Source organism: Rana temporaria, chromosome 8, assembly GCF_905171775.1.
Source record: "Rana temporaria chromosome 8, aRanTem1.1, whole genome shotgun sequence".
Taxonomy (NCBI): Eukaryota; Metazoa; Chordata; class Amphibia; order Anura; family Ranidae; genus Rana; species Rana temporaria.
The window spans coordinates 140,595,740-140,739,918 of NC_053496.1; the positions used below are offsets into that span (position 1 = coordinate 140,595,740).

Consider the following 144,179-nt stretch of genomic DNA (forward strand, 5'->3'; position numbering starts at 1 on the left):
CGCTTAGGTCCAGCAGAATCAGGAGACAAGATTCTCCTTCGTCTGCGGCCTCGAGGGCATCGTCCCATATTTTAAGTAAGGCCGTTTCTGTCCCGTGTCCAGGACGGAAGCCTGATTGTAATGGATCCAGTAGGTTATGGGTATCTAGATGCTGTTGCAGCTGTTGTACCACTACTTTCTCCATTATCTTAGAGAGAACGTTTAGGCCTGTTATGGGACGGCGGTGAATTGGGTCCTTGGGATCCAGGTTCGGTTTTTTCAGGATGGGCTGGATTGTGCCCTCTTTCAGCATGGATGGCACTATGCCTTCCTTAACCACTTGCTTACTGGGCACATATACCCCCCTCCTGCCCAGGTGAAATTTCAGCTTTCGGCACTGCATCGCTTTAACTAACAATTGCGCGGTCGTGCGACGTGGCTCCCAAACAAAATTGACGTCCTTTTTTCCCCACAAGTAGAGCTTTCTTTTGGTGGTATTTAATCGCCTGTGCGGTTTTTATTTTTTGCGCTATAAACAAAAAAGTGAGACAATTTTGAAAAAAATACAATATTTTTTACTTCTTGCTATAATAAATATCCCAATTTAAAAAAAAAATAACATTTTTTTTTCTCAGTTTAGGCCGATACGTATTCTTCTACATATTTTTGGTAAACAAAAAAAAAAAATCGCAATAAGCGACTGGTTTGCGCAAAAGTTATAGCGCTTACAAAATAGGGGACAGAATTATTTTTTTTTAATTATTTTTTTTACTAGAAATGGCGGCGATCTGCGATTTTTAATGGACTGCGACGTTATGGCGGACACATCGGACACATTTTTGGCGCCATTCACATTTATACTGCGATCAGTGCTATAAATATGCACTAATTACAGTATAAATGTGACTGGCATTGAAGGGGTTAACACTAGGGGGTGAGGAAGGGGTTAAATGTATCCCTGCTTAGTGTTCTAACTGTAGGTGGAGGGGGGGGGTGACTGGGGGGGTGACCGATCTATGTCTCTATGTACAAGAGACACAGATCGGTCTCCTCTCCAGAGACAGCACCGCTGTCTCTGTGTAAAACGGCAATGAGAGATGATCTCATATGTTTACATATGAGATCCTCTCTCATTGGCCGCACAGATCGCCTCGCGAACGGCCACTCTGATTGGCCGTTCGCGGCGATCTGTAATTGGCTGTGTCCGAGGGACACGGCCAACACAGATTTTCCCCGCAGCGCGCTCTGGAGCGCGCGCGGGGAACGCCCAAAGGGGCGGCCGTCAATTGACGGCGGTTTGGCTTTTGGGATCCGCACTGTAGCCGTCAATTGACGGCAGGCGGATCCCAAGTGGTTAAAAGACTGGTTTATAAGCTGTGTGATGGGTGGTGCCAGAATGTCGGCACAATCCTTCAACAGTTTAGTGGGGATGATATCATTGGGCGATGTGCTGTTCCGCAAGGCACCGATGATATTTTTTGTGGTATCGCTGGAAATAGGTTCCAGAGTGAACTTTGTTGATTGCAGAAAGTTTCTGCGGGAATTTTGTGGCTGATTGACAGCCGGATTGAGGTGGGTATCGTTTTGCAGAATACTTTCCCGGATTCTTTCAATTTTGCTAATGAAGAAATCCGATAGTTCATTACAGAACTCTTGGGTGTCTGAGTTGGGGACTTCAAGACATCCCGGATTCATGGTCTGGGTGACCATTTTGAATAGTTCGCGGGGGCGATTTAGGGAACTGTTAATCGCCATAGAAAAATGATGTTTCTTGGCTTTGAAAATTTCTTTGTGATATCGTGTTGTTATTGCTCTGTAGAAGATAAGATTATCCTCTGCAGGGTTTCTTTTCCAGGCGGCTTCCGCCCTCCTGCGCTCTTGCTTCAGAAGCGATAGCTGGTTGTTAAACCAGCCAGACTTTTTCCTCCGGCTGCCGAATTTGCGTTTCGGTGCTACTAAGTCGGCTGAGTGTAGCAAGGCTGCGTTTATGGCGTCCAGTGTATCTGCGGCTGTTTGCTGAGGCTGGATTGTTTTGATTCTGTTTCTCAAGGTAGATTTGAAGAGTTCCGAGTGACGTCACTGCCCAGCTTGAAAGATTTCACTTCCTCCTCCTCTGCACTAGTGCTTAGGGTTTTGAGTTTGCCTAAGACCCGATCAAATCAGTGGCAGCCCTGTAGCACCAATCCTCCTCTCTTCTACTATCAGCTTTCACAGCTTTGACCAATAAGGGAAGGGGGCACTTCAACTCACTTCCATGCACATATTTCTCCCCGCCTCCACCCTCCCCCTTGTGCAGAGCCCGGGATCGTCTGTCCACACTTGGTGAAGGGAGAGACATTTCAGCAGCATGGAGAACACAGAAGCAGCAGTGACAGCCCAGAGCTGCAGACATCGGAGCTGTGCAGGAATTCTTCTTCCTTATCTTACTGTGAGTCCCCCCCTCCTCCCCCTTTTGGGCTGCTCTGTGTATAATGGCTTTCTGCATCTGTTCACAGTCACTAAACCACACACTATTCACCTTCTGGGGGGGTGTCTGCAGTCTTCCTGGCCAGTGCTCTTTTTTTCTATTAGAGAGGGTGAGCAGGGTCCTCCCATCACCCCCCTGCAGTTCTCCAAGCTGGGGGTCTTTTTTAATTGGTGGGGGAGGGAGGGGAGTTCCTATTTTCCTGGATGGGGGTCCCCTAATATCACCCCCCGCAATCCTCATAACTGAAGGGGGAAGAGAGGGGGATTCCTTTATTAGGGTCCCTTCTTACCACCCCCCCCCACACACACACACAGTCCTCCTAGCTGGGGGTCTTGTTAATCTAGAGGCAGTGTGACCATAAGGGCGCCACCCCCTCTCTCCAGCCCCCCCTCTATCAGACAGCGGGCACAGTGGGAGCATTTGATGGAACAGTGGCAGCGTTTGATTGTCAGTGTAGGGATCAGGTAGGTCAGTGTAGGGATCAGGTAGGTTAGTGTAGTGGTCAGTGTAGGGATCAGGTAGGTCAGTGTAGGGATCAGGCAGGTCAGAGTAGGGATCAGGCAGGTCAGTGTAATGGTCAGTGTAGGGATCAGGTAGGTTAGTGTAGTTGTCAGTGTAGGGATCAGGTAGGTCAATGTAATGGTCAGTCTAGGGATCAGGTAGGTCAGTGTAATGGTCAGTGTGGGGATGAGGTAGGTCAGTGTAGGGATCAGGTAGGTTAGTGTAGTGGTCAGTGTAGGGATCAGGTAGGTTAGTATAGTGGTCAGTGTAGAAATCGGGTAGGTCAGTATAGGAATCAGGTAGGTTAGTGTAGTGGGCAGTGTAATGGTCAGGGTGGATGGAAAGTGATCACAAAATGGTAAAATATGAATAAAAGCAATGTGGGAAGCATAAAGATGCTGGCATCATTATCCTTCCCACATTGCTTTTATTCATATTTCACCATTTTGTGATAACTTTTATTGGCTATATTTACACTGATTTGTAAAATATTTTTATAAATAAAATTCATTGGTTGATCTACACCATATAGAGCCCTCTTTTATATACCATGCTATGCTGGGGCACTAGTGATTCATCTTGCCCCACCATCACCCCTTCCGTCCACCCATGTCCATTTTGCTTGGGGCCCCCTAATTCCTTCAAACGGCCCTGGTAGTGTGCGTATCAGCAACACATTACTAGAATATTAGAACAAAAGATGTTTTTAAGAAGTCAAAAAAATCAAATAACTTAAAGAAATGATTGTAAATGAAGGGAATTAAAAGATTGTCAATGTGTTTTCAGACAAAAAGTTCACCCTAAATAAAAATGTCCAATGCCGGTGTTACGTGTTGTATCTAATGCCGCGTGCACACGATCGGAAATTCCGACAACAAATCTTCGATGTGAGCTTTTGGTCAGAAATTCTGACCGTGTGTAGGCTCCGTCGAAAATTTTCTGTCAGAATTTCCGACAACCAAAATTTGAGAGCTGGTTCTCAAATTTTCCGACGGCAAAAGTTCTTGATGGAAATTCCGATTGTCTGTATGCAATTCTGATGCACAAAAAAGCATGCATGCTCTGAATCAAGTACGAGACGGAATCGCTCGGTCTGGTAAAACTAGCTAACTGGAGATAGCACATTCGTCACACTGAAAATTTTTCTCATGAATAATATTTTTATTTTTTAAAGCCAGATCTCCATAATAGAATTTAGAATTTATTTTTATAGTCATCTTTTTTCCTTTTTTTTATTTTAATCTCCTGTTTTTTTTTCTAGTGATTTTATTTTTGTGTGTCAAGTTACCACAACAACATTATTATCTTGCGTTTTTTAACCTCAAGGAGGTTGGTGTCCTTTGTTAATTTGACATTGTATTTTTAAAATGTACCTGCCTACTCACAAACAAACTGTCCTTTTTAAGAAAAAAATATCCATTTATTATGGGTCCTAACAAAATAAAGAGGAAGGCAACGCTGGAAAAACTGCTGAAAATTGTGAAGCCTTTGGAGGGCAGACATCAACTATTTGAAAATCAAAATCGGTAGCCTGAGGAGTCCATATAATAGGGAGCACAATCTGGTCCAGGACTCTGAGAGATCAGAAACAGCAGCAGATGACATATATGTCCCCAGGCTGTGGTACTACAACAGCCTGTGTCTTCTGTCAGACCAGACTGAACCCAGGCCACCACTTTCTTGTCTTCCTTCCAGTGGGTTTTTCGTGTCAGCTTGCTCCTCAACCATTGTTTAGGACCATAAAAATTAGTTCCTCACAGATGAGGCGTTGGCCCTCCTCCATGTCCTGCATTTTAGCTGCTGCCATGCAGGCATAAGCCTCTTGAACGTTGTGGGGGTTCTGAGGGCCACATTAGCCTCCGAAATGAGGCCGAGTGCTGCCTCCTCCACGTTCCTCCCCTTCCTGGGCCTTTTGGGTGGAAGGCGGAGGGCAGGCACCTGGTATTGTGTCAGGCTACTGGGTCCGACAACCTCCTGGCTGACACCTACCCCCGCCACCTCATGGCTGCCACTTACTCCGCCTCCTCCTGGCTGCCACATTCCAAAGCCTCTTCCTGGCTGAGGCTTTCCTGTGTTTAAAAAAGGGAAATGTTTAGTTTTTGGTTCATCAATCACACACAATTTTCAGCTCATGACTGTTGCAAATTGAATGTTAATAAATAGAAAAGACTATCATTCTGACCCCAGCAGTTTTCATTCTTGTCCAAATCATTTTTGGCCACTACTGTCTATTGATATGTAAAACACTTTTTGTTATCTCATAAATTTGTGATCAATAATAACATCTAGTTAACATCATAAATTTTAGGACAATAAATATGTTGAAAAATACTATACCTGGCTCAAGCTGGGTTCCTGCACTTCTTCCTGGTTGGAAGGCCCATGTTGGTCGTTGGAAGCCTCAGCTGGGGTGGACAAAAGTGTAAAAAGTAATGTCCTGATTTCAGTCTGGTCTTCCAGAAAACGTATTCTGTCATAGTACCACAGACTGGGGACATACACGTCTTCTGCTGCTACTCCTGATCTTTGGGATGCCAGGACCTTATTCCACTCCTTCTTATATGTGCTCCTCAAGCCACCAATTTTAGTTTTCAAAAAAGGAATGTCTGCCGTGGGGACCTGCGTCTTCACAAATTTCAGCAAGTTCTCCATCGCTGCTTTCCTAGCTGGTTTGTTTTTATATAATATGGGGCAGATCCACGTAGATCGGCGCATATATCCGCCGGGCGTAGCGTATCTAAGATACACTACACCGCCGTAACTTTTTTTTCCCCTAATCCTCAAAGAATTCGCGCCATAAGTTACGGCGGCGTAGTGTATCTTTGGCGGCGCAAGGGCGAGGAATTCAAATGGATGTGATGGGGGCGTGTTTTATGTAAATACGTCGTGACCCAACGTAAACAACGTTTTTTTTTTGAACGGCGCATGCGCCGTCCGTGGGGGTATCCCAGTGCGCATGCTCGAAAATAAACCGGAACAAGCCAATGCTTCCGACGGTGACGTCATTCTACACAAATCCCTATTCGCGAATGACTTACGCAAACGACGTAAAAAATTCAAAATTTGACGTGGAAACAACGGCCATACTTAACATTGAGTACGCCTCATAATAGCAGGGGTAACTATACGCCGGAAAAAGCTGAACGCAAACGGCTTAAAAAAATGCGCCGGCCGGACGTACGTTCGTGGATCGCCATAACTAGCTAATTTGCATACTCGACGCGGAATTTGACAGAAACACCACCTAGCGGCCGGCGGAAAAAATGCATCTACGATCCGATGGCGTACTAAGACGTACGCCTGTCGGATCAATACGAGATGCAGTGGTATCTTGTTTTGTAGATACAAAACAAAGATATGACGCGGGAAATTTAAAATTACGCGGCGTATCAATAGATACGCCGGCGTAATTCTTTTGTGGATCTGCCCCTGTGTGTTTAACCTGCCACAAACAGGTTAGCTCCCTGTACATGTCAATAAACTGGGTCATGAAATTCAGGTCCTTGAACTGGTTCATTTTCTCTGCAAGACAAAACACAAGACAAAAACACTAATGTTGGGCTAAACTCTCCTAATCTTATACCGAAGTAGGCCTCAATCTAGAAGCAGTATAGGCCACCGATGTCCCAAAATAAAATGTTACCTTCTTTATAATGATCAGCGCTTCCGTTACTTCTTCCGCTCACAGATCGTACGTACGACACACGCATGTTAGCTTTATATACACTGTGTATGAGTGAAACTCCGCCCGCGTTGCCCGCCCCTGACGTTCTTTCTAGTATATTCCCTGATCCTTCTCTTTCTGCGTGCAGCGGGAGAGTCATGGTGGAGACACAGCAGGTGCGTAATTACAGTAACAAGGAGGAAAGCCCGGAGCCAGAAACGTCACGATCCAGGAGGAGATATAAGGCCTCATATGTCCTTTGTAGAGATGGTGGAAATCTTGAAGAGGCCCGACTATGATGGGAAGTTTGGACCGTACCCCAACCCAAATGTGAGAAAGGCCAAGATTATGGCTAAAGTTGTGAGAAGTCTGCACAGGAATTTTGGGGTACGACGATTCAAGGAGCAATTGAGGAAAGACCTGAAATTGAGGGCGCACGATCAGTACAGAAGGCTCAGGAAACTGCTTTTAAAAAGTAAGTATTTGTCCTGTGTTCCTATTCTTATTTTTACTTGCATGTTGCTCCATGTGCTTTTTGTTACTACTGTACAGTTTAAAATGGCAAATTGCAGGTTCGTGGGCACAGTATTCGGTCATAGTAAACATTGTTCGGTCGCCCACTAAATACAATGTTTTTGGCAGATACAGGTTAACTACATTTGGTCATGCCTATTTGTATTAAAAGAAGTTTAGTACATTGTTGTCTAGATGTGTTTGTAACTAGAATGAAATGCAAACATGATTCAGTCTAAGGCGATGACACTCAGCAGCTGTTTACACATCTGAACTCAGGAGCACTAGTGTGGGACACCAGAACAACCTTTTTAGGGTGTCCTACACAGGTGCTCCAGTGGATACTTGGGGTGTCTCCACGTGTGAAACCTATCCAAAAAAGATAAGTGTTCCAGCTTTGGTAAGGGAAAAAATCATGTCTTCAGCTTGGAACTCTGCCAAAACAGACAATTGTACCACACTTCCAAGCAATGTTTCATATTCATATTTCTGGCCTCAAATATCTGTGTGCTAAGTATACCTTTTGTTTTATTCTCATAGGGGAGAAAAGACTCGGGGCATCTGAGGACACCAGGGACCCCACACCTCAGAAAGAAGGGGAACTGAGGACACCACAACCTGAGGATGTGGAGGGAGGAGAGGTGGATGAAGTGGAAAGAATAGTGACCACAACAGGTCAGTGTCTGAGACCACAGCTTCAGTTAATAGATGCATGCCTGTATATTTATAATACATGGTGTTTTTTATTTTATTTTAGGTGATGTGGGTGAAGAATCTCGTTTCACCAGTGCAAGTGCACGCATCCTCATCTGGGACATAATGGTGTACAATCGGGATCTAGCAAAACATCAATGATGAAAAAAAAAAAAACAACATCATTGATGTTTTAGGCAGAATCTAAATAACACAATAATTCTACTTTTTTTTTGTAATTTTTTCTATGTTAATTTTTTTTATGCATTTTAAAAGCCCAAAATTTGAAGATGCACACAGTTAGGTAGATTCACAAAGAGTTAGGCCGGCTTATCTCCAGATAGGCGGCGTAGGTGTAGATATGCGCCGGCGCGCATTTGTTCGGTACCCACAGAACAAGATAGGCCTGAAATTAGGCTTTTTTCGACCGATGCAATTTTTTTAAGCCAGGCGCATATTTAGGCGCGACACATCTTCTGCTTGCATTGATTTCCTATTTAAATATGCAAATTGCGGAGATACGGCGATTCGCGAAGCAAAGTGCGCCAGACTTAGGCTAAGCCCGGTGCAATCAAGTGTTACATCAGGCCTAAAGTTATTCCACCAAAAAGGTGGACTAACTTTGCACCAGGACACAGGTCAGCTGGAGAGCAGCTCCAGCAGCAGCGTTACGGACGAGCTGAGCAAGCCAAGCACCCACACTTGCAGGACAACACATCTGTGTGCCAACATGCCAGGGGCAGGCGTGCTACTAGCACTACTAATGGGTTCACGGACTCGTAGGAGGGAAGGGGAGAGGATATACCGATCGCGCCTGAACGTCTTTGCCATGGGGGAAGCAGAGGTGTATCGCATCTACAGATTCAGCCGTGAAGCCATCCTGGATTTAACCACAATCCTGCAGGATGACCTCACCAGCCCAACACAACGCTCACAAGCAGTGCAGCCATTGGTCAAGGTCCTGGCAACACTCCATTTCAATGCCAGTGGATCTTTTCAGTGCACAAGTGGAGGTGTGGCTGGGATGTCACAAACCACCATGAGCAGATGTGTGCACCAGGTTGTCCCCGCAATCCTCAGACGCATGTCCCACCACTTCATCAGACGCACCCAGCAGCATCTGCAGCAGAAGGCAATGGAGGATTTCTATAGAATTGACAGATTCCCACGCACTGTGGGGGCCATTGATTGCACACATGTGGCACTACGGCCCCCCCCGTGAGACAGAGCACATATACCGCAATAGGAAGCACTGGCATTCAATCAACGTTCAGGTGATAGCTGATGCCCAATGCCTCATATGGCACGTCCGTGCCAAACACCCAGGATCCAGCCATAACAGCTAGATATACCGTCAAAGCGACATCCCAACAGATTTTGACCAGAACATGTATGGGGACAACTGGCTGGTTGGTGAGTGACATGAGTGTCAGGTATGACTGTTCCCCCCCATGATGCAGACATCACGAGGGGGACATGCATGACTAACATCCTTCTGTCTTTTCCCTTCCAGGTGACTCTGCATATGCACTTGGACCCCATCTCATGACTCCATTCCGGAACCCCCAAACCCCAGGAGAGGAAAGATACAATAAAGCACACGCACGTCCCAGTGGAGTGGTGGAACGCACATTTGGCCTCCTGAAGTCCCGTTTCCGATGCCTGGATAAGTCTGGGGGTACCCTGTTGTATGCCCCAAACTTTGTGTGCCAGATCATCGGTGCATGTTGCATTCTGCACAACTACGCCATGAGAAAGGGCCTGCAGATTGACATACATGATGACCTGAGCCACACAATCCCCCCATAACAGAGGATAACCCGTCTGCTGTGGGAGCCGCAATCAGAAGACGCCTCACAGAAGACATATTTACACGTTAAAAACACACATTAATCATAGCACAAGTAGAATGCACACATGCACACCACTAGGGTCCCTAGCACAGACACATCTCATCCTCATCTAATTGGATTAGACCCAAGGACACCGGACGGGACTTGGGAGCAGCAACGCCACGCCAAGGCTCCAATTATGTCACTGTACATTCATACCCCTTTCACACGACAGAGGGTGATTCCCCATCATGAGAGATAGCACATGTTGACATTAGGCAATGGATCAGGAGGGAAATCCCAATTTTGACTCCCAATTTGTGTGCATCTTCAAAATTTGGCTTTTACAGGGGTGACATCACTCCATCTGATGAAGGCAAGATCAATACAATTTTGACATACTATAATGTCTGATATTGCCTTCACTTTTTCTATGTTGACCTTTGTAAGTTCCAGAGTTGTGTATGGTATGGTTTAAAACATGGCTGTTTATGCAAAAAACATTTTTTTAATGTAAAACTTTATTAAACAAAGATGTTGTTTTTTACTAAAAGAAATTCTTACGCACATGTAAATGTGCGCATAGTAAAAGTTTTTCTACTCAACAATGTGTGGCTTCTTCTTTCAATGCTCAATTACAATGCTCAATTTTTGAAGTAATTTGGTGTTTACAGTGACAATGGGGATTATTTAACCACTTCCGGACCGCCGCATGTACATATACGTCGGCAGAATGGCACGTACAGGCACATTGGCGTACCTGTACGTCCCTGCCTAGACGTGGGCCGGGGGTCCGATCAGACCCCCCCCGGTACTTGCGGCGGTCCCCGTGGCTCTGGGAGCGATCCGGGATGAGGGGGCGGCGGTTCGTTTTTGTCCGCCCCCTCGCGATCGCTCCCCAGCCAATCCGCATCCTCCTCCGCCCTCCTCTGCCTGAACTGTAAACACAGGCAGAGGAGGAAGTGATGTCACCGCTCCTCCCGCCGGTATTTTCGTCCGGCGGAGGAGCGGAGACATCACACAGTGAGTACACAAGCACTACACTGACACCTGTACACATAGGCACACAAACCCCCCCCCAGTCACCCCCGATCACCCCCCCAGCCCCCCTGTCACACTGTCACTAAATAGCAGTGATCATTTATTTACTGATCACTGCATTTAGTGTCAGTGTGACAGGCAGTTAGTGTTAGGTCCAGGGTAGCCCCCTACCCCCCCCAATAAAGGTTTTAACCCCTTGATCACCCCCTAGTTAACCTTTTCACCCCCCTTTTGCCAGCGTCACTAAGCGATCATTTTTCTGATCTCTGTATTAGTGTCGCTCGTGCCGCTAGGTAGCTAGTTATTTTTTGAGGTTCGCCGCCATGTTTTTATAGCGTTAGAAAATTTATGGGGGTACCTAACGCTATAAAAACATGGCGGCGAACCTCAAAAAATAACTGGCTACCTAGCGACACTAATACAGTGATCAGAAAAACGATCGCTTAGTGACACTGGCAATAGGGGGTGATAGGGTTAACTCTAGGGGCAATCAGGGGTTAAAACCTTTATTAGGTACCCCCATACATTTTCTAATAAAGGTTTTAACCCCTGATTGCCCCTAGAGTTAACCCTTTCACCCCCTATTGCCAGCGTCACTAAGCGATCGTTTTTTCTGATCGCTGTATTAGTGTCGCTAGGTAGCTAGTTATTTTTTGAGGTTCGTCCGCCAGGTTTTTATAGCGTTAGGTACCTCTATACATTTTCTAATAAAGGTTTTAACCCCTGATTGCCCCTAGAGTTAACCCTTTCACCCCCTATTGCCAGCGTCACTAAGCGATCGTTTTTCTGATCGCTGTATTAGGCCGCGTACACGCGGTCGAACATGTCCGCTGAAACTGGCCCGCGGACCAGTTTCCGCGGACATGTCCGACCGTGTGTACGGCCTAATGGACAGGTTTCCAGTGGACAAAAGTTTCTTACCAAGCTAAGAAACGTGTCCGCTGGAAACATGTCTGTCGGACATGTCCGATGGTTAGTACACCTAATCGGACATGTCCGCTGGTTATGACGTGTAACCAGTGTCCCGAAATCCCGCGCATGCGTCAAATTGATTTGACGCATGCGTGGAAGCATTGCACTTCCGTGTTTGAGAACGTTGGTGTCTTCTACGTCACCACGTTCTCTGTCCGCGGGGATTTTAGTCTGATGGTGTGTACACACATCAGACCAAAAGCTCCCAGGAGACATGTCCGATGAAAATGGTCCGTGGACCGTTTTCATCGGACATGTCTCCTCGTGTGTACGGGGCCTTAGTGTCGCTTGTGCTGCTAGGTAGCTAGTTATTTTTTGAGGTTCGCCCGCCAGGTTTTTATAGCATTAGGTACCCCCATACATTTTCTAATAAAGGTTTTAACCCCTGATTGCCCCTAGAGTTAACCCTTTCACCCCCTATTGCCAGCGTCATTAAGCGATCGTTTTTCTGATCGCTGTATTAGGCCGCGTACACACGGTCAAACATGTCCGCTGAAACTGGTCCGCGAACCAGGTTCCGCGGACATGTCAGACCGTGTGTACGGCCAAGCGGACAGGTTTCCAGCGGACAAAAGTTTCTTAGCAAGCTAAGAAACTTGTCCGCTAGAAACATGTCCGTCGGACATGTCCGATGGTTAGTACACCTAATCGGACATGTCTGCTGGTTATGACGTGTAACCAGCGTCCCGAAATCCCGTGCATGCGTCGAATTGATTCGACGCATGCGTGGAAGCATTGCACTTCCGTGTTTGAGAACGTCGGTGTCTTCTACTTCACCACGTTCTCTGTCCGCGGGGATTTTGATCTGATGGTGTGTACACACATCAGACCAAAAGCTCCCAGGAGACATGTCCGATGAAAACGGTCCACGGGACCGTTTTCATCGGACATGTCTCCTCGTGTGTACGGGGCCTTAGTGTCGCTAGTGCCGCTAGGTAGCTAGTTATTTTTTGAGGTTCACCCGCCAGGTTTTTATAGCGTTAGGTACCCCCATACATTTTCTAATAAAGGTTTTAACCCCTGATTGCCTCTAGAGTTAACCCTTTCACCACCTATTGCCAGCGTCACTAAGCAATCGTTTTTCTGATCGCTGTATTAGTGTCGCTGGTTCCGCTAGGTAGCTAGTTAGTGCCAGTAACGCTTACACCCACGCGCAAAGCATACTCCCCCCATATGTGGAATTACACCCCAAAATACATTCTGCTGCTTCTCCTGAGTATGGGGATACCACATATATGAGACTTTTTGGGAGCCTAGCCGCGTGCGGGACCCCAAAAACCAATCACCGCCTTCAGGCTTTCTAAGGGTGTAAATTTTTGATTTCACTCCTCACTACCTATCACAGTTTTGAAGGCCATAAAATGCCAAAATAGCACAAAACCCCCCCAAATGACGCCATTTTGGAAAGTAGACACCCCAAGCTATTTGCTAAGAGGGATGTCAAGTCCATGGAATATTTTATATTTTGACACAAGATAAAGTGACAAGTGCTTTTGCGCTAAAATGGATCCTAAATGAGTGAATCCACCAAAAATATATAGTGCAGCAAAACCTAATTATGTTTACATGACATAAAACAGGAATATAAATAAATGGTGATTCTGCGCAACATATCACACTAATGGAATAGTGATATCACATAAGCAAGATAAATGTAAGAGCTGACAAATAATCAGCATATAGTATTAAATGCAAAGAGAATAGTGAGTCCAAATATAAATATATATATACTCAAATAGTGAATAGTGAGTCCAAAATATATAATACTCATAAGGCGAATGTGCAAAAATATATAAAGAATATTGTGCAAAAAAACCGGAATGGAAGTTCAATCCCAATAGTAAACACAAATCAGCTGTCAGGGCAGATATTCTGAATGCACTGGATGAAGGTGAGCACCAGCTCTATGGTGTGAGTGCACGGCCGTGCGATAGAAGATAAACCAGATCCCTGGCTGAGCTCCCGGGACTCTTACCTCTCAGCCCTCCTAAATGGGCATTGATGTACAGGTCACTCGCAGCCTTCTATGGGTGGTCCCTGATGTTTCCTCTCTTGATCTGATGGATCCTTCCTTAATTGGGACAGATGCTCCTCGAAACCAGATGGATGATGTGGGTTATAAGAGAGAGAGAGAGGGGACTCCCATAGTGAGGTAACGTTTGGTGCAGGTAAAATATGTTTATTGAGGAAAAACCTGCACTTACATTAAAAGAAAAATAAAAGTGCAACGAGGAAACAAACAAGCGGCGTTTGAATCGCCAGCTTACGTCACTCCGGGTGTACGTCCTCCAATTCCTACGCGTTACGACACCACGTGTCTTCGGAGATTCCCCAGACGAAGACACGTGGTGTCGTAACGCGTAGGAATTGGAGGACGTACACCCGGAGTGACGTAAGCTGGCGATTCAAACGCCGCTTGTTTGTTTCCTCGTTGCACTTTTATTTTTCTTTTAATGTAAGTGCAGGTTTTTCCTCAATAAACATATTTTACCTGCACCAAACGTTACCTCACTATGGGAGTCCCCTCTCTCTCTCTCTTATAACCCACATCATCCATCTGGTTTCGAGGAGCATCTGTCCCAATTAAGGAAGGATCCATCAGATCAAGAGAGGAAACATCAGGGACCACCCATAGAAGGCTGCGAGTGACCTGTACATCAATGCCCATTTAGGAGGGCTGAGAGGTAAGAGTCCCGGGAGCTCAGCCAGGGATCTGGTTTATCTTCTATAGCACGGCCGTGCACTCACACCATAGAGCTGGTGCTCACCTTCATCCAGTGCATTCAGAATATCTGCCCTGACAGCTGATTTGTGTTTACTATTGGGATTGAACTTCCATTCCGGTTTTTTTGCACAATATTCTTTATATATTTTTGCACATTCGCCTTATGAGTATTATATATTTTGGACTCACTATTCACTATTTGAGTATATATATATTTATATTTGGACTCACTATTCTCTTTGCATTTAATACTATATGCTGATTATTTGTCAGCTCTTACATTTATCTTGCTTATGTGATATCAATATTCCATTAGTGTGATATGTTGCGCAGAATCACCATTTATTTATATTTTGACACAAGTTGCGGGAATATGACAAACTGATTTTTTTTTGCACAAAGTTGTCACTAAATGATATATTGCTCACACATGCCATGGTTATATGTAGAATTGCACCCCAAAATACATTCTGCTGCTTCTCCTGAGTACAGGGATATCACATGTGTGGGACTTTTTGGGAGCCTAGCCGCGTACGGGGCCCCGAAACCAAGCACCGCCTTCAAGATTTCTAAGGGCATACATTTTTATTTATTTTTATTTTTTATTTATATCAGGAAGGCCGGCCTGCACAGGCCACAACAAAACAACAGTACAGCTTATATGGTATTACATATCAGGTTACAATGGTACATCAATGCGGTTCATCAACATGGGTGATATTACAGGACATGGTTGGGGGCTCTGAGAGACTAATGGGGACATCAACAGGGTACAGTAGCATATGACCAGGCAATCAATAATCACAAGTGTCTTCTCTGCAGTGCCGTCTTGTGTATTGTGTTGGTGCGTATGTTGTGACAGAGCCCAGTGTCCCGCCCACTCCAGCCAACGTAGTGCCCCTCATGTGGCTCCCTACGGGCACTGAGTTCATCGTCCCGTGTTTGCCCCGGCCGGGGGCCCCCCTCGGGTGCTCGAGCCTGTACAGGGCCAGCCTCCCATTCATTTTCTAGAGAATAAACATAAAGAAAGAGTAGAAAGAATAGAAAGAAGCGGGTGTACCGTAGATAAAGAGACAGAGGTGGTGGGGTCAGGGGATATTGGGGGGAGGGGGTTCCTGAGGGTGCGGACAGGGGGTCAGGTGCACCTCCAAAATGTCGTCTCCTGTTTGCTCCTCCCTGAGGCTCTGTCCCTCCGAGGAGTACTTAAACATATTCCACAGTTGCCAGGTACTTTTGTATGCCTCCTGTCTGTTTTGGGTAGTCAAGATAAGGTCCTCCAATCGGTTGATATTATCAACCTTTTAAGCCATAGAGCCAAAGTAGGTGGGTCTTGAGATTTCCATGTCAACGGAATGCAGGCCTTGGCCGCATCCAGTAGGTGGCGTATCACTGATTTCTTATAGATCCTCAGCGGGGTATCTGTCGCATGTAGCAAGAAGAATGCCGGATCATCCCGGTTCTCCCGATCGGTAAACTTCTGGGTTATTCGGTGTACTCCACTCCAGAACCCCCGTAGTCAGGTGCAGGACCAAAAAATATGCAAGAGGGTACCCCTCTCTTCCCGGCAGCGCCAGCAAGGGTCCGACACCTCCGGGAAGAGCTTGTGCAACACCACTGGGGTCCTGTACCACCGAGTAAGGATCTTGTAGTTAGTTTCCTGGGCTCTGGAGCATATGGAGGACTTGTGGGTGAGCTCGAGGATGCGCTGCCTCCTACCAGTGGGGAAGGGGCAGCCCAAATCCCTCTCCCATTTAAGGAGGTATGGAAGTGGGCTATCGACGTGGGGCGTATTCAGCATCCCATACATCAGCGATAGGGTATGGGGGACCACCCCAGCTCCAGCACAGAGCTCCTCCAGGGGCGTGAGCAACTGTTGCGCATCGCCCGGGGGCAGCATGCTATTCAAGAAGTGTCCCAGCTGGAGTGCTCTCATATGTTCCAGCCTATATGGGCCTGCGGGGTCTGCCAGTTCCGTGGCGGTCTTCCACCTCCCCCCTCTAAAGTGCGACGCCTGGTTTAGTCCCGACTCCCGTAGTTCGAGGAATTTTTTATCACTTAGGCCCGGTGTAAAACGGGTATGTTCGAGTATCGATCTCAGCTGAGAGTTATGTGTCGTGAGAGAGGGCTTTGTCCATAGTTGCGAGCATATTTTGGCCGTGGCACCTATCAGCGGGTGGCGTTTCAGACTCGGCGGCAGCGCCACAAAGCACCACGGGGCTCTGTTGAGCGGAACAGGGCTCTGTTCCTGCTCTATTCACGTCCACAGTTTGGTATCGGCATGTCGACACCAATCCACAAGCCTACCCAGGTGGGTCGCCTGGTAGTAGGTGTGGAGGTCCGGCATCGCCAGCCCCCCGTGCAGCTTCGGGAGTGAGAGCATTTTCCTGCTTAGGCGGGGGCTTCTTCCCGCCCACAGGAATTTGGTCAACGCAGAGTGGGCCTGCTTAAAGAAGTCCCCCGGCACTCGTACTGGGAGGGCCTGCAAGAGGTGCAGGCCGCCGGTCCACTGGTCCAGCAATTTTTTCACCGACCCAAGAAGAGGCGGGAAGTTAAGCTGGAATAGTTGGGAGAGTGACGCCGGTATGTAGGTACCGAGGTACTTATGGGCTTTGTCCGACCACTTCAGTTCAAAACCGTCACGGAGTTCTCGAAATTTATGTTGTTGAATCCCTATCCCCATAGCTTCCGACTTAGTGAAATTCATTTTCAAGTTAGAGATCTGGCCGTATGTCTCGAATTCCCGGAGGAGATGTGTCAGCGAGGTGTGGGGGTCTGTGAGTGTAAACATCAGGTCATCAGCATAGGCCGAGATCTTATGTTGTGTGTCGCCTACCTTCAGGGCATACATTTTTGATTTTACTCCTCACTACCTATCATAGTTTTGAAGGCCAGAAAATGCCAAGGTGGCACACAACCCCCCCAAATTACCCCATTTTGGAAATAAGACACCCCAAGCTATTTGCTGAGAGGCATGTTGAGTCCATGGAATATTTAATTTTTTTGCCCCAAGTGATTGAATAATGACCAAAAAAATTAATAAAAAATAATTACAAAACGTTGTCACTAAATGATATATTTCTCACACATTCCATGGTTATATGTGGAATTGCACCCCAAAATACGTTCTTTTTGGGAGCCTAGCCGCGTACGGGACTCCAAAAACCAATCACCGCCTTCAAGATTTGTGTGAGTGAAATCAAAAATGTATGTCCTTAGAAATCTTGAAGGTGGTGATTGGTTTTCGGGGTCCTGTACGCGGCTAAGCTCCCAAAAAGTCCCACACATGTGGTATCCCCGTACTCAGGAGAAGCAGCAGAATGTATTTTGGGGTGCAATTCCACATATAACCATGGCATGTGTGAGAAATATATCATTTAGTGACAACGTTTTGTCAATATATTTTTTTGGTCATTATTCAATCACTTGGGACAAAAAAAAAATAATATTCCATGGACTCAACATGCCTCTCAGCAAATAGTTTGGGGTGTCTTATTTCCAAAATGGGGTCATTGGGGGGGGGGGGGGTTGTGTGCCATCTTGGCATTTTATGGCCTTCGAAACTGTGATAGGTAGTGAGGAGTGAAATCAAAAATGTGCGCCCTTAGAAATGCTGAAGGCGGTGCTTGGTTTTCGGGGTCCCGTACGTGGCTAGGCTCCCAAAAAGTCCCAAACATGTGGTATCCCCGTACTCAGAAGAAGCAGCAGAATGTATTTTGGAGTGCAATTCCACATATAACCATGGCATGTGTGAGCAATATATCATTTAGTGACAACTTTTTGTAATTATTTTTTTTTGTCATTATTCAATCACTTGGGACAAAAAAAAAATATTCAATGGACTCAACATGCCTCTCAGCAGTTTCCTTGGGGTGTCTACTTTTCAAAATGGGGTCATTTGGGGGGGGGGGTTTGTACTGCCCTGACATTTTAGCACCTCAAGAAATGAGATAGGCAGTCATAAAATAAAAGCTGTGTAAATTCCAGAAAATGTACCCTAGTTTGTAGACGCTATAATTTTTGCAAAAACCAATAAATATACGCTTATTGTGATTTTTTTTACTAAAGACATGTGGCTGAATACATTTTGGTCTAAATGTTTGACTAAATTTAGTTTATTCGATATTTTTTACTTTTTGTTATAAGAAAAATCATTGTTTTTCAAAATTTACGGTCTTTTTCCGTTTATATCGCAAAAAATAAAAATCGCAGAGGCAATCAAATACCATTAAAAGAAAGCTCTATTTGTGGAAAGAAAAGGACGCAAGTTTCGTTTCGGTACAACATTGCATGACCGTGCAATTACCAGTTAAATCAGCGCCGTGCCAAATTGTAAAAACACCTTGAGTCTTTTAGCAGCATATTGGTCCGGTCCTTAAGTGGTTAATAACGAAAAATCCGCTTGGCACTACAAGTGCACTAGGAGAACCTAGGAGACAGCTAAAAGAAACACAAGCAGTAAATCAAATTCAAGATTATTTCAGATCCAAAAAATTATTGATTTAAAAGAATAATCATAAATTTGCTGGTATATCAATGGCCCCCTACCTATAAAATATTCTAGATATTTTAGCCAGACTTCACGGGCGCTTTGGGGGGGGCAAGCCAGGATGGCCAGCTTCCAGTGCTGTCAGAGTATTTTGTTAATGAATTCCGGCCTCAGGCCCAACTGAGGCCACATAGTTTGGAGCATTTCTCTGTAAAAAGTTATGAAGTACGCAGCATGATAGCACAATGTGATTGAGTTTATATTCCGCCATGTTTATTGATGTGAGGAATAGGCAGAACCGGCTGGTCATTATCCCAACGGCATTCTCCACCACTCTTCTGGCTCTGGCCAGCCAGTAGTTAAAAACCCTCTGCTCAAGTGGTAGAGGGACTGGAAGCATTGCAGTATGCGAAATCCAACAGGCGGTTTCCCACATATGTCCTCATGCAAAAGGTCTGGAACAAGATCAGGATGATGCAAGGCGTGACAGGGTTCACAAAATATAGCCCCATATGGGACAACCAACACTACCGAGAGATAGCTAAGATACCGTACGGATCGAGATGGAAACGGCATGGCATATTCGCTATGTCACACATAGTAAGGGCGGGCAGGTTGAGACCTTTTGCAGAACTCAGGGCGGACTTTCAACTCCCTGCGTCCATGCACTTTTATTACCTACAACTTAAACATGCATTTGATGCTCAGCAGGAGGATGACATATGGGCATTGAATGTGGCTCCGGTATTTAATTACTTATTAGACGTGTCCACAGGGACAGGGTTTTATATCCAACTGCTACGCTATGCTGCTAAACCTCTTCCTACCGGGTGCCCCGCACAAGGCGGTGGCGCTGTGGGAACGGGATGTGGGTGCGTTTGAGGATGAGCAGTGGGAAGAGGCCTTGCAGGCGATTCCCGCCTGCTCCCTGAACGTGGCACATAGACTATCACAACTTTACATCCTCTTACGGGTACACTATACGCTGGCCCGGCTGGCGCGGATGGGACTGGGGGTGGACCCCTGCTGTACTAGGTGCTGCAGAGACCATGGTGACCTCATTCATCTTCTGTGGCGATGCCCGAAGCTCCATTTATACTGGTCAGGGGTGGTGGATTCGATTAATAAGGCCTTTCAGGCTCAAGTCCCTTTGGATCCCAAGGTGTGTCTTCTGGGGATCACGGAGGGTCTCCTGGTAGAGGATATCCCTAGACAGGCTATAGGCAGAGCTCTGTTCCAGGCCCGCCTGATGATACTAAGACACTGGAAGGATACTGAACCGCCAACAGTGCAGGAATGGATTACACAAATGGGGGTCACTCTTAGATTGGAGAAGGTAGTGTATCAGAAACGAGGGTCGAGCAGTAAATATGAAAAGTTATGGGCTAAGTGGTTGGATGTTCCTGGGTTGGCCCCAATAGACTTGGTTTATGACAGGTTATTTTAAGGCCTCTGCCAGCTGGATAGGGGACGTCCTTACGGGCCTCGGAAGGGGTAGGGAAGGAATTGCTTCCAGGAAATTTTACAAGGTGTTGGGGATCTGACTGTAATACAATGTTTTGTTTTTATGTGTACTCTCCCATGTGATTTTCAAATAAGCTCTGGAGAATGTAAACTGTATTAATTTTATACATGCTCAATAAAAAACCTTTGTTTGAGGAAAAAAAAAAAAACCCTCTGCTCCGGGGTGAGGCTCCTCATGGGGAATGGCCTGGTGTTTACCCAGCCCAAACGCTTCATCAGCAACAAAGACAAATGGCAATTCAGCCACATTATCTTCAGCAGGTGGCAATTCCAAGCCACCATTCTGGAGCCGTCTGTAAAACTCTGTCTGAGCGAAGACTCCACCATCCGATATCCGGCCATTCTTCCCCATTATCCACATACGAGAACTCATATATCGCCGACATCATCGCCATCATCACAATGCTATGAAACCCCCTATAGTTGTAATAGTATGACCCCGAGTCGATAGGTGGGATGATGGAGCTGACAAAATACATTGTTAAGTGACTAGGCTAGGTGTGTATGGGCCCAGGATAGCATGCTGGAGAGGTTAGTGAAGGCAAATATGCAAGTAGGCCAATTGAGCGATAGTGATTTATGGGGAAATTCGTCATCAAACACTGAAAGTAATGACAGCGACAATTCTGCAACTGAGCAAATTTCAGTGTTTTTGATTTGATTATATTATTGAATCATTTTTATTCTTATTATTATATTATTATTTGTTATAATTATTTATAATTATTTATTATATTATAATTTATGATTTTTTGTTTCAAACTTCTACTAGACTCTTGTTTGGACAGATTTAGACATATTTAAGTGAGTTATTCCTAAGAATTACAGGCCTACAATATAAAACACCAAATTTCCATGAAAAACAATTATACCGCTTTCAGCACCAAAAATCTGAAAGAATCATTCCGCTAGGGAGGTTAATATAGTCCTTCTGCAGGAATTGTGTGATGGCAGAACAGGTCTCTGGAATAATAATCCCCAGAGCATGGGGGGAGATACCTGTCGAGAACTTGATGTCCTGCAGACTTCTTCCTGTCTCCAAGTATCGCAACTTGGGAGTGATGGCTTGCCGCATGCAGGTGTCCTACTTCGTAATATAAGGGCACAGCAAAGCCAACAAACAGTGAAAAACGGGGTCCGTCATCTGGAGATTATTGCTGAAAACAGTCGGCTGGTCAGAACAAAGTAACAGAACGCACTGAAAAACAGAAAGGCCTGAGAAGAACGAGCTGAAAATCAGAAACGAGTGGACAAGAACGCACTGAAAACCAGATACGAGCTGACTACATGCACTGAAAACAGATACAAACCCACAAGCACGAACTGAAGAGCAGTAACGGTCTGAAAAGCACAAAGGCTGAAAAGCACGAATCATCTCTCACCAAACTTCTACTAACACGGCATTAGCAGAAAGTGCCATTGTACGTGTTGCACGTCACCGCGTTCTTGGCGGTCAGAATTTCCTACAACATTTGTGTGACCGTGTGTATACAACCCAAGTTTGAGCCAAAAACCTGTCAGAAAAAAATCCACGGTTTCGTGTGTACTAGGCATAAGTACATACAAAGTAATATTAAACTTGTATGACCCATCAACTCTTAAAAGCACTTTTACCTGTAAATCAGAAGTATTATCAAATAAGAGGTATAAATGCAAAGTAACTAATGATAATAAGCACAATGAAATTGTTGATAACAGTAATGATAATGTGTACAAATGCTATGGCTATAGAAGCATAAAATGGTAACTGTATTCCAACAGCAATGCTAATGACTTATTGTCTTGTTAAGTACTTATTATGTTCACCAAGTGCTTCATTAAACAGTGGGAGATGAGCTGAAGGTGTGAAGTGGCCATGGTGTGAAAGTGAGGCTTATTTCCTTCATTAACCTACATTTGCAAATATCCAAATTATTCAATAAACAATGGAATTAAGTCCTACTTGTTTGCTGCAGCATAATCCTTTCACTAAATAATCAATTATGCTTCACAGTTCTGCAGTTAAAGAACCACACCTATCACAAGTCAAATAGGAACCTTTTGTATTGAGACAAAGCCGTTGTCCAAGGTTAACCGATGAAGCTGACTGATGGCCCGTCGTGCCTACACACCATCGGTTAAAAAAACGATCGTGTCAGAACGCGGTGACATAAAACACAACGACGTGCTGAAAAAAACGAAATTCAGTGCTTCCAAGCATGCGTCGACTTGATTCTGAGCATGCATGGATTTTTAACCGATGGTTGTGCCTACTAACAATTGTTTTTTCCCATCGGTTTAGGAATCCATAGGTTAAATTTAAAGCAAGTTGGCTTTTTTTTAAACCTATGGTTAAATAACCTATGGGGCCCACACACGATTGGTTTGGACCGATGAAAACGGTCCATCAGACCGTTGTCCTCTGGTTAACCTATCGTGTGTACGAGGCCTAACACTGTCTTTGATTAGTGAAAACTGAATATGTCTTTCAATACTTATACAATACATACAAACTATTGCAATGAGCTCCAATGTTACTGTTTAAAAACTGACTTCAAAAAAAATTATTTTGTTTTGGATAGGATAAGTGTGAGTTAATAAATGCTGTGTGTGTCCCTTTTTGAGAGATTTCCTCTTAAGCCTGGTACACACTACAGTTTTTTTCATGATACCCTGTGGGTTGCACGGAAAAAAAGTCTGGCTTCAGTCGGGAGCTGCTGTACTAACCATGTAAGGTTAGTCCATCGATCTCCCCCGCTGAGCTGTTGTGTTCTGATAGGGGCATGGCCCCCCATCAGAACATTCTGATCAGCACTCTCTGCCATTGGCTGAGTGTGCTGATCAGGAGTCCGTCAGCTGCTGGTTTTCAAGCATGCACATCCGACAGAAGCCGGCTGAAGGGCCGGCTTCTGTCAGACAGTAGAAATGAAAGAAATGGTTGCACACCACAGTAATGATCCAAGATCCTTCTGTCAGACAGACCGACATACACATGCACAGAATGTTGTCTGGTAATGTTTGTACTTGCAAATGTCTCCCGACATTCTGCCTGTGTGTACAGGGCTTTACTCTCAGCTAGGACAGGAAATTAAAGGGTAAGGAAACGTTTCCACATAGTTGTTTTACGATCTGATTCCTGTGCAGACCAAAAAAAGGGTCCTGCACCATTTTGGTGCAAATGCGATGCAAATTCAGACATACAATATGTATGGCTGAATTTGCATCGCACAGACATCGTATGTGATTTGCGATGTCTAACGACCAGTGTGAACCCAACTTTAAAGTGTGTTCATCACCATCATCTAATAACATAAAACAAAACATGTGTTGTGCTGCTCATAAGAAAATTTAGAAAAAAACATAGTGTGTCACTATAGGTATAACAAACCCCCCAAAAAATATATTTGCATAAATAAAGTGTAAGTCAGTCAACATTCGAAAAGTCCACGCATAGTGCACATAAATTCCCCTGGGAGGATCCTGGTGATGTTAGAGCCAGCATACCGGAAGTGTGTTTCACTGTGTGTTTATTTTCCTAAGTCACTGTTCCATATACAATGCAAGTTTAACCTATTTATATAATTACTGCAGTGGCACAACAGATTTTAAAGAGACAGACACCTTGTGTGAGCAGAGGAAGGGAGAGGGGGATCCAGGACCGCCAGGCCTTTGTTATCATTCCCAGGAAGTGGGGGAAGCATATACTGATTTTAATTTATAGATCAACAATTTATAGATAAACACCTGAAGGTGAGGGCCCATCTGTAATCATGAGTGTGGTGAATGCACATTGATCAATCACAGCACTGTGATAGTGGGTTCACTTACCAGCAAGAGAACATATTGTTGAAAAACAAACATTTATAAGATTGGATTGGGAGTGTTTTCTGGGGACTTTATTAGCACTATGAATGGACTTTTATGAAGGTTAACTGATTTACACTTGATTTATGCAATTATATTATATTATGTTACACCTCATCCTAATTGAATATATGATGTATGGTGGGACATGTTTTGTACTGTAGAGGCACAAAGTACACAACATTGAATACAAATGATTAATTTTATTACAACAAATAAGTTAAAATATGGACAAGTTCAAAGAAATCACATAATACAGAAAATGCCTAGAGGGTAAAGGTTAATGCTATCAAAACCACCAAGACCCATTCCTGGTATGAATGGAGCGTCCAATGGATCAGCAATCAGTATCCAATCAGGTTGGGGTACATAAGCGTAGTGAGATACCGCGCTACATGTTGCGTGCAGAGGTGCTTCCTCAGGAGTTTTAGGCAAATATTCAGCTTATGGTGTACAGTGGCCCACAATATACGGCTATGTAGGCTAGATAAAATATCAAATAGGCAAGGCGGGCAGCGCGGAGCATGCAGAACGTCATCCAATGTGTCCAAAGAGGAGGGACAGAAGGCTTGTTCATAGCAGGTATTTTCTTATCAGAAAATCAGTATAAATCAACATTAGCTGAATAGTCTCCAATTTTAACATTCTGTTAGTATAACATCTCTTGATACAAAAAAGTAAGGATCATAAACATCCTTAGTGGCTGCATAATGTTACCATCAACAGAGCTCCACACATCATAGCCGCCAAAGTAATCCACCATTAATTGACTTTGGTGGCTATGTGGTGCGGAGCGCTGTTGATGGTAACATTATGCAGCCACTAAGGAGTGTTAGGGCTCTTTCAAATGGGACGGATCCGTGATGATCCGCCCCGTGAATCTCTGCTTGCTCAGCGGGGATCGCTCCGCTGAGCCGGCGGATGACAGGGCGGTCCCCGCACACTGTGCAGTGACTGCCCTGTCAGATCTCTGCTCTCTCCTATGGGGGGATCGGATGAACATGGACCGACTGTCCGTGTTCACACAATCCGATCCGCAGACGGATGGAAAAATAGGGTTTTCCTCTGTCTGCAGAAGCGGAGGATTGTGGACCCGGATGAGATCGGGTGTCAGCGGATCATAGGGATCAATGTATGTCCCTTTTTCATCCGTAAGTGGATAGATCAAAAAGCCGACATATGGTCTGCCCGTGTGAAAGAGCCCTTATGATCCTTACTTTTTTATATCAAGGGATTTGATACCAAAAGAATGTTAAAGTTGGAGACTGTTCAGCTATTATTGTTATATACTGATTTTCTGATAAGAAAATACCTGCTATGAACAAGCCTTCTCTCTCTCCTCTTTGGACACCCTGGATGACCTGCCACATGCTCTGCGCTGCCCGCCTTGTCTAGTTGATGTTTTATCTAGCCTACATAGCTGTATACGCTGGGCCACTACACACCGTAAGCTAAATATTTGCCTAAAGCTCCTGAGGAAGTACTTCTGCATGCAACATGTACGCTTACGTACACACTTATGTACACCAAGCCCGATTGGAAACTGATTGCTGTTTCATTGGATGTTCCATTCATACCAGGAACTGGTCTTGATGGTTTTGACAGTGTTACCCTTTACCCTCAGGATTTTTATTTGTATTATGTGATTTCTTTTAACATGCCCATATTTTAACTAATTTGTTAAAATAAAGTCAATCATTTTTATTCAATTCTGTGTACTTTGTGCCTATAAAGTCTATAACATTGCCCACCATACAGCCTCTATATTTTCTTATCAGCAGCACAACATATTTTTTGTTTTGTATTTGTTTGTTTTTTCATGACGCAGTTGGTCATTGGAGGCAAACACAGTTTGTCTAGTCTGGTAGACCTAGTAAATCAACTCTTATGAATGCTATTTATGGTACAAAACTTCTCATCAAAATGAATGAAATAGATTTTCCATAGTATAGATCTAGAAAATATTTATATTCTATGCATAGATATGAGCAAGAATATTGCAAACAGGACATTTAACTGGTTGTGGTTTACAGTTTTCTTTAGGCTTCATGGACACTGGACTACATTTACAGTGGCTGCAATTTTGCTGCATTTTGCACTTTTCAGTGGCCGGCGGTCAAAAGATTTCTATCTTCTGCGTTCAGGAGAGGGAGGTTGAAGCTCACCAAAACACAGCAGCTCCTAAACTCTGCTAAAGGCCTATGTGTACATTGACACATAGGCTTATATGGAGTTGCGTTTAGGAGCTTTGGCAAACAAACACCAAAAGCTCCTGAACTCAAGTTTAGGAGCTGCCAATGTAGGTTAGTGTAAAAAAATAAATAGTAATTTATGGTTCTCATAATTACAAATTCAAAAAAGCTGTAAAATTAACCAAAATAATTCATATAATACAGGGCAATTAAAAGTAACAGTAACAACCAATGAGCTGTTGAGGTTTACTTTAATAAGGCAGGTGAGAGATTTATTGTGATGGGTTTCTATAATTTACCAAAGTTGCCTCTTTGCCTTATTGGATAAGTGGTTTAAATAACTGATCAGATAGGGCTACAATCTAAGACTGATTAGCAAATGCCAATGTAGCTGAACTTTAGGACAATGGTTCTTAGTTACACTACTAATTGGGAGTAAGTGTCAATAGAATAAAATGTTCTCAGAAAGATCCAAAAGGGGCTCTTACCGTGATACTCCCTTTTTATGAATGCTAAATAGTTACTGTACCTTACTGTATGTCTAATGATAAATTTGCCAATTAGCCACATAAAAGGGGGTTTACTAAAACTGGAGAGTGCAAAATCTAGTGCAGCGCTGCATAGAAACAAATCTGCTTCCAGGTTTTATTTTCAAAACTTATTTTAACAAGTTGAAGTTAGAAGCCAATTGGCTACTGTGCACAGTTGCACCAGATTATGTGGGCGCCAGTTTTAGTAAATCCCCTCTATGCCGTGAATGTGGAATTATTCCATAATAACTGGACATCTCTTCATTGAAGGAAAGCTAATGCTAATTTGTTCATCGTATTTGATTTCCTTAAGGCCTCGTACAGACGACCGGACAGTCCGCTGAAAACGGTCCGCCGGACCGTTTTCAGTGGACATGTCCGGTCGGAGATTTCTGTATGATGGTTGTACACACCATCATACAGAAATCCGCGCGTAAACAATACGCGGGGACGTGGCCGCGCCGTCGCCGCGACAATGACGCGGCGACGTGGGCGGCCCTGGAAGTTCAAAGCTTCCACGCATGCGTCGAATCACTTCGACGAATGCGAGGGATGGCGGCCGGTCGGACATGTACGGTGAGTCTGTACAGACAACCGAACATGTCCTACGGACAGGCTTCCAGCGGACATGTTTCTTAGCATGCTAAGAAACATTTGTCCTCTGGAAAAAGTCCGCTCGGCCGGGAATCAGGTCCGGTCGGCTGTACACACGACCAAACATGTCTGCTGAAACTGGTCAGCGGACCAGTTTCAGCAGACATGTTCGGTCGTCTGTACGAGGCCTAAGAACAAAATTTGCTAGATCTTTGTACCCCGTGCCCAAATAGAAATATTGTATTGTTCTCTTTTGCTAATGAATATCATTCATTGATACATTATTTTTTTCCCCATAATACACTATTTTAACTTCAAGGAACCAAGACATAACGATGCCCCACAAAGTGTTTACATTGGTTAAATTATATGTTTTACAAATACAATTTTTTAGTTGACATCCTTGGGGCATACAGTATGTATACAATAAAAATACAATATTTTTTCTAAATTTTAAACTGATTTTATGTTACAACTGTTTTAAAAGCATCTATAGATTTCTGTGTATTGTACATATCATTATAGATTAGCACAGTACAGTCAATTCCTGAAACCTTCTTAACCCAATAGATTGTTCTTGTGCCTCTTTGTATTGAATTGACCTCCTATTGATTTCCAAGAACACCTCCGGTGTAACATACTAGCTTCTGAATACTCTTGTGTAATACACTCCTGAACTGTCAAAAGTAATGGAGCATTTTTTATATATTTTTTATATATAAAGAGAATAGGTTTGGGACTTTAAATGAGGCATATGAAAAACATACACCTCCATCCCTGTTGTTGGGTAGAAGAAAGGGGGGTTTTGAGACTTTGAATGAGATGCGTTTTAAGCAATAAGTATAAATAAAGTTGTTTACATAATAACCAGGCTCAAACTTACCACCCAAACAGCAAACCAAATTCAACTGTCTAACTGTGTGCATTAAAAACAGAGGATTGGTTGCAAGCATTTGCAAATACATGGTCAAGCTGCAGGCCTCGCCAAGGCTCTCTGTGTACTGCAGTCCTAACTAAACTTTTAGGGCCAGATTCATAAAGACTTACGACGGGCGTATCAGTAGATACGCCGTCGTAAGTCCGAATCCGCGCCGTCGCAACTTTAAGCGCATGCTCAAAATGAGATACGCTTAAATGTTGCTAAGATACGACCGGCATAAGTCTCCTACGCCGTCGTATCTTAACTGCATATTTACGCTGGCCGCTAGGGGCGTGTACGCTGATTTACGCCTAGAATATGTAAATCAGCTAGGTACGCCCGGCCGTTGCAGTAAAGATACGCCGTTTACGTAAGGGGTTTTCAGGCGTAAAGATAAACCACCAAAAAGATGGCGCAGCCAATGTTAAGTATGGACGTCGGAACCGCGTAAAATTTTTTAAATTTTACGTTGTTTGCGTAACTCGTCCGTGAATGGGGCTGGCTGTAATTTACGTTCACGTCGTATGCGCCATTCGTTAGAAACGTCAAATACGTGGGGTCACTAGTATTTTGCATAGAGCACGCCCCCAACCAGCCTATTTTGAATTAGGCGGGCTTACGCCGGCCCAGTTACACTGCGCCGCCGTAAGTTACAGCGCAACTTCTTTGTGAATACAGCTGCTCTAACTTACGGCGGCGTAGTGTATCTGAGATACGCTACGCCCGCCGAAATCTATCTGAATCTAGCCCTTAAAGTCTCCTCAATAGAGGCACATAAATGCTGATGAGTAGATAGAGGGCATGGTTATTATGTAAACAACTTTATTTCTACTTATTTTTTTTATATAAAACCTGTAAATGTATTTTATTCCTCATAGTGACGGTTAAATGCAAGCTGCTTTTCTAATTAAAACATAACTTGAATCATTCCAGTGAATTAATATATTCAGATTATATAATGGATAACATAAACAACTTATCAATGACAATGATATACAGTCACTTGACAACAGCTTTTAACTGTTTTGACTGCTCAGGAGCTGATAAGTTTAGGTAACACAATTTCTTCACATCAAAATCTATATTGCATTTCCTGTTAGTAATGTAATGATCTGGGTGTTTATGGGGGAATGAGACAGCAATCATTGGAGCCAGACTTATACTTCCAGCCAACTTCCGTAAGTCAACTGTCTTTTGTGGTCTCCTCCTTTCTTAACCCAGTTATCTGACCAGCTTGATAAGCCACACAAGACAGGCCTAAACTGGCAGAAGAAAGGCTAAAAGAGACAGTTTACCAACGTTGTGCTTGACTTGAACTTTAGGTTCAGGATGAACATGAGTTCAAACCAAACCCAGCATATTCACAGTTAAAGTGATTGTAAAGTATTGTTTTAAAAAAACGAAAAAAACAAACAAACATATCATTCACTGTGCAGCTCTTTTGCACAGAGTGGCTCCAAACACCGACTTCTGGGGTCCTCTGGAGGCTCTCGTGGCTCCTCCTCACTTCAGATAACCCCCTAGGAGAAGCACTCTCCCGGGGGGTTACCTTACGTGCATGCTCCCAAGTCCAGCATTCTGCATTTATAGACACGAATGCTGGACTCAGCCCGCCCCCAAGCTCCCCCGTAATTGACCGTAGTGGGAGCCAATGGCTGCACTACTATCGATCTATCCAATCAAGACATGAGACACCAGCTATAGATGCTGTGCTTGTTCCCGAACAGAGAATAACAGCATCCAGGTAAGTAAAACGTGGGGGGCTGCAGCACTAAAAAAGGTTTTTCACCATAATGCATAGAATGCATTAAGGTGAAAATCCATGAGGATTTACAACCCCTTTAAACTAATGGTTTAACAAATAGTCAGATTTGACCAGTTCCCCTGCCTATCCAAACTTAAAGCGTTTGTTACCCCAGCATTTCATATTCCTGATATGTGCCTGCTGTAACATGCTTCCGTTGTGTGAAATCCCTGGTATTCCTGCCAGTCCCTTTGCTTTTCTATTAACACTGACCACACTAAGCAGAAGAACACACCATGGTCAGTTCTCTAGTTGTGCTGGAAACTCAGTATGCTCTCCTCCAATTATCAGACTTGTCCTGACACCCCCCCTGCACAGCCATACACATGGAATTTCAGTGTACTGCTGCTTCTACTTCCCCAGCTTTTATGCAGCTGACAACAGAGGGTATGTGATCAAAGGGGGGAAAAAGGTATTTATAATTATTTTTTTATATCTATACACAAATGTTTTGCCTTTCATTTCTATTTTAATTTGAATGGGTTGTTTTACAAAGTAGGGTTTACAATCACTTCAACCTCCCTGGCGGTAAGATTATGTCAGATTTTTGAATCTCTAAGCCAGGGATCTTCAAACTACGGCCCTCCAGCTGTTGTGGAACTACAAGTCCCATGAGGCATTGTAACACACTGATATTCACAGACATGACTAGGCACGATGGGAATTGTAGTTCCTTAACAACTGGAGGGCCGTAGTTTGAGGACCCCTGCTCTAAGCGGTAGATTGTCTTGCATATAAATTTGGCATTTTATATTGTAGGCCTGTAATTCTTAGGAATAACTCACTTAAATCTGTCCAAACAAAATTCTAGTAGACATCCCGAGTATGATAAAGTTTGAAATATTAAATCATAAATTATAATATAATAAATAACTATAAATAATTATACAAAATAATAAAATAATAATAATAAATTTGATTTCCCCGCAAATCAATATCTCTCAATTTTGCAAGTGTTCTAATATACTATCACTGTTTTCTAGCTGGTCAAAAACAGCTTTTGACGTAAAGGGACACTTTTTGGATGCCATGGACATTCTCAAGTTTCCAGGCAGAAAGAACAGTATATATAATATAAAAGTGCAGGAAGGGCACTTGACAAAGCACTAGGGGCAAAAGGGAGGTGAAATGATTTGATACAGTAATGTAATCTATAAGATTAAAGTGTACTGTATGTGTTATATTTTTCATACTTTTTGAATTTGCCCCTGGCTCCGCCCCCATATGTCGCACCGCTCACAGAGAACAGAGCCCGGAACACAGAAAATCAGTTGGCGGATCCGACGGAGGACACATCGGGGGGACATTGCAGGATCCTGGGGACAAGGTAAGTTATAGCTCGGGGTTACCACTATTGGTAATGAAAATTAACCCCGAGCCACACTTGGGATTACTGTCAGGGAGGTTAAGGTTGATGCAGCCAGAAGTAAATTGTTTAGTGGATGCTGCCACTAAATTACAGCTTTCTTCTCACATTTCAACTTGTAAACAAGTTGGCGGTATTTCAGAGTGGCATCATTGACCAAATATGATCATAACCATATTTGGTCAATGATATCACCCAGCATTCCCAGCCAGTTTGTTGACATCCATCTGCTGTCCGGGGACTTTCATTTGTGACAGGATTGGAATATTGATGGGCAGCAGTGTTGTTGCGGCAGATCATTGTGTTGTTGGATCATCAGGGTGTCACTGGACAATGTGATTGACTTTGAATCTATATTGGTGAAAATGACTGATTTTACGGTTGTTGTTTGAATAAAGGATGTTTCTATGATGTCTGTTTTTATTTACTTTTTTAATTTACTTGAGTACTATTCACCCCTTACTCATTCACACTGTGAGGTGGGGGGGGGGGGGTGACAACCCCCTTCACAGACTCCCACATCCACCATAGTGATGAGGTAATTTTAGAGGTATTATTTAAAATCAACAATGAAATAAAAAACAAAAACCAGATGTAAACATAATTGGGATAAAAAATTGTTTTATGATACAAAAAAAAATATTAAATTCAATGAGAAGAATATCCTCTGTCATTATTCTGTGGCTTTATGGTGCTATTAGCATGTTAAATACAATGTTTGTAGTTGTGTCATAAATTTGCAATGTTACGCAAACCATAAATACATGAAATACATTTTTGCCCAGCAAACTGATTACATTCCCCATTTTTTGTAGCATTCTGTGTTATTCAAAAGTTATATCCATTTGGCAATTAGTCGAATTTCATATTACAGTCAAAAAGCTTACACATCAGTACTCTTCATATAGGATTGAAAGGTCTATTGAAAGCTATTACTATGTATGGAGAAACTCAGTGGCACTTAGAAATAATATTGAGAGTTCTGGTAAGTGAAAGCACTTAACCATTTCCCTCCGTGACAGAGATGGCAACCTTTGGCCCCAAGCATGCTGTTTTAGAGGAAAACTACAGTTTTCTCTAAGAAGAAGGATATTTTCCATCTTAATGGTTAGTAGAATATTTGCTGACCCTGAATTCCAATAAGTAATTTTGTTTTCAGAGAAGAAAACTCAATAATTTTAACAATGAGGCCATCTTTTTGATCGTTTCATGTGGGATGTATCATCAGAAGATGCATTGTTTGGATACCAGCCGTTTAGTAACTATTTCCCAAAATAATGACTCTTGGTGCAGTTGTTGGTTAATTCTGTAACTTAGCTGTATTGCGAATGTATTCTATATTTATAAATTGTACCCTTTATATGAGTTGTATGCTTTTCCATATTTCTGATTTGTGTTCCTTATCTTGTAGCAATTTATCAGAACATTATGTGATTGAGTGTGTCTAATAAACATATGCTGAAAATAAATGTTAAGGCAACTCTATTAAATTCTTTTAAACAGCTGAATTAATATATCCCAGAAAACATGAATTAATCATATGTTAGGGAAGTAAAACACATTTTGTGGTTATAGGGTACTAAGTTTTTATCCTCCTTTTACTGTCTTTTTATATTTTATTTTCCAATAGGGTGTCCTGGTTCAGTTGACAATGTAAATGCACGCCACACTTTTTACATATTTACTTGTGCCACTACCGTGTTTCCCCGAAAATAAGCCTGGGTCTTATATTAATTTTGGCAACAAAAGACAGTAGTGTCTCGCTCCCTCCCTGCCTGTCAGGAATCCCCTGTGTAAAAGTGCTTGTAGAATATTGGATCGTGTAGAAAAAGGAATTTACCCCACGGGGCTTTGGACAGCAAAGGTATAAAAGTGTAACAAATGTAATATAATAAAACATGGTTTATTTTATGGTTGTCAATAACATACATTTTAAATGCAATAACAATTAAAAGAAAACCCTTTACGGATCTGGTGATACAATACATATTCCACAATATTGGACAAATGTATACAACATTGCTTTATGCTGTGTGATGTGCGTTCCCCGACGCGTTTCGACCTCTAAGTGGTCTCTTCAGGGGGATGGTTGATTCTACAAAAATATACATAACATAAATTTGCGATCAAAAAAGTATAAATATAAATCACATAAATTGACCCAAGAATAAGGTTTACCGTTAACGAATGAAGTGGGTTTTGTAATGACCAGAGATGTGAAGAGCCGTTAGAAAATCCGAAGGGAGCGCCACCCACAACCCCATGGGGGAGAGAGGGAAACCAAAACAGACCCCAGGGGGGTTGCAAGGAGCCGCACAGTGGACGCCCTCCGAGGATCAGGGGAGCCGGTGCCTGCAGAGTGCCCCCAATGGGTTAGCCCTGTGTAATTGAAGAGAATTAGAAATATTAAATCATAGCATATTGTGCTAAAGTGTAGGATTATCTGTGGGTAAGGCATGTATATAAAAAAGAGAGGGACTGGCAGCAGGTTTGTAATCTTATCTGAGAAAAAAAAAAAAAAAAACATTTTTTCCTTTTTTCTTCTTTATTGAATTAGATCTACTCATTGATGACCCGAGGGGGTAACTAGTCAATGAATAATGGTCAGGAATTGATGTGTATATTAAGGTACTTAATATAAAAATAGTATAGGAGTGCTCCATTGGCAGACAAAAGTGATTAAGAGACTTTATTAGTCTGGTAAAGAGTGCGTGTCCATGGGTGGGGATGTGTGAGACACATTACAATGTGTATGTTATGTGGACCATCAAAGAATATGTGGATACATATGGTGATAGTAAAAATGTTGGAAATATATGAAAAAAAAAAAAAAAAAAATAGAATATTGGAATCCACTCCTTTACACAATGCAAAACTGCTGCATGCTAAGCTGTAGTGCCATACACCTGCTTACAGTGCCTGTGACCCGCACAATTTACTCGGCAAGAAAGCTATGCCAGCAGTTTTCTTGCTGGTTCTTGCTGAGAAAACCTTGTGTGTGTAGGAGGCTTTAGTCTTGCCAAGAAACTTCCCAAAAATATTCCTCCTCTTCCCTTTACCTAATAACCTCAGTTATTTAAAAAAATGGAACTAACTGGACCAAATATTTACCTAAATCAATGAGCTGTCACGAACAGAGCCTTCCTAACTTTCTTGTCTTGAGTTGTATTGTAACTGTATTATCTCCTTTTATTTTGTAGAGCTCTGCTGCAAAATATGTGTCACAGTGTGAAGTAATCTAAGGGCACATAGCGAAAAGCATATGACATGATCCACTCTTTATTATAAATGAGTACTTAAGGGCACTTTTTTATTCACACCCGTCTCCGCACCAAAATTCCCCCACTTTTTGCTAATGCTCCTAGTTCCAAAAAACAACTCACCAATAGAGCTCTATGTTTTCTGTTCATTTGCCTCATGAAATGCAACTTCATGAAACATTAGGTCATGATTCTAATGGACTAAGGTGCCATGCATGTAATTCCAAAATTAAGATTTTATTTTACATTTTTACATTTACAGTTTAAGCGCATTATCATTGACTTTTTTTTATTGCCTTATTTTATTGATAACTTTGAAATATCTTGCTGTTTGGCTGAAGTTTACTATTTGCAGTTATTTACATGAATCACAGATTACTATTGATTATTTGTTATAATTATGAAATTAGGATGAAACATGATTTACTATTGAATGTTTGTTAATATCCATATTTTAAGATTTGTATTAGACAAAATACAAAGCGGTGTGAAGATAAATTACTATGGAATTACAGGATTTACTGAAATTAAGAGTGGGCACTTGGTGACAAATTGTTCTCAGACCATTAACATAACATACAAGTAACAATACAATCACACTGTGATTGTTCACACTTATTGAGTTACTGATGATTGTTTTCTTATGTTTCTTTCCCCTCCCTTCTGAGAAATTTGCAATTCATGGGTGTGAAATGAGAGGGTGGGGGTTATACTGTGTATAGGCAATGAGATTTGATTTAGGGTATCATTTTAATTTCAGAATAGGTCTGAAGACCATAGCTGTAGCTGTGCAGGAAGCCTGTTATTCATATAATATTATACAAATTGGAAGGACTCGTTTTCTAAACGATGAATGAAGATTTTTTGGAATAACTATTAGGGCAGATTATCCATCTGTGGAACAACAGTATTCACCATTTAGTTGCAGAATAGCAATTCAATGCAATTCAAGATGAACCTTGCTTTGGTCATCTTTGTCATTCTGTCCTTTAGTGACTCAACATCTCCTTTTCACTTGGGTTTGGGGAGAAAACAACACCTGGAAAGTTATGTGCCGATATCTGACGCCATCCAGAAACTGCAGAAAGTGTTTGCTTTTGGTGAGCTGCCACATAATATTACATCATCCAAAAAACCTCCTCATTTCATGCTAGAACTATACAGTCAAGTGGCTGAACCTGATGGAAGCACCAAGGCACCTGGACTCCTGGAAGGCAATGTGGTGAGAAGCTTTGAAAACAAAGGTGAGGATTGGAAAGAAACAATGAGAGAATAGTGGTAATTATTACAGTCTCCAGTTTGTGCTAATGCATTAATGTACAAGTTCAGTTTTATATCTCTTATCTTAATATTTTGAAAGTAACTAAATTAATGCATGCATAGGCTGTGTACCTAGGTAGATAAATCCTAAGACTTGCATGCTTTATAGTAGTTATTTTGCATTAGCATACATATGGTAAACACATTTGTCATCCCTGTATTGTATGGTCATATCACACATACACATATCATTTTTGTTTAGCTTTTATTGTTGTCACATTATGAAAGGCAAAAGAAGGCAAATGCAAATTATGTTAAAACAGAAATTAAGTGAACATGATATGTGTGTATGTGAAATACGTGTGCATGCCCAGTGTAAAACTATACAAATTCACTAGAACTCACATAATACAATTTTTTAAATAAAAAAAATATATATAAAAAAATATATATATTCTTACAATGTTTTAGTGCAATTTTAATTTGGTAATTTCTCCCTTTCACACTAGCCAACTACAAAGTTGCACAATTTTCTGTGCAACTTTTGAGCCTGACTTTGATAGACTTTGAAGTGACTTTCATAAGACTTTTAAGCCGCGTACACACGATCGGTTAAACCGATGAGAACGGTCTGATGGACTGTTTTCATCGGACCTAACCGATCGTGTGTGGGCCCCATCGGTTATTTATCCATAGGTTAGAAAAAAGCAATCTTGTTTTAAATTTAACCGATGGATACCTAACCGATAGAAAAAAAAACGATCGTTAGTAGGCACAACCATCGGTTAAAAATCCATGCATGCTCAGAATCAAGTCGACGCATGCTTGGAAGCATTGAACTTCGTTTTTTTCAGCACGTCGTTGTGTTTTACGTCACCGCGTTCTGACACGATTGTTTTTTTAAACGATGGTGTGTAGGCACGACTGACCATCAGTCAGCTTCATCGGTTAACCGATGAAAACGGTCTATTAGACCGTTCTCATCGGATGGATCGATCGTTTGTACAGGGCATTAGACTCGCTGGTATTGAAGTCATGTCAAATTCAGGTCAAAGTAGTGCAAGAACCTCGCAGGGACTTCAGTAGTGTCAATTTTAGCAGCTCTCCAAGAGATACATACATGTCCTGTGACTTGGAGTCTCGCAAAACATTACATGCCCAAAAATGTGTAGTTGTTGCATGTTAAAGAAGTAAATATTGGTATCTTATCATTTGTTTTTTTGAAATACGTTTGTGATTGTTCTAATTTCACAATAAGTTACTATATCAAAACAGTTTTTACATTACATGATGCTCCAATCATGTACAGTATATGATGTTTGTGATTATTCATAACTTACCTGTATTGGCAGCCCTGTTATACCACTTACCACAGCTATAATTCAGGGAACACTATATTTCACATAAAAAGCAATTTGGGGTGTCCATAATTTGATGAATGAATGTACACCCCAAAAGAGTTGTCCAGGGTTCTAAGTACCAAAAAGTCTGAAACATGCATGCAATCTGGAGACTTCATTTTTTTTGCCTTGTATTTAATGTATATGTAAAATATGTTGCTGTCATTATGGGTTAATAGTGGTAGACAGATGTGAGAGGATTTCTTATCCCTGGGGTAGATTCAGGTACCGCTGCACACTTCTTACGGAGGCGCAGCGTCCCGTTTTTACCCTGCGCCTATGCAAATTATCTGCGCTACGCTTCATTCATGAAGCAGTAGCTATGTAATTTGTGTGGGCGCTCCTTAAAAATGCCCGGCGTAAGGGCGCGTAATTTAAATGATCCCGTAGGGGGCGTGGATCATTTAAATTAGGCGCGTTCCCGCGCCGAACGTAGTGCGCATGCTCCGTCGGGAAACTTTCCCGACGGGCATTGCGGCAAATGACGTCGCAAGGACGTCATTTGCTTCAAAGTGAACGTAAATGGCGTCCAGCGCCATTCACGATTCACTTACGCAAACAACGTTAAATTTTAAATTCGTGACGCGGGAACGACGGGTATACGTAGCATTGGCTGCCCCTGCTAATAGCAGGAGCAGCCTTACGCGGAACCCAACGAACGGAAACAACGTAAACTGCGTACGCAGGGCTCGCGTAGGGTTGTGAATCGGCGTTAGTATGCAATTTGCATACTATACGCTGACCACTATGGGAACGCCCCCTAGCGGCCATCGTAAGAATGCAGCCTACGATACGACGGCATAAGGAGCCTTATGCCAGTCATATCTTAGGCTGCAGTCGGCGTATCGAGGTTCCTGAATCAGGAGCATTCGAGACGCCGGCGCAAGTAAGCAATTGCGCTGCGTAACTATGGTTACGCAGACGCAATTGCTACCTGAATCTACCCCACTGTCTGTTTGTGGAGTGAAATGAAGGGACATCTTCACAAAGGGACACAGATAGCAAAAATACCCCACATAGGTTTTAACCATTCATTACTCTATTAAACTTTAAATAAGCATAAATAAAGCATTTCCGTATAACTATACTTTAAAGCGATTGTAAATGATCACCTTGTAAAACAACCTATTCAGTTTAAAATTGAAATGAAAGGCAAAACATTTTTGTATAGATATAAAAAGTGATCACATTCCCTCTACATAAGACCTGGGGGGGGGAGCAACAGAGCACACTAAGCTTCCCAGTGAATGGCTGTGCAAGGAAGGGGGGCCATGTCAGGACAAGTCTGATCATTGTAGGAGAGCACACTGAGTTCTAAGCATAGCTAGAGAACTGTCCACCTTGTTTTCTCCTTCTTAGTGTGGTCAGCTTTTAATAGGAAAGCAGAGGGACTGGCAGGAACACCAGGGATTTTGCATAAAAAGAGCAATGCAAAGAGAGCAGGATGCTTTCTCATACAAGTATATGGTGCAGCAGGCACATATTAGGAATATGAAATGTTGGGATGACAAACGCTTTAATGCCGGGTACACACAGGCCGAATGTCGGGAGACAACGGCCGGCTCAAAAAAAAAGTCAGACTTTTGGCCCATGTGTATGTCGGTCTGTCTGACAGAAGCCGGCTGCTCTGGCTTCTGTTGGACGTGCATGCTGGAAAACCAGCAGCCAACTGACTCCTGAGCAGCACTCTTAGCCAATGCCAGAGAGAGTTGATCAGAGTGTTCTGGTAGAGGGGGGGAGACATTCCCCCATCAGAACACAACAGCTCAGCGGGGGTGATCGCTGAACTAACCTTGCATGGTTAGTACAGCGGTTCCGACTGGAGCTGTCAGTGTTAGAGTGTACCATGCTTAAGTCAGGTAATAGTAGTACAGTGAAGCTGAGGAGTGCACAAAAGAGACAGGGCTCTTAATTTTTAAAATGTATTACGGAGTTAAATAGTTACATTGTAGGTGAGGTTGTAAAAAGACTCAAGTCCATCAAGTCCAACCTATGTGTGTGATTGTATGTCAGTATTACATTGTATATCCCTGTACATTGCGGTTGTTCAGGTGCTTATCTAATAGTTTTTTGAAACTATCGATGCCCCCCGCTGAATCCACCACCTGTGGAAGGGAATTCCATATCCTTGCCGCTCTTACAGTAAAGAACCCTCTATGCAGTTTAAAGCGGAGGTCTTTAAAAAATAAAAGCCAGCAGCTACACATACTGCAGCTGCTGGCTTTTAATAATAGGACACTTACCTGTCCTGGAGCCCAGCGATGTCGGCACCGATCCTGTCCATGAAATCCAGATGGATGGAAACCCTATTTTACTTTCCTCTGGTGGATCAGATGGGATCAGATGAAAACGATGAGGTGGTCCATTTTCATCTGATCTCCCTATAGAGAGCGGGACTCTGACTGGTCCATCTCTGCACAGTGAGTGGAGACGGATCTGTCATCCGTCTGTGTAGAGGGGATTAACGGATCAATCCCCCGCTGAGCAAAGCGGAGTCTGCCGGGCAGACCGCCAGTGTGAGAGAGCCTTAAGTTTAAAAAAAAATGCTCCCCATCCCCCTCAATAATTTAAAAATGTGTCACGTACCCCGGGCCCTACTTACCTCCTCTGAGGTGAGCCATTGGCAGCTGTTGAAGGGGGCAAGTGAGATCCTGTGAATAAAACTTGTATTTTGATATCAACATGGTCACTTTAGGCTTGTTTTATTGTTAGCAAAAATTAAAATCAGACATTAAGTACTGTACTTTGTTCCCAAACCCATGTCTGCTCTACTATGCAAATAACATCAGCCCCTGAAATCAAGCTCTACAAATAAGTTCATACATCACATTGTATGGACATTGTGGCCTCAGAGTAGTGAGCTAGAATTCGACTTTAATCCAAATTTGCATAAGAGAGCTTAAGGGATTCTGGGACTTCCAGGGTGCTCTAGAAGCATGTGTTAGTATGTGTGGGCATAACAAGATATCTAGTCTCCATATCTACTAATGTGATCAATTGTTATATTTAATTATGGTAAATTAAAGATTTTGTATAAATAATACACAAAATGTAATGTTTATAATCGTATATATCAGGGATATGCAATTAGCGGACCTCCAGCTGTTGCAGAACTACAATTCCCATGAGGCATAGCAAGACTCTGACAGCCACAAGCATGGCACCCAGAGGCATGATGGGACTTGTAGTTTTGCAACAGCTGGAGGTCCGCTAATTGCATATCCCTGGTATATATGATTATCTCCAAATCATTAAATTCTTTAATCAGTAATTTGGTAACTGAGATCCATAGTAAACTATATCCCACAGACTGTCCACTGAGTACACATGAGTTCATCAATGCTAGTGTTCAATGCACTATTTTTCCAGAAAGGGAATAGAAATAAATTATGTAAGTGAATGAATGACTTCCTCTCGAGCAACAGTCACTCACAATCCCATCAAAATTTGTAAAAAATAAAAAGGAGTTGGCATATATTAGGGGAGGTCAGTTCCTCTCCGAATATAGGGATTTTTTGATGTGAGATGTGTTGCTCTTGGTATCAAAGGTAGGCGCACAAAACACAAGGTTTAAAGTAGTATCAAAAATAATTTAATCATGTAAATATAAATATAAAATATCATATTTCATACAGTCATTAATACAATGAGATATATATATGGTCAGAACCACAATTACATGAAAAACAAGGTATGGGGGAAATTGGTTATTTTAAGGAAGATTAATGCGAATTTTGCCAACTAGTTTCGCACTATGTGTGCTTCATCAGGGCTTGCATAATGTTCCTGTTCCTTTAATGCATGTAGCGGTCTGTGTATGACATAAAGATTCATCATTAATACAGATATAGTACAATAATTTAATATGTTTTATTTTAAACATTTGAAAAAATGTGTGTTTTTAACACATATGTACATAAAGGGGAATATATAGTGCGCTTACCATTTCCGTTAAAAAGAGCTCCGAGAGCTGGGCAGAAAAGCCTGCCTAGAAGTCAGCAAAGAAGCACTGGATGCAATCAGGAGATTAGTTATTCCACTTATAATCAGTGGAAGCCAGATCCACTTGATTTTAGCAGGTGCGGACAATGAAATGTTTATGAGGATTTCCTCCCACAAAGAAGGAGAAGATACAGATGACAAAAAATTGTATCTATATTCTTCCTAAAAGCAAGCAAAAAGATAAAGGTAATAGTAGAGAATATTGAAAAATATGTCTATAAATATATATTGTATAAATGAATTGTTTATGCATTTAATAGTAATGGAAAAGAAAATATCTAATGAAAGCTCAATGGAGATGTTTACCTCTATAGTAGCAAGGTTAAACTTAGTGCTGCCAGATGGATCCACAGAGGTTCCCAATAGGTTCCCACAAAATTCTATAGATGAAAAATAAGTATATACATATATATATAGATATATCAGAAACTAATGATTATCCTATATATAAATAATAGGACACAGTGCCTGTAACTATTGTCATAGTAGGGCAACTGTCTGTATATATATATGAAAAATAGATAGAGAAATAAGCAAGGATTTTTACCTTAAGTGGTGATAGAAAAAGAAAATTATATAGTACAGTGATGTTTCCTGTTGTAATTAGGGGATATAATGCCTCCGTTGAATTACACTTCAGGGTAGTATTGGTGGAGTGGTTCAAAGACAATACCACATATTACCACTTAGATTCTAAAACGAAATGAATAAGAAAAGAATTTAATATTTTAGAACGGTGCATGTGGCTAGATAGCCTAAGTGGGGCATAGATTCATTGAATCAAGGAGTAATTACCTTTGCTGAATAGTAACAGCATAAGGACGAGTGGAATCCGTATGCTGGCGTCTCGCATAAGATTGTATGGTCCTTCCTCCAGCCGTCCAAGCCAGCGTCTGACATGTCCATCGTCAGCGCTGACTTAAATAGCTACATTTCCACCGGAGGTGAAAAGAGTCAAAGCTGACCCCTGGCGTCACCTCCGGTTCACGTGTCCCAAAACAATTGCGCACGCAGATAGTGCGCTCCAGCATGATGACGTATGCTGGAGCGCATAAGGAAGAGACATAAAATCGCTGTCTCTTAACAGCCAAAAGGTGAACAGTTGGCTGGATGTGCGTGCGCGTCCCATCTGATATTACTGATGGGAAACAGAGGCGTCTAAGAGACCGCGCCCCCTGTGTTGGGACATGTGATTGGCCGCATCACGCTTAGTGAAAAGTTCAACCTCCCCCTGCATCCAGAAGCCCCCTGCGTAATGAATCATACAGCTCAGAGCTCAAAAAACGGAAATAATAATTTGATATGAAAGAATAAATAAAATATATACAATTAGACATATATATAACTCCAGAGAAAAAGGCCAGAGTTTGTTTCTTAATTTTACAAAAATAAACATCCGATAAGGGTTCATTTTTACATTGTCTACCTAGAGGAGAAGATTGATAGAGGCAGTGTCCATGATAATCACGATTATTAGGGATTTTAATGCTGTCCAGCTATTTTATCTTATCATACAGCCGGACAGAGTAAGAGAGATAATCAACAATGGATGCAAAATAAATCAACAACAGATAGAAAAAGATCGAATAAAACAAAACCAAGCATAACACCATAAATGTAAAAATACAAAAAGTACAGAGATTATATATATATGAGTTGGACGCAAAGGGCGGAGCAATGGAGCCATCACAGTAGATAAGAAGTTATATATCTCTCGGAGGGTCCTCTGAGTATACAGTATGCAAACACAGTGTAGAGGCAGACCTGCCAATGACCTATATATAGCAACTAAGAATAGATTATGTATACGGGGTCTTTAAATGACATCTCTGTGATTCAAAACAAGTGACAACCAATTGTCATGTAAGCAAATAATAATGAGCAGCTCATAGGCTTTACTTATAAGAAGGGTTTGAATGACAGCGACGTATTAAGCCCTGGTGAATATGTGGCTCGCTGGTCAAAAATCCAACGAGCCTCGCGTTGGAGGATTTTTTTGTGTCAAAATCCCCACCTCTTTCTGGTAGGGGGATGACTTCCAAAGCGAAAAAAGAAATAAATGAAGGGTCATAGCTATGGTGCAAGCCTACATGTTTGCAAATAGGAGTATAGAGCAATCCCGCGTCTAGGTAATAAAGATGGTCTTTAATTCTTCTCGCAAAGGTTCTCTTCGTCTTTCCTATATAGAATGCGCCGCAGCGACATTTAGCAAGATATACAATGCCTATGGTTGTACAATTAGCATGCCTCTTGGACTTAAGGAAACCTCCTCTAGGGAGGAAACAGCCGTCTCCTTCCTCAATCCAAGGGCAAACATCACATTGTCCGCACTTATACGTGCCTGGTGTCTCAGGTTCCTGAAGATCCGGAGCATCAGGTACCAGATGGCTATGTGTAAGGCTGTCCTTAATGGATCTACATTTCCTATAAACAATTTCAGGTCTCTGAGAAATGTATTTTGAGATAATAGGGTCTTCGGCAAGAAAATGCCAATTATGACTAACCAATTGGCGAAAGATGTTTTGATCAGAGCTAAATGTGGTTATGAGTTTGGTTGTCGGATTGTGCTCTTTTTCCCTCTGCTTAAATAGTAATGCATCTCTGGTATTTGTCTTAGATTTTATATATGCTTGTTTCAGAACCTTTTTACTATATCCTCTCAGTAGAAGTCGTGAATAAAGGGCAGATGCTTCTTTTTCAAAATCCTCCTCCTTTGCACAATTACGCCGAAGTCTTAGGTACTGACTGTAAGGGATGCTTCGCACCAAGGATCTTGGATGCGAGCTAGAGTAGTGAAGAATAGTATTTCCTGCTGTTTCCTTTCTATACAGATTAGTGTAAAGGGTACCATCATCATTTATTGAGATTGTTAGATCGAGGAAGGGGATGCTTTTTGTATCTGACTGGATAGTAAATTTTAGGTTGTAATCGTTAATGGATAAGTATTCCATAAATTTACCTAATAAGTCCGCACCACCAGTCCAGACGACTAAAACATCATCGATATACCTCCGCCACAATAGGATGTGGCGGAGGTATATCGTGGCGGAGTCATCCGAAAAGATGGCTCTTTCCCACCCCCCCAGGTACAGGGTGGCATACGATGGGGCACAGGAGGTCCCCATCGCCACACCCTGCACCTGGAGGTAGGTTGAGCCATTGAAAACAAAGACATTGTTAGTCAGTATATGCTCCAATAGAGTTGTAATGAAATTGCACAATTTCCAATTATTGTGATCTTGCTCACGCAAAAATTGGGAAACAACTTGGATCCCCTTTGTATGCGGGATACTGGAGTAAAGGGCCTCCACGTCTATTGCTGCCAAAATTGATCCTGCGGGTACGCTCATACCTTCCACTATTTTAAGGAGTTCCAATGTATCTTTAAGATATGATGGCAATGCCATTACATGAGGTCTCAGTTGCATATCAACATACTTACTTGCAGTTTCCGTATGACTGCCTATACCCGAAATAATAGGACGGCCAGGTGGAACCCTGATGTCCTTATGTATTTTTGGCAGTGAATAAAACGTAGGAGTTATTGGCCATTTAATCTCTAAATATTCCCTAAGGTCTTGATCAATCAGACCTTGTTGAAATGCTAACGAGATCAGGGAAATATAACTGGATCTGGCTTTTGGAACGTCATCTTCCGATATTGTCCGATACCAGTTACCATTGCATAAAATTTTGTCACACATTCTGATATACTGAGTCTTGGTCATTACAACTACATTGCCCCCTTTATCAGAAGGTTTTATCACCAAATCACTATTACTAGTGAGTTGGGTAAGTGCTTGTTGTTGCTGTCTTGATAGATTGTTATCAGAGATTTTAGGGATTACTAGATTTTCAATTTGTTTCCTTGTTTGCTTAAGGAAGGCCCATACTGCTGGGGAAGTTTGTAGATTGGGGAATCTTTGTGATTTTGTCCTAAACTTACATGGTTCTGAGATCGGTTCTACCTCTAGTTCAGCTTCGTCAGAGAGATCAATTAGATCTTCCGAACTCTCGTTTTCATCCAACAGTTGGATTAGGATTTTTAACGCCCTAAAGTCTTGTACTTTGAAGTCTTTGTATAGTTCCTCTTCCCTAGAGGCTATACGTCCCCTATCGGTGTCAAACATAAATTTATATGTAAGGTTTCTAGCAAACAAATGTAGATCTTTAATTAAAGTAAATTTATCCACTTTTTGTGAGGGGCAGAAACTGAGACCCAGTCTCAGCACCTCAATCTCAGTGGGGGAAAGGTTGTATGTTGAAAGGTTTACAATGTCTAGTCCTGAGTCAGCTGTATCTGTTTTACTACAAAAGGATCCATTTTTCCCAGTTTCATTGTCGGTAGTGGTGTAGACGGAATTAGGCAAGGTCCTAAAGGGATATTACCTAGGTTGGTTTGTCTATTACTAGTTTTGGGAATAGCTCCCTGTTCTTTTTGACTTACAGTGTCCCTTTCATTAGAGAACATTACCAAAGGAGTGTTACCCACCACCAGGTCACCACTTGTGTCTATTCCCAACTCTTGGTTCTTTATGGGTTGGTCAGTGGGAGCCTGAGGAGAGACCATGCGTTTTTTAAGTGTCCCCCCTTGTGCGTTATGCCCACCACCGTTACCGCGTTTGGGTGCACGTCCTCGTCCTGCTGGTCCTCGAAAGGGTTTTGGGATGGTTCTCTGTGAAGAAATAGAAGAGGATGAAGCTGATACATCTGAATCAGATTTATATGCAGTCGGTTCATATTGATTATTACGTCTAAAGGTTTTCTTTCCCTTCTGATTAGGGTTGTGATGCCACTTGTATGCATAACCTCCTGCAAATGCTAGTTGATCCTTATAGAACTTTTGGTCCTTCCTCATAATTACGTTCTTATTGTAGTTTTCTAAATGCTGTATCAAATCTGATTCCTTTTTCTGATATTCACTATTAGAGGTTAAGTGATTGCTTGAACTACGTAAGTTTTCAATCTCCCTATCCAATTCTGCAAGATCAATAATGTGTTTGTCCCTCAGCATTATCATCATATTAGAAGAACATGTATTCAAATTTTCCTCCCATTTGTCTTTTAGTGCTGATTCAGTCATTTCAAACGTGGGGAAAATTTGCACTCTCAATCCTTGAGGGTTGACCCTTTCTTTCAAATATCGATCAAAAAATCGAATATGCCAACCTAAGTTGGATTTTCTTTCCATTAATTTTTTAAGTTTCAGAAAGAAGACATCGAGTCCTACTTCCGTCTTTGCTTGGGATTTGTAAGAATTTTGGATAGTATCCAAAAACTTCTCCCAATCCAAGCCTGAAAACTGTGACATTATAGAAGTGAGAAAAAAGAAGGAAAATATGTAAGTAGCGAAGGAGAGAGAAAAGAGACCAAAAGAGAAAAAGGCAGAAAATATCTATCCTCAGTACTTGTACCTAATTCGGAACAGAGTTATACAATCAGACAATGTTGAACCTAAGTTGGTTTTTAGAGTTTCATAGAAAGTTCAAAGTAAGTAAAACTAATGTTTTTTGTTGTCACCTTAGTACTGGAGGTCATTCATCACTCAATTGCGGGTTTTACACCCAAGGTAAAGTCAAGAAATAAATTATGTAAGTGAATGAATGACTTCCTCTCGAGCAACAGTCACTCACAATCCCATCAAAATTTGTAAAAAATAAAAAGGAGTTGGCATATATTAGGGGAGGTCAGTTCCTCTCCGAATATAGGGATTTTTTGATGTGAGATGTGTTGCTCTTGGTATCAAAGGTAGGCGCACAAAACACAAGGTTTAAAGTAGTATCAAAAATAATTTAATCATGTAAATATAAATATAAAATATCATATTTCATACAGTCATTAATACAATGAGATATATATATGGTCAGAACCACAATTACATGAAAAACAAGGTATGGGGGAAATTGGTTATTTTAAGGAAGATTAATGCGAATTTTGCCAACTAGTTTCGCACTATGTGTGCTTCATCAGGGCTTGCATAATGTTCCTGTTCCTTTAATGCATGTAGCGGTCTGTGTATGACATAAAGATTCATCATTAATACAGATATAGTACAATAATTTAATATGTTTTATTTTAAACATTTGAAAAAATGTGTGTTTTTAACACATATGTACATAAAGGGGAATATATAGTGCGCTTACCATTTCCGTTAAAAAGAGCTCCGAGAGCTGGGCAGAAAAGCCTGCCTAGAAGTCAGCAAAGAAGCACTGGATGCAATCAGGAGATTAGTTATTCCACTTATAATCAGTGGAAGCCAGATCCACTTGATTTTAGCAGGTGCGGACAATGAAATGTTTATGAGGATTTCCTCCCACAAAGAAGGAGAAGATACAGATGACAAAAAATTGTATCTATATTCTTCCTAAAAGCAAGCAAAAAGATAAAGGTAATAGTAGAGAATATTGAAAAATATGTCTATAAATATATATTGTATAAATGAATTGTTTATGCATTTAATAGTAATGGAAAAGAAAATATCTAATGAAAGCTCAATGGAGATGTTTACCTCTATAGTAGCAAGGTTAAACTTAGTGCTGCCAGATGGATCCACAGAGGTTCCCAATAGGTTCCCACAAAATTCTATAGATGAAAAATAAGTATATACATATATATATAGATATATCAGAAACTAATGATTATCCTATATATAAATAATAGGACACAGTGCCTGTAACTATTGTCATAGTAGGGCAACTGTCTGTATATATATATGAAAAATAGATAGAGAAATAAGCAAGGATTTTTACCTTAAGTGGTGATAGAAAAAGAAAATTATATAGTACAGTGATGTTTCCTGTTGTAATTAGGGGATATAATGCCTCCGTTGAATTACACTTCAGGGTAGTATTGGTGGAGTGGTTCAAAGACAATACCACATATTACCACTTAGATTCTAAAACGAAATGAATAAGAAAAGAATTTAATATTTTAGAACGGTGCATGTGGCTAGATAGCCTAAGTGGGGCATAGATTCATTGAATCAAGGAGTAATTACCTTTGCTGAATAGTAACAGCATAAGGACGAGTGGAATCCGTATGCTGGCGTCTCGCATAAGATTGTATGGTCCTTCCTCCAGCCGTCCAAGCCAGCGTCTGACATGTCCATCGTCAGCGCTGACTTAAATAGCTACATTTCCACCGGAGGTGAAAAGAGTCAAAGCTGACCCCTGGCGTCACCTCCGGTTCACGTGTCCCAAAACAATTGCGCACGCAGATAGTGCGCTCCAGCATGATGACGTATGCTGGAGCGCATAAGGAAGAGACATAAAATCGCTGTCTCTTAACAGCCAAAAGGTGAACAGTTGGCTGGATGTGCGTGCGCGTCCCATCTGATATTACTGATGGGAAACAGAGGCGTCTAAGAGACCGCGCCCCCTGTGTTGGGACATGTGATTGGCCGCATCACGCTTAGTGAAAAGTTCAACCTCCCCCTGCATCCAGAAGCCCCCTGCGTAATGAATCATACAGCTCAGAGCTCAAAAAACGGAAATAATAATTTGATATGAAAGAATAAATAAAATATATACAATTAGACATATATATAACTCCAGAGAAAAAGGCCAGAGTTTGTTTCTTAATTTTACAAAAATAAACATCCGATAAGGGTTCATTTTTACATTGTCTACCTAGAGGAGAAGATTGATAGAGGCAGTGTCCATGATAATCACGATTATTAGGGATTTTAATGCTGTCCAGCTATTTTATCTTATCATACAGCCGGACAGAGTAAGAGAGATAATCAACAATGGATGCAAAATAAATCAACAACAGATAGAAAAAGATCGAATAAAACAAAACCAAGCATAACACCATAAATGTAAAAATACAAAAAGTACAGAGATTATATATATATGAGTTGGACGCAAAGGGCGGAGCAATGGAGCCATCACAGTAGATAAGAAGTTATATATCTCTCGGAGGGTCCTCTGAGTATACAGTATGCAAACACAGTGTAGAGGCAGACCTGCCAATGACCTATATATAGCAACTAAGAATAGATTATGTATACGGGGTCTTTAAATGACATCTCTGTGATTCAAAACAAGTGACAACCAATTGTCATGTAAGCAAATAATAATGAGCAGCTCATAGGCTTTACTTATAAGAAGGGTTTGAATGACAGCGACGTATTAAGCCCTGGTGAATATGTGGCTCGCTGGTCAAAAATCCAACGAGCCTCGCGTTGGAGGATTTTTTTGTGTCAAAATCCCCACCTCTTTCTGGTAGGGGGATGACTTCCAAAGCGAAAAAAGAAATAAATGAAGGGTCATAGCTATGGTGCAAGCCTACATGTTTGCAAATAGGAGTATAGAGCAATCCCGCGTCTAGGTAATAAAGATGGTCTTTAATTCTTCTCGCAAAGGTTCTCTTCGTCTTTCCTATATAGAATGCGCCGCAGCGACATTTAGCAAGATATACAATGCCTATGGTTGTACAATTAGCATGCCTCTTGGACTTAAGGAAACCTCCTCTAGGGAGGAAACAGCCGTCTCCTTCCTCAATCCAAGGGCAAACATCACATTGTCCGCACTTATACGTGCCTGGTGTCTCAGGTTCCTGAAGATCCGGAGCATCAGGTACCAGATGGCTATGTGTAAGGCTGTCCTTAATGGATCTACATTTCCTATAAACAATTTCAGGTCTCTGAGAAATGTATTTTGAGATAATAGGGTCTTCGGCAAGAAAATGCCAATTATGACTAACCAATTGGCGAAAGATGTTTTGATCAGAGCTAAATGTGGTTATGAGTTTGGTTGTCGGATTGTGCTCTTTTTCCCTCTGCTTAAATAGTAATGCATCTCTGGTATTTGTCTTAGATTTTATATATGCTTGTTTCAGAACCTTTTTACTATATCCTCTCAGTAGAAGTCGTGAATAAAGGGCAGATGCTTCTTTTTCAAAATCCTCCTCCTTTGCACAATTACGCCGAAGTCTTAGGTACTGACTGTAAGGGATGCTTCGCACCAAGGATCTTGGATGCGAGCTAGAGTAGTGAAGAATAGTATTTCCTGCTGTTTCCTTTCTATACAGATTAGTGTAAAGGGTACCATCATCATTTATTGAGATTGTTAGATCGAGGAAGGGGATGCTTTTTGTATCTGACTGGATAGTAAATTTTAGGTTGTAATCGTTAATGGATAAGTATTCCATAAATTTACCTAATAAGTCCGCACCACCAGTCCAGACGACTAAAACATCATCGATATACCTCCGCCACAATAGGATGTGGCGGAGGTATATCGTGGCGGAGTCATCCGAAAAGATGGCTCTTTCCCACCCCCCCAGGTACAGGGTGGCATACGATGGGGCACAGGAGGTCCCCATCGCCACACCCTGCACCTGGAGGTAGGTTGAGCCATTGAAAACAAAGACATTGTTAGTCAGTATATGCTCCAATAGAGTTGTAATGAAATTGCACAATTTCCAATTATTGTGATCTTGCTCACGCAAAAATTGGGAAACAACTTGGATCCCCTTTGTATGCGGGATACTGGAGTAAAGGGCCTCCACGTCTATTGCTGCCAAAATTGATCCTGCGGGTACGCTCATACCTTCCACTATTTTAAGGAGTTCCAATGTATCTTTAAGATATGATGGCAATGCCATTACATGAGGTCTCAGTTGCATATCAACATACTTACTTGCAGTTTCCGTATGGCTGCCTATACCCGAAATAATAGGACGGCCAGGTGGAACCCTGATGTCCTTATGTATTTTTGGCAGTGAATAAAACGTAGGAGTTATTGGCCATTTAATCTCTAAATATTCCCTAAGGTCTTGATCAATCAGACCTTGTTGAAATGCTAACGAGATCAGGGAAATATAACTGGATCTGGCTTTTGGAACGTCATCTTCCGATATTGTCCGATACCAGTTACCATTGCATAAAATTTTGTCACACATTCTGATATACTGAGTCTTGGTCATTACAACTACATTGCCCCCTTTATCAGAAGGTTTTATCACCAAATCACTATTACTAGTGAGTTGGGTAAGTGCTTGTTGTTGCTGTCTTGATAGATTGTTATCAGAGATTTTAGGGATTACTAGATTTTCAATTTGTTTCCTTGTTTGCTTAAGGAAGGCCCATACTGCTGGGGAAGTTTGTAGATTGGGGAATCTTTGTGATTTTGTCCTAAACTTACATGGTTCTGAGATCGGTTCTACCTCTAGTTCAGCTTCGTCAGAGAGATCAATTAGATCTTCCGAACTCTCGTTTTCATCCAACAGTTGGATTAGGATTTTTAACGCCCTAAAGTCTTGTACTTTGAAGTCTTTGTATAGTTCCTCTTCCCTAGAGGCTATACGTCCCCTATCGGTGTCAAACATAAATTTATATGTAAGGTTTCTAGCAAACAAATGTAGATCTTTAATTAAAGTAAATTTATCCACTTTTTGTGAGGGGCAGAAACTGAGACCCAGTCTCAGCACCTCAATCTCAGTGGGGGAAAGGTTGTATGTTGAAAGGTTTACAATGTCTAGTCCTGAGTCAGCTGTATCTGTTTTACTACAAAAGGATCCATTTTTCCCAGTTTCATTGTCGGTAGTGGTGTAGACGGAATTAGGCAAGGTCCTAAAGGGATATTACCTAGGTTGGTTTGTCTATTACTAGTTTTGGGAATAGCTCCCTGTTCTTTTTGACTTACAGTGTCCCTTTCATTAGAGAACATTACCAAAGGAGTGTTACCCACCACCAGGTCACCACTTGTGTCTATTCCCAACTCTTGGTTCTTTATGGGTTGGTCAGTGGGAGCCTGAGGAGAGACCATGCGTTTTTTAAGTGTCCCCCCTTGTGCGTTATGCCCACCACCGTTACCGCGTTTGGGTGCACGTCCTCGTCCTGCTGGTCCTCGAAAGGGTTTTGGGATGGTTCTCTGTGAAGAAATAGAAGAGGATGAAGCTGATACATCTGAATCAGATTTATATGCAGTCGGTTCATATTGATTATTACGTCTAAAGGTTTTCTTTCCCTTCTGATTAGGGTTGTGATGCCACTTGTATGCATAACCTCCTGCAAATGCTAGTTGATCCTTATAGAACTTTTGGTCCTTCCTCATAATTACGTTCTTATTGTAGTTTTCTAAATGCTGTATCCAGAAAGGGAATAAACAGTACTCACTCCCTCTGTCAATAAAGCTCCATACACACTGGCAGAAATACAGCTTTATGGCCCGGTTCAATAGAAACCAGCAGACATTCGGCCCATGTGTACTGCAGAGCTGGTCCGACAAAAGCTAGCCAATAGTTGAGAGTGCTGACCGGAGTTTTCTGGCGGGGGGCATACCCCTGTTAGAACACAATAGAACAGCAAGGGAGATCGTTGTACTAACATTGGATTAGTCTGCTGGGTTGAACGGGAAAAAAACTAGTAGTGTGTGCTTAAGACACAATTAGGTAGATTCACGTACGGCGTAGCGCATCCCATTTGCACTACGCCGATGTAAGATAGTGAAGCAAGTACTGTATTCACAAAGCACTTGCCTCCTAAGTTACGCCAGCGTAGCGCAAATGGCCCGGCGTAACCCCGCCTAATTCAAAATAGGCAGGTAGGGGGCATGTTGTATGGTAATGAATTCCCGATTCATTACCATACATGTAAATGAAGTGCCGATCGTACGGCGCATGCGCGCACATGCTCAGTATCACGTCGCAAATACTCCTTGCTTTCAACGTGAACGTAACCTACGCCCAGCCCCATTCTGAGTCGACTTACGCAAACTACGTAAACGATGTGAAATTCGACAGCTGTCCGACGTCCATACTTAACATTGGCTGCGCCATCTTTTTGGTGTTTTATCTTTACGCCTGAAAACGCCTTACGTAAACGACGGGCGAGTGTACGTTCGTAAATAGGCGTATCTACGTCATTTACATATTCTCTGCGTAAATCGACGTACACGCCCCTATCGGCCAATGTAAATATGCAACTAAGATACGACGGCGTAGGAGACTTACGCCCGTCGTATCTTAGCAACATTTAAGCGTATCTCAATTTGAGCATACCGCTTAAACATACGACAGCGCGGATTTGGACTTACAACGGCGTATCTACTGATATCTACTCGTAAGTCTATATGAATCTAGCCCCAAATTTTCAAGAAGTTCATTCATCTCTATGTTGCTCAGAGTTTTACTTGAAGTTGTAGGCAATATCTGTAAATAAATGATATAATGGCTAAATCACAATTTGTTCCAATGGAGTATATGGATTAAAAAAAAATGAAAATCCATACAACCCAAAAATTAATATTTCTGCTAACTTAGTAGATGCTTACACAGGCTTCAATAGTTTTGCACTCTAAATACTTTAATATGATGGTACCATGGATAAGAGAAATGGTAAGCCCCAAAATGCAATAAACCATATTAGCCCTTCCAAAATCATTTTTAAAACCCTTTCCATGCTTGCAAACATGCATTGGAAGCTACCGTGACATCTTAGTTACTGTGCTGTGAGCAAACAGTGAGCGCGCTCTCATCTCAGAAAAGCCATCCCCCATGAATACAGTATGCAACAACTCGCTGTCAAAGCCCAGCTGCCCAGTGGCCACATATATAAGTATGGCCAGTGGGACCAGGTTAAGTTATCCAAAATATGATTGGGTTCTCTAGGTTTGTGCACTTTTTTCTTGTTTTTATTATAATTTGTATTGATTTTATAATGAGAATACTTTTGTTTTTATTATAATTTGTATTGATTTTATAATGAGAATACAAGTGTTAAGCAAGCATTGTAGGTGATACATAAAAGAAGATTGTCTATGACAGAAACAAAAGAAACATTTGTATGGTTACATTGGTACTATTGGTTAAAGTATAGTATGACAGTAGTGATTAACAACAACAAAGTCTACCATCAGTGTTTTGCTAACTGTTGGAGGTATTATAACAGGGAGTAATTCCTCTTCAAGGGTAGTGCCAATTGCTACATAAACTGTGACATTTTTTAAATGAACCTGCCTAAATTGCTATGTTCTCTTGGTAACTCTTTACTAAGTTTATCTGGAGTTTAACATCAGTTATGTTGAGAGCTAGGTTGTGTCACCATTTCTGTACTATAATCAATCTTGTTGCTATTAGTATGTGTATAACTAAGGTTCTGTGGTGGGGTTTGAATTTTTCTATTCCTAGACTCAAGATTGCCAAGGCTAGTGTAGGGGGTGAAAGGCATCCTGCTGTTTCATAGATTAAGGAAAACACTTTGTCCCAGAAACTGCGCACCTGAGGGCATGTCCATAATATGTGAATTTGAGATCATGTATGTCCACCAACATTTGTCATCATCTGTGTTTGCGAATTTACCCAATTTGACAGGAGTGTAGTACTATCTGTGGTGGAATTTTTAAGCAAATTCCCAGTAGTTGATGCATTTGGTAGCGGTAGCATTATAGTAGATGGCCGATCACCATTGGCTTTCTGTGTATGTTTCTTGTGTTTCAATTTTCGAAGGGCAACATTTTTAATAAATGCGGTTTTGGATTTCACCAGGTTATATAGTAACTTGGTGCCTTTCATGGTGGGAGAGTTGGAAGTCCAGAAGGACCACGCTTTTTTTGTTTATGTGTAGGGCATGCATTTGATTTTTCTTTAAACAAGAAGCTATTTGTTTATTACCAAATGCTCCAGTTGCAGTTAAGTTATAATTTTCCCTGAGCTCTGTAAATGGGGGGAGTTTGTTGTTTTGTAAGAGATCTAATAGGTTGGCATTTTTAAGTGATTCACATGTTCCTTGAGAGAACTGAGGTATCAAAAAGTTTAACACTGATAGTGGAATGGGGACATTTATATCATCGTTATTTTGTAATTTGGAGTCTATAAAGTATTTCCACATTGATAATGTTGCTATAATCATTGGATGTGACGTTTTAAAGCAGGTGTTTGTGATAGAGGAAGCATATAAAAGGGTACTAAGGTCGCCTATAGCGACAGAATGTTGTTCAATGTCTCTCCACTGTTTTTTGAAGGAAGGGTTGAACCAGTGTCTGATTTGATCTACGATTACTGCAGCATAGTAATCTTTTGTGTCTGGAAACCCCATCCCTCCTGTTCATTTGTGATGGGTCAGAGTTGTGAATGTGAAGAAGGAAGGAGGAGAATGAATAGGTAATGCTCTAAAAATATAAAGGAGTTTGGGTAAAATAATCATTTTAAGGACGGCTATTCTACCTGCCCAAGATAAGTAGTGTTTACCAATATTTTGTAGTTCTTGTTTGAAATAGTTTAAGAATGGGGTATAGTTGTGAGAATAGAGGTTTGCTGTGGAGGAGGATAAGGAAATTCCTAGATATGGCATGTGTGACGTAACCCATTGGAAAGGAAAGTTTTTTTTTTAATATCATGGGTGATGTGTATGCCCAAGATATTAGATTTTGATTCATTTATTTTTTAATATGATATAGCATTGAACATATTTAGTATTTCATATATTTCTGGTAGGGAAGAAGCCGGTCTGTCAGTGTCAAGATGATATCATCTGCAAAGAGGGAAATCTTATAAATTTTACTTGAGATTGTTATGCCCAAGATTGTATCTCGCTCTCTAATTTTTTGAGCTAGTGGCTCCATTAGTAAGGTAAAGATTAGAGGGGAGTGGGGATATCTCTGTCTTGTCCTATTTGTTATATGTAACTTGTCAGAAAATTCTCCTTCTGCAAAGACTCATGTTGAGGGAGTCCTGTATAGTGCTAAAAGGGCTGACAAAATATTTCCACTAAAGCCAGAAGTCTGCTGGCCTTGTTGCCAGAGGTGTATACATTTTTTTGCTTTTTTTAGTAGTTTAGCGTGTTGCGAAGTAAGAAAGGTGCAAAGATAATTTCTAGCTTGGAGCAATTGGTTGCTTATTTCAAGTGTTGTTTATTTTTGTTCTTGCAATAAAGTTTGGTTATAGTGGATAAGATATTGTCGTACTGCTGGGTTCTCTAGCGTTTGGCCTTTGAGCTTAATTTTGATAATACACCACGGATATAGGCTTTATATGTATTCCACACTAGGAATGAGCTAGTGGTGGAAGAAGCATTTAGGTCAAAAAAAGTTTTAAGTTGGTCTTTTATGTGCGCAGAGTTGGTGGGAGATGCCATTAGTGTGGGGTAATTTCTCCACATGGAGTTGGCAAGAAAGGTGTAGTCACTTTCTTGGAAGATCTCCATATGTCATTAATACTGTTAGTTTGAAGAAAGGAGGATAATGAGGATGAGCAATGTTTGGTTGCCTAGGGGATCTGGGGATCTATAGAAGGGTCTGAAAGCAAGTTCAAATCTCTGCAAAGGAGAGTATGTCCCTGTTTCTTTTTCTGGATTATTTTTAAAAGTTTGCGAAGAAATGTAATTTGTCTGGAGTTGGGGGCATATAGGTTCACGATGGTGTAGGTTTGGTAGTTTATTTTGCAAATGAGAATGATGTTTCTCCCTTGGTCGTCTAGCTCAACATCCAGAGTTTTGAAGGAGACTATCTTTTATTGCGATGAGTACTTCCTTATTTTTAGTGGTTGCAATTGCGAAAAAGAGATGTGGCAATCTTATGTGAGTCATCGATGGGGCATTATGTTTGCAAAAATGGGTCTCTTGTAGACATAAGACTTCACTTTGAAGTTTAGCTGCTTCTGCCCATAGGGAACATTGTTTCCATGGGAGGTTTAATCTCTTGACATTTAAAGACATGACTTTGAAAGACATATTGTCGGGTGTGGGAGATGAGGTATTAGTCTAGAATCTGTTCAGTGTAGTGTCATAGCAAAGTAGTAGTGCAGCTGTGTACTGTTTGCAGGTATTTATGAGGTTTCAAAAGAGGTATGTGTAGAGAGCTGAGTATTAGTAGCTCTTGTCTCGGAGAGAAGTAGAGGATTCTCTGGGTGGAGCAGTGAGTGGTTAGGGAGAGTGCAATTCAGTGGCAGTTGCAGGAGAGCTCTGTAACGTAAGCTCAACACAGGTGTAAAATAACAATGACAAAATATTAATAAAAAAAAAACTATTGTAAAAAACAAGTGTAACAAGCTTAGTAACACTATATGAGCAGAGTTCTCTGTGACTTATAATTTGGGGTATTACAGCAAGTGATCCTTGCGTAGGCAAGTGATCCAGGGTATAGGTAGCTCTCTCTGTGTAATGCTAGAAAGGCAGGTTAAATGATCATTTCATCTGGGGGGTCCCCGACATCCCAGTCAAGTTTTTCCCTGTTCTGGGCAGGTGTACGGTGTTCCTTGTGTTCTGGGGGTTCCAGAATTTTCCATTGCCTCAACAGAGCGAGGCCTTCCTCCAAAGAGAGTATGGTATACTGTATGTACCGTTGTTCTTATTAATCACCAGTTTGACCAGATGACTAAGGTTAAGCGAACCCGAACTGTAAAGTTCGGGTTCGTACCGAATTTTGATTTTTTTTGGACCCGAACACGAACCCGAATAATTTGCTGAAAGTTCGGGTTCGGAGTTCGGCTATGTAATGGCACTGCACAAAGTGTCATTTCTGAAAGGAAAAAAAAAGTCATTTAAAACCGGCTTTGCGGCTATAATGAATTGTTGTCTTCGGCAATTCAGAGAGGATTCATTCATAAAAAATAAAAAAATTGTGTGGGGGTCCCTCCAAATTCAATTACCAGGCCCTTTAGGTCTGATTAAGGGGAACCCCGCCGTCAATTAAAAAAAAATGATGTGGGGTTCCCCCCAAATATCCATTCCAGACCCTTCAGGTCTGGTGTGGATTTTAAGGGGAACTCCACCCCAAATGTTTAAAAAAAAATGGCGTGGAGTTCCCCCCAAAATCCACACCAAACCCTTATCCAAACACGTTAACCTGCCTGGCCGCAGAAAAGAGGGGGGGACAGAGTGCGCCCCCCCTCTCCTGAACCGTACCAGGCCACATCCCCACAACCCTTGTCCGGTGGTTGTGGGGGTCTGCGGGCGGGGGGCTTATCAGAATCTGGAAGACCCCTTTAACAAAGGGGACCCCCAGATCCTGGCCCCCCATATGTGAATTGGTAATGGGGTACACTGTACCCCTACCATTTCACGAAGGAAGTGTAAATTATTGTAAAAAAAACACACAGACACCGTAGAAAAAAGTCCTTTATTAATAAAAAAAAAAGAAAAAAAATCCACTCTCGATCCGGCTCCCCGGTCCAACGTTGTCTGTATCCAGCGACGGGTGATCTTTCCGGTCCAGCGATGAGAAATCCATCCATCCAGAGCAGCAGAAATGTCAGAAATGACAATTTGTGCAGGGACAGTTCTAAGTTTATTTTTATGTATTTTTAAATTATTTCCCTATCCACATTTGTTTGCAGAGTACTTGTCATGCTCTTACCAACATTTTTCTGCCATTTGCAGCCCTCTAGCCCTTTCCATTCGTTTTTTAGAGATATTTTAGTAGTCAAAAGTCCGGGTCCCAGGGGAGCTGCGGTGGCTCAACGCGATTGGCACTGCGCTGACAAGCCATTCACCTCTGCAGCTAGAGGTTCGGATCCCGGTCTCAGCTACATGTGAATTGAGTTTGGTGGTCTCAGCCCGGCTCCCGGTGGGTGTGCTATGCGAGGTAAGCCTGCGCTTAGTATGCCCACCCCCCTCCCACAAAAACCACCACACTTACACGCACTCGAAATTGGGTTAACATGCACGCACTTTGACCACGCGGTCTCTAAAAAAAGAGAGGCGAAGGACTAACGGGGCTGGTTGAGCGGGGAAATCCTCTCACTCCCTTATAGGGAGTCCCTCTGCCCCATTGGGCTTCAAAGCGGGACCAAAAAAAAAAGTCCGGGTCCCCATTGACTTCAATGGGGTTCAGGTTTGGGTCAAGTTCGGGTCCCGAAGCCGGACTTTTTTCCGAAGTTCGGCCGAACCCGCCAAACCCGAACATCCAGGTGTCCGCTCAACTCTACAGATGACCCTATTTATAAGTGATCTGGTGGTTACACAGGGGTTTGGTGATCGAGGTGAGGCTTTTCCGTTTGTTCATGGTATATTGTGATAAGTCAGCATAAAAGGATAGACCAATATATTAGTATATAGTATATATATAGTAGTGTTTCTTGTGGCTCGCATAAATTTTTCCTTCACGTGGAAGAAATGGACACGGACAATTGTGTCGCGTGGTATGGTGTCTGGAAGATGAGAAGGTTTTGGTAGACGGTGGATGAGGTCTATCAACTATCAACTCAGATCATGGGGTGTTGGGAATGAAGGTCGCCATGAGTTGCACAAAGTAATCTGTCAGTGCTACTGGTTGGATGGATTCTGGTATACCCCTTTTTTTCACATTATTCCTTCTGGAACAATCCTCTAGGTCAGCTAATTTAGCTTTTATCCAGTCCATCTCCTTTTTCCTCTTGTGCATCCACTGTCAATGAATGATGTGGTAAATTCACCAGGTTTTGATTCAATGTGAGTGACCCTTTCTCCTAGATCATTTATTTCTGATTTGTTCACCATATGAAGGATATCAGAGTGTATGGAGTTTTGTAATGAGAGCAGCGTGTCTTTTAGGGTGGTATCAAGCACCGGTTGGTTGGAAGTGTGGAAAGCTGTTATGGAGTTTTGGAGCCCAGATCCCTCAGGAATAGATAGTAAAGAATGGCTCACCTCAGGATCTGTGTCTGTATCCGGCATCAGTTTTTGTCTGGAATTGGTCAAACTATTTGATGAGAAGGTTTGAGAACAGTATGCAGCCTGAGAAGAGTGAGTGAGTTTCCACGGCGCCGTCTTGTCATTCCTCTGTTTGGACATGCTGTCCTGTTTGGCGGTGTTGTGAGGGGGGTGAGTTGCCATGAATAGAGTGTCACCTCTCCTGTTTTGTGCCCTGGATACTTGCCGAGTCTCAGAGACTGAGCTAGTGTGCGGCCATCTCCGTCGGCTTCCGGCCACGCCCCCGGTTGTGCACTTTTTATATCTTCACTACTTTCACTATGACCAATTTTTTTTTTTTTAATCTTTATGTTATGGCAGGTCCTAACTTATTAAAATAAATATAAATATATAATATATATTATGGAAATAGAAAACATGTTTAATCCTATGCTTCCAAGCTAACAGTTAATTGCAATTTGACTTTGACAAACACACTGAAATCTTCCTGTCTATACTTTTTAACAAATCCTGTCCTGCTTTCACTGCCTTTTAGAATAAGACCAAAATATTTTAGTATGTAGACTTTAGACAGTTACATATTTTCTCACTCACATGTGTGTATTATTTTACAGTTTTTGCAGAAACAGGACATCCATTCTATCTTTTCAACATCTCATCTGTGGGAAGCAGTGAGCGCATGTTAAAAGCTGAGCTTCGGGTGTTCAAGTGGAAGCCTTTTGGATTGACAACCAAATATCATTTCTGTAGGGTAAGATAACCAAATAGGCTAAAATTGTTAAAACCATTCAAATATGGTTTAAATTTACATAAATTAAATTTATAATAAATAGACTTTCAAACAAAAAGGCTGAAAGGAGGTGCTCATAATGTTTTTCTTTACTTATAAACAAGTGTGCATGCCAACTGTAAATAATACCAGCATTATTTTCATACATATAAATAATAAGATATAACATGATTAACCACTTAAGCCCCGGACCAATACGCTGTCTAAAGACCCAAGGTGTTTTTACAATTTGGCAATGCGCTGCTTTAACTGGTAATTGCGCGGTCATGCAATGTTGTACCGAAACGAAACTTGCGTCCTTTTCTTCCCACAAATAGAGCTTTATTTTGATGGTATTTGATCGCCTCTGCGATTTTTATTTTTTGCGATATAAACGCAAAAAGACCGTAAATTTTGAAAAAAAATGATTTTTCTTATAACAAAAAGTAAAAAAAATCGAATAAACTAAATTTTAGTCAAACATTTAGGCCAAAATGTATTCAGCCACATGTCTTTAGTAAAAAAAATCGCAATAAGCGTATATTTATTGGTTTTCGCAAAAGTTATAGCGTCTACAAACTAGGGTACATTTTCTGGAATTTACACAGCTTTTATTTTATGACTGCCTATCTCATTTCTTGAGGTGCTAAAATGGCAGGGCAGTACAAAACCCCCCCAAATGACCCCATTTTGGAAAGTAGACACCCCAAGGAAACTGCTGAGAGGCATGTTGAGTCCATTGAATATTTAATTTTTTTGTCCCAAGTGATTGAATAATGACGAAAAAAAAAAAAAAAAAATTTTACAAAACGTTGTCACTAAATGATATATTTCTCACATATGCCATGGGCATATGTGGAATTGCACCCCAAAATACATTCTGCTGCTTCTCCTGAGTACGGGGATACCACATGTGTGGGACTTTTTGGGAGCCTAGCCGCGTACGGGACCCCGAAAACCAATCACCGCCTTCAGGATTTCTAAGGGCATACATTTTTGATTTCACTCCTCACTACCTATCACAGTTTCGAAGGCAATAAAATGCCAAAACAGCATAAAACCCCCCCAAATGACCCCATTTTGGAAAGTAGACACCCCAAGCTATTTGCTGAGAGGCATGTTGAGTCCATGGAATATTTTATTTTTTTGCCCCAAGTCACTGAATAATGACCAAAAAAAAAAAAATACAAAACGTTGTCACTAAATGATATATTTCTCACACATGCCACGGTTATATGTGGAATTGCACCCCAAAATACATTCTGCTGCTTCTCCTGAGTACGGGGATACCACATGTGTGGGACTTTTTGGGAGCCTAGCCGCGTACGGGACCCCGAAAACCAATCACCGCCTTCAGGATTTCTAAGGGCATAAATTTTTGATTTCACTCCTCACTACCTATCACAGTTTCGAAGGCAATAAAATGCCAAAACAGCACAAAACCCCCCCAAATGACCCCATTTTGGAAAGTAGACACCCCAAGCTATTTGCTGAGAGGCATGTTGAGTCCATGGAATATTTATTTTTTTTGCCCCAAGTCACTGAATAATGACCAAAAAAAAAAAAATGCAAAACGTTGTCACTAAATGATATATTTCTCACACATGCCACGGTTATATGTGGAATTGCACCCCAAAATACATTCTGCTGCTTCTCCTGAGTACGGGGATACCACATGTGTGGGACTTTTTGGGAGCCTAGCCGCGTACGGGGCCCCGAAAACCAAGCACTGCCTTCAAGATTTGTGTGAGTGAAATCAAAAATTTATGTCCTTAGAAATCTTGAAGGCGGTGCTTGGTTTTCGGGGTCTCATACGCGGCTAGGCTCCCAAAAAGTCCCACACATGTGGTATCCCCGTACTCAGGAGAAGTAGCAGAATGTATTTTGGGGTGCAATTCCACATATAACCATGGCATGTGTGAGAAATATATCATTTAGTGACAATGTTTTGTACATTTTTTTATTTTAATTTTTTTTGGTCATGATTCAATCACTTGGGGCAAAAAAATTAAATATTCCATGGACTCAACATGCCTCTCAGCAAATAGCTTGGGGTGTCTACTTTCCAAAATGGGGTCATTTGGGGGGTTTTTGTGCTATTTTGGCATTTTATGGCCATTCGAAACTGTGATAGGTAGTGAGGAGTGAAATCAAAAATTTGCGCCCTTAGAAATGCTGAAGGCGGTGCTTGGTTTTCGGGGTCCCGTACGCGGCTAGGCTCCCAAAAAGTCCCAAACATGTGGTATCCCCGTACTCAGGAGAAGCAGCAGAATGTATTTTAGGGTGCAACTCCACATATAACCATGGCATGTGTGAGCAATATATCATTTAGTGACACATTTTTCTTTTTTTTTTTTTTTTCTCATTATTCAATCACTTTGGACAAAAAAAAAAAAAATCAATGGACTCAACATGCCTCTCAGCAGTTTCCTTGGGGTGTCTTCTTTCCAAAATGGGGTCATTTGGGTTTTTTTTGTGCTATTTTGGCATTTTATGGCCTTCGAAACTGTGATAGGTAGTGAGGAGTGAAATCAAAAATTTACACCCTTAGAAAGCCTGAAGGCGGTGATTGGTTTTTGGGGTCCCGTACGCGGCTAGGCTCCCAAAAAGTCTCACACATGTGGTATCCCCGTACTCAGGAGAAGCAGCAGAATGCATTTTGGGGTGTAATTCCACATATGCCCATGGCATGTTTGAGCAATATATCATTTAGTGACAACTTTGCGCAAAAAAATATATATATATATATATATATATTTATATTTCCCGCAACTTGGGTCAAAATCTAAAATATTCCATGGACTTAAGATGCCTCTCAGCAAATAGCTTGGGGTGTCTACTTTCCAAAATGGGGTCATTTGGGGGGGTTTTCAATTGTCCTGGCATTTTATGCACAACAATTAGAAGCTTATGTCACACATCACCCACTCTTCTAACCACTTGAAGAAAAAGTCCTTTCTGACACTGTTTGTTTACATAAAAACATATTATTTTTTTGCAAGAAAGTAAAGTTGAACCCCCAAACATTATATATTTTTTTAAAGCAAAGGCCCTACAGATTAAAATGGTGGGTGTTGCAAAAAAAATTTCCACACAGTATTTGCGCAGCGTTTTTTCAAACGCATTTTTTGGGGAAAAAATACACTTTTTTTTATTTTAAAGCACTAAAACACACTATATTGCCCAAATTATTGATGAAATAAAAATTATGATCTTAGGCCGAGTACATGGATACCAAACACGACATACTTTAAAATTGCGCACAAACGCGCAGTGGCGACAAACTACATACATTTTTAAAAGCCTTTAAAAGCCTTTACAGGTTACCACATTAGATTTACAGAGTAGGTCTACTGCTAAAATGACTGCCCTTGATCTGCCCTTCGCGGTGATACCTCACATGCATGGTGCAATTGCTGTTTACATATGACTCCAGACCGACGCTTGCGTTCGTCTTTGCGCAAGAGCAGGGGGGGACAGGGATGCTTTTTTTTATTTTTTTATTTTTTTATATATTTATTTCGCTTTTTTTTATTTTATTTGTTAACTGTTCCTTCCATTTATTTATTTTTTTACCATTTTTATTGTTATCTCAGGGAATGTAAATATCCCTTATGATAGCAATAGTTAGTGACAGGTACTCTTTTTTTTTTTTAAATGGGGTCTATTAGACCCTAGATCTTTCCTCTGCCCTCAAAGCATCTGACCACACCAAGATCGGTGTGATAAAATGCTTTCCCATATTCTCAATGGCGCCGTTTATATCTGGGGGGGGGGACATTCCCTCCCACTGAATGTAAAAGCAGTCTAGAGGCTAATTAGCTGCTAGGACTGCTTTTACATGAAAGCCGACCGCTGGCTGAAAAGAATGATACCAAGATGATGCCTAAACCCGCAGGCATCATTCTGGTATAACCATTCAAAGTCCTGCAACATACCAGTACGTTGATGGTTCTTGTTGGACATGTATTGTAATCTTTTTTTTTTTCATGCAGCCTGTTGGCTGAACAAAAAAAAGATTGATCGGTGGGTATGCCCACCATTAGAATACCTCCCTTCATCCACCCACTTCTAATGATGGGCATACATGCACCATTTATATATGCCGAAGCATGGGGGCATCCTCCCGCAAAAAAGTTATGCCGCGTACGGTCGGACTTTTCTATGCCGCGTACACACGGTCGGACTTTTCTATGCCGTGTACACATGGTCAGACTTTTCCACAGGAAAGCCTCCGTAGGAATGTCAACCGTATGTACGCGGCATTAGGAGCAAAATCGCTCCTCCGCCCCTAATGCCCCCATGCTCCGGCATATATGCTCTTTTTTGAACTGTAGTGGTGAAATCACCTCCTACAGCATTGGAGTCGCGGCTTTATATATCGTGGGAGCAAACGCTGTTGCTGTCACGCTAAATAAATCCGCACTGCAACTGAATGGCGTACCTGCTAAGCAAATGATGGTTAACATTAAAACAAAGTAACATTCCAGTATAACAGTAAGATCATACCATACCTGCAAAGCAAATACCTATAAAAAAACATAGTAAAAAATAAAACATTTTTTAACGCAACCTGTGCCTAAAATATATATATGCCAAAGCATGGGGGCATCCTCCCGCAAAAAAGTTATGCCGCGTACGGTCGGACTTTTCTATGCCGCGTACACACGGTCGGACTTTTCTATGCCGTGTACACATGGTCAGACTTTTCCACGGGAAAGCCTCCGTAGGAATGTCAACCGTATGTACGCGGCATTAGGAGCACAATCGCTCCTCCGCCCCTGCTGCCCCCATGCTTCGGCATATATGCTCTTTTTTTTAACTGTGGTGGTGAAATCACCTCCTACAGCACTGGAGTCGCGGCTTTATATATCGTGGGAGCAAACGCTGTTGCTGTCAAGATAAATAAGTCCGCGCAACAGCTGAATGGCGTACCTGAAAACAGTAAAATAAATTACATACCTGAAAAGCAAGCATGAAAAAACATAACAACAATAAAACTTTGCAGAATAGAATACAGTAAAAAAGAGCAGAACAATAGAGAGAGAATAGAGAGGGAGAGAACAATAAAACGACAACTATTTTTGGTTTTTTTATTTTATATTTTTTTGTGTGTTTTTATTTTTTACTTTTTTTTTTTTTTTTTTTTAAACTTTTTTTTGTAACTGTGAACTGTAACTTCAACTTTTCGGTTCCAGGTTTGGGTCTCTCAAAATGCGATGGCATCTTGGGAGACCCTGTGTGAGTGTGCCTAGCCTGTGAAATGTTTCACCCTACACTAATAATTAACGTGTGTGTGGAAGCGTTCAAAACATTCACCAATACAAAGACCAGGATTGCCAGGACATTTGGGACAAAAATAACGGGTGTCACGCCTAAATCCGCGCTTGGTACAGACACGACATTTTCTTTGGGGGGCTCGTTGGGTAGGGGTACTCTCGAGGACATAAGAAAAATGCCTCTCATGCAGTCGGCTTACTGCATTTGGTAGGAGCTGGTGAGGTACAGTACCGCCTGGATACAGGAGTTCTGTGATGATATCCCTCTGGAATTGAAGGAAGGATTCATTCCGTCCTGAAGCTCTGTATACGACATGAGCATTCAGTAGAGCCAATTGAAATAAATGTAGAGACACTTTTTTGTACCAGCGTCTCGTCTTACGGGCAATATGATACGGCGCCATTAACTGGTCGTTGAGGTCCACCCCTCCCATGTTTTGGTTATATTCGTGGACACAGAGGGGTTTCTCCACAACACCAGTCGCCGTACGAATTTGGACTGTCGTGTCTGCGTGAAGGGTGGTAAGAACGAAAACATTCCTATTGTCCCGCCACTTCACAGCGAGCAAATTTTTACATCTGCAGCAGGCTCTCGCCCCCGGCCTAACACGGGCATCTACAAGCCGCTGGGGGAAGCCCCGGCGATTAGGTCGCACGGTGCCACATGCTCCAATCTGTTGATCAAATAAGTGGCTAAAAAGTGGCACGCTGCTGTAAAAATTGTCCACATACAAATGGTACCCCTTTCCGAATAAGGGTGACACCAAGTCCCAAACAATCTTGCCAGCGCTCCCCATGTAATCTGGGCATCCTTCCGGCTCTACCTGACTATCTTTTCCCTCGTAAACCCTAAAGCTCCATGTGTAGCCTGTGGCCCTGTCACAGAGCTTATAGAGCTTGACCCCGTATCTGGAACGCTTGCTGGGAAGGTACTGTTTGAAAGACAAGCGGCCAGCAAATTTAATCAGGGACTCATCAACGCATACAACCTGCTGGGGATTAAACAAGGCTGCAAAACGTTCGTTGAAATGGTTTACGAGGGGCCGAATTTTGTAGAGCCGGTCAAATTCAGGGTCTCCACGTGGACGACAAAGTGTATTGTCACTGAAATGCAGGAACCGCAGGATCGCCTCGTATCGTTTCCTGGCCATGTGAGCAGAGAAAATGTACATATGGTCAATGGGATGTGTGGACCAATACATCCGCAATGACGGAAATTTGTGTATGCCCATGTTGAGGGTAAGGCCCAGAAAGGTCTTAAATTCGGAAACCTCGAGAGGTTTCCATTGTTTGGCAAGGCGAGACTGGGGGTTAGCAGCGATGTAAGTACCAGCATATAAATTAGTCTGGTCCACAATAGATCTATAGAGATCTTCCGTGAAATACAGCGAATAAAAATCAAGTGACGTAAAGTTCGCTGTATCCACCTGAATACCGGGTTGGCCAGTGAATGGGGGAAGTACAGGTGCTGTAGAAGTGGTGGGGACCCAATCAGGATAGGCAAATTCTACAGGAAGGGCACTATGGGCACGACGGGCCTGTCTCTGTCTTCTTCTTGGTGGCAGCGGGACACTACTTGTGCTTGCCACATCGCCAGCTTCAACTGCACTTATGGGACTCGCCACGTCACCAAGTGTTACTGCAGTGCTGGATAAACGACCAGGGTGTACTAGGCCGCTGGTGCTTGCCAATTCACCAGAAGGAATAGCGGCGCTAGTACTGGATCTCTGCTCCATACGAGGGTCCTGCGGTTCTTGCTGCTCAACAACATCAGAACGGGATCGGGTACGCCTGGCCTTAGCAGGGACCTCAACTTCGTCGTGTGAGCTATCTGACATGGAGCCGCTGTCGTAAACGGGTTCGTATTCTGAGCCAGAATCTGTCAGATGCGTGACCTCCTCCTCTTCACTATCTGACATGCACATGAACTCCAAGGCCTGCTTATCATTGTACCTTCGGTTTGCCATTTAGTGGTACAATGGTAAGGATTCACAGGTAAAAAAAGCACCTGATCTGTAGAAAAGCAAACGTAGAAAACGCTTCAAAAAAAACTGTAAGCGATCGCAGGGATCAGGCCTGTCTCTGCGAACGCTGCAGTTATGTGTCTTGTGTTTTGTAAGTGACAGTGATCGATCGATACTGCACTTGGGTGGGTTGGGCTGGGCAGAGGGGGAAAACGCAGGTGCTAGCGGGTATCTGGGCTGATTCCGCTAACAATGCGTTTTTGGGTACCCTAAACTGCTGGGTACGCTAGTATAGATCTGATCAGATCAGGTATCGATCCGTTCAGATCCTATACCACTAAGGGGGGTGTATGCTTAGCGAGTGGGTGTAAGCGGTACTGGCTCTAACCTAACGCTGCCTGGGGCGACGCAGACCCTGACTGGCGCTAAAATTAAATTTATATCACCCGCCGGGTGATCAGGGGGTTAAACCTATTGGGTTATATACGGCGGGTGCTCTGATGCTATAAACAGCAAACTAACCAACCAGCGTCAACCGTAACACTTATACGGTGATCACTGGTGAAAGGGTTAACTAGGGGGCAATCAGGGGGTTAAAACCTTTATTCGGTAATATATGGGGGTACCTGACGCTTTCTAAAAACCTGGTGGCGAACCTAAAATAACTAAATAACTAACTGGCTAACCACGTCACCAGTGACACTTATAAACCTGGCGGCGAACCTCAAAAAAAACTAACTACCTAGCGGCAACAGTGACACTAATACAGCGATCAGAAACCGATCGCTTAGTGACACTGGCAATAGGGGTGAAAGGGTTAACTCTAGGGGCAATCAGGGGTTAAAACCTTTTTTTTTGGGGGTACCTAACGCTATATAAACCTGGCGGCGAACCTCAAAAAAAACGAACTGCCTAGCGGCAACAGTGACACTAATACAGCGATCAGAAACCGATCGCTTAGTGACACTGGCAATAGGGGTGAAAGGGTTAACTCTAGGGGCAATCAGGGGTTAAAACCTTTATTTATGGGGGTACCTAACGCTATATAAACCTGGCGGCGAACCTAAAAAAAAACTAACTGCCTAGCGGCAACAGTGACACTAATACAGCGATCAGAAACCGATCGCTTAGTGACACTGGCAATAGGGGTGAAAGGGTTAACTTTAGGGGCAATCAGGGGTTAAACCTTTATTGGGGGGGGGGGTAGGGGGCTACCCTGGACCTAAAGGGGCCTAAACCTAACTGCCCTGACACTTTTTTCTGTCACACTGACACTAAAAGCAGTGATCAGAAAATAAATGATCACTGCAATCAGTGACACTGTGACAGGGGGTGATCTGGGGGTGCTGGGGGGGGGGTGATCGGGGGGGGGTTATGTACCTATGTGTGCTGTGTCAGTGTGCTGTTGGTGCAACTCACAGTACTGACGTCTTCTCTCCTCTGGAACCGGACGAAAAGACCGCCAGAGGGGAGAAAACGTCACTTCCTCCCTGCCTGTGTTTACAGTTACACAGGCAGGGAGGGCTCAGGTGGAAGCTGATTCGCGGAGGGAGATCGAGAGGGGACGGCTGGAAACCAATAGCCGCCCCCTCCTCCCGGACCTCCCGTACACCGTTCCCGGCCCTCGCATGTACCGGAGGGGGTCCCGATCGGACCCCCGAACCCAGGTAAGGCGGGGACGTACATGTACGCCCATGTGCCTGTACGTGCCATATTGTGGACGTATATGTACATGCGGGGGTCGGGAACTGGTTAAAAAGCTTGGCCAAGAAAAAAATGATAAACAAATCCAATGAAGGTATACTTCATATTGGAATTAAGCCATTATCCAATTGTATATTTTAAACAAGGACTGGGACTCTAGGATCTGGTCTGCGCCATATGTTTGTATTAGAACAGGAAAAGAGGAAAAATAACCCTGCTAGAACATTTATTGTGGTAGCAGTAACACAAAGTTAATGTTTTCTCTCACTTTGGGGCAATTTTCATTCACCTCCCATCATGTCTCTCAGACAGGGATTGAAGGAAAATCCCCAAAAATTATTCATACTTTAGGGATTGATCACACAAGAATGCAGTGCGGGAAACACGCGTTCCATGCACGTTTCCCACACTGTGTTCAAAACACAATTCCTAATGACAACCCAAATGCAGATCACAAAAGCAGGACATTTGCCCGCCCTGGATTGCAAGGTACAACAGTACCATGCGATCTGGTGCAGTGCATTTTTGAAGAGTATTGTATGCACTACTTTTGGTGCAAAAGAAATGAGCTGAAAATCTCAGCACATCAAATCACGCAGGATTCCCAGAAGAATGCTGACCACATTCCTGTGTGACTGGGATGTAAACCAGACCTTATTAATTATCATAAATATTATTTATTATGCCTACTTCATATCTATATCTCTTTTTAAACTTAAGATTATGGATGTGCCGAACACCCACGGTTCAGTTTGCAGCAGAACATGCGAACAGACAAAAAATGTGTTCGAACACACAAACACTGTTAAAGTCTATGGGACACGAACGTGAAAAATCAAAAGTGCTCATTTCAAAGATTATTATGCAAGTTATTTTCATAAAAAGTGTTTGGGACCTGGGTCCTGCCCCAGGGGACATGTATCAATGCAAAAAAAAAGTTTTAAAAACGGCCAATTTTTTCGCGAGCAGTGATTTTAATAATACTTAAAGTGAAACAATAAAAGTAATATTCCTTTAGGCCCCTTTCACACTGAGGCGTATTTCAGGCGTTTTAGCGCTAAAAATAGCGCATACATAACGCCTGAAATAATCCTGCCCCAGCTTTCACACTGAGGCGATTCGCTGGCAGGAGGAAAAAAATCTCCTGCAAGCAGCATCTTTGGAGCGGTATAGGAGCGGGGTGTTTACCGCTCCTAAACCGCTCCTCCCCACTGAAATCAATGGGAAACTGCGGTATTAACCCTTTTTCGCCCGCTAGCGGGGGTTAAAACCGCACTGCTAGCGGCCGAATATTGTGGTAAATACGACGGTATAGCGGCGCTATAATGCCACCGCACTTCCATTGCCCCGTGTGAAAGGGGCCTTAAATTTCGTACCTGGGGGTGTCTATAGTATGACCGAGAGAGCGCCCCCCCTCCTGAACCGTACCAGGCCACATGCCCTCAACATGGGGAGGATGTCCCCATGTTGATGGGGACAAGGGCCTCATCCCCACAACCCTTTACCGGTGGATGTGGGGGCTTGCAGACGGGGGGCTTATCGGAATCTGGAAGCCCCCTTTAACAAAGGGGACCCTCAGATACCGGCCCCCCACCCTATGTGAATATTTCACTTTTTTTATTGTTTCACTTTAAGCACGATTAAAATCATTGCTCCCGAAAAAAAATGCATTTTTTTGCATTGATACATGTCCCCTGGGGCAGGACCCAGGTCCCCAAACACTTTTTATGACAATAACTTGCATATTAACCTTTAAAACTAATTTGGTATTGCTGCGTTAGCTGTTACAGACTACTGTTCTGAAAAAAAGTATAAACATTCAGATGTCTTCTGTGTACTTTGTAGCTTACAACTAATTACTGTGTTTTTTGAACAGTGGGGGGGGGGAGGGGGTTTAATTTACTAAAGGCAAAAAGACTGTTCACTTTACAATGGAAGTTAAAGTGGTTGTAACCCTAAAAAAATTTAATAAAATGATCCTGATCCTTTAACTGCTTGCCGACCGTATAACTTACATATACGGCGGCAAGTATACCTAGAACATGATCCTTCACTTCCGGGTCTGAGGTGCGCATGCGCGCCACCAGCGCCCCACTCCCAGCGTGATTATACACAGTGGGAGCTGATCTGCTGGCAACCGTTGATCATTCAGCACAGAGGCAGAATGGTTATCTGTAAACAAGGCAGATTGCTGTTCTGCCAGCGGGGAAGGCATTAATCCTGTGTTCCTGCAAATTAGGAATATGGATCATTGCATCCCCCTAATAAAAGCACTTCCCACACTGCAAAAATGCTGGCTAGGCACACAGTTAACCCTTTGCTTGCCCCTGGTGTTAACCCCTTCCCAGCCAGTGTCATTAATACAGTGACAGTGCATTTGCCTGTAGCATCGCAGTTTCTGATCACTGCCATTACTATTAAAAAAATAAAAAAATAAAAAAATTCCATAACTCCATAAAAGAAAGCTTTATTTGTGGGAAACAAATGATATTTTATTTGGGTACAGCGTTGCACCACTGCACAATTGTCAGTTAAATAATCACAGTGCGATATCGCAAAAAATGCCATGGTTAGGAAGGGGGTCGATTTTCCGTAGGACAAGTGGTTAAAGCATGACACAGCATAGTGCTTGTGCTATGTTATTTGTCCCTCTCTATGTTCTAAAATACCTGGTTGATTCTGCCTGTTCCTGGGTCCCCCTTAGTATGCTGACCACTGTAATCATGGCTGCTGATCCATGATTACCGTGGTCAGGTTATGTGCCTCTGTCAGCCCGCTGCTCTCCTCTTTTCCCCTTCTCCCCTCTCTTCCTGCCTGTCAGCTTGGGAGTCTGCAACATTACAACTGACAAATTCTGTAATTCCCTCTCTTACAGGATGCTGAACATTAACTGCGTGGTTCCCTCCGCCCAGTCTATGTCTTGATAATTAAAATTCCCCATTATGATAACACTTCCCATCCTTGCTGCTAATCCAAATTGTAATAGGAGGTCTATCTCCCCACTGTGGTACGCCTCCCCAGCTGGCGCCCTCCCGACAATTAAGGCCTGCGCTGTAGCTGTCTTCCGGCTATATCGCGAGTGTGAGGTGGTTAATGAATCAGGTGAAGCTCTGCTGACTTCCATCTTGTACAATTTTTTTTATTTTTTTTTAAATTATCCTTTCACGTAATTGGACAATCTTTGCAAAGTGCAAAAACAAAATAAATCCACGCTATCAAATAAGTGAGCAGCTACAAAACAAAATGTGAACAATGGCAAACAACAAACAGAACATACAAATAGTAGCGCTAAGTGATAATGGAAAAAATCAAGTGAATGATATATAAACAAAAAGGAAGGGACAAATATAATAAAAAGTCAGAATAAATTATGGTGAAAAAAACTTGATTGATGTATAAGCTGGGTGAATGTTCCCAGATCAACGGTGATACACTCTTGAATTTGATGCACACTAGTGATATACCCGCCACCAATAAAGCAGAGGCTTACCAGATTATTCCAGGTGACTCCACTGCTGCCACGTACATATTGATCGATATGCCTTTTTTCTTCACTTTTATGTTAGTGTTTCCAACCTTTATTAAAAGCTCAGTGCCTACGTTATTACGCTATGTGCTTCTTCTGTTTCGCTTTTCCTTTATACATCAGTGTTTTGGTTTGACCGTTCGGGAGTTATCATCTTTAAGTTTTGGACATCTTCCTCTTGGTTGGTGGTGTTGCCATATGAAGATCGGATCCTGCATTGTCACAGCCTTTGTTTATATTCAGCTTTGTTGACCCTCTGGGCGTAGGCTCACCAGGGTTCAACACATCTGGTAAGCCTCTGCTTTATTGGTGGTGGGCCGCGGGTATATCACTAGTGTGCATCAAGTTCAAGAGTGTATCACCGTTGATCTGGGAACATTCACCCAGCTCCTACATCAATCAAGTTTTTTTCACAATAATTTATTCAGACTTTTTATTATATTTGTCCCTTCCTTTTTGTTTATATATCATTCACTTGATTTTTTTCATTATTATCACTTAGCGCTACTATTTGTATGTTCAGTCTTTGCAAAGTGAAATTGAGCCACCGTTACTAACCTCTGGATACAATTCCCATGCACAATGCAACTTCCCTTGCAAGGCAAACAGCCTATTTGTCTTTAGTAAATCAACCTCCATGAGTTAGAGCAGCCAAACTGCATTCAAGTAAATTTTCACTTGTGGAATGCTTGCACCGTCTTCAGTTTAAATTGCAAGTGTCCAATGTGGCATGTTTTAATCGGCAGTAAAATGTACAAGTTTGAGAAGACATTGATCTTATAATAACATTTTATGATATCCATGTTCTTATTTGCAAGGAAATTTACTGTCAAGTATGGAATTCCAGAACAGCTTTTGTCATATTGTCATCTGTAGTGAAAATATCATGCTGTTTTGTTACGTCTTAAAAATGGATAAAAAAAATAAGAATGTTTACAATCTACATTGATAAGAACTCTCTAAGTGCCGGTTCACACTACAGCGACTTGGGATCTGACTTGTGTCGTCCCAAGTAGCTCGACATGAGAAATTCCATTGAAGTGAATGAGAGCCGTCTTAATGTACACTACTTAAAGGGTCACTAAAGGATTTTTTTTTTAGCTAAATAGCTTCCTTTACCTTACTGCAGTCCTGGTTTCATGTCCTCATTGTTCGTTTTTGCTCTGATGTTGCTGTAATTCTGCTCTGTTCTGGACACTTCCTGGTTGTCCTGGTTTCCTGATCACCACAGTACTGTGAGATTCTAGTTTTGTTTTCCAAACCAATACTGCTCTATGGGTCTGTCCAGCACAGAGGCATCAAATAACATGCAAAAACTAAGCTAGATGCAAAAACGAAACTGAAACTAGGAGGTACATTATATGATTGATTTTTATAAATTTTTAATCGTTTTTAAAAGGAATCAGTTAACTATTATGTCTATATACCCTGTAAACAGTCATTTCAGCTAAAAAAATGTTTTCCTTTAGTGACCCTTTAAGTCGCTCCGACCTCAGAAAAGGTCCCTTTACTACTTCAAGGCAACTTCTAGGCAACTTGTACCCATTGATTTCAATGGACGTTGCCTCCAAAGTTAGATCAGTGTCTTAACTGAAGCAACTTTACAGGAAGAGAAAATAGTTTTCTCAGGCAAACCCCTCCCTCCCACAGAGCTGATTATTGTTTGATTGGCCACTGGCAAAGTCGCCTGTCCCAGATGCGACTTGAAGTCGCATTGTAAGTCTCTGCAAGTCACGGAGAAATCATGCTGAAGTCGTTTCGCAAAGTTGCGCTGGAAGTTGTGTTGCCCCTGTGTGAACCGGCACTTAAACACACTTCTACGAAACGGACGTAGGGCGGAGCGGCGCACTGACGTCACCTCAAGCTCCACATGATCCCCCAGTAGGACGGGTGTCTGTATTCTGTGTAACGGCTGGCACACCACATTCAAGGCCTATTTCTTTCTGCTACATTGTAAGCTTCTCGGCCTTTTGGCTAAGATCAAGTGTAGTATCTGTTCTTATCAGTTGCCAATAGGTGGTGCTATGCTGACTGTACCCAGTACCCTGTGAGAGGGGGAACGGGATGGCAGTCGGCGGACTCTAAGCCTGTTGGCGTGGAGGTGAAAGCCTTCTGATCGGGACAGAGAGGCATGAGGTCGAAGCCAAGAGGCCGGGTCCCTGGCCTTTGGCCTGGATCCGGTGGTACCTGCCCCAGTCAGTTGTTCGGGAGAGAACCCTTGCTCCTCCTTTTACCGGGAGGGGCGGGTAGTATTTCCCGAATGTGATTAGGTGGGAGAGTTAGGGGTTGTGGGTAGTAGCCTGCTTAGGTGGGCTCTCCCCGACCTCTTCTCCTACCTTCCTGGCTGGGAAGGGTGCTGCTGGTCCGGACTGGGGGCTAGGGACCATTGAAAAGCCTGTGGAGATAGTGCCCCTGGAGTGGCTGTCCAGGGGTGCCATACATTGCACGAGTGTTGAGGGGCACTCATCGTGTGGCACCTTAGGTCACTGATCTCCACATACACCTTTTTGACACCTGCCTCTAGGGCCGAGCCTTTTGGCTAGGACCAGAGGAATTTTTGTTCCTGGCCGGAGGGCCGGCCATCGTATTGCATGGTGGCCACTTTCCACTCACCTTCCCACCTTCCTTTTCCCCCACTTTCTTTTTTATTTTACCCCCTGTTTGTCATGTTTTTGTCTTTTTTTGTTTGGTGCGTGCACTTTATGTGTGGCGAGTAGGGTGCTGGTCCTTGGGCCTGCTCTGAAAGTCTTGGGAGTCGGTGGACATGGCCTTCTGGCTTAGTTCGCCGGCTCTTATGGGGTCTCCCTTCGGGGGAGCCTCACCGAGGAGGGTTCTGTTTCGGCAGGCCCTCCGAGGATGTTGGGTCCTTGTGGCTTCGGCTGCTTGGGCCAAGATGGGTCCATGTGGCTTCGGCTGCATGGATCACAGTTACTCTATTCCCTGCCAGGAGCCTAACGCCCCTGGGGATCAGAGCTGGGTCCTTTTCGGAGGACCACTTGACGATGCACCCGTTGCAGTTTTCTGTGTTTCACTCTTTATGTGTGTGCACATTTTTTCCTGCACCGGCTGAAGTTTTTGGGTTGTGTTTTGCACGCCACAGGCTTTTCAACAGAAAAAAAAAAATTGTAAGTGTAACATGATTTTTTTTAATAAACATTTCATACATTTAATGCGCTATGTGGAGCTACCATTATCTCTTGTATGTCGGGTGCATGTGCTGATGACCTATGACCATTATTGGATGAGATTCATTGCTTAAAGATTGGATTTGTCTGAGCTGCGTGGTTGGAGTGAGAACTTTGATTACATGCTTTCAGTGATCCCCTGTCATAAGAAATCATGGCAAGTCGGTAAGGAGTAATTTCTACTGATTGGTGGAGGATTTATCACAATTTTTGGACACGTTAATTCATCAGCTTTTGGGCTGAGCACTGGTGTTCAGCATTTATTGTTTATTATTCAAGCACCTATGGACTTTATTTTTTATTTTTTATTTTTTTTCATTTTCATTTATTTATTGGTTATTAATTTAATTTAATTTTATTAATTGGCATGAGATTGCTTGCAATATGGTAACTTATGCTTTATAATATTGGACATATTAGTCTTTTATTATCATATGCTATTAGTCACATATTAGTTCATTACTAGCCTGTTTTTGATATTATAATTTTGGTGATTGAATTTTCTTTAATTAATATTTACATCACATGGTTAGGGGGAAGCGCGATTTATTTTTTTCTTTTCATATGTTTTTTTGTACCAATTGTTTACATGTTAATCGCAGCTCCCAACTGAACAAACTGCAACTTAGTTTTATAGTTTTATTTTTTTTTCCTTTTAGAACCTTTTAGCGCAGTTTTTTCAAATTTTCCCATATTAATATCAACATCCTGTCCTATCATAAACTACATTCAGTTAGCCCTTTTCCTTCTGGCATGTTACATTTTCTTAACTGGAAACACCCCTCTCTTTCGAAATTGTCTTAAAGGGTCACTAAAGGAAAAAAAAAATTTAGCTGAAATTTACAGGGTATAGAGACATAATAGTTAACTGATTCCTTTTAAAAATGATAAAAAATAGATAAAAACCAATCATATAATGTGCCTGCAGTTTAGTTTCGTTTTTGCTGTTGTTTCCTGGTTCTCTGATGTACAGAGCCAGAGAGCCAATAGAGGGCAGTGATGGATTGTAAAACGAAACTGGATTGGTGCTGACACACAGTAATCACACCTCCTTGATTAGTCACCACAGTAAGAAATCTCCCAGTACTGTGGTGATCAGGAAACAGACAACCAGGAAGTGTCCAGAACAGAGAGGAATTACAGCAACATCAAAGCAAAAATGAACAATGAGGACATGAAACCAGGTAAAGGTAAAGGTAAAGGAAGCTATTTAGCTAAAAAAAAATTCCTTTAGTGACCCTTTAACTGCAAACACCCCTCTCTTTGTAAATCAACATTTTCAATGCATCTTTCTAGCCATCTAGTGGCAAAACTACTAACCACTTTTCCTTATCGATTTTACTGTATTGTTTAACCTTTGCAGCCATTTCATGCTAATTTCATATGTTCTAGGTGGATGTATATGAGCTGTTAAACAGTTCATCAGGACCCTGGAAAGGAAATCTAATCTTGTCTCGACTTCTTCCCCTGCATACACAAGGCTGGGAGGTGTTTAATGTCACTCAAACAGTAAGTAATATCCATTATTAATATCAATGTATTGCAAACTGCTAAATAGTTACCAAGGACAAACCTTCAATAAACGATATGCACAACATTAGAAATGTTTTTTATGCTTGTACTGGCACTTGTATTATTGGTCTTGGGTCACTTTTAAAAAATGGTTTTGGGTGACTTTTTAAATTTCAATGCAGCCATGAGCATACCATCAAAGCGTTATGGGGTTTCAAAAAAGAGAACAAATCCAAATTACTTAAAAATTCTGAGCTAAGGGTCTAGAAAGACCAGCAAAGGAACTGATAAAAAAACTTAATGAAATAAATTGAAATATACCTTGCACCACCCCAGAGTGATAATGTGGCAACAAAGTTAGCACATGTGCCACATCCTAATTAATTGGGAATTAATAATAGAGCATCAAACCTGGACTTTTTAGGCACACCAGTACACAATGCTGAAATTGAATTATCTTTAATAATTAGCTGACGTAACTAGTAACATGCCATCAGAAGGGGCGGGGTCGCTTAATTATGTCACCGGGTGGCCCCGCCCTTGCCTATTTAACAGCTGTCACAATGTACCCCATACCCATTCAGATAGGAGGGGTGGGATCTGGGGACCCCAAAGCACCCTCCCCATGTTGAGAGAAAGCGGCCTGCTATGGTTCAGGAGGGGGGGTGTTCGCTCGCCCCCCCCCCCATCCTGGCCTGCCAGGCTGCTTGCTTGGATAAGGGTCCAGTGTGGATTTTGGGGGGGACCCCACACCATTTTTTTTGCTGTGGGGTTCCCCTTAAAATCTATGCCAGACCCAAAGGGCCTGGTATGGCTTTTGGGGGAGGCCCTACACCGTTTTAAACAATTATTTTTAAAAATTTAAATTACATGCCCCTGTTAAACAGGGGAAGAAAAATTGGGCATTGGGTGCTGGTGGTGCCTTAAACCAAAAATATTGTTGAAAGCTAGCATCATCAAGATTCAGGAGGAATAGGATAGGTAGCATAGGCAGTCTTCAAGGGATCCCAGATACCTAGCAAATTCAGTCAGTTACATCAGCAAAAGGGGCCTGATAGATGCTTATTCAGGACTGATTAATTTTTATAAATGTGAGCCTATCAACGGAGTCTGTGGACAGGCACACTCTTTGATCCATTACAAACCCTCCAGCAGCACTGAATGTCTGTTCAAAAAGCACACTGGATGCAGGACAGGCCAGTAGCTCGATTACATATTGAGCAAGTTCTGGCCAGTGGTGCGTCCTCAAGACCCAGTAACCCAGTGGATGCTGTATTAGAAAGGTCTCCAAGTCTGCTCCTGCCCCTAGATATTCCTGCACCAAATAATGCAGATGCTGGCGATGGTTGCTTGAACTGATCAGACCTTGGCGCTGAGGACTGAAAATTTTTTAAAGGCATCGGTCAGCCGGCCACCTTCTTCACCGCTCTTCTTCTGACCAATCAAAGCCTCAGAAACACATTGTCCAGCACCAGGAAATGGTAACCTCCCAGGGCCTAGAAAGGTGTTCCACAAACTTTTCTTGAAGGCCTCTTGAAGATGTTTCATCCCCTGCTCCCTCTGCAAAGGCAGGATGAGTTCTGCAACTTTAGCCTTGTAACGTGGATCAAGAAGGGTTGCCAGCCAGTAATGACCCCTCTCCTTGATACAACGAATCCTAGGGTCCTTTCACAGGCTTTGCAGAATCACGGAGCCCATGCAGCATAAGTTTGCAGAGGCATGAGATTCTGAGTTCTCTGGGTCAATGAGGATGATATTGTCAGGCACTACCTCCTCCCAGCCACATACAACTCTTTGGGTGTCTGGGGACTGAAAAGCATCCCTTGAAGACTGCTGCATGTTATCCTCCACATCCATGATGACACAATTCTCCTCCACCTCCTCTTCTTCCTGTGTGTTTGGTGGCAGGTTTGCTATCTGCATAAAGGTGGTCTTGAGAGGAAAGGAAGTAATCTTCTTCCCGCTGTTCTGCCTCAAATGCCCAGTCCATGATCCCATGAAGCCTGTGCTCCAGCAGGAAGACTAGAGGGACAGTGTCACTGAAATATGCATTGTCACTGCTCAACCATCCTTGTGGCTGATTCTGACAGGACAGTGCATGCATTCTTAATCAGTAGCCATTGGCATGGCGAAAAGCCAAGCTCCGCTGAGCCTGTCCTGGTGCCATACTCACACAGGTACTTATTTATGGCCCTCTGCTGTGTGTACAGCCGCTGCAGCATTGCCATTGTTGAGTTCCACCTAGTGGGCATATCAAAAATGAGGCGGTTGGTGGGCAGGTTGAATTCCCGTTGAATGTCAGCTAGCCTAGCACTGGCATTGTATGACCGCCGAAAATGGCCACAGACTTTTCTGGCCTGCCTCAGAAGTTCCTGTAAGCCTGGGTACCTGGTCAAGAAACGCTGCACCACCAAATTCAGGACGTGTGCCAAGCATGGAATATGGGTTAAGTGTCCCTATCGGAGGACGGAGAGAAGGTTGGTGCCATTGTCGCATACAACCATTCCTGGCTCAAGCTATCATGGTGTCAACCACCTCTGAGCCTGCCCCTGCAGAGCTGACAGAACCTCTGCTTCAGTGTGGCTCCTGTCCCTTAGGCAGACAAACTGAAGCACCGCATGGCATCTTTTAGCCTGACTGAAACCTGTCCTGCATCCTTCCCATCTGCCAGCAGAGTTGCCCAGTGTGCTGTGAAGGAAAGGTAACGTGCCTGACCATGTCTGCTGGACCATGAGTCCAACGGTTGTATGAACCTTACTCCTGACCACCCTGTCCAACAAGACCAAAACATTGCCTTCCACATTATGGTAGAGAGCTGGAATGGCCTTACATGAAAAAAAAAATTGGAACCTGCCAATGTGGTACAGCACATTCCACAAATTCACAAAAGGAGGCAGAGTCTACCAGCTGAAAAGGTGGCAGTTGCAGTGCTAGCAATTTGCCTAAGCTAGCATTTAGACACTGAGCATGTGGATGGCTGGGACAGTATTTTTTTTTTTTACGGTCCAGCAACTGGGGTAGTAAAATTTGCCTGCTGATATCAACAGGTGGTTTAATGCTAGCAGATTGGCTGCAAATTCTTGTGGCACCTATTGCTATATCTTCATTCCTCTCGGTTCAGGTTTTTGAGAGGACTGGATGTATAGTAGAGGTTGAGATAACAGATGAGAAGAAAGGAGAAGTCTGTCTTTTTTTATTATGTGGATCTTTCAGTTGCTGTTGCCAATGGACTGCATGGAAGGTCATCATATGTCTTGTCAAGCATGTGGTGCCCAAGTGGGTGCTGTTCTGGCTACGCTTGATCCGCTTCAGACATAGATTGTAAACAGCAATAGTGCGATCTACTGCACGTGTCGAAAAAAGCCCACACCAATGATTTTTTGAAGTCGGCGGGAAGTCAGCAGTGCCCTGAACCTGTGGAGCTCTGTGGTGTGATGCAATAGGGTGGCTGCCCTTAAGCCGGCCCCTGGGGGAGGACATCCTGCCTCGTTGGAGTTGTGCCTCCTCCTCCTCACTTTCCTCTTTCCTCTTTTCTCAGGCACCCAAGTTCAGTCAGTGACCTCATCATCCCCTCCCTCTTGGTCACTGGAGCAAACTTGGCACTATGCTGCAGCCTGGGGAACATGACTGCTAGTTTCTTGTCCTTCTGTGGCACCCCCTCTCTAGGCTCATGTTACTCCCTTCCTCAACCTCGGAGCCTTCAACATCGGAGCCTTCAAATTGCTGCTTATCCTCCATCAGCATGTAATCGACACTATGGTCGAATAATTCTGGTGACTCCTCCGTGCATGATGGTGGGGCTACAGAAGGAGTAACTGTGGACAAGGAGCCAGTGAAATAGGCCGCTTTGGCAGCTGTATTGGAAGGCAAACTAGTATACGCCTGGGTGACAGAGGATGAGGAAGATGAAGATGGCTTAGTTATCCACTCCACTCCACTCTTCTGCATGTTGTGTCTCAATAACATGGCCAGCAGCAAAAAAAAAAAAAAAAGGACAAGCGTGACCCGCCTGCAGAGGATGCACCATGTCCGCCACCACCTCTTTTCACTGTAGACACAGAGGCTGCTTGCCCTCTTTTAGTGGCCCGTTTTATATAAACTGTGTACACCGCCTGAACTGTATTATGTACTGTACACCGGCTGCACTGTATTATATGCTGTGTACACCACCTGAAGTGGATTATATATATATATATATATATATATATATATATATACTGTACACCGCCGAATGCACTGTATATATAGTCTACACTTAATGCAGAGTATATGTATATATACACACACACACTATACTGTGTAATATATATATATATATATATATATATATATATATATATTTATATATATCGTATATACTCGAGTATAAGCCAAGATTTTCAGCCCTTTTTTTCCGGCTGAAAATGTCCTCCTCGGTTTATACTCGAGTCAGTGTACCTGGAACTATTGAGAGGCTTGCGGGCATCCATCGTTTAAAACTTGTGGTCTCCTCTTGTCCCTTCCGTGATAGGCTCTGTTTGCTGAGAAACGCCAATCACAAACGTTCTCTCATCCTCACCCATCCCAGCAGACACTGTGTTCAGTCAATCACGGTTTCTGCTGGGAAACTGAGTCCGAGGATGAGAGAACGTCCGTGATAGGCGGAACTGTGTCAGCTGCCTATCACGGAAGGGACCAGGAGGAGAACGCAAGTTTTAAACATTGAATGGACGCCCACAGCCTCTCAATTTCAGGTACAGTGATGACGGGCACAGTGACAATGGGCACAGTGATGACAGGCACAGTGATGACAGGCACAGTGATGACGGGCACAGTGACAATGGGCACAGTGACGACGAGCACAGTGACAATGGGCACAGTGAGGATTGGCACAGTGAGGATTGGCACAGTGAGGATGGGCACAGTGACAATTGGCACAGTGAGGTTACAATAGACACAGTGAGGTTGGCACAGTGAGGTTGCAATGGGCATAGTGAGGCGTGCAAATGGGTCGTTGACCCTCTTTTCCTCTTACAGTGGCTGCTGCATTCTCACCCTTGTCTTATACTCAAGTTTAGACACACCCTTCAGGGTGTATGTGGCGCTGTAAAGAAATATTAAAATCAATCAATCAATCAATCAAGTCAATATGTTTTCCCATTTTTTTGTGGTAAAATTAGGTGCCTCGGCTTATACTCGGGTCGACTTATACTAGAGTATATATATATATATATATATATATATATATATATATATATATATATATATATATATATATACACTTGTCTAAAGTGTATTATATACTGTACAGCACCGAATGTACTGTATATATAGTCTAAATGCAGAGTGTGTATATATATATATATATATATATATATATATATATATATTCCATAGGATTGCTGCAGTTAAGCTATTTATTAATCAATAATTCAAGAAATTACATAATCAGATGTTCAAGATTATTGTTTTGGGTTCACAAGCTTACGCCCTTCGTCAGATCAAAAACACATCTAACATTTCAAATGAGTTCATGAGAATTTAAACACTTTCAAAAAGTCACATATGGAATAAATCCTGTAGTTAAAGAATAATCAGTACAATTGCATTCCATTGATTCTTTTTCTCCTCTACCATAGAAATGGTTAACTAAGACAGGTGTTCTCCTCACACTTCAATAGGGAACCTTCACTTTGTCAGTCTGTCAAAATAAATACATACATATGGTCTATCGCCACATAATCATCCAAACATGACCGAATAAAATTACACAGTTAAATTATCTCAATCAAATAAATAAATACAAGTACAAATCAGTATTTAATCCTTTTGGGGTAATAGTATTGAGAAAATAATCTAGTACACCTCACTTTTTCTAAGAGTTAATTCTTGATCACCTTCCCTCCTATTCTTGTTAATCCCTTCCAATACCATGTATTTTATTTGGGAAATCGAATGACCTTTATCCACAAAATGTTTGGCTAATGGTAATTGTGTTTAGTTTGTTCCTAATTACTTATGCCTAGCTATCCAGTCTTTAACCGTTTGTGTTGTTTCCCCAATATAAAGTAACCCACAAGGGCACGTTATAGCATAGATTACAAGAAGATTGGCAAGTATAGTACACTTTAATTGGGATATCAAAACCTTTCTGGGGATGTGATATAGTTTTCCCTCTGATCATAGAATTACACTGTATACATGACAAACAGGGATATGACCCTGTATTACGTGGTCCCAAAAACGTTAAAATTGGGATTGGAAGGGGAATATTGATCTGATCTGACCAAACAATCTCTCAACGTTCTACCTTTCCTATATGAAGGCAAAGGTGGAATAGAAAATTCATCAATACTAGGATAGCTCTCTCTCTCAATAGTCCCCAATGTTTTTTTAACAATATTAAAAATACGATAAGACAATGGATGGAATTGTGATGCAAAAGGTAATCTTTTTACATGTCTAGTTGATGTCCTGTTACTGAGTAAATTGACACGTTTCCTCTTAACCAATGCTATTTGATAATTCTTTCTAATCAGTTTAGTTTCCATTTCATTTAATCTATCTTCTTGACTCTGTGGATCACTGACTATTCTTTTGACTCTGGTCAATTGACTCCTTGGGATAGAATTGAATACCCCCTGGGGATGAAAGCTCTTATAATGAAGTAGTTGATTATGGTCTGTGTGTTTAACATACAAGTCACTATCAATTTTAGTTTGGTTAATCTTCAACATTGTATCCAGGAAGGAAATATTCTCCCTACTGTACACAATGTTCAATTTCAAACTGGGGACAAGATAATTTAAATAATGATCAAATAACAATGGGGTTCCAATGTCGCCACACCATAGACATCAAAGACATCAATTCAAGTTCCATTCAGTGTCAAATGCATGACGGTTTTGGGCTGTACAGATAGCGCCCTTCTTTATAACAAGACACATACAATAATGGTGGTCTTTACATATATATATATATATATATATATATATATATATATATATATATATATATATATATATATATATATATATATTGTAAGATTGGGGTGATCAGACTCCAGTGGTAGGTGTGTTTTTTAGTGAGTACGCCAGTCAAGAACTAAATTTTTAAGGGCCTGGTAGCCCACTTTTATTTAAAAGCACAAAAAGTTTACAAATACATCAGTAGCCCTCACATGGGGGTTCCACCATTACTGTATCTTGCATACTCAACACTTTAGCCTCCTGGCTTTCATTCTTGCCATCTGGCTGTTTCAGGCCTTTAGCCTAGGCCTTAGGTCTGCTCCTCAGAACAAACAGAGTTTCCTAGAGTTAAAGGAGTTGTAATGGGAAAAATTTTTTTGCCTAAAATTAATGTCTGCAAGGTAGACAGACAGAATAGGGTAATGATTCTGTTAAAAAACGAGTAAATACCTATTAAATTCCTTCATCTATATCACCTCCGGTATTCTAGTTTCTGTTCTCTCATTCACTTCCTGGTTTGCATCGTTCGTTCATGTAAGAACTACATTTCCCAGTATGAACTGCGGCACGCCCAGAAATTCACACCTCCTTGAAGTCTCTAACACGTAGAGAGCGTCCTGCCGCACAGATGTAGTTCCCAGGAGGGGGCGAGCACGTTACTGACCACCGCAGTAAAGCCTCCCTTCACGGTGGTCAGTAAAATCAGACAAGCAGGAAGTGAACAGAACAGAGAAGAAATAGAGCAACTTCTGAGCAAAAACGAACAATGAGGAAGTGAAAAGAGGAATGTCTGCAGGTAAAGGATGCTTATTATGAAAAAAAAAATTCCTTTACAACCCCTTTAAGCTCTTTCCTAGCTTACTCCTGATCAGCGCCTTGCTGCTCAATCATCAATGACATCTGCCATACATGTTCTGGCTGCACCCATGCAGCCTCTGACTCCTCTCAGAGGGATGGGAGTCCACCTGACTCCCGAGCACAGACTTCCTGTCTGTTGGGTGGGGCCCCGAGCCATAGTCAGGTCAGAACTAAATAGCCCAACACACAGCTGTGCAATCAGTGTGCCTTTCTTTTCAAAATCTGTCTTTCACACGGGGCAGCAGAGGTGTGGTGGTGCTATATCGCCGCTAAAAATAGCGGCCCTATACCGTCGGAATTGCCGCGGGATTCGGCTGCTAGCGGTGCAGTATTAACCCCCGCTAGCTGCCCGAAAAAGGGTTAATACGCGGGTTCCCATTGTTTTAAATGGGAAGGAGCGGTATACACATCGCTCCTCTCACCGCTCCAAAGATGCTGCTTGCAGGAGATTTTTTTCAGGCGGTATTTAGGCAATATGTTTAGCGCTATACCGCCTGAAAAACTCCTCAGTGTGAAAGGGGCCTTAAGGCCGCACAGGGTCCCACTGCCACTATATATATATATATATATATATATATATATATATAACCAGCTATATATAAAAAAAGAAGAATATCATCACTATTTTTATAAAACCAAAAAAACAAAAATGTTTTTAAAATAAAATAAAAATAAATGAATCAAAGGAATAAATATAAATCAAAATCAGAATTCAATCCATTGGGCAATAATGTATTTAAACAGTGTATCCATTGAACCTCCCACTTTATAAGGCTTAATTCTCTGTTCCCTCCACGTCTTTTCTTAGATATACCATCTATGATAGGGGTGCCCAACCTTTTGAGGAGCAAGGGCCACTTTAGGGACTTGGTAACTGGTCACAAGCCACAATGAGCGGAGTGGGCGGATGGCAGGTATGTGTCCACTCTGCATATGTAGAGCAGACACAGACGCAGCCCGCTCTACCCTAAGGGCCCTCCGATCCGCCCAGACAGGTCCCCTTTTGTTTTTTTAAGCAGATTGGATCGCAGATAGGCGGGTTTAAATGGACACGAGTCTGTTTACATCTGCCACTCTATAGAGGTGAATGGAGAACCCGATTGGGTTCACCTGAAAAACAGACAGACAGACCCGATCGGACCGATCATGTGAAAGGGGCCTAAGGCTGCTTTCACACTGATGCTACAGCGGTTTATCTGCACCTCACATGACCTTGATTTTCACTTCGTCCTTAGGATTCCTGCAGCTGGTTGCTGCTGTCCCTCAGGCGGATATGGCTGGTGGCTGCTTCTGGCTGTCCTCCATGGCTGGTACTGTTGGCTGGTACTGCTGTTGGGTACTGCCTGCCGGTACTGCTGCCAGGTACCGCTGGCTGGTACTGCTGGTTGGTACTAGTACTGCTGGCTGGTACTGGTACTGCTGGCTGGTACTGCTGTTGGGTACTGGTACTGCTGGCAGTTACTGGTACTGGTGACTGATACTGCTGGCTGGTACTGGTACTGCTGGCTGGTACTGCTGGTGGGTACTGGTACTGCTGGTCGGTACTACTGGCAGGTACTGCTGGCTGGTACTGCTGGTGAGTACTGGTACGGGTACTGCTGGCTGGTACTGCTGTCAGGTACTGGTATTGCTGGCAGTACCTGGTACTGGTGACTGATTTGATTTGATTTTAATATTTGTAAAGCGCCAAATACAGTTCATGAACTGCGCCTAAGCGCTAGATAATGATGGCTGGTACTGGTACTGGTACTGGTGGCTGGTACTGGTGGCTGGTACTGATACTGCTAGCTGGTACTGGCACTGCTGGCTGCTGTCCTAGATCACAGGTTCACTTCCCGTGCATTAGTGTGACAGAAGCATGTGGCTGCAGTAGAGAGCCTATGCTTCCTGTCACAGGCAGAGTACATTTGGTATTACTCCGCCTGTGAAGGAGCCGGCGCTATACAGGAAGCATCGGCTCTGCTTCCTATAGCGGCCGATCCGTTCTTTGCGCTGATGCTCGGAGATGGCAGGTCTGGAACATGGGATCTGGGCTTGCCGACCCGCCATCTCAGAGCAAGACATGGAGGGTCACATCAGGGGGCACCCGCGGGCCAGCGGTTGGGCACCCCTGATCTATGACCATAAACCTTAATTGAGAAACAGTGTGTCCTTTCTCTATAAAATGTCTGGCTAAGGGTAATTTATCTAATTGTATCTCTAATAGAATACTTGTGTCTGGCAATCCTGTCTTTAACCTTTTAGGTGGTTTCTCCCACTTTTAATAACCCACAAGGGTGGATCGATAGTGATCATGGAAACAACAGCATATGGAAGTGAAATATTGAGACAGTTGGCAGACACTAAAACTTATGTCCAATTACATAATAAGAAAAGAAAAAAGGAGGGCGCACCGACCTAGTGTATTACAGTTTAAAAAGGATTTTAATGTATGAATTAAAACAATGGTCATACTCACAAAATGAGTTGTAAAACAGCGCTTAACAACCAATGCAACTGGTACACAGCATCGCCAAACGAACACAACGACAGCACGGATCAGATTGTATCAGACCGGCGATATGGCTGATGCGTTTTATTGAATGAAATAGTAAAAATCTGAGTATATTCAGAGAATGGCCCTATTTTTGCTAGTCTACTGGACCTAAGCAAAAATAGTAATAATAATAATAAATATAGATATAATACTAGTATAGTAGCCTAATAAGGCCATACATTGGAATAAATTAATAACATTAATTTTAAAATCTAGATTTAGAATTTCTTTTAAAGTTTAAGAACCACTGTATATTAATGAAGAAAAAATACACATGTGGATATATGTATATCTACACATATCTCCATAGCCATGCGTGCACATATACACTAAGGGCCAGATCCACAAACGAATTACGCCGGCGTATCTATTGATACGCCGCGTAATTTCAAAGTTCCCGCGTCGTATCTTTGTTTCGTATACACAAAACAAGATACGACTGAATGAGGGAGCGATCCGACTGGCGTACGTCTTAGTACGCCGTCGGATCATAGGTGCATATTTATGCTGGCCGTTAGGTGGCGTTTCCGTCAAATTCCGCGTTGAGTATGCAAATTAGCTAGATACGGCGATCCACGAACGTACGTCCGGCCGGCGCATTTTTTTACGTCGTTTGTGTTCGGATTTTTCCGGCGTATAGTTACCCCTGCTATATGAGGCGTATCCTATGTTAAGTATGGCCGTCGTTCCCGCGTCGAATTTTGAAAATGTTACGTCATTTGCGTAAGTCGTTTGCGAATAGGGCTTTGCGTAGAATGACGTCACCGTTGTAAGCATTGGCTTGTTCCGGTTTAATTTCGAGCATGTGCACTGGGATACCCCCAAGGATGGCGCATGCGCAGTTGAAAAAAAACGTAATTTACATCGGGTCAAGACGTATTTACATAAAACACGCCCCCATCACATACATTTGGCGCTGCCTAAGTTACGCTACGCCGCCGTAACTTACGGCGGAAATTCTTTCAGGATACCAAAAAAAAAATGTAAGTTACGGCGGCGTAGCGTATCATAGATACGCTACGCCGGACGGAAGAATGCGCTGATCTACCTGGATCTGGCCCTAAATCTCTGGTAGTGGGGGTATTCCCTAGCCACACCCCATAGGATAGGATTGACCAAAGGGGAAATTGGGGTTGGACTATGGTCAGGCATCTCCGCACATGCTCACTTGCGTGTAAAAATACTAGAGAGCTCCTGGTATGATCACTTGCCTGACGAAGAGGTCCTGCGCGGCCTTGAAACGTTGCAATCCTTGTGATGTTTTCACTGCATTAAACTTTTGGACGTTTTATACGATACGCGGTGTGCTGGTGAGTATGTTCGTAGCTCCTGGTATGAGGGAACAGCTACGGACCACCAAGGCTCTGATGAAAGGGGCTCGCCTCTGAAACGCGTCAGCCATATCGCCGGTCTGATACCATCTGATCCGTGCTGTCGTTGTGTTCGTTTGGCGATGCTGTGTACCAGTTGCATTGGTTGTTAAGCGCTGTTTTACAACTCATTTTGTGAGTATGACCATTGTTATAATTCATACATTAAAATCCTTTTTAAACGGTAATACACTAGGTCGGTGCAACCTCCTTTTTTCTTTTATTTTTTTAGCTTTATGAATTCCCAGGATTCTTAGGAGGGCTGCAAGACCATAGAATTTACCCTGTAATTGGATCACGTTGCCCTATAGCAGAAAACACCAGAGCGCAGGAGAATTTGCCAAATGGACTCCCGAAGCAGAAACAGCTTTTCAGGCTTTAAAACAGGCCTTATGTAGTCAGCCAGTTTTAAATTCGCCTGATTTTTCACAGGACTTTGTGGTTCAGACAGATGCGTCAAATGTGGGGTTAGGAGCTGTACTGTCCCAGATTATCAAGGGTGAGGAACACCCTGTTATGTACCTCAGCCGAAAGTTGAAGGCCCATGAGAAGAATTATGCCACCATTGAGAAAGAGTGTTTGGCGGTGAAATGGGCTTTGGATTCTCTCCGGTACTACCTCGTGGGTAGACAGTTTGAACTGGTGACGGATCATGCCCCATTGAAGTGGATGGCACAGAACAAAGAGACCAATAGGAGAATAAATAGGTGGTTCCTGGGCCTCCAGGAATTTAGTTTTATGGTAACGCATCGCCCAGGTGCTAAAATGGGGAATGCAGATGGGTTGTCCCGAGTAATTGCCTGCCTGGCAACCTGTGTCCCAACCCTAGGGTTGAAACAAGAGGGGGGGTATGTGACAGGAAGTCAGGTAAATCTGTGGGTGTTGTCACAGACGGGAGATACATTTCTGCCTTGTTTAGACAATACACCAATTATTATCGGGTGTCGGCTGCAGAAGTAGCCAGAAAGGTTTAAGGGCGTTGGAAAACTTCAGCTGTTCAGAATGCGGCAATTAAGGCCTCTATAAGTAATCCAGAGGATTACCACTTTTTGCTGCATCCTGAGGCTTTCTGAGGGAAGGAGTGCAGTGAACAGAAATACTTCTGAAGAGGTGAGGTGCTGTTGATTTTTCTGTGTGATAAAAATCAAAAAGACTTTTGTTTTCTGCTGTATGACCAGCAGTGTCTGCCCAACAATAGGCTGTGCCAGACTCCATAGATAGGTTCCTGTGTGGTGAAGGTAGATGCCCCAAGTGGCCAGGGTTTATTTTATGTTTGATTTTGTTTGTGCTGTTTGGACGCTTGCACTTGTTTCCAGCAAGATGGATGAATAAACCAAAAAAGGGATTTTTAATACAGCTTACCTGTAAAATCCTTTTCTGTTCAAATTTTTTATTGTAAAAATAAAGAGTACAGAGTAGAAAGAAAAATAAACTTTTCCGCATAAAACAATTACGGAGATACAATGGTATATAATAATATTAACGTGTACATACAATACTGGTAGGACCTTCCAGGATTTCTCAGTAGAGGAATAAGTGTAACATAGTGAGAGAAGGTATTATACTAGAGTTATGTGGGAACATAGGGGATAAAGACAAATAAACCTAGGAATGAAAAGCACACGTTTCCATTCCATAAGGTGGCATAGAACAATAATCCGTACTCAACACATTTAAGGATGGAAAACTGAAGGCTAATGGGGGGTCACGGGTAACCGTATCACCCTAGTATATAAGACAATAAGTTTCAACATAAGGAGGGGGGAAGCCCTAGGGGACCAGGGCAGGGAAGGGGAGACGTAGTAATGGGAGATGGAAGGAGAGAAGGAGAAAGGAGGAAAAAGTAAAGAAGAGAAAGAAAGAGAGTGTCAGCGCGGACGGGTGCGCCCCCAGTGGGCCATATGTGTCAAATCATAAGAACATCACAAAAATCATGGGATAGGGAAGGTGGCTACGAAGTCAGGAGGGAGAAAAAATTCCATCCATGGAGACCATATTTTATCATGCTGTCCTGTAAAATCCTTTTCTTGGAGTACATCACGGGACACAGAGCGGCATATTCATTACTATGTGGGTTATATGGAGTACCTTCAGGTGATGGACACTGGCAATCTTAAACAGGAAGTCCCCTCCCTATATAACCCCCTCCCATAGGAGGAGTACCTCAGTTTTGTAGCAAGCAGTATGCCTCCCAAAATGGTCCCTATAAGAGGGGTGGGAGCTCTGTGTCCCGTGATGTACTCCAAGAAAAGGATTTTACAGGTAAGCTGTATTAAAAATCCCTTTTTCTTTCTCGTACATCACGGGACACAGAGCGGCATATTCATTACTATGTGGGATGTCCCAAAGCAATGCTTTAATGAGGGGAGGGAGACATCTTCCCAAGACAACAGGATTTAATTAGAGGTACACTCTAAAATAATAATAATAAATCCAACTTAGTCAAGAAAAAATAAATTTAAATTTAAATTTAAATCAAGGGTGCCCCCCCGATTCCGAGGGTCTTAAATCGCAGCCTGCAGCACTGCCTGCCCAAAGGCTGTATCAGTATTCCTTCTTACGTCCAACTGGTAGAACTTTGTAAACGTGTGGACTGAAGACCAGGTTGCCGCCTTGCATATTTGAGCCATAGAGATCTGATGGTGTGCCGCCCAGGAGGCGCCCATGGCCCTGGTAGAATGAGCCTTTATTGATAAAGGAGGAGGCAACCTCTTCAAGCCGTATGCCTGAGTAATAAACTGTCTAATCCACCTCGAGATGGTGGATCTTGCAGCCGCCTGCCCCTTCTTGGGCCCATCCGGCAAAATGAATAACACCTCTGTTTTCCGAATCTTCTCTGTAGCTTTAAGATAGGCCTTCATGGCCCTGACAATATCTAGGGTATGCAGCAACCCTTCTTTTCTAGACGTAGGTTTCGGAAAGAAGGATGGTAGAATCAAATCCTGGTTTAGGTGAAAACCGGATATAACCTTCGGCAGAAAGGAAGGATGAGGACGGAGAACCACCCTATCCTTATGCAGAATAAGATATGGTTCCTTACAAGATAAGGCAGCCAATTCTGACACTCTCCTGGCTGAAACTATGGCAACCAGAAATACCAACTTCCTTGTTAGTAAAACCAAAGGAATCTCAGCCAACGGCTCAAAAGGTTGCTTCTGCAAAGTTGACAGAACAAGATTTAAGTCCCACGGACAAAGTGGCGACTTGATCGGAGGATTAATACGTAAGACCCCCTGAATGAAGGTCTTAACCAGCGAGTGGGTGGCCAACGGCCTCTGAAACCACACTGACAGAGCTGAAATCTGTCCCTTAATTGTGCTTAATGCCAGGCCTTTATCCACTCCCAGCTGGAGAGAACTTAACACTCTATCAATGGTATACTTGCGGGAAAGCCATTTCTTGGACTCACACCAGCCTACATAGGCCCTCCAAACCCTGTAATAAATTACTCTGGAGACCGGCTTTCTAGCCCTGATCAGGGTAGAGATAACCTGCTTAGACAGACCTCTACCCCTGAGAATCAGGGATTCAGCCGCCAGGCCGTCAAATTTAGACGCCGTAATGCAGGGTGGAGGATCAGGCCTTGAGAGAGTAGGTCTGGTCGTAGAGGAAGAGTCCAAGGGTCTTCCACTGCCATCCTCAAGACTAGTGAGTACCATGCCCTCCGGGGCCACGCTGGAGCAACCAGGATTACTGGCTTGTGCTCCATCCTGATCCTGCGCAGCAGGCGGGGTAGTAACTGGAGCGGGGGAAAAGCATAAAGAAGTTTGAACTGATGCCAAGGGCAAACTAACGCATCGGTTCCGCAGGCCATCGGGTCCCTTGTTCGGGACATGAACCTGTCTAGCTTCTTGTTGAATCTCGATGCCATGACATCCACGTCTGGCACCCCCCATCTCTGGCAGATTGTCTGAAAAACCTGGGGATGTAGAGACCATTCCCCTGGCGACATAGTTTGGCGACTTAAGAAGTCTGCCTGCAGGTTGTCCACTCCGGGAATGAATATTGCCGATATGCAGGGCACATGAGCCTCTGCCCACAGAAAAATCAAGCTCACTTGCTTCTGAGCGGCCGGATTCTTGGTTCCCCCTTGGTGGTTTATATATGCCACAGCCGTGGCATTGTCTGATTGTATTCTCACCGGGAATCCCTGCAATTTGGATGTCCATGCCAGGAGGGCTAGCCGAGCAGCTCTGAGCTCCAGGATATTGATGGGCAGCTGCTTCTCCGCCGCTGCCCAAGTACCTTGGCGAGTACAACCATCCAAGACCGCTCCCCAGCCTTTCAGGCTGGCATCTGTGGTTACTATCTTCCAGGCTATGGGGCTGAAGGATTTCCCTTTCAGCAGATTCTGAGGGTTTAACCACCAGCACAGACTTTGCCGGGCTCTTGATGATAGAGCTAAAGGAAACTCCAAGGCCTGTGCTTTCCTGCTCCAAGCTGCCAGAATGGCTGCCTGTAGGATGCGAGTATGGCTCTGTGCGTAAGGTACCGCCTCGAACGTAGCCACCAGCTTGCCTAGTAAACGCATACATAGGCGAATAGTTGGTTCTTTTTTGCCTAGAACCAGCTGAATCAACTCCTTGATAGCCTTGACCTTTACCAGGGGTAAAAATACCCTTTGCTGAGCTGTATCTATCTCATGCCGAGATATTCCAACTGTTTTGTTGGTTGGAATGCTGATTTTTCTCGGTTTAAGACCCAGCCGAACCTCTCGAGGTATTGACCCGTGAGGGCAACCGCTTGCTCCAAGCAAGTAGGTGAGTGATCTATGATCAAGAGATCGTCCAAGTATGCTAGGACCGTGACCCCTTGGATTCTTAGATTGGCTAAAATTGGAGCTAGAACCTCGGGGGGCCGTAGCCAGCCCGAAAGGAAGCGCCACAAATTGGAAGTGACGCTGAGCCACCGAGAAGCGTAAAAATCTTTGATGTGGCTGAAAGATCGGTATATGAAGGTAAGCGTCCTTTATGTCTATTGAAGCCAGAAAGTCGTCCTTCTGGAGCGCGGCGGCTGCTGACCGAACCGATTCCATCCGGAATGACTGAACCTTTAGGTAAACGTTTAAACTTTTTAGGTCCAAAATTGGTCTGACATCGCCGTTGGGCTTTGGTACGACAAATAGATTGGAGTAGAAGCCTAGTCCTTGCTCTTGGACTGGTACCTCTACAATCACGCCCTGGCAGAGCAGACGATCCAATGCCGTTAGGAACGAGGCCTTTTTTGCTGGATCGTTCGGTACCCTTGACTCCTGAAAATGAGGCGGCGGAAACTTTAGAAACTCTAACTTGTAGCCTATGGCCACAGATGACCGGACCCATCTGTCGGGGATGTTGGCTTCCCAAACCTCCGAAAAGAGGCGAAGCCTTCCCCCCACTCGAGTGAGTGGGGGCGCCCCTTCATAAAGCAGACTTAGGGGCTGGCTTTGTTGGTTTGCGATACCATGGCTTCTTGCCCCCAGGGGCCTGTCCCTGTGACTTATTGTTAAAGTTGGATCGCGCAGGAGGCCGTCGATACTGCCTGGAATTTGAGGGCCCCGGGACAGGGGAAATCGGCCTTTTAAAGGCAGGACCCCGGAACTTCTTTTTGACTGGTAGGAGGGTACTCTTACCACTCGATATAGTCTGAATGTATTTATCTAGATCTTCTCCGAAGAGTCTTCCCCCATGGAAGGGAAACCCTGCCAGAAGTTTTTTACATGGGGGCTCGGCCGCCCAGTTCTTTAACCATAAGAGCCTTCTCATATGCACTACCAATAGTGATAAACGAGACGCCTGCTGGATGGAGTCCTTTATGGCATCCACCGCAAAGCATAAAGCTCTGGGAATATCAGATAGCTCCTCTGCCTGTTGGGCAGGGATGTCTTTCAGCATCTGTTTAGTCTGGACCTTCAAAGCCTGACAAACTCCGATAGCAGCTACTGCCGGCTGTACCACTGCTCCTGCCGTAGCAAAGGAAGCCTTTAAAAGTGTCTCTAAACGTTTATCAACCGGGTCCTTAAACATTTGTATGTTTTCTACCGGACAAGTTAATGACTTATTTACGCATGAGATGGCTGCGTCCACAGCTGGGGGCGCCCATTTTTTGGAAAATTTCACTTCCATGGGGTAGATAACAGAAAATCTTTTAGGCGGCAAAAAAATTCTGTCCGGTCGTACCCAATCCTGGTAAATCAATTCCTCCAACAGAGGATGGACTGGAAAAACTGCGTTATTCAAGGGGGCTTTTAAAGAGCCCAAGGAGGAAACTGTCGGAGCCCGAGGCTCCGGTGAGGGCAACTAAAATGCCGATCGGACCATGTCTGTCAAGGACTGGATCCACAGACTTTCTGCTTGGGAGGCAGAGAATGGTTCCTCCACAGTAGAATCCTCAAGCTCTGAACCTTCTAGGTTCTGGTCCAACAGGTCCTCCTGAGATTCTAACTCCTCTGGAGAGAGAACTTCAGCATCTGAGTATACACACTTTGGTGAAGGGGACCTAGTCCGCTTCTTGTCTGGCAAAGAATTAGCGATCATAGCTGCCAATCTTTTCTCTAGCCCTCCTAAGGAGATAGCTAGCATTTCCTCAGTGACAAACACCGGGTTGGGAGGATCTGGGCCAGCCTCCGCACCAGACCCCCCTTTTGGCTCAACCAAGGCGGCCATCCCTGGGTCAACAGGTGGGGAGAGTACTGGCATAGCCTGACTCATATCCTCAGAATCTGAGGGGGAACCCTTTTGTTTTTTGGCATTTTTTGCCCCTCTAGATCCCGAGCCTTTGGGAGCCATGGTACAAGACCGAGGTACCCCAGCATACAACAACTGACTGTTTGTAGCTAGGAAAAAACTACGTGGTTAAGGGAACAGCAGTATTTTTCAATACATTATTATATATATATATATATATATATATATATATATATATATATATATATATATATATATATATATATATATATATATATTTCCTTTAACTCATTAAAGGTTTTTTTTTTTTTTTTTTTTAAAACATACAGCCCCACCAATACTTTACCAGCCTCCAACCTGCTGCAAAGAGGATTTTTGGCTTAACAGATATACATAGGCTAAGCCTAGCATGTACTACCCCTATCCTGCCACCGGGGGTCACTAGTGTGCCGCTCTGTGTCCTCTCGCTCTCAGCTCAGTTTCAGACTGAGCCATGAACGAGGACCTGCTTCAAATAACAGAGGCGAAGCCCGCCTCTTCCGACGCCGGCCTGCACGCTCCCCGCCCCCCCTCCCGAACGGCGCGAAACCGCTCTATTAACCGTGCACGTGCCCGCGCGCGCGCCCGTATGTCAGGGGAGGAGAACACATGGAGACGCGCTGCCAGGCCTCAGGAAGCAGGGAGAGGATCGCCCCTACGGGCTGCAGAGCGGCAAATTCAAAACCCCGGCCAGGTAGGACTTAAAAACAGGCCTCTTAAGGACACATTTATAGCCCTGAGACAGGTTTTCTAAGAACACCTTCCCAACCAGCGGGGCAGCAGGTAGCCAGTAAAGAGATGCCTAGACAGGGGGATCCAGTGATGGGGGGAAAAGTTAGATCATCCAGACATAACAGACATAGTGACCATGGTGCCAATGCAGAGCATACTCAGGCAAACCCCCCGCAGATCTCCCCTGGAGAGCCCACTGTCGGACCAAGTCCCGCAGGCTCTCCACTTACCTGCTCCATGCCGCAGGACGTTTGCCAAGCAACAATAGTCCAATCTTCTCCCATCTCCGTGGGTAAAGTAGTAGACCATCAGGTACTGGGGTCCTGGAAGGAACCGACTGACCTGGACCTATATAGCACCCTGGCAAACAGGATACTTTTGGCTTAGGAAAGCTCTAAGTCCTGGGCCCAGGGTCCAGCCCTCTTAGAGAGGGCATTATAGGCAAAACCCCACGGTTTGGGGCCCGGGTACTGTCCACTTTGGCACTGAGGCACTTTGGACAGATCCGGTTAGCCCGCCTTAATCCCAAGGATACGGAGGCAAAGCTAATCCATGACCAACACCTAAGACACTGGCGAAAAAACTGAGGTACTCCTCCTATGGGAGGGGGTTATATAGGGAGGGGACTTCCTGTTTAAGATTGCCAGTGTCCATCACCTGAAGGTACTCCATATAACCCACATAGTAATGAATATGCCGCTCTGTGTCCCGTGATGTACGAGAAAGAAATCTTTGTTTTCAACCGCCTTCGACTGCCTTTCTGTATAAATTCAGTGTGTATTGAACCCATCCAGGGGGTCACACACCCCGCTACCGAGCTAACCCCCTACAATATATATATATATATATATTACTACACTGCCTGCAAGCCACTAACTAACTGCCTAATCTAGCTCAAGTTTCTCTAGCTCTGTCCACTCCAACACACTACATACAGCCACTGTGTAAGCAGTATTATATAGTGTGGGGCGTGGACTTAGCCCCCGAGCCATGATTGGCTTAAGGCACCCTGCCTTTGGCCAATCATGGCTCTCACAACAGAACATGCTGGGATTGGCCAAAGCATGCAGGTCAGGTGCATGGTTTGGCCAATCATCTGACATCAATGCACTGCAATCTCGCAGTGCACTATGGGGCATTTCATGGCACGTAAATTTGCTGCGAACAGCCCATATTGTTCTGAATTTGGCGAACGGGCGAACACCTACGACTTGAACCGCGGGACCATCCCTAGCAGTAACAAGAGTTATTTTTATTACCAGAATTTGAAAAAAGGGATGTCTACAAATAATTTAAAATTAAGCATCTACCAAAATAACTTCTGAGAAGTAATGGAAGCCATATAAGTTAATAAATCAATGGCACCAAACGTATCCTTCATAAAAAAAAAAAAAAAAAAAAACATGTCTGGTTGTTAGACAAGAGAATACATCTAGAAATTGCAGTTCAGTTTTGGGCACCAGTTCACAAAAAGGATATTGGGGAACTGGAGAAAGTGCAGAAAGAGGCAACCAAAATGATAAGAGCCATGGAGGAAATCAGCTATGAGGGAAGATTAGTAAAACTGAATTTATTCTCTCTTGAGAAGAGGAGAATAAGGGGGATAAGATCAACATATATAAATACATACGTGGTGCATATAGAGAACTTGGTGTACACTTATTCACTTTAAGGTCATTGACTCAATTCTTTTCCTAAATGCACATAATATACTATAAATGGATACTAATATTTATAGGCAGGGCTTTTTTTCCAGGGGAAACTTGGTGGAACTCAGTTCCATCACCTCAGACCCTTTGGTGCCTGCTCACCACAATCACTTGTAAACACAGAAGTCTGATTTCTGTGTTTACAAGTGACAGCTCTGCACTCTGTGTGTAACCCCCATGAACTCTGCACTCTGTATGTAATGCAATCCTGGTTTTTAATACCCCTTTTAGACCCTTCTACTGTTTGTGAAATCTGTCCACACCCACTATTTGATGTGATTTGGAGAGGAGATTTGGAGGGTCGTGGTTGAGTTCCAGCACCTATTGTTTGAGAAAAAAAGCCCTGTTTATAGGTAAAGTTGATCCAGGGAATATCCGATTGCCTCTTGGAGGATCAGGAAGGACATTTTTTCCCCCTGCTGGAGCGAATTGGATCAACTATGGGTATAGGCTTGTGTATTTGGAAGTTTTTTAATTTGTGTGTGTGTTGTTTCCCTCTCTGTGGATTAAACTGGATGGATGTGTCTTTATTCAACCAGACTAACTATGTAACTATGTAACTGATGTAATGATCGTGTATTTTTTTTGTTAGGTTTCAAGGTGGGTTGGAGATGACAGTACCAATCATGGTTTCCTTATTGCCTTTACCCCACCCTCAAGAAATTTCCAAGAAACTGACCCCCCTACTTTTGCAAAGCACAAGCCAGACAGCAAAAAATCTTATTTGGTTCTTTTTAGCGATGACGGCAGGAGAGCAACATTAAACACATATACAGCTTCCACTGTAAAAGACACAGGTAAGATATAGTTTACTTTTATGAATACAAATAATTCATTCATAAATAACTCACGAACGTACTTTGTATACTTTTAAACTACAATATATATATATATATATATATATACAGTGGGGATCCAAAGTTTGGGCACCCCAGGTAAAAATTTGCATTAATGTGCATAACGAAGCCAAGGAAAGATGGAAAAATCTCCAAAAGGCATCAAATTACAGAATAGACATTCTTATAATATGTCAAAAAAAGTTAGATTTTATTTCCATCATTTACACTTTCAAAATTACAGAAAACAAAAAAATGGCGTCTGCAAAAGTTTGGGCACCCTGCAGAATTTATAGCATGCACTGCCCCCTTTGCAAAGCTGAGACCTGCCAGTGTCATGGATTGTTCTCAATCATCGTCTGGGAAGACCAGGTGATGTCAATCTCAAAGGTTTTAAATGCTCAGACTCATCTGACCTTGCCCCAACAATCAGCACCATGGGTTCTTCTAAGCAATTGTCTAGAAAACTGAAACTGAAAATAGTTGACGCTCACAAAGCTGGAGAAGGCTATAAGAAGATCGCAAAGCGTTTTCAGATGTCAATATCCTCTGTTCGGAATGTAATTAAGAAATGGCAGTCTTTAGGAACAGTGGAAGTTAAAGCAAGATCTGGAGGACCAAGAAAAATATCAGACAGAACAGCTCGCAGGATTGTGAGAAAAGCAATCAAAACCCACGTTTGACTGCACGATCCCTCCAGAAAGATCTGGCAGACACCGGAGTTGTGGTACACTATTCCACTATAAAGAGATACTTGTACAAATATGGTCTTCATGGAAGAGTCATCAGAAGAAAACCTCTTCTACGTCCTCACCACAAAAATAAGCGTTTGAACTTTGCAAATGAACATATAGACAAGCCTAATGCATTTTGGGAACAAGTTCTGTGGACCGATGAGGTTAAAATAGAACTTTTTGGCCGGAATGAGCAAAGGTACGTTTGGAGACGAAAGGGCACAGAATTTAATGAAAAGAACCTCTGTCCAACTGTTAAGCATGGGGGTGGATCAATCATGCTTTGGGGTTGTATTGCAGCCAGTGGCACAGGGAACATTTCACGAGTAGAAGGAAAAATGGATTCAATAACATTTCAGCAAATTTTGGATGGTAACTTGATGCTGAAGTTAAAGATAGAATGGCTTCTACAAATGGATAATGACCCTAAACACACCTCAAAATCCATGGGGGATTACATCAAGAGGCGTAAACTGAAGGTTTTGCCATGGCCTTCACAATCTCCTGACCTCAACATAATTGAAAATCTATGGATAGTAGACCTTAAAAGAGCAGTGCGTGACAGACAGCCCATAAATCTCAAAGAACTGGAAGACTTCTGTAAGGAAGAATGGGCAAAGATACCTCAAAAAAGAATTGAAAGACTCTTGGCTGGCTACAAAAAGTGTTTACAAGCTGTGATACTTGCCAAAGGGGGCAGTACAAGATATTAACTCTGTAGGGTGCCCAAACTTTTGCAGACGCAATTTTTTTGTTTTCTGTCATTTTGAAAGTGTAAATGATGGAAATAAAATCTAACCTTTTTTGACATATTATAAGAATGTCTAGTCTGTAATTTGATGCCTATTGGAGATTTTTTCCATCTTTCCTTGGCTTCGTTATGCACATTAATACAAATTTTTACCTGGGGTGCCCAAACTTTCGATCCCCACTGTATATATATATATATATATATATATATATATATATATACTGTATATATATATATATATATATATATATATATATATATATATATATATATATATATATATATTGTTTTGGATAAACCTGAAAAAGGTTAGAGCAGCTGTCAGGCTTTTTTGGTGTTTGGAAGATTCCCTCTAGTTTTCTGTGCTGGAGACTGACTAACTAAGGATCTTCTGAATATATGCAGAATACAGTAAATTATAAAAAGGAGAAAAAGGAAGTGCATTTATCATCATGCTTTGGATATCAGAAGGACCTAAAATAAAAGGGAAAAGAGAATAATAACCTCTTATTTCTGAGGAATCATGGTGCTTGACATTAAACTAATACCAGATATCCTGCTACTGCTGGGTATTCTTAAAGTGCATCCAAACTAAAGAACAAAAATGTCATATATTGCAGCTTACCAGCCCTTAGATGTGGTGGCTGCATTTATTGTATTTTTCAGGCTTTATCCCTTTATTTTCACTTCATGCAAGTAACACACTTATATTCTGTGATTTTTGGAGGTGATAATATTCCATGATATTTGTCAACCCTCTACATCAAGTCTGGAGCTTACGACGATGTATGAGCAACTGTGCATGTATCATAGTGACGTATGTTTTGTTATACTTTACCCATGTATACCTATTAAATAGCTCTGCTAAAAGACGAATTTTAAAGAAACTAATTTCCTAGATTTGGATTTCTATTAGACTTTGTCAACACTAAAGGTCTGTGGCTCCACTGTGATGATTTTTACACATCATGAAACTTAAAAGCACATGGAGTGCAGCATTATGTTATGATGGCCAACATATTTAGAAAAGCATAATTGAAGAACACAATATTTAGATTTACTATATTCACACCAAGTCAAATATATAAAGTATACATTTTTGTTTCAGATTCTCTTCCACCATCTGAAGTTTCTTCTCTAATACATCCAGCAACACATAAGTTCCCAATGGTAATGGAACATATTAGAAGTAGAAAAACCCGGGATTTATATCCTAGTATGTATCCTCCATGTCAACGCAAGCCTCTTTATGTGGACTTTGAAGACATTGGTTGGGCTGGCTGGATCATCTCCCCAAAGGGATACAACGCCTACTACTGCAAAGGAACGTGTCTATTTCCTATGGGACAAGGATTGGGTGCCACAAATCATGCTGCTGTACAGTCCATTGTTCATGCTCTCAAACTTAATGAAGACATTGGAACACCATGTTGCATTCCAGATCGCCTTAATTCAATTAACTTACTTTACTTTGATGATGAAGAAAATGTTGTTCTGAAGCAGTATGATGATATGGTGGCTGTAAGCTGTGGCTGCCACTAAACACTGTCCTTCAGAATTGTGCTTTGCCACCATTTTTAATATATTATTTGGTATTAACCATACTTTGCTGTGTGACCTCAGTACCAGAGTTATACTGCATTTTCTCAGTTTGGACCTCTTAAGAATCAAAGTGTTCTAACTCATCAAACTCGTATACCAAACATTTTCTAGAATGTGGGAACCTATGCAAATTTTTCACACCATTTAAAAAAAATAATAATGTGGGGTACTCATAAATAAGGGAAGGGGGTGGTAACATGTGCCCCCTTTACCTAGACTAGGCTACATGCCCTCAACATTGGGACAGTACCTTACAAGTTAGTGTGTGTGTGGGGGGGGGGGGAGCCTCATCTCCACATCCTTTCCCCTAAGGGATGTTAGGGTCTGCTGGTGGGAGATACTGGAGTCTGGAAACCAAGTAGAATACAGGGGCGCACATATATCCAACCACCCTCACGTGAATTATTAATAGGTACATAGGGCCAGATTTAGAGAAGAGATACAATGGCGTATCTCCTGATACACCATCATATCTCTTGTCGTATCTATGCGGCTGATTCATAGAATCAGTTCCGCATAGATAGCCCTAAGATCCGACAGGTGTAATTGACTTACACCGTCGGATCTTAGGATGCAATACTTCGGCCGCCGCTGGGGGGATTTCGCGTCGTATCCCAGCGTCGGGTATGCAAATGAGGATTTACGGTGATCCACAAAGGTTTTCGCGTTCGTTACGTCGTCGCAAAGTTACGGCTGCTTTAACATGGCTTAACTTTAGTCGAGCCATGTTAAAGTATGGCCGTCGTTCCCGGGTCGAATTTCAATTTTTTTTTGTTTTGGCATAAGACGTCCAGGAATACGAATGGACGGTACGCACGTCGCCGTTCTAAAAAATGACGTCACATCGCGCAAAGCACGGCGGGAATTTCTAAACTGAGCATGCGCAGTACGTCCGGCGCGGGAGCGCGCCTAATTTAAATGGTACACGCCCCATTTGAATTGGGCAGGCTTGCGCCAGACGTGTTTACGATACACCGCCACAAGTTTACAGGTAAGTGCTTTGTGGATCAGGCACTTACACTGAAAACTTGCGGCAGTGTAACGTAAACGGGTTACGTTGCGCCGCCGCAATTGTACCAGAATCTGGCCCATAGTACTTCTTGTTACTCAGTCACTAAATGAAATTGCAAAAGTAAATTAAGAAGCAACCACAACATTGAAAACAGTTATTTAATAAAGACAATTATTAAATTAATAAACAATGTTGCTTGATATCAGTCATGATAACCAAGGATGTAGATCCATGTCAAGTATGTTAAACATAGCCCGATAATGCATCCTGCCACTTTTCCTGTTGTCAATAACAGCTCCTCAGCATTGATGAAATGTAAACAAATATATCTCCCCAATGATGTTACCCAGAATCCCCTCTGACTTGTTTACAAACAGAAGCCAATGGGGATGTGTTATTTAGAAGTGGTAGTGATATCACTGCTAAATGTCAGATCCCAAGCCACGTTCTTTGATGCGAGTTTCCTATTTTCCATGTTCAAAATAACAGTACTAGTAACAAATATTTTATGCACAGACCAGAGAAATAGGAGAATTGTGATGCCATTATAACATTTAATTCTGCACTGTTTTTGCTCCATAAATATGTATGAAATGTTTAAATATTTTACTTAAAATGTTACTTTAGGTATAGTTGGAGTGTGATTTGCAGAGTATGGAGATATATAGCAAGAAATAATTATATTTTGATCTAAATTGTATATACTGTATGTATTCTGTATATATTATTAGCAATGATTTTTTTTTTCAACAAGACTAACTATCTTTGTATTAAATGTTTACTTCTCTTAATTTATAATGCAACTATATGCATGTTCTTCCTAGGAAAATCTTCAACATTCCTATTTACCACAATTTTACTTTAGTTATATTAAGCCTGATTTTTGCAGATTCTTAAAGCTAAACTTGACTGGGTGTAAGGCCTCATGCCCACGGACGTTTTTACAGCCACTTTTCTGAGCCTTTTTTGCAGCTTAAAAAACGTCTCTCCATGTTAGCCTATGGCCTCATGCCCACCATAACGTTTTTGAGCTGTAAATGGCTGTGCCGTTTTTAAGCTGCAAAAAAAAAACAGGACCAGTGCGTTCTGAAGCTAGAGCGTTGGAGCTGTAAAGACGTCAGACGCCGGCAAACGTGATTTAACAAGGCTTAACGCTGTGTTAAGCCTCGTCCGGCATTTTTTTCTCTATTCAAAATCAATGGTTCCCTATGGGAGCCCATTGATTTGAATAGAGGTCGCACCAGAAGTCGGATCAAGATGTTCCAACTTGCGGGACGACTCGTGTGTGGAGAATCTTGAAGGGGAACCCCCGCAAAAAAAAAAATTGGTGGTTTCCCCCAGGATGATACCAGACCCTTCGGTCTGGTATGGATCTTAAGGGGAATCCCCCACACTGAAAAAAAAAATGCATGGGGGTTCCCCCAGGATTCATACCAGACCCTTATCCGAGCACGCAGCCCGGCAGGTCAGGAAAGGGGGCGAGCAAGTGCCCCACCTACTACACCATACCAGGCCACATGCCCTCAACATGGGGGGTCAGCTATCTTCTTGCAGCTCTTTTACTAGCAGGGGCCAGCCTGATCTTCCTCGTCGCCTTCTGCCTTCTGGGGTCTTCCCTGCTCTCCCCGGTTGTTCTCCCGCTTTCCGGTGCCTTCTTTGGGGCTGGCCGCCGCTATTTTCTTGCAGCTCTTTTACTAGCGGCAGCCAGCCTGGTCTTCCTCATCGCCTTCTGCCTTCTTTCCTCTTCTTTTCTTCCGATGTTACCACAACGCTCCCTCCCGCTGTAATGCCGGGTGTGTGGTGCGCGATGATTTATATAGGCCTCTTATGACGTTACAGTCCCAGCATGCTCCGGGTGGTGACGACATAAGGGGGCGGGGTAATTATGTCATCATCACCCGGAGCAACATCAGTAGAAAAGAAGAGGGAAGACATTTAGGCAAAAGGCAGAAGGCGACGAGGAAGACCGGGCTGGCCGCCGCTAGTAAGAGAGTTGAAAGAAGATAGCGGTGGCCAGCCCCGAAGAATGCACCGGAGAGTGGGCGAAGACCCCCGGAGAGCGGAGAAGACCCCCGGAGCTGGCTAATAAATGATTTTAAAAACCTGTGTTGTGTGTTTATTTTATTGACACTTTCCCTCCCGGTAAATAGGTAGGGGTACGATGTACCCATACTCATTCACGTAGGGTGGGGGGCCCCCTTATTAAAGGGGGCTCCCAGATTCCGATAAGCCCCCGCCCGCAGACCCTGACAACCAACGGCCAGGGTTGTCGGGAAGAGGCCCCCCCACACCGTTTTTTTTTGGTGTGGGGGATTCCCCTTAAGATCCATACCAGACCGAAGGGCCTGGTATCATCCTGGAAGGAACCTCACGCAAATTTTTAAATTTTCGCGGGGTTCCGCTTCAAGATTCTCCGCACACGAGTCATCCCGCAAGTCGGATCATCTTGATCCGACTTCTGGTGCGACCTCTATTCAAATCAACAGGCTCCCATAGGGAACCATTGATTTTGAATAGAGAAAGAAACGCCGGACAAGCGCTAAGCCTCGTTAAATCTGACATCTTTACAGCTCTAACGCTGGAGCTTCAGAACGCACTGGTCCTGGTTTGTTTTTTTGAAGCTTAAAAAGGGCTCAGCCATTTACAGCTCAAAAAAGTCATGGTGTGCATGAGGCCATAGGTAAGGTAATAGTAAATTGATAAAGTTTCCTGGATAGTCAAACCAATAAAATGGATGTCAGTGATCCACCCTTCCACAAACATACAGTACTTTCAGGCAAGTGCCCGTCTCACCCAACTGGTTTAGGCCTTGTCCCTCTACACTGTCCAGTCGATCAGCAGACTCCGTTCCTCAGACAAGTCGTAGGGTTACTGGGATCTCGTCCGATAGCTCTCTCCGTCTCAAAGCCACTCCGCCCTGGCATATGTAGGCCTCAACTGCGGCCTACTCCCCTGGAGACACTCCTGCAGTGCCGTCCTGGGTTGAAGAGGCGGTCCCGCGAGTGCGCCAAACACGTCCTCTCCCTTAAATTACCTCCCTCTCCAGGCGGTGCGGAAGGCAAAGCATATTGGGGTTGCACAGCTGCTCTCTGGGTAATGCAGTTCTTTAAAGGCCAGGGAAACTGGAGTCTCTTCTCCTACTGAACTCAATTCCCCAAAATTCACTGCGGTACCAGAACAGAATGTAAACAACAGGTGACTGTAACCCAACTCAGCCACTGGAGGGAGCTGAGATTCTTCATGATCAGCAATCGTAGTCTTTGTATCACATCAAAAGGGTAATACCCGCTACAATTAATTCAAGATTTCTTACTTTAAAGAGCTGTGGACATTAAAGGGTGTACAAGTTGGTTGTACGCCGGTTCTCTGGTTCATACCTTAATTGGTGCGCCAGATAAATCATTAATTGAGCATGTAAACTGGCGCAGCAGACGGGTGCAATGCAATAATAAATATGTAAACGATAGAAGCCGCGAAACACCCTTTAAAAGTCTATGGGAGAAATCAAAAGTGTTAATTTAAAGGTTAATATGCAAGTTATTGTCATAAAAAGTGTTTGGGGACCTGGGTCCAGCCCCAGGGGACATGTATCAATGCAAAAAAAGTTTTAAAAACTGAAGTTTTTTCGGGAGCAGTGATTTCACACCTGGGAGATGTGTATAGTATGGCCCAGATTCTCAAAGGACTTACGACGGCGTAGCGCCATGTACACCATCGTAAGTCCGAATGAGAGCCGTCGTATCTATGCGGCTGATTCTTAGAATCAGTTACGCATAAATTCGGCTAAGATACGAGCGGCGTAAGTATCTTAGGGTGCATATTTACGCTGGCCGCTAGGTGGCGCTTCCGTAGATATCCGCGTTGAATATGCTAATGAGCTAGATACGCCGATTCACGAACATACGCACGCCCGGCGTAGCAAGATACATCGTTTACGTAAGACATACGCTGGCGTAAAGTTACCCCTCATAAAGCAGGGGTAAGTCATGTTAGGTATGGACGTCGGAAACGTAGAACAGCGTCGTGTTTTACGTCATTTGCGTAAGTCGTCCGTGAATGGGGCTGGACGTAAGTTACGTTCACGTAGACTAGGCATTGAGCGGGCGTAATTTAATTTGAAAATTCAACGTGATACTGAGCATGCGCGCGCATGCACCGTTCGAAAAAAGCATCATTTACGTGGGGTCATGATTAGTTTACATAAAACACGCCCCCCTGTTCCTCATTTGATTTAGGCGCGCTTACGCCGGCACATTTACGCTACGCCGCCGTAACTTTAGACGCAAGTGCTTTGTGAATACAGCACTTGCCTCTCTAAGTTGCGGCGGCGTAGCGTAACTACGATACGCTACGCCCGCTTAGATTTACGCGCGCCCTACGAGAATCTGGGCCACTGTCTGTAAAGTAGCGCTTGTTTCCCATGCTTAGAACTGTCCCTGCACAAAATGTCATTACTGAAGGAAAAAAAGTAATTTAAAAGTACGGCTATAATGTATTGTCGGCTCCCGGCAATACAGAGAATAGTCATTGAAAGTCATTGATAAAAAAAAAAAGCATGGGGGTCCCCCCAAATTCAATTACCAAGCCCTTCAGGTCTGGTATGTATATTAAGGGAACCCTGCGTCAAATTAAAAAAAAAAAAATCATGTGGGGTTCCCCCCAAATATCCATACCAGACCTTTCAGGTCTGGTATGGATTTTAAGGGGAACTCCACCCCAAATTTAAAAAAAATGGCGTGGAGTTACCCCCAAAAATCCATACCAGCCCCTTTTTCATGCACGCAACCTGGCAGGCCCCCCCCTCCTGAACCGTAACCAGGCCACATGTCCTCAACATGGGGAGGATGCTTTGGGGGTCTGTCACCCCTCAAAGCACCACGTCTCCATGTTTTTTTGCATTGATACATGTCCCCTGGGGCAGGACCCGGGTCCCCAACACTTTTTAGAACAATAACTTGCATATTAACCTTTAAAATTAACATTCTATCATTCTCTCCCATACACTTTTAAAGGGTGTTCCACTGCTTTTCGAATATGCCGCGAACACCCCAAATTGTTCGCTGTTCGCCGAACGGGCAAACAGACAATATTTGGGGCGAACTCATGTTCGGCTCAAACATAAGTTCATCCCTACCGAGGGGGGGGGATTCGGCTCATCCCTAGACATGACCCACAAGTGGACACAAGAACCTACATCTCTAGATACATGTTCGTGCAGCACAGCACTTTCACCTAGCAGCAAAAAGGGTCGCTGGCTTGAATCTCGCCTGTGACACCATCTGCCTGGAGTTTGCATGTTCTCCCTGTGCCTGTGCCTGTGTGGGTTTCCTCCCACAATCTAAAAACATGCTGTAAATCTAAATCGGATCCTGTCTAAATAAGCCCTAATATGTATGAACCCCCCTCCCACAATATAGATCTCCTCCTTTAGTAGAGAGCCCCTCACTAAGTGCACACCCCATGTCCTTAGTTTAGACCCCCTCCCCCAGTATAGATCCCCTCCCTCAGTACAGACCCCCCTCCCACAATATAGATCCCCCTTCCTCAGTACAGACCCCCTCACTAAGTACAACCCCCCCTTGCTCAGTTTAGACCCCCCTTCTTCAGTGCAGACCCCCTCAGTATAGAACCCCCTCCCTCAGTACAGACATCTCTCAGTATAGACCCCCTTCCTCAGTACAGACCCCCCTCCTGCAGTACAGACCCCCCTTTAGTATAGATCCACCTCAGTGCAGACCCCCCTCCCCCATAGCGCCCCTCTCCCACACATGTCCTCTTATCCCCTCTTCCTATCACTCCTCCATTGTTTTTTAACTAACCCCCCTCCTTGGTCACTGTCCCCCTCTCCTGTCCATCCACATTACAATACACAGTCCAGACCTTAGAACAGCACAGGATTCACCTAGCGGTATGTCCCTCAGACTCCCTACTCATCCTGTGAGGGAGGTGGCTTTGGTCCGCTTCACTGAGTGAGCCACTGAGACAGCCGGTGAGACACAGATCAGTGTAGGGGTGCGCTGTAAGCGGCACTCTGCTGGGTGTCACCCGGGTGAGACACGCTTTGTTTTAAATGAATATTCATATGAGAAAAATATGTATGGTGAGTGAGTCAGAAACTTATATAGCGCAACACATGCGAACTGAATCGCCTCTGGGAGCTTACTATCCATTCCCTGAGTAAACTTTTTTGCCCTCAGAAGAGATGGGTTTTGATTTTTCTTCTGAAAGCCAAGTAGTTCACCTCCAGTCGGATGCTGGTTGGTAGAGCGTTCCATAGTCTAGGTCCTTGGACTGGCTTTGGGTATCTGGAGTAGATTTTGGTTGGTGGATCGCAGAACGCGATTAGGGTTGTGAGCTTTTAGTTTATCGCATAGATATTGGGGGGCATTTCCTTGAACACACTTATGCGTTAGACAGAGTGCCTTGAAGGTGATTCTGTCTTTTACAGGCAACCAATGAAGGGATCTCAGTGAAGGTGAGATTGATTTCCATGGTTTTTTTCCCGTCACAAGTCGAGCGGCCGTATTTTGAATGACTTGCAGACAAGTGATTTGGTATTTAGGGAGTCCGAGATAGAGGGCATTTGCATAGTCAAGTCTGGAGTTGATAATTGTTCCCACCACGACTGCTATGTCTTCTTTTGGGATAAAGGGAGTGAGTCTGCGTAGTAGGCGCAGCAGATGGTGCGTTCGGCTGACTACTGACCCTATTTGTGCATCCATTGTCATGTAGGTGTCGAAAATGACTCCGAGATTTTTGACTTTGGTGCTAGGGGTGATGGTTTTACCCAGAATGGGCGGGGGTGTCCATGTTGTTGCGGGATGATTCTTTTGATTGGCGTGAAACAGGAGAAGTTCTGTTTTCGAACCGTTTAGTTTAAAATAACTCTTCGTCATCCAATTTTCTATCAAAGTAAGGCATTTCTCTAGTCCGAGATAATGATCCTTTTTGTTGCAGATGCGAAAATACAGCTGTGTGTCATCTGCATAAGAGTGGTAAAGTAACTTCTGGTTACTGATGATTTCAAAAAGAGGGCGGAGATAGATATTGAACAGAACAGGCGACAAAGGGGATCCCTGAGGGACTCCGCATGACACTGTGCGTTTTTCAGAAGTGAAAGGACCAAGTTTCACTATTTGTGATCGGTTTTCCACGAAGGAGGAGAACCAAGATAAATCACATTCCGCGACTCTGGCTACTTCAGCTAGCCGAGTCAGTAATAATTTGTGGTCTACCATATCAAAAGCTGCGCTTAGGTCCAACAGTACCAGAAGACAAGATTCTCCTTCGTCTGCTGCCTCGAGAGCATCATGCCATATTTTGAGCAGTGCTGTTTCTGTCCCGTGACCAGGGCGGAAACCCGATTAAAACGGATCGAGTAGTTTGTGGGTGTCTAAATGATGTTGTAGCTGTTGTACAACTTCTTTCTCCATTACCTTGGAGAAGACATTTAGGCCTGTTATGGGTCGACGATGGTTTGGGTCTTTGGGGTCAAGGGTGTTTTTTTTTTAGAATTGGTTTGATTATGCCTTGTTTCAGCAAGGTTGGCACCATGCCCTCCTTGAATGACTGGTTTATGAGCTGCGTGGTAGCTGGTGCCAAAATATCGGCACATTCTTTCAGCAGTTTAGTGGGGATGATATTTTTAGTGGCATCGATGGAAATGGGTTTTAGAGTGAAATTAGTTGATTGCGGTGGATTTATGTGGGTATTAGGTTTGTGATTTAGGGGGGGGGGTTGATGGGGGGTTGATGAAGGTTATATTTTGCTGAATACTTTCACAGATTTTTTCAATTTTGTTAATGAAATAATCCGATAATTTGTTGCAAAATTCTTGTGAATCAGAATTCGGGGCCTCTAGACATTGGTGGTGGTATTATCAACCTCCTAGTTTCTTGATTGTTAGGCTGATCCTCTGGATGCATCACTTGTTGAGACACTGATATGGAACACACATGCAGATACAGGCATACCCCACTTTTAAGTACACAATGGGGTTTATCTACTAAAGCTGGAAAGCACAAAATCAGGCTCACTTCTGTATAAAAAAAAAACTTTCTATGCAGAAGTGAGCCTGATTTTGTGCTTTCCAACTTTAGTAAATAAACCCCATTGTGTACTTAAAAGTGGGGTGTGTCTGTATAGAGTTTGGACTTCACTTGTTGCGTTGTTTAACGAGGGTTTATGACTCACAGATCTATAGAAGTCAGAGACAGACAATACGATTTTTAGAAGCAGCTCGCAATTTTTTTTTTTTTGTAAGAAGGTTTCATTTAATGATAAAAAAAAACATATGATAGGTACTCTGTAACAAAATGCTTTATACATACAGTCATTATTTTATTATTATAAATAGAATAAAAAACTTAAGATAGTATGGATATATTCATAACCCAATAAAAATATAGTGATCTCAGCATACTTTGTATGTTCAGTATTCAGGACAGCTTAGACTGGAATAGGGTAATGAATGCACATAACTCCCTCTATCTAAGGCTTGAGAATCAGATGAAAGTTACTCTACAGTACTAACAGTAATTATTTGCTTCTCTTCCCTGCCCTGAATGATTCTGCACCATTAAACACTGATAATTAAAGCCAATTGCTATTGTTTATTCTGGAGTTGATGGTTATTAAAGCTGAAAAAGTGTGCGTAATGCAGGGCTTGTAATATGAATAATAATTACAACATATTTGTGGTTAAACATACACACATTTTATTTTTAAATGCGACTGCAGATTTATTATTAGGAACTATTTTAATTCATTTTTTTAATTATTATTTTTTTTAAGGAAAATTGACCAATGATTTAATATGGAATTAAGAAAAACAGCGTAAGTGGTTTGTGCCAGCCTTCGTATGAAGGGATTATCACAGTGCAGGAACACATTTTTTACATAATGAAATTCTTTACAACATTCTATATTGAAAACTGAATGAAGAGATCACTGTTGCAGTTTAATAATAGCAGAAAAATCATACATTTTATATTTATGTACATGTTTGCATACACATCGTTTACATTCTCATCATTATTAGTGCTGAAGAAAAAAGATTATGTATATGTCAGGTTGGAGGTGCAGAGATTTAAATATATTTACTGTGCATACAAAGATGCACATCATTTGTTTTCTATGGTATAATTTATTTTTAAATGTTGAAATGTTTTGGTCTCAATGAAGCTTTGCAGAGTTATCACTAACCATGCTGCTTTCTGTTTAAAAAAAAGTTCAATGCATGCGGTAATCTCGATTTTTACTAGATGTTAGCTGCTATAGCAAAATGTGCGTAACATAAGGAATCCATTATGCTTTAAACTGTATGCAGCAAGTGGCTAATTTTATAGGAAGTCAAATTCTTGATTATTATGATGAGCCCAAACAAAGAATGTCATAAAACTGGAGGGTCTCCCTCACACTGCCTTCATTAAAGCAATGATCCATACACAAAACCAATTAACAGGGGGGAAGAGAGGGTGCAGACTGAGACCAGTCACCTTGCTCTTCAAAGAGATATGGAGAGACTTACACAGACATACTAGCATCAATTAAAAGTCTGTCCAAGCGAAGCAAATCTGCCCATTGAGCTAATTGCAAAAAACATTTTATTGCGGAGGAGTTAAGTTAGATCCAGACAATTTATGGCTATACTAGAAGAGACATTGAGTAGAAGTGATTTTGTCCTACTGCCTCTCTCACTTTTGAGTAATGTTACATTTTATTTATTAAGGACAGGTCCATGATTGGTAAACAGTTAATATACAGTATATATGAAAATAAACACGATCAACCCAATGATGCCGGATACACATAATACAATTTCAATGGCTGAAGCACATTTATTTCATATTTAAGCAAATCCTATTACTATTTACAGGTCTGACATCTAATTCTGATATTATATTTACATAGTTTTGGAAAATGTTCAATTCATTTCTATTCAGAAAAAACATCTATCCTTTAAGTCGTTGGTAATGAATCCAGTATGTATGTATTCAAATTTGTTTTGCTGCCAGTATACATCTCCCTATGTATTTCTTGTTAACTCCTTTTAACAATAACTAGCAAATAATGTGCCCACTAAATTGTTACAAACATAGGCATGTGCATGGGGTATGCTTGGCCACACACTAATCACCCTGTGTGGTGCAAAATCCCCCTGTTGCCCAAGCTCTCCCGTATCCCTTCCTTCCATCTGCAGCACTGCTTGCTTCCCTCCTCTCCTGTCGGCTTCTGCTGGTGATTGTTTCAGGATGGAGAGCAGAAAAGGGCCTGATCAATATGAATTTAGCTGCCCTTTTTTTCTGAATGAACCAATCACTCACTGTGTTCATTCATTTGTAAATGAACAGGATGCTTCTCAGCACAGCGCACTTTCCATTCATTTACTATCCAGATCAGCTAAGGCTGCAGAGAAAGGTACTGGGAAATCTCTGTCCTTAGTCCCATTCTCTTTCTCAATGGTGAAAAATGATAAGCGCTAAAGTTAAGGTGGAATAAATATGTATAATGGCTAAAAAGCCAACACAATGTGCACTAACAAGTGATGGGTGGGCTCTACAGTCCAAACCGTGGAGATGGCCTCCCCACAGGTGATAGAAAGTGACACTGAGCAAAATATATATATATATATATATATATTAATAAATAATATAAATAATAAAATGATGCAATAGAGAGTCTATGGGTGAATGGTCAAATGGAGCAGGTGGAATAGATGGATCCTCTAGACATGGAAAATGAATCCGACAACTGGTCTCACATTGCCCTTACCTTCATGCGCATGTAGGGCAAGTAGTTCCTTCTTCTGCTGGTTCAGCGCTGCCTCTCCTTAATGGATACCAATAGCGTCCTGGATTGGTGAGTGATCCTAGGATCCGTCCGTCTCAGGGATTGGAGCCAAAGGGTGAGAGGAGAAATGATGCCACAATAGTGAAGGACGTTGGTGAAGGGATCATCGATTTTAATAAAGGTTTTCGATACAGTAAAAGTTTAAAACGAGCGAATCGCGCTCAGCACAGGACGTGGCGAGATGACAAGCCGGCTTACGTCTGCTGGCCTCCGGCTAATTGCATAGGTCACGTGGTCGCACTTCCTACGTCGTTACGTCACATTCTCTTTCTCAAACGTGAGACATCAGAAGTTTGTTTGACCCCTGCTTTTTCACCAAAACTCCCAACCTCAAAAATCATAAAAAATATGAAAATTAGAAAAAATAATAAACTACTGACATCGCCCTCTGCCCCACTGACACCAATCTCTGCCCTACTGACACTGTCCACTGCTCCACTGACACTGTCCTCTGCCCTACTGACAAAATCCTTTGTCCTACTGATACTGTCCGCTGCTATACTGGCTGACACCATCTGCTGGCCCATTGACACCAACCTCTACCCTACTGATGCTGTTCATATGTTAATACATTTTAAATTTTTGTTTACATTTATTTATAAGCATGTGTGTGTACATATACACAATCACATACACATATGTGTGTTTGAGCTTTGGTGAGCACACCCTAATGCAATAGTCTGCAGACAACTATGTTTACAAATGTGATAAATGTAAGAAAGAAGCCAAAACCATCAGATGTACGTGCAGAATGGTTGTAAGATTGTAGCTGTGGGCATTGTAAATATGAGTTGTGATGCACTGATGAATGTAGTTTGCTGGCAGGAGATGATCTGTGTTAAAGTTCTGACTGTGAATCAGGATTGGTTGTGACTAGTGTGGGCTAGAAGTAGGGAGTGTGAAATGATGGTAACAGTGGGGACTGTGAAGTGCTGGTGACAGTGAGGACTGCAAGTAATGTTGGGCGAACGGTTCGCCCTGAGCATGAGTTTGGGCCGAACATTGGCTGTTCGTCCATTCAACAAACACCCAAATTGTGGGTGCATTTGACCGCTTGATTGAACCCTGTCATGCCATTCTTCCCATTAGATATTGACGTGGAGAGAAATAGAACAGGGATCTGTTCAGTGCTACTAGCAAGTTATAGCCAGATTCAGAGAGGTTTACACCGGCGTATCAGTAGATACGCCGTTGTAACTCTGAATCTGCGCCGTCGTAAATTTAAGTGTATTCTCAAATTGAGATACACTTAAATCTAGCTAAGATACGACAGCGGGTGCCTTTGTATCTTAGCTGTCTATTTAGGCCGGCCGCTAGGGGCGTGTACGCTGATTTACGCCTAGAATGCGTAAATCAGCGAGACACGCCTAATCACGAACATACGCTTGCCCGTCGCAGTAAAGATACGCCGTTTACATAAGGCGTTTTCAGGCCCTAAAGTTAGTCCACCAAAAAGATGGCGCAGCCAATGTTAAGTATGGACGTCGGTCCTGTGTCGAATTTTTAATTTTTTACGTTGTTTGCGTAAGTCGTCCATGAATGGGGCTGGGCGTAATTTACGTTCACGTCGAAATGAATAAGTCTTTGAGGCGTAATTTGGAGCATGCGCACTGGGATATGTCCACGGACGGCGCATGCGCCGTTCGTTAAAAACGTCAATCACGTCGGGTCACGATTCATTAGCATAAAACACGCCCACCTCTTCACAATTTGAATTAGGAGCGCTTAGGCCGGCACATTTACGCTACGCCGCCGTAACTTAGGACGCAAGTGCTTTGTGAATACAGCACTTGCCTCTCTAACTTACGGCGGCGTAGCGTATATGAGATACGCTACGCCTGCCTAACGTTAGGCTGATCTACCTGAATCCAGCTATTAGTGTGCTAGAGTGGGCTATTGTGATTCTATTGTGAGTGTAAAGTATCAGTTTAGTGTGAATCTAGTGATAGTGCAGTGTGTATGTAGTGCAACCATTAATTTTTCTTTAGTGTCAGTTTTTGTCAGGACAGGCTTCCTGCAGTGTATTTAAGCGCATTATTGCAGGTTTACCGCGGTATATTTCAGTGCATTACTGCATGTTTAACGCAGTACATTTGAGTGCGTTATTGCAGGTTTACCGCAGTATATTGCAGTGTGTTAGTGCACGTTTAACGCAGTATATTTCAGTGCGTTGGTGCACAATTACAGCAGTGTATTGCAGTGCGTTGGTGCACATTTAACATAGTAGTTATGTTAGTGCGTTATTACACGTTTAACACAGTATTTTTCAGTGCAGTATTTTCAGTGCGTTAGTGTATGTTTACCGCAGTATATTGCAGTATGTCAGTGCAGTTTTACTGCAGGATAGGGATGAGCTTCGAGTTCGAGTCGAACTCATGTTCGACTCGAACAGCGAACAATTTTGGGTGTTCGCGGCAAATTCGAAAAGCCACGGAACACCCTGCAAAAGTCTATGGGAGAAATCTAAAGTGATAATTTTAAAGGCTAATATGCAATTATTTATTTTTCGGGAGCAGTGATTTTAATAATGCTTAAAGTAAAACAATAAAAGTGAAAATATTTCTTTAAATTTTGTACCTGGGGGGGGGGGGGTGTATAGTATGCCTGTGAAGTAGCGCTTGTTTCACGTGCTTAGAAGTGTCCCTGCACAAAGTGTAATTTCTGAAGAAAAAAAAAGTCATTTAAAATCACTTCCGGCTTCCGGCAATACAGAGAAAGGTCATTCATAAAAAAAATAAAAAATGCGTGGGGGTCCCCCTAAATTCAATTACCAGGCCCTTCATGTCTGGTATGGATATTAAGGAGAACCCCGCATCAAATTAAAAAAAAAATCAATACCAGACCTGAAGGGTCTGGAATGATATTTGGGGGGAACTCCACTCCAAATTTAAAAAAATAATGGCGTGGAGTTCCCCCCAAAAATCCACACCAGACCCTTTATCCGAGCATGCAGCCTGGCAGGTCGCAGGAAAAGAGGGGGGGGGGACAAGAGAGCGGCAAACCTGCGTTACAACCTGTGCAAACCTGCGTTACATCAGAGGGGGGCGGGGTCACCCGCACGTCACTGGGAAAGCCTGGGCTTTCCCTTGAGTCAGAGGGGGACAGGGTGACGTGATGGGTGGCCCCGCCCTCACCTATATAAGAGCTGTCACTGGTGAAGCCGCGTCATTTGCCAGGCAGTCTCCGGTGGAGACAGGTGATGCGTGCGCTGGATGGACATCTCATCGCTGGATCCTGGACCTGGAAGAAGAGGAGATCTTCTCATCGCTGGCCCCCGGACAGGAGATTACCCGTCGCAGGATACCGACAGCGTTGGAGCGGAGACCGAGAGTGGATTACCACCACTGGAATTTTTTAGGACTTTCCCAATGGTATCTGTGTTTTTTTTTTTACAATTATTTACACTTTCTTTGTGAAATGGTGGAGGTTACAATGTACCTCATTACCAATTAACATAAGGGGGTGGCGGGATCTTGGGGTCCCCTTTGTTAAAGGGGTCTTCCAGATTCCGATTAGCCCCCCGCCTGGAGACCCCCACAACCACCGGGCAAGGGTTGTGGGGATGAGGCCCTTGTCCCCATCAACATGGGGACATGGTGCTTTGAGGGGTCACAGACCCCCAAAGCATCCCCTCTATGTTGAGGGCATGTGGCCTGGTACGGTTCAGAGGGGTGCTCTCTCATCCCCCCCTCTTTTCCTGCGGCCTGCCAGGTTGCGTGCTCGGATAAAGGGTCTGGAATGGATATTTGGGGGGAACCCCACATCATTTTTTTTTATTTGATGTGGGGTTCCCCTTAATATCCACACCAGACCTGAAGGGCCTGGTAATTGAATTTGGGGGGACCCCCTCGCATTTTTTTTTTTATAGCCACGAGTGATTTTAAATGCCTTTTTTTTCCTTCAGAACTGACACTTTGTGCAGGGACAGTTCTAAGCCCGGGAAACAAGCGCTACTTCACAGGCATACTATACAACCCCCTAGGGACGAAATTTAAAAGGAATAATTCACTTTTATTGTTTCACTTTAAGCATTATTAAAATCACTGCTTCCGAAAAACCGGACGTTTTTAAATCTTTTTTTTGCATTGATACATGTCCCCTGGGGCAGGACCCAGGTCCCCAAACATTTTTTAGGACAATAACTTGCATATTAGCCTTTAAAATGAGCACAGTGTCTGTGTAGTGAGTAATCAAGTTCAAGTGCACCAAACACAACTTTCCATTTATTAAAGTGCACCCACGTACAAATTTTCCCATCTTTATTACATTTTGTTAATAAGCCCCCCCCCATCATGTCTGGCAAATATATACATATGTTAGCACTCTGAATATGGATAAAAGGGCACAGTTAAAAATGGAAACAATAAGTAAATATAGGGAAAATTTATAGGGATAGGGGTTTAAAAAATGTCAAAGTAGTTTTAAGACAGTCTGTCTTTAAATGTGGATGTTTATGGAGGCGCATGCGCGGCTCTAGGACATGGCTGATGTGTAGAGTCTAAGCTCCGGAATCCATCTGCTCTCCAGATCCCTGTACCGCTTCTATCCTGTTTTGTTCGCCACAGGGGTAAGCATAAAGACTCCCTCCATGCTTGCAGCACTCCTCGGGTAAGATTGGCCAGCAAAAACACTATTACAGGCTGCTGCTAGACCCGTGCTACCAGACGCGATAGACAAATTCCTTACTAGGCTACAATCCCTGGCCTTGCCTACTACCATGGCCACGTTCGCTGCTATGGATCCCTCGCTGGGGACCGATGACAAGGAAAGCGGAGCATTCCTCACTCAGGATACCCTTGCAATGTCCCCCCCAGCCAGACAGGCTGTTTTAACTCCAGAGCTGCTGGATGTTAAACTTCAGACCCTCCTCCATCAACTGACATGCAACATTGCTGTGGAGTTCGGTAAGCTATCTCAGGAACTGAAAGGAGAAATTGCTCAAATAGGAGAAAGAACGGATGCATTAGAGACTAAATTTGATAATCTGGTCCATTATGTCCAGGAATTGGAGGAAGAATCCTCCTCACTGAAACACTCGGTATCCCAGCTCCAGTTGCAACAGGAGGACCTGGAGAACAGAGAACGACATCAGAATTTGCGCTTTCGCGGTATACCAGAGAATGTGGGTGATAATAGTCTACGACCATAGTAGCTGGGTCTCTTTAACACACTGGCTCCAAACATTGCGGACATAGATTGGAGATTAGATCGGGCCCATAGGTCCCTGGGTCCCAAGCCACCTACTGGAGCTAGACCTAGAGATGTCATAGTACGCTTTCACTTCTATGACAGCAAGGAAGCCCTGACCCTTGCTACATGCAATAAAACATCCCTTGAGTACAAAGGGGCAAAAATCCAGATCTACAATGATTTGTCTCCAATCACTCTGGCTAAACGCAGGAACCTCTGACCTATCACCTCCCACCTGCAACATCATAGCATCCAATATTTCTGAGGCTTTCTGTTCTGCTTGGTTGTTCCCCAAGAAGGCACACAGCATTGTCTTTGTGATTTACATTAAGGAGAAGCATTCATAAAGAGCCTGGGTCTGCCTCCTATGCCGAAAGATTTCCGGCTCCCACCTGCTGCCATGTCTGGTCGAGCAGCTCCTACTACACCTAACCGGATCTGGACCCCGGGCCAAAGCAAGCAGAAGAGATCCTTCTCCACCTCTCAATGCAACTTCAGACGCCCTCCTTGAAAAACAGACAGGGGGTAACTATAAGTTGGCTATAATATACTGGCAGGCGTGCCTTTACCTTTGTGACAGACTGTCTCTGATTTTGTTTTTGTATTAGAGACTGTTTTTTTTTTCTGGACACTAGTTTTAAAAGTTCTTCAATCACTGGAGCTACTACACCACATTCCCATGGGGTACAGTTAAATACGCTCCTATTTTTCTTTTTTCTTCAGTTTTTATTTTTCTGCAATGTGATGGAAAAAGAAATACGTTATTTTCCCAAGTTTTGTTTTTTTATTTTTCCCAAGAAGCTACACACCTCCTCTCTACGTCTCCATCTGATAGGAGTCGCCAAGTGGCCCCGATTTGTCCAGGACTCCGGTCTAGGACTCCTGAGTAGACTCTGCCTCTCAGACGTAATGTTACTGTTTTTTTTTCTGTTTCGGACCCCTACTGGGTCCCCTCATTGATATTTTTTTATCCTTTTTACTATTTTTTATTTTGTTTCTAGGGCTATTTTGGATATATGTATTGGCTTGTCAGTTTTTGCAAACTTTCAGTTAAGAGGGTACATGGTTCTTGGTTTATAGTTTCAATAAACAAATTCTTTGTTGATATGTTATGGCATTAAGAATAGCCTCTCATGATGTTAAAGGTCTAAATTCCATCCAAAAGTGGTGGCTTGCTCTTAAAGATTTTAGAAGGTCTGGTGCTGATATTGTGGTGATCCAGGAGACTCACTTTCAAGCTGGGGGTTTGATGAAATTTGCTTCAAAACACCTTCCTATTTCTTATGTGGCCCCTGACCTTTCTGGCAAGGCCGGTGTAGCCATATTAATTAAAAAATCTTGCCCTATTCGGGTCAAGGATAAGTGTATCGACCCCCACGGGAGGTTTGTTATCCTGGTCTGTGAATACCTACCGTCTACATTCACGTTGGTAAATATATATGTATATGCTCCCAACTCTGGACAAACTGCTTTTCTAGATGATCTTTTATGTCGAATACAACGTTACTCCCAACCCTTTATGGTAATAGAGGTGACTTTAATCTGATTATGTCTCCTAGAAGAGATAGACACACACTCTTTGGGGACACCCCTTCCCAAAGGGTGATCTCTCAGGCCACCTCATTTAGACGAATAATTAGATCCCATTGACAGTTTGATGCTTAGAGAGTCCGACATCCAACTCATAGGCAATATACCTTTTACTCCATGACCCATAAAATGTACTCTAGACTAGATAATTTCTTTATTTCAGCACCACTACTCCCCCATACAGTAGACTCCAACATATCGTCCATGTGGTCAGACCACGCCCCTATCTCATTAGATCTTTCCCTGCAAAACTCTACCCCTAAGACCTGTCATTGCGCCTTAATGAACACCTTCTTAATGCCGCACATGTCATGTGCGGCTGGCCAGGGAATTGGGCGAGTTTTTTAAGCTAAGTGTGGGTTCGGTACAAAAGGTATCGACCCTTTGGGAGGCCCACAAGGCCTGCTTTTGCGGCTTCTGCATTGCCGAGGGCTCTCGCCTGAAGAAAGATAGCGAGAGTTGTCGGATTTCTTTACTTGCAGACCTGAAGCATGCGGAGCGTGAACTTGTGGGCTCCCCAACGATTGAGGGCCTCCGTAGGGTAGTGGCACTATGTAACCAACTGAAATCTTTAGAATTCAACAAAACAGCAAAATCATTTCTGTGGGCTAAACAAAAGTCTTACAAATTCTCTAATAAACCACACAGAATGTTAGTTAATAAGCTTCGTCCACACCCTTTCCATTCCTTACCTGATCTACTAATTCAAAAAGATGGAACTTCTACTCACTGCCCCCAGACTATGACTAAGACTTTTGGTGATTTCTATAAGGAGGTTTATAACTGTCTCACTCCCGAAAAGCATTTTAAATTTACACAGGATAATTTTAACCATTTTGTCAAAGATCTTTCTTTACCTAAACTGACATCTTCAGACCTTGATAAACTCAACGCCCCTATCTCCTTAGAGGAGCTAACCAAAATAGATAAAGACCTCCGCCTACATAAGTCCCCAGGCCCAGATGGCCTCACATATCTTTACTATAAGACATTCCTGCCCACTTTGATGCCACATATGCTGGATCTCTTTAGTTCTTTACTACAAGGTGATACCCCACACTCCCAATTCACTAATTCTTATATATCGGTGATACCAAAGCACTATGTAAGGTAGAATTAATGTCCTGAAAATGTCTGTGTTGCCACGGTTACTATACCTCTTTGAAACCTTACCGGTTGCTATACCCATTAGTTAACTTAAGGCCCTTCATAGAGGTTTTTTTAAATCTATATGGAACAATAAGACTCACCGGATAGCCAGCTCTGTGTTTTTTTCCCTCAAAACCCAGGGGGGTCTGGGAGCCCCTGATATCATTAGTTATTATTATGCCTCCCACCTTCAGGCTGTGATCTCCTGGTTTTGTTAGCTGGCGCCGAACAGGTAAATAGAAATTGAGCGGGGTGCCATTTATCCAGTGCATCCTTGCTCTTTAGTATGGTCCCTTTCCCTACTCAATGACCCCGTATTGAAGCATATGTGCTTAGCACCGATGTTATTTACCAAATCTATATGGCATACATGTGTGCTGAAGTACTCTCTCTCCTCACTGTGTCCTCCCCTTTCAAATATGTTGCTAAACCCGGACATACCAGATAGTTTGTCCTTGGGTCTGATGCTGCCTTGGATGCACACTCCCCTACTGCAGTTACGTACCATAGTGCACCCAGTCACTCGCAAACTCCACACTTTTGAGACACTACAAGAAAAATGTTCTATCCCCCAAAGCCTATTCTATTTTTACCTTCAAGTCAGACATTTTTTCCACTCACTGTCCCCGTCTCTCACCCTGGACATACCCACTCCCTTTGAACGCCTATGTGCTGCGGGCCCGCACCAATTACATTTAATATCCTCCATATATCATGTGCTACATGACTCCACAACGGTAACAGATGATACCCACTTGTACATGCGTAAATGGAATGTGCTACTGTGCAGTGATGGACGAACATCTGACGGGGCGGTTCGCAAACACTAACCACAAACTTTCTCAAATGTTCGCGAACCGCAAGTTTGCGGCGGGCTCCATTGACTTTAATGGCAGGCGAACATTAAAAACCTGCAGGTCATATTTGCAGCCACAAAATACTTACTAGCTGTGCACAAATAGTCCCACAACATGGACACTGACCTAGCAGAAGTATTAAGCAAAAAACCGAATACAGAAGTACGTTTCGACCATTACAGGCCCCAAAAATGAGCCGACAGGCTTTCACCTAACAGCAAAGAACTTTGTATTCTGTGGCTGGAGGTACATTAGCCATTCAAATCACCGGATACAGAAGTAAGTGTTGGCCAGTACAGGCTCCAAAAATTAGCCCACAGGCATTCACCTGACAGCAAACAACTTTGTATTTTGTGGCTGGTGATACATTAGGCATTCACCGGATACAGAAGTATGTGCCGGCCAGTACAGGCCCCAAAAATTAGCTCACAGTCGTTCACCTGACAGAAAACAACTTTGTATTCTGTGGCTGGTGGTACATTAGGCATTCACTGGATACAGAAGTAAGTGCTGCCCATTACAGGCCCCAAAAATTAGCCCACAGGCGTTCACCTGACAGCAAACAACTTTGTAATCTGTGGCTGGTGGTACATTAGGCGTTCACCGGATACAGAAGTAAGTGTCAACCAGTACAGGCCCCAAAAATTAGCCCATAGGCTTTCACCTGACAGCAAACAACTTTGTATTCTGTGGCTGGTGGTACATTAGGCTTTCACAGGATAAATAAGTGCAGGCCCCAAAATTTAGGCATTCAACGGACATAAAAGGCCTTTTATGCCGCTGTATTTACCTGACAGGGACCATGAATTGTTATGGGTGGTGGCGGATATTTGTGGCCCGTCATGAGGAATTTGAATCAAACATGGTCTACTGGTCATATGTGTTGAATTCCTCTGAGATCCATGCCTTATTCATTTTTAGAAATGTGAGGTAGTCAATACTGTCGTGAGCTAGACGAGTGCGCTTATCGGTCGCGACCCCTCTGCTGCGCTGAATGTCCTTTCGGACACTGGACGAGGGGCAAGCCAACAGTTCCATTGCAAATTGTGCAAGCTCTGGCCAGAGGTCAAGCCTGCCCTCCCAGTAGTCCAGGGGTTCATCACTTCTCAGTGCGTCCACATTGGCCGTTAACCCGATGTAGTCGGACACCTGTCGTCTAGGCATTCCCTGATGCTGGATCCGGAGGATGGGTCGGCTGACAGAATGATCTCATATCATTAGTGACCAACACATTTTCAAACTGCCCTCTTCTTGCAGGCGCTGTTGGATTGGTACCCGCAGCTGTTTCTCTGTGAGTGGAAATTCCTCTGCCAGCGGACGCAAAAGCAGAACGCAGCATTTCTCGAAGCAAGACCTGGAAGTGCTGCATTCTGATAGCCCTCTGTGATGGTGGTAACATTTCCACCATGTTTTGTTTGTACCGGGGGTCTAAGTACGTTGCCACCCAGTACTGGTCCTTGCCCTTTATGCTTTTTATATGGGGGTCCCTCTTAAAACACTGGAGCATGAAGGCCCCCATTTGCACTAAACTGGAAGCGGTGTAGTGGCCTGGCTCCTGCTCATCATCCAGGATAATGTTGTCTTCGTTCTCCTCCCCCATCCACGGACGACACCAGGGATCCCAGAAAGGTTTAAAGCATGCTCTTCTTGCTCCTCCTCATCCGCTCCGGCACCATCCTCCTCTGACTCCTCTTCAGACTCCCGTTGTTGACTTGTCCCCCTGGGAATTCATCCAGCATTGCAACTTCCTCATCTTCCAGCTCCTGCTCCTCGACGGCTTGATCAATGACACAACACAATGCACGCTCCAGAAAGAAGGCGTAAGGTACGATGTCACTGATGGCGCCCTGGCTGCGACTGACCAGTTTGGTTACCTCATGAAATGGCTGCAGAAGTCTGCACGAGTCGCACATGAGCAGCCACTGGTGCAGTGAAAAAAAAAACAAGCTCCCAGAACCTGTTCTGCCGCAGAGTTCGTACAGGTAGTCGTTAACTGCACGTTTATGATGGAACAGCCTATCAAGCATATACAAGGTTGAGTTCTATTGCGTCGGTCATAAATAAGATGTCTGACGGGCAGGTTGTGTCGCCGCTGAATGTCAGCAAGGCGAGTCATGGCCGAGTTAGATCTTCTGAAATGGCCCAAGATTTTCCTGGCCTGCCGCAAGATGTCCTGGGTATTTGGCAACGAATCGCTGCACGACCAAGTTCAGGATGTGTGCTATGCATGGCACGTGTGTAATTTTGCCCTGTTTCAGCACGCTCAGCAGATTGGCACCGTTGTCGCACACCATTTTACCAACTGTCAAATTGAGCGGTGTTAGCCACTGATCTGCCTGTGAACGCAGAGCTGAAAGGAGTGCAGGACCAGTGTGGCTCTTGTCTTCCAGGCACAACAGATGCAGCACAGCATGGCAATGTCTCACCTGGCATGTCGAATAGGTTCTGGGGATCTTGGGCGGCGCAGCGGAAGAGACGGTAGCATCGGAAAAGGAGGAGTCAGCCGAGGAGGAGAGGGAGGATGGAGTAGGGGGAGGAGGAGAAGAAGAGGCAGGCCTGCATGCAATCCATAGCGGTAAAACCAAATCTACATGGGTGCCACGGGTTACATGCTTGACGGCCATCAGAAGGTTCACCCAGTGGGCAGTAAAAGTTATATACCTTCCCTGCCCATGTTTGATAGACCACGTGTGTGTGTGGTCAGATGTATCTTGGCATCGACACTGTGTGCCAGAGATACATTCACTTGCCGCTGAACATGGCCATATAGCTCTGGGATGCCCTTCTGTGAGAAATATTTCCTTCCTGGGACCTTCCATTGTGGTGTTACAATGGCCACAAATTTTCGAAAGGCCTCCGAGTCCACCAGTGTATATGGCAGTAGTTGGTGGGCTATCAGTTCCGACAAGCCAGTACTCAACCATTGGGCAAGAGGGTTATCCGGCGTCATCGTTTTTGTACGATCGAACATTTGGGCCACGGAAGCCTGCTTTTTTGCAGAAAAACGTGAGAACAGCATGATGGAAGGTGGAGTGGAGGACAATTGTGAGCATAGAGGAGAAGGAGAAGAGGCTGGACAGTGAGAGCCTGGAGTGTGGCTTTGTGGGTTCTGATGGCGTTGCTCCCACTGGGCTCAGTGATGGGAGGCCAGGTCCTTTCTTAAGGCGGTCGTTCCTAGGTGAGTGTTGGGCTTACCGCGACTTATGCGTTGACTGCAAAGGCTGCAGATGGCAACATTATTGTCTGCAGCAGACACGTTAAAAAAAAAGCCCACACTGCGGAGCCATGGGCTGGCGTACTGGGAGCGCCAGATGTGACCGTACATGGTTGATGGCTCGCTCCTGATACATTAGGAGTCTGGTTTGTCCCTCCTGTGCAATGTAAGTTTGGCCTGCTTCTCCTCCCTATCTGCTGGTCCATCTCTCTCTCTGAACTCCCCTCCTCTTCCTCTCTTGTGGGCACCAATGTGACGTCTGTAGACACGTCACCATCGACGTCACCTTCCCCATCACTAACAATAGAGATCTCGGAGTAGGCAGCAACAGCGGGCACCAACCTCCTTGGGCTGATCTGGGTACTGTCGACAGACTGCTGTGTGCCGGCTGTTGCTACCTCCTCTTAATGATCCCATGCCAAGAATGGCTGCTCATCCGAAATGTCTTCTGATGGATCGGAAAATAATTCCTGTGACTCAAGCGGAGGGTATATGGTGGTGGTGGTGGTGTTGGTGGTGAGCCACTCAACCAAGTCTGGTGCATCCTTTGACGTAATCGAACGAACATTGTGCCACTTCCCACTTTGGCTCCGGCCTGGTGCTCCTGCTCTACCCCTACCACCCCTGCGGAAGGGCCTGCCTCTTCCTCTGCCTGTCATTTTTTAAATGACCCTGTGACAAAAGTCTCTAGAGAAGCGCAGTATATGTGGAAGAAGGTATATAACACCCCGCTTCAATCTGTCGTTTTGGGGGGCCACTGGTTTATCGCACCAGTTATAAAACTTTTTTTCAGTAAATTTTGTCACTGTGTGTAGCAGAGGTAACGCAGCAAAACAGAAAATAAAATTCTGCAGTACCCAAATACACCACCAGTCACAATGCTGCACAATACAAATCCACTATAATATGCTTTCTATATTAGAAAGTATATTATAAGTGTATTACACCCCTATATACTGCACACCAAACAATAGTACACCTATACCAGTCCTTAAAAGGACTTTTGTGGACCTTTTAGCTAGCGATTTGTTTCAATACAGCCTGTCCCTGCTCCACACAGCAACCTCTCCCTACACTGACAAAAAGCAGAATGTAAAATGGCCACCAGATCGGGTCTATTTATAAGGTAGGGGGTATGTCCAAGTGCCGAAATGTCTCTATTGGCTGTCCTGTACCACCTGTCATGGGTCAAAGTTCTTCTTAATGTAAAATTGCGGACATGCGCGAATATCGCCAGATGTCCGCCTGTTCCGCGAACCACGAACGAGCAAGGTTCGCTGCGAACCGACCTCCGGGCGAACCGCCAGGCCATCTCTACTCTTTATTACTCAGCCGGATAAAACCAATAAACTGGTAATGAAAGGATAGAGTTGAAGAAATAAGGAGAACAGCAGATTCAGGCGTAGTATTTGGAAACAGTCCTGCTCCCACATGTAACACTTTCCGGACCACTCCTGCCTGAGTGGGCTTAGCGTACCCGGACAGGCCTCTCTCACTGACCTGGCAGCCGGAGTATCACTCTAACCTTTTAGGGAGAAACCTCTGCCACAGGCCCTCACTGATTACAATTACGGAGACAACCCTCCTTAAGGAATTGCACCTGGATCTCCTTCTTCTAGTCCCTCAGCTACTGACTGACAGGTGATCAATCCTTCAGTGTCCGGCTACCTTGATCCCTTGATACCTTGGTTTGTAGTAATCCTTTTGGATCGCCAGCCTCTTGTTGGCTCTCTGCAGATGGACTCCCCACCGAACAGCTATGCCGCTTGGGATCTTCAAAAATGGAGACCCAGTCGATTACTGGGTCCCCGCCGCTGCTCAAATGTTCCGGACCATAATGGTCCCGGAACCAGGAACACCGCGTGGCATGCACGCCCGGGCCAGGTAGGCCATAACGCCGGGGCGCCATTATGTGGCCACCCTAAAGGTGAGTGCCACATTGCAAGAAGAAGCCCAGACTAATGGCGTCTGCCCCATAAATACCCTCCCCCAGCATGCACAGCGAAGCTCAAACCTCCTGATTGGCTGCTGGGGAAAAGCACCCAAACCTTGACTCCACTGCTGCCATCTACTGCACTGGGGTGGGAAGAACACCCCAGTACAACAGAATGAGCCCACAACACAGCCAAGCTGAGACAGAGACCTTGTTTTAAACATAACAATTTGGATCAGAGTCTACTAATGCTCTGATCACCCTCTAAATTTCAATAGCACCAGTACTTGGAAGTAACCAGGTGCTACATGACTCAACATACACAGAAGATTGGTACTCATATAATTGCAGAAAATTGATGTATCAACCACGAAGATTACTACAAATGTGAAACAATGTCTGAACACATGCCTATATGTGTATGTTGAATGATAATTCGACATACACAAAAACAAAATATTGATGGTCATATGATTGCAGCAAATTAAATTAAAATGAAATCTTAGCAACAAGTCCCATATACTGCTCTCATATGCAGAGATCAATGGTATAATCTTGAAAGGTGTTACAAGAACCAAAGGGTAGGATCACTCCCATGAGCATGCAGCTCGTTTGTATCACTGTAATTGCTGGCTTGGGTATCTCAGGTGTGTGAATGAAACACTACATCCGTTGTATCTTTAAAATGGGACTCCAATATTGGGAAATCATATAGATAGGAAAGAAAAAAGCCTCATAGTGTAAATACACAAAATATTGTATTAAAAGCTGATAATAGTTACACTCACAACAAGGCATATTTGATAGCGATATTACTCATCCAAACAGGTATGTGGCATTTCAAGGGTTCTCCGACCCAACACGTTTCCACCTAAATGTCATCTACTGGGAATGGAGGACCCTAGCACACTGCATCTCATGTATGCACTAGTCATTTAATTTATTACACTTCCTAATTGTGTGAGTTAAAGGTTTTATCTTTTCCTGGGGAAGTTCTACGGTTGGCCCTGGTATTTAATTTTGCACCCAAAACGATCATCTTTTGGGTTGGTTGTAGGTTGCTCTTCTTCCAATTTATTAGCCATCCTAACTGCTGTAGTGTGGATAACAGAATTTTCCGGTGAAGAAGAAAAGACTGCTGGCTGTCAGCCAATATAAGTATATTGTCGAGGTAATGGTTGACCCTTAATCCTCTCTCTCCCAAGTATACCATGACTGGAAGTAGGACCTTTATGATTGGTCTGGGAACAGTCAATATTCTGAACAGTAAGCTTTGGAAATGGAAGTGTTGTTGATTCACGGCAAATCAGAGGAATTTTTGGAAGGTTGGATGTATGGGGACGTGCAAGTAGGCGTCTGACAAATTGATTGACAACATCCATTTCTCCAGTGTTTACTGCCATCAGGGTGGATTGGAGGCCCTCCATTTTGAATTATTTGACACAAATCTTCCTGTTTAGCCTTTTTAGGTCCAAAACTGGACATAGGTCTCCCGTAATTCGAACACGTACTTGATCAACAAGTGCTGATAAGATGGAAGTGGTAGGTTGAAAATTGGTCTCTGGGAGGACTGTTCTTGAACCTTCACTTGTGGACTTCATAGATATTGGGTATTGCCCATGGATCTTTTTTGTAATCCATCCAAACCTGCAAAAAAAAATCAGTCTTGTCCCTACAGTTGCAGGTTGGACGGTCATGCCTTTAAAAGGATTTCTGTTAATCTCCGGTGTTAGCGAGTTTTTCTTTTTGTAGTAGCAAAGAGGAAGACCTTTCCTGGTCTATATGACCTTGCATCTTTATACCTTTCAAGTAGATTGTGTCTGTATAGTGCTGCATTTTTTTTTTGTTTTGGTTTTCTGTAGGATAGGATTAGGCCTGATTTACCGCCGGTGACTTTTTTGAAACGGCCGAGTCTAGTTTCTTGCCAAACAGATTTGTTCCACCATAGGGTATTTTACACTAGCTTGTCTTGGAGGCTGGGTCCGCCACCCATGGCTTTAACCACAGAGCCCTTCTTGCTGTCACAGAAACCGCGCAATTGTCAGTGTAGCGCTACCCCCTCAAGAGCCGCTGGTTGTTTTTGGGATTGGCGTATTAAGTTACCTCTAATCATTGTCTAGGATGATTGTAGTGAGTAGAGCAGTAAACAAATGTCCAATCAGCCAGTAAGATTTTCTGAATGCTTTATTTCTCGGCCCAACACGACCAACATCAACATGAGGTAGAGAGAAAAGGTTGATGAAGTAAGAGAACTTTGCGGTATCAGGCTTGGATGTGAAAAGAGCAATCCTGCTCTCAGTAGTAGTAGTTACAGTTCGTCACCACTCTAGCCAGAGTGGGTGAAGTGCCTCCAGACAGACTCCTGCCACGAGCCTGGCAGCCGAAGTGTCACTTCAAAGTTGCTGGGAGGAACAAGTCACTGCCACTGACTTGACTCTGACCTTAAATAGGATGCCAGATGAGGCCTCTGCCACAGGCTCAATGCTGACAATGGTGAACAGCAGAGCAAATCCTCCCCAGTCTTTCCTCTTGGGGTCACCGACTGACAGTACTGAGGTTATTTGTCAGTGTTCGGTCACCCAGATCCCTGATGGTTCGTTCAAGCTCAGACAACCTGCCTCCGGGTTCTCCTTGAGCCGATCCCCCACCGCACAGCACGTAGCTTAGGATCTCTTCAGTAGAGTTGGGGACCCAGTAAGTCACTGGGGCCCCTGGTAGCATTAGTTGCTTCAGTCCATGAGGGCCCAGAGTCAGGAACTCCGCGTTGAGTGCGACCCCAGGCCATGTGGACCATAGTGGTGGGGCCCACAATGTGCGCACACCCTAAAGGTGGGTGGCGCACCTGGAACCAGGAACCCGCGAAGAACCAAGAACAACGGCTTCCGCCACAGAAATACTCCTCCCCAGCATGCCCCACGAGGGAACACTCCTCTAATTGGCTGCTAGGGAAAAGCGGCTCCGCCTGGACCTCTCTGGTGCCACCTGCCGCCCAGGGATGGTGCCTCATCCCTAGAACGCAGTCTAGCACACAGAACAATCCAGATTTGGCGACAGCCAAATTTGACATCATTTGGAATGAGAGCAAATTATCTCTCTCATTCCCCCGCTAACTTTAGGGTTAAAACAGTGATGACTAAATGACATATGTTGTAAAGCACTGAGTGAACTGTTGACACCATATAAATCCTGTATAATAATAATAATATTCCCTCTTCACTACTTGTCAAATGCATCTGAAAGAGCCGTGGCAATAACAGCCACACATCTAAATGTAGCCTTGTATCCATTTTTACCGTGAGTGGTTACTACTTACAGTATATTGTTAATTTAAAGGAACATTTTTATTTTTAACACCAAATGTAGGAGAGGGAAGAACTTAGCTTGAATTTATTCCAATGTTTTTTGTTCAATGTTTTAGACTGTAAGATATTATTGTCTGCGCTAACGCATAAGCCTACTCATTGTAAGCTCACAATCGAGCATCATCTTAAAGGCAGAGCTGCATAAAATCACAACAGCATCCTCTTCTCAGTGATCCTCAGGTCTTATTTAAATAGGGCCCTTATCTTTATGAACAGTTATAAGTTGACTGGGTTAAGGGAAAATATGTTTTCTACTAATATTCCCTTAGAGACTTCTAGTGTTACCATAGACTGAAGCCAACATGACATTATGGTCTGGGAAAGGAACCCTTATAGCCCAGTTCTAGCCAAAACATTTTGTTTCGTTTTGGTTAGTGGTTTTTATTGCTATATGAGTCCCTATTGGGCAAATTTCCCTTCACTTATTGTCAGGACATGCACTGATGGGAAATCTTTCTAATAGGGACACAGACAAAAACAACAACAGCACATTTTTAGTAGTGTGAGGAAGGGTAATGCTGTCATCAGTGTTTTTACTACTGTCTGTGCCTTTCTGTCTCATTGACAACTACACCCCCTATTTCTTGTAGAAATGCCTCAAGGATAGAATGAGGGAGAACATCTCCAAAAGGGGGTGACAGTGATTTTAACTCTTATTCTCCTCTATATAAAAAAAATGGATGCAGTTAGAGTTATGCCGCGAACACACCACCGTTAATCATGTCATGGAAAAAAACAAAGTTTTTCTCGACGTGATTCCTCTCAAGCCTGCCTTGCATACACACGTTCGTGAAAAAAAAATGAGGTACAACATGTACAACGGCACTATAAAGGGGAAGTTCCATTCGAATGGCGCCACTCTTTGGGCTGCCTATGCTCATTTCATAACTTGCTTCTGACCATGCGCGTTTTTCCCCCTCTCGTTAAAGCGTTCACACGACCGTTTTTCACAACGTGAAAAACGACAACGTGAAAAAACGACGAGAAAAAATAGAGCAGGTTCTAACGCCCATTTTTCTTGTCGAGAAAAATGCTCTGGAGCATACACACGGCCGTTTTTCACGACCAATTAAATTTTTTTATTTTTATCGTAATGAAAAATGGTTGTGTATATGCGGCATTAGACTTTTATAACATATGTACTGTATGCGTGTAGTCAGAATGGTCTAGAGTGGTTAGTGGGGTACACAAAGGCTCTGTCCTGGGACCAATTATGTTTAATTTATTTATAAATCATATAAAGGAGGGGATAAATAGCTTGCTCTCAGTGTTTGCTAATGACACAAAAATATGTAGGGCAATAACATTACAGCAGGATATAGAAACTTTACAAGAGGACCTTAATAAATTAATGGAGTGGGCCACTAGATGGCAAATCAAGTTTAGCATTGGTAAATGTAAGGTAATGCACTTGGGGGGTAAAAAGTATAAATGGAAGTTACTCATTAGGGGGAGAACCCCTTGGGGATTCCAGGATGGAGAAGGATATAGGAGTCCTAGTAGAAGACAGACTGAGCAATAGCATGCAGTGTCAAGCTGCAGCAGCCAAAGCTGGCAGAATATTAGCATTCATTAAAAAGGGAATTTATTCCAGAGATAAAACAATAATTTTGCCACTTTATAAAACTGTGTTTTTTCCGCATCTGGGGTATTCCATCCAGTTCTGGTAGCCAGTCCTCAGGAAGGATGTGTTGGAGCTGAAGAGGATCCAGAGAAGGGCAACTAAATTAATATGGGGACTGGAGGACCTCAATTATGTTGTATGGGGCCCGGCCCTATCAGCTCCATAGAGGGGCCCAGCCAGCATAACAGCTCATTGCTGCATTAAAAAAAAAAAGCTTGTTAAACTTCTCCCCCGCTCCTACTTGTTTTATGGAGCGGGGTTATACCATTTTCCTGGGCCCCATCAGGTCAACAGAGGGGCCCAGGTCTGCACAGAGAAGGGACTATTTATTCATTTTCGGGAGCGGATGTACATGCAGCCCGACCACTACTCACTCAATTAGTCCCGGCCGGTGGAGTGATACTGCCCCTGACGCCGGCCGTTCTCAGGTGCTGAGATGCAAGGAGGGTGACATGAAGGAGAGCGTGGCTGCAATGGACACAGTGAGTGAAGAATAAAGCATAGAATCCCCACTGTGTCCTTAGAATAGAACTCAGCAGGTTATCATTAGCATTACAATAGTCTTCACAGGCAGCACAGTAAGTAGGGGCTCTATCATGGCTCTGTGTCTCATTGCTGCTGACTTTGTTATGGCTGTGCTGTGTTACAGTCTGGGGATATACTAAAACATTTAATGTGAAAATGGTAAATGTCTCTAAAATACTAGTGAGTGATTTCCAAAGTGCGTTGGTGCAAATGAAGAAAAAAGGACATCCATCATGGTATCACATAGGTGAAGACATCAAACGTGAGATAGTGATCCCCCCACCATAAGATAAGGGTCCGTACTCTCACTGTAATAAATGGACACACTGGAAGGTGGCAAGTCAAAATCGCAAAACGGCAAGAGTCTGGATCTTCTCTTCCTCAGATGTCAATCAGGGCAGGTGTTCAATGTAGCTTCTGATGACTGTTGAATCAAACACGCATTCTGCGTGAGAGATTAAAGGGTATCCCCTTTACGGCAACAAACTTTTAAATCAGGGTCATTTGGGTAGTTTCTGTGTCCAGGTGACTGGTGCGGGTGTGTATATAGTCAGCAGTATATCATGTAAAATACAGTGGGCCAGATTCACAGCAGAGATACGACGGAGTATCTCAGATACTCCGTCGTATCTCTCAGAGTATCTATGCGACTGATTCATAGAATCAGTTACGCATAGATAGCCCTTAGATCCAACAGGTGTAATTGTTTTACACTGTCGGATCTTAGGATGCAATACCGCGGCCGCCGCTGGGTGGAGTTTGCGTCGTATTCCAGCGTCGGGTATGCAAATGAGGTTTTACGGCGATCCACAACGTTTTTTCGCGTTCGGTACGTCGTCGCTAGTCTAGTTTCCCGTCGCAATTTTAGTCATCGTTTTACCTGCCCTAACTTTACACAGCCCACGAAAGTACGCTACGCACGTCGCCGTTCGAAAAAATGAAGTCACTTCGCGCAAAGCACGGCGGGAATTTCAAAACGGAGCATGCGCAGTAGGTCCGGCGCCGGAGCGCGCCTAATTTAAATGGCACACGCCCCTTTGAATTACGCGGGCTTACGCCGGAGGCCGCCGGCGTAAGTTTTCATGCTACGATATCTACGATACGTTACGCCGCCGCAGTTCTATGTGAATCTGGCCCAGTATATATAAGGCAAGAGTCTGTAATATACAATAATATGTATAGAGTGCAGGAGTCTGCAATGTACAATAAAGTGCATATAAGCTGGCCATAGACAGCACACAATAAGTTGGATGGAGAAATCCCTGCTGCCGGGACATTGTCCGTCCTCCAGTACAACCCCCTCCCAGGTCAGTATGTCCACCAGCACAATCCTCCCAAGTCAGTCAGACTGAACAAAAAAAAAAAATTAGGTAAATGGAGGTATCCCTCCGAGTCCTGCCGGGACATTGTCTCTCTCAGAGTACAATTCCAACCCCCCCCCCCCCACCACCACCACGATCTCGGTACAGTCTGTCAGTGGATTGAACTGAGAGAGAGACTAGCCTGGGGGGATTGTACTGAGGGACAGACTGACCTGGGGTGGGGAATTGAACTGGAGGACAGTATTTTCTCGAGTACAAATTCCCCTCCCAATCAGTCTGTCTGCCAGTGCAATTCCCCCTCCCCATTCCACCCCCACTACAATTCCCCCCCCCCTTTCCCATGACAGGGGCGAAGCAGTGGACAGTGGCAGGTATGGCTGAAGCACCTTGGACTTGTCTCCTACATTCCAAATTCAATTCTCCTTCATGGGTGCCGTGTAGTGTTGCTCACGAATATTCGCAATGCGAATATTCGGCTCGAATATGGCATATTCGAGTATTCGCGAATATTTCGAATTTCGCGGTCAATATTCGCTATTCCGAATATTCGGATTTTTTCAATTTTATTTTTAGAACAGATCACATCCTAGAGATCTCCATCGATGTCTAAAAGCATTGCTGGTATGATTAGTGAGTCACCTTGGGCCGAGTAGCTGAAGCAATCATTTTATATTGCCGAAAAATCGCAATGCGATTATTCGGCAATAGGAATATTGCGCGATTATTTTCTCCGCCCTTCTTTTGCATCAGAGCCAATCAGAGTGCTCCTACAGCATTTGTCGAAATTCCGCAATAAATATCGCATTCACATTTTGCGAAATTTCGATAAAATATCACGAATATTCTGAGCCAATCAGAGTGCTCCTACAGCATTTGTCGAAATTCCGCAATAAATATCGCATTCACATTTTGCGAAATTTCGATAGAATATCACGAATATTCTGAGCCAATCAGAGTGCTCCTACAGCATTTGTCGAAATTCCGCAATAAATATCGCATTCGCATTTTGCGAAATTTCGATAGAATATCACGAATATTCTGAGCCAATCAGAGTGCTCCTACAGCATTTGTCGAAATTCCGCAATATCGCATTCTGCGAAATTTCGATAGAATATCACGAATATTCTGAGCCAATCAGAGATCACGAATATTCTGAGCCAATCAGAGTGCTCCTACAGCAATTGTCGAAATTTCGCAATTATGTTCGCATTCGCAATAGCGAAATTTCGCAATCATTTCATTTCGATAAAATATCACGAATATTCGAATTTAGCGAATATTTCTCGAATATTCGGCTATATATTCGTGATATATCGCGAAATCGAATATGGCGTATTCTGCTCAACACTAGTGCCGTGTATGGAAGAGCAAAGTGGGTCCGACCCTCCTCGGATCTTGTGTGCAAAGCATACATTGCAGGCATGGAGGACATGACATTCTCCTGTCTGTGTTAGATGATTTGTCTCAACCCTCTAACTATCAATTCAATATTATAGTGTAGAAATATATGAATCTCATTAAAGTGGTTGTAAACCAGTGGTGGCTGGTGCTCCAAATTTTTTGGGGGGGAAAACTGCAGCCTCACTGTGCCCATCAAATGCAGCCACTGTGCCATCAATTGTCACCACTGTGCCATGCCATCAAACGCAGCCACTGTGCCATCAATTGTCACTCGCAGGATTGTGAGAAAAGCAATTCAAAACCCACATTTAACTGCACAATCCCTCCAGAAAGATCTGGCAGACACTGGAGTTGTGGTACACTATTCCACTATAAAGAGATACTTGTACAAATATGGTCTTCATGGAAGAGTCATCAAACGAAAACCTCTTATATGTCCTCACCACAAAAATCAGCGTTTGAATTTTGCAAATGAACATATAGACAAGCCTGATGCATTTTGGAAACAAGTTCTGTGGACCGATGAGGTTAAAATAGAACTTTTTGGCCGGAATGAGCAAAGGTACGTTTGGAGAAGAAAGGGCACAGAATTTAATGAAAAGAACCTCTGTTAAGCATTGGGTTGGATCAATCATGCTTTGGGGTTGTATTTCAGCCAGTGGCACAGGGAACATTTCACGAGTAGAAGGAAAAAGGGATTCAATAAAATTTCAGCAAATTGGATGGTAACTTGATGCCACCTGTGAAAAAGCTGAAGTTAAAGAGAGGATGGCTTCTACAAATGGATAATGATCCTAAACACACCTCAAAATCCACGGGGGATTACATCAAGAGGCGTAAACTGAAGGTTTTGCCATGGCCTTCACAATCTCCGGACCTCAACATAATTGAAAATCTATGGATAGACCTTAAAAGAGCAGTGCGTGACAGACAGCCCAGAAATCTCAAAGACTTTTGTAAGGAAGAATGGGCAAAGATACCTCAAAAAAGAATTGAAAGACTCTTGGCTGGCTACAAAAAGCGTTTACAAGCTGTGATACTTGCCAAAGGGGGCAGTACAAGATATTAACTCTGCAGGGAGCAAAAAACTTTTGCAGACGTCATTTTTTTGTTTTCTGTAATTTTGAAAGTGTAAATGATGGAAATAAAATCTAACTTTTTTTGACATATTATAAGAATGTCTAATCTGTAATTTGATGCCTTTTGGAGATTTTTCCATCTTTCCTTGGCTTCATTATGCACATTAATACAAAATTTTACCTGGGGTGCCCAAACTTTCGATCCCCACTGTATATATACTTTTTCACTTGCTGAAAATAAGTTTTGAATATATATACATTTTTCACTGTGGACTTGCTAAAATTACGAATTTTTTATGTTTACTTAAAAAAATGTATATTCATTTCACTGTGCACTTGCTTGACAATAAGTATTTCATTTAAATATTTTTTACCATTTATATTCTTTGTTTGGAAATTCAAGTTGCTCCAACATTCACTCGCACATTGCTCACAGCGATTATATATTTTTTATAGAGTGAGTGATATATCACATAGCACTGCATTTGTTATTTTTTAATATTTTATACACAAATTATGGGAGTATGAATATGCCTAGCGGCTGTGGATTGGTTCTCTTACATTTAAAACATTCTTTGGACACTCTTCATTGGTAGCTCACAAGACATCTATCTATACACAATGAAAATAAATTGCCTGTGCTATACTATGGTCCGGGTACAAGTCCGGAGAGACCAGCTCCTTAGTACTCTTATAGGGATGAGCCGAACACCCCCCGGTTTGGTTTGCAGCAGAACATGTGAACAGGAAAAAAAATGTACAAACAAGCAAACACTGTTAAAGTCTATGGGATGCGAACATGAAAAAGTGCTAATTTTAAAGGCTTAAATGCAAGTTATTGCCATAAAAAGTGTTTGGGGACCCAGGTCCTGCCCCAGGGGACATGTATCAATGCAAAAAAAAGTTTTAGAAACTACAGTTTTTTCGGGAGCAAGTGCAACAATAAAAATGAAATATTCCTTTAAATATTGTGCCTGGGGGGTGTCATTAGTATACCTGTAAAGTAGCGCATTTTTCCCATGTTTATAACCGTGCCACCGCAAAATGACACTTCTAAAGGAAAAAAAATAATTTTTAACTGCTTGCGGCTGTAATATATTGTCAGATCCCGGCAATATAGATAAAAATACCAAAAATACAAAAAAAAAAGGTGTGGATGCCTCCCCCCAAAAAAAATTCATAACAGGTCCTTCAGGTCTGGTATGGATATTAAGGGGAACCCTGCACCATTTTTTTTTAAATGGCGTGGGGGTCCCCCAGGCACTATATACTCTGAACAGCAGTATATATACTATACAGCCTGCCCTATATACTCTACAGAAAATTGGGCATTAGGTGTTGGTGGTACCAGAACACTGTAATCCCTCACAGATACTCTTGTTGCGTGCAGGAACGGGCCCTGCTGTGAAATACTATATCAAGAATTGTAATTACATGCCCCTGTTTAAACAGGGGCAGACAAATTGGGCCTTGGGTGGTGGTGGTGGTGGTGCCACAACATTGTAACCCCTCACAGATACTTGTGTTGGGTGCAGGAATGGGCCCTGCTGTGGAATACTATATCAAAACTTGTTATTACATGCCCCTGTTAAACAGGGGCAGAAAAATTGGGCTTTGGGTGGTGGTGCCACAACACTGTAACCCCTCACAGATACTCTTGTTGGGCTCAGGAATGCGCCCTGTTGTGAAACATGACTGCCAGTTTCTTGTCCTTCTGTGGCACCCCCCACTCTCTAGGCTCACGTTACTTCCTTCTTCAACCTGGGAACCAACATCGGAGCCTTCACCAGAACATGTAAACAGGCAAAAAATTTGCGCGAACATGCTCACACTGTTAAAGTACAGTATATGGGACACGAACATGAGAAATCAAAAGTGCTCATTTTAAAGGCTTAAATGCAAGTATATTTCCATATACTGCCCCAGGGGACATGTATCAATGCAAAAAAATGTTTTATAAACTGAAGATTTTTCAGGAGCAGTGATTTTAAAAATGCTTACAGTGAAACAATAAAAATGAAATATTTCTTTAAATATCGTGCCTGGGGGGTCTCATTAGTCTGCGTGTAAAGTAGCACATCTGTGGGATGTGTTTTACAGTTCCACAGCAAAATTACATTTCTAAAGAAAAACATTTAATTTTAACTTTCTCTCGGCTATAATGTATTGCCGGGTCCCGACAATATAGATAAAAAAAAGGAATAAAATTGTATGGGTATTAAGGGGAACTTCACGCCAAAATGTAAAAAAAAAAAATTGCCGTAGGGGGCCCCCCAAAATCCATACCAGATCCTTATACAAGCATGCAGCCTGGAGGACAGGATGGGGGGTTAGCGAATGCCCCCCCTCCTGAACCATACTAGGCCACATGCCCTCAACATGGGGTTTCCTCCAAAGCACATTGTCCCCATGTTGATGGGGACAAGGGTCTCATCCCCACAACACTTGCCCAGTGCTTGTGGGGGTCTGCATTGTACCCCTACCCATTCACCCAAAAAAAGTGTAAAAAAATGAAACACACAAAAGACAGTTTTTGACAATTCCTTTGTTAAAAAAGAAAAAGTGTCCCACTATGTTTATTTAATCACGGCACTGACGGACCCGAATAATTTTTTTTTAAAAAAAGCCTTGCCTCGATGGCTGTCTTTTCACGCTAACAGCTGTTAGGGCAGGGCCACACACTGACGTAATTTGATGACCCCGGCCCATCTAACGGGACATGACATCAGAAAGGGCGGGTCACTTGGTTACATCACCGTGTGGCCCCGCCCTTGCCTATAAACAGCTGTCACTGCAAAAAGACAGCAGTCAGCGGGACGCCTTCAATCGGGGCAGAGGTTCTTTTTTATTTTGGGTCCGTCTGGGCCGTGATTGATGGATATCGCAGGATACTTTTTTTTTTAATAAAGGAATTGTCAAAAACTGTCTTTTGTGATTTTCCTTTTTGACACTTTTTTTTGATGAATGGGTAGGGGTATAATGTACCCATACCCATTCACATAGGGGGGTGGGATCTGGGGGCCCCTTGTTAAAGGGGGCTTCCAGATTCTGATAAGCCCCCCCACCTGCAGACCCCCACAACCACCAGGCAAGGGTTGCGGGATGAGGCCTTTGTCCCCATCAACATGGCCTGCCAAGTTGCTTGCTCGGATAAGGGTCCGGTATGGATTTTGGGGGGGACCCCTATGCCATTTTACTGTGGCACGGGGTTCCCCTCAAAATCCATACCAGACCTGAAGAGCCAGCTGGTATGGATTTTGGGGGGACCCCCACGCCATTTTTTTTTATATAACAGGGAGACGGGTCCTCATGAACCACCATGACAGTACAGTTAAATGCAACAATACAGTTACAGGTGAAGATAGTTCACAGTACATATGGGTATACAATTCCCGACATGCCACGTCTGCGGGGAGTATTCTCCCACAGGCTTGTGAAAAACACCAGCCCGCGGGTAAGCTTTTGTAACCACATGTCTACAGTCGGCGGGTCTGTCCATTTCCAGCAAAGGTGAAAATGCAACAGGTGACGAACCACCGACTTCTTTTAGGCGCGTGCAGGGATCTCATGCGCATGGAGAAGGAAGTATGCCGGTTCGTCCGGGACTACCCGTTCCGTGAACTTTTGTGTTATCCGCCTGACCTCCGTCCAGTAATTCTGGATACGGGGACAAGACCAGAAGACATGTAGCAGCGTGCCCCTCTCCACCTGACAATGCCAGCACAGGTCTGATGTTGTTGGAAACAGCTTATCAAAGACAGCCGTGGTCCTGTACCAATTTATAAGGATTTTGTAGTTGGTCTCTTGTATTTTGGTGCATATGGATAATGTGTGTGTGAACATAAGGGCGTTTTGTGTCTTAGTGACGGTGACCCTTTGCATTCAAAGATACTATAGTTAATGTCTCCATGTTCGTGAATACAGGGGTGGGGGAGTGGGGGAGTGAGGGGTGGGGGGGTTTGGTATGGGTTAAATTAACCAGAAAGAGAGAAAGAGAGACTATCAGTCTCAATAGGAGAATGTAGAGATAGAATTGGGAAAAGAAAGAGGGTTAGATTAGGAGGCCTGCACTAGTGCGTGCGGCAACAATAGAGAGGTCTAATGTAGCTAGCAATAGCTAGAGCGCTCTCCAGTGATGTACCGGAAATTGAGCGCAGTCCTATGTGGGTAGCTGAATAGACAGGGCCAGAAGGCAAGATCCCGGACCCCCCCATCCAACACCGGCTACGTAGAATGGTACAGTATAGAACAGCATTATCCCTATCTGAATCATTTAGAGGGTGTAACATGCATAAAACAGGGAAAAAATATAAGAAAAAAAAAACAGTGCAATTAGAGTAACTGCATTTAGCCAAGACATATCAAAACCACGTTGTCAGCATTAAAGTGTAGTTCAACAGGCAAGGGGGTCAGTGTAAGTGCAGCCACAGGGAATGTCACGGCCCCCAGCCGGTCAGTAAAAGTATGCAATCCCACCACCCCACAGCCCCCCTCCCAACCGGAAAATCGGTGCAGCAGCCCAAATGTACTTAACAGAGCGACGTCCGAGCAGGGTTCTTCATGTGTGAGGTTATCTCCTGTGTAGTACAACCTCTCCGCATCTCATGTGACGGGTGGGCTGTCATTTTCCCACCTGCCTCATCTCCCCCAACCCGCTCAGCCCCGGGCCTACAACAGGCAACCCGACCCAATGGGGGGACCACGTAGGGAGGTCAGCAACAAAATCAGCACATAGATCTCCAAAGTCTCCCCGCTCAGAGAGCAGGCAAGGCCACAGGGGGGAGCCCCAAGGGAAGTCAAAGGTGTCTAGGCCCCCTGCGATGATGGCCTCGGCCTGGAGATCACCGTGTACCACCCATAATAAACGGCTGCAGCCAACTCTAGTAAAAAAAAAAGGAAAAAACTGGGATGACACTGAATGGACGCATAGGAAGGGAGGGGGAAGGGGGTGCAGAGCATTCAGGGGGGTATGTGGCTCATGGCCTACTCACGATGACCTTCTCCAGATGGCACCCTGGGTCTCCTCCTGCCCCACTGCTGTTGAGGTTGCTCTGGGACTCGGTACGTAGAGGGACCCCGATCTGCCGGTCAATCGTGGGAGAAGTTGCAGCCAGTCGGGAGCCGGGATCTAATCTGCTTCCAGGAAGAGAAAGAGTGCTGAAAGATCTGCTCGTGTCTGGAGGGTGAAGGCTTTTCCATCTTTTCTAAATGTCACCACCAGCGGATATCTCCAGCTGTACGTAAACCCCTTCTGCCTCGCCAGGTCCAGGATGGGCCGCAGCAGCGCTCTGTGTCTCAGCGTCACCCCGGAGAGATCAGGTAGGATCTTCACACGCGCGTCCTCCAGGTACACCTCTCCCTGATCCCATGCTCTGCATAGAATGGTGTCTTTCTGCGAGTATCGCAGCAGTCTGCAAACAACGTCTCAAGGTCTCTCCGGATCTGCCGACCTAGAGCCCAGTGTCCTGTGCGCCCTGTCCACCTCGATCTCCCCCACCAGGTCCTCCATCACCGAGCGGAACAGGTCCTGAACTGTCTGCCCCAGGGTCTCCATCCCCACCGATTCTGGTATTCCCTGGAGCCGCAGGTTGTTGCAGCGGCTCTGGTCTTCAACATCCTCCATGTGCAGTTGTAGGGCAATGGCCGTGTCTCGGTGGTGATCACAGGCTCTCTCCAGTTCCGCCACCCGGTGCTCCGGAGCCACAAAGGAGGCCTCCCCCAAAGTCACTCTGTCAGACAGAATTGAGACATCCGCCTTCACCTCCTAAAAATCCCTCCTGTGTGTCTCTTCCAGATGGAGGATCAGCACCTCTATGTCTAATCTGGTGGGGAGGGCCTGTAAGAGCACCCGAATGTCGGTGTCTATCTGGATCCCCTCCGGGTGCTGTGCGGGTGTTGCCATGTCTGGTCGCGGGGATCCGGTGCGGTTCGCTGAGTTCACCGGAGATGCTGGGGCGTTCGAAATGGTATCCCACTCGCTGCTGCACTGGGCCTCTTTGGAATCGCCACGTGGGGAGCCCCGTGGTGCCGTCGCTCTGGCGCCGGGAGAAGTCTGCTGTTTCATCTGGAAATATCGGTGATTATCACTGTTCAAAACGCTGGAGTGGGTCACCCTGGATGCTGCTCTCTGCCTGTGCTTCTTGGCTGATTGCATGCCGATTTCTATAGTGTTAAAGCCAGTAAAGGAGGCCAAGGGCCGGGAGCTCCAAAAGAA

The 144,179-nt window shown here is 43.3% G+C and overlaps 1 protein-coding gene, 1 long non-coding RNA gene and 1 pseudogene across 2 annotated transcripts; 2 read left to right on the forward strand and 1 right to left on the reverse strand.

Annotated features, from left to right (window-relative positions):
- Nucleotides 1-33,532: 33,532 nt before the first annotated feature.
- On the reverse strand, nt 33,533-34,133 carry LOC120910714. Its single transcript, XR_005741548.1, has 2 exons — nt 33,824-34,133; nt 33,533-33,740 (listed from the first exon to the last, which is right to left on the reverse strand). It is a non-coding gene; the product is annotated as an uncharacterized LOC120910714 (long non-coding RNA).
- A 1,651-nt stretch (nt 34,134-35,784) lies between these two features.
- LOC120909121 (bone morphogenetic protein 2-B-like) lies at nt 35,785-102,819 on the forward strand. Its single transcript, XM_040320782.1, has 6 exons — nt 35,785-36,149; nt 60,753-60,889; nt 77,958-78,074; nt 99,526-99,730; nt 101,690-101,692; nt 102,363-102,819. The coding sequence occupies exons 1-6, from the start codon at nt 35,846-35,848 to the stop codon at nt 102,794-102,796; spliced, it is 1,200 nt and encodes a 399-aa protein (XP_040176716.1). The 5' UTR covers nt 35,785-35,845; the 3' UTR covers nt 102,797-102,819.
- On the forward strand, nt 75,335-75,429 carry LOC120912532 (annotated as a pseudogene).
- Nucleotides 102,820-144,179: the final 41,360 nt, after the last annotated feature.

Excerpts from the sequence above, each read along its gene's own strand:
- LOC120909121 (XM_040320782.1), top strand. The coding sequence starts at position 35,846 with ATGCAATTCAAGATGAACCTTGCTTTGGTCATCTTTGTCATTCTGTCC. Across the intron at positions 36,150-60,752 it reads GAGAAGCTTTGAAAACAAAG|TTTTTGCAGAAACAGGACAT; the intron begins GTGAGGATTGGA and ends ATTATTTTACAG. Across the intron at positions 60,890-77,957 it reads CCAAATATCATTTCTGTAGG|GTGGATGTATATGAGCTGTT; the intron begins GTAAGATAACCA and ends CATATGTTCTAG.